Source organism: Topomyia yanbarensis, chromosome 3, assembly GCF_030247195.1.
Source record: "Topomyia yanbarensis strain Yona2022 chromosome 3, ASM3024719v1, whole genome shotgun sequence".
Classification (NCBI taxonomy): domain Eukaryota; kingdom Metazoa; phylum Arthropoda; class Insecta; order Diptera; family Culicidae; genus Topomyia; species Topomyia yanbarensis.
This window is the reverse complement of record NC_080672.1, coordinates 322,385,524-322,529,702: the sequence shown is the minus strand read 5'-3', so window position 1 is coordinate 322,529,702 and position 144,179 is coordinate 322,385,524. Positions and strand designations below refer to the sequence as shown.

Genomic DNA, 144,179 nt, shown 5'->3' with positions numbered 1-144,179 from the left:
GGATCTATTTTCTGCTGAATGACAAGATTGTGTAATCTTCACTGTTCTATTCTAACATAGGTGAACACTAGATCGGAAATTATGTTGGTACGTTTCTCAAAGATTTATTTGAGTTCTTCAAAATATCAATCAGTAGGTATATTTTGTCATTCGATTCTGAACGAACTTTTAGAGTCGGTTCTTGCATCATAAAGTACGATCATTTAGAAAAGATGACTTGCTACATTTATTTTGAGACACCGCAATGGTAGCAGCTGCTAATCAAAAAAAAAAATTTTGTTCTGCGCCGTTTATCAGTTCCGTACCCATGCAAAAGAAACATAATATTTATATGAAATGATGTACCCATACAAGTATGTATGATATAGTCTGAGTAGTGCACATTGACTTAGTACACTTATCAGGTGTATACCTTTCGATTCTTCTCAGTGACGATATGTTCTCGATACTGTAGATTTTTATCTCGAGCTCGAGCTACTATACAAAGCACCAAAAGCTTGTGATTATTGTAAGATTTATTCAGCAATAATTTAGGATTTTTTTATGACAACATGTAAAAATTTTATGCTCGACAATAGAGAAAACTTCAGACAGTATAATAGAGCATTGTCTATTATACTGTCTGAAGTTTTCTCTATTGTCGAGCCTTAATGATAATGATGATGGATTTCGCGTGTCTGCTTTACTTCGGTATTTTGCTGTGTCAAAAAATTATGACCTTGAACGATGCTATTAGTATGTGTTCTGCTTTACGTAATCGTGTCGGCTTTAGAACAGTCGAAGCAGTTTAAGCACGGGTGACAACTGGGTATAGCAGTACACACAAAACATTAGTTCAACTGTTTTGTCACATCGACCTTGTTGTCCGTCATGTTAATTAATTTGGCAATATATACACAGGTAATTAAATTTCTTTTCAGCATTAATATTGAAATGACGTGTTCTATTTGTTACATTTAAATTGCTACAACTAAAATCGAAATATTAGTGCATACGATACAAATGTGCATACGTGCATATTTCAGCATACCGGCACCCGGTACCTCAATTATGGATGCTGTTACCGCTCTCTCAGTCTACAAACAAGCCGACCGGTGATCCACTTATCAATTCTCTCTGTTTCTCTTTTTCTTGTCCTTCGATCAACACCACTGAATGGCTGCTATGCTTTCGCACGTAGATCAACTGCCGATCATAACGATGAGTTTCATCAGCGCATGGGGTTTGGCACGTATCGCTACAAACGGCACCCGCCAACTGCGATCGCTCAACGGGCTGGCTGCACGTAGCCAACAGACAGCATTGTACTCGACAGGCGCAATGGAGCCTAAGGAATCGCAAAAGGGTAGTCCAGCATCCAGTGCGTCGCAATCAGACAGTGCTACGACTAACCTTGGTTCCCGCACGCACTCCCCCAACCAACTCGAGAAAAGGATGCTTGTATTTACAAAAAAATACAAGTCGATCGACGAAATCCCGGCTCTTATTAAGTACATCACGATTGCATGACAGTTATTGATTGACCATCTAACACAATCTTCATTTTCAGTCAAGATGTCATGGAACGGTGTCGTAATCAAGTTCGTATCAAAGTCGCCAACTACATGATGATTGGAACGGTGATCGGCTGCATCTTGATGATCATCACTGGCAAAAAAGCACAGGAGCGTGGCGATACGATACAGAAAATGAATCTCGACTGGCACAAGGAGTACAATGAAAAGCCTCGCCAGGAGACTGTTCAGTCGAAGAACTAATCGATAGTTTTTACCTAAAGTTTCGAACGATCACTGTGTTTTAAGTAAAAGTGATTGGGAAATGTATCGCATAACCGGCTGGAAGCGTATTTTCGCCATATAGAAGCAGCCTCAGCTATGGGTAGTCACACCAACTATGAACAGTTGGCTTCACTCAGAAAGTTTATTTACCGCAGTTATATGTGAATGATATTGGTTGAATACACGCAAATATATTATTTAAACTTTAATTGTTCGCCCTTTTTTACAGCCATAATAAAGGCTTGACAATTAAGTTTACTGTAGGTACTTCATGCTGTTTCTGCCGCGGGAGCTCTTATCAATTCTATTAGCACCAGTTATCTTATCATTTAAAATCAATTAATCATGACATCATGAACATTTACCAACATAAGGGATTTCAATTTTTTTCTGTGATAAAAGGAAATTGCACCATTTTGATGAATCCCATTATTGTTGTCTTTATTCTTTCGCAAGGATGTCCATATTTTGAATAGTGACGTACGGTATTGATTGAATACGAAAACGAAGTAAACAGAGTAATGTAATTACAATAATTTCAGTTATCAATATCCGCGTGGCTTCATTCCTTACATAGTTAGGAAGACGCGGTTTCTCAGTGGTAGATTAGTGGGTACAAGCAGAGTCGTAGTGTGGTCTTCTAGCGCTCTTGGTGGTTTATTAGTTTGATCGAAGAGGAGCTGTACATAATGTAGCCATAGGGTTTCCAGGTCAATCATGATAACGAGTCGTATGTCTGTCGCTAGAGGTTTTAAGCAGTCGGAGCGGTGCTGGAACCACATTCCATTCTCCTGGGACTACGCTTCAAACAAAGTGCTGCTGATCCGTGGTTCTACACGAAGTTCATCGGTGGAAACCGTGTCTATTTGCTTGTGTATGTGGATAACATTCTAGTAGGCATCGCGCGCGAATCTGAAATAGAAATAGACTATGATTCGCTATGGCAACAATTTGAGATGACAGCTCTTAGCGATCTGAGTTTCTTCTTAGGACTGGAAGTTATCAGAACGGATGGAAACTATAGTATATCTCTCTCTCGAAGGATACATCGAACACGCGGCTAAGCGTTTTTAGGTTAAGTGATGCTAAACTCGCCAAAAGCCCAATGGAGGAAGAGTTCATGAAGGTCGATTGTAAAAGTCCACTTCTGAAACATGCAACCGAATACAAGAGTCTAGTGTAAGCATTATCTGTCACAGCTCGATTTCTTTTCACTGAATCGTTCGCCGCCTTGAAATCCACAAACAAACGGTGAGTCCGCAATTTATTTTCAATTAATTTTTTGCAGATTAAACATATAATCCGTCGTTGACAGTCCTTCCTCTAACCTACATCGACGGGCGCTTTCTACTTAGTAGAATACAAGTATCACGACGAGGAGAGAAAAGGATGGTTCGCTTGATTTTCTTACCAGTTGAATTAGCCACTTTTCCTACTGTTGTTTCTTCCTGTTTTTGACTTTAAGGAATTTTCTCTTATTGATGAGGATTCACTGTTTTAAACTTTGGAACTTAATTTATTCAGAAAATATTTACAAAAGTTATCTTAAAGCTACACGTTGCCCGCGCGATTCATATATCGCTACGGGAAAATTTGTCCCTTTTAGTCCTTAAGTTTTTCCCTATTCTCCTGAGATACGGTGTAGATTTCCTATGGCCTTAGAAGGGCGCAATTCCTATTTGTTTACTTATATATTTGGCCCTGCCTCTTCAAGACTGACGTATTTAACCACAATACTGATTCCTGCTATTCAATCCTAGTCCAGTCCTGCAAGGGCTCACAAAATATGCGGTTACATTTGTACCGCTTTCTAAGATTTTATTACTATCCGAACCGCAGAGTAAGTGAGAAGGAAAAACCCAAAGCTAGCTAATCGGACTGCGTATGACACGCTTATGTATATTAGGCGCGGGAGGTTGGTAAATAGACAGTGATCCCTTTTTCTGTGTTCTTTTCATTTCATTTTCGGGATTTTAAGATCAACATCAACGTTCCCTACGCGTAGCAGTGATGCATTTCTTATGCACTGCTGACATTGTATAATTAACTCATTTGCGCGGCAACAACAAGAGTCCCTTAGGGTGCTTACAGAGTGGCCGCGAGAAACTGAGCAGGCGCTTGTACTGACAGTATGATGCGAGAAACCTGCTCGCAGCATATCAAATGGAGCCTGTCAGAGTAAAAGCAGGTAGTCGGCGCCGATCCGCTCCGCTTTCACTCTAACATCCTTCCTTTGGTTTGCAGTAAGCAGGTTTCTCGCACTCTAATGTCAGTTCCAGCCCCAGCTCAGCTTCTCGCCGCCACTCTGTAAGCACCCTTATATTGTTTGTGGCACTAAAAACTGGATTCTAACCGCACTGCGCACTTACCACTCTTTCATTAAATTCTTCTCATAGACTGGTTAGTTCGACTGGTCTGTCTATGAAAGTACCATCTCTATCACTGGAAATACATGTGTTTTGACAGCTCGCAGTTTTCAGATCACTCGCACTTTGAAAGTGCGGAGTCCAGGTTTGTGGGAAGTGCGCAATACATATATGCGACATCAGATGCGAACATAATTACATTTCTGAACGCACCTTTTGCATGAATGCGATTAAGAGAAAAAAAAGATTATATGCGTGCGCTAGAGCACTGCAAAAGAGCACTCATTTTTGAAATCTCAAAGCCCCCCCCCCCCCCTCTTCATATTGTGACAAATGTCAAAGTAAACACAGATGCCAAATTTCACATTATTTGGACAATTTCAGACCCCCGCCCGCTTCGCTTGAAGTTTTTGATATTGGCGCTATGGAAAAATGTGAGGAAAAAAAATTAAATGCTATAGCTTTTGAAGTAGCACTCAGAAATGTACGATTTATACCTTTTTTAAAGAAATTTTTTTAGCATTGTAATGAAAGTACCGACGTTTCACAAAAAATAGAAGAAGCTGGAACTTTGGAGCATTTTGTCCAAAAATACCTTATTCTTAATAACCATTCTGCTCTATGCTGCCAATCATACATTTTTGCAGTTTTTCTAACGTGAAAAAATCGAGAAGTTGCGGGGTTCTAGAGCATGTTGTCAATCATATCAAATTTAATCATTTTCTCGCGATTGGTGGCGGTGAGAAGGCCGTTGGTGGAGGTGAGAAGACCAAAAAGCCAAAGGCTAGGAAACGCAGTCACTGAAAAGGCGATAGTAACTTCCACTAAAATTGCCAACAAAATATCGAAGGCTGCAAAGCGTACTCATTCGGTGTGAGCTGCGAAAGGGGAAAGATGTATGTACGCAGTAAAAACAATCGTCGGCAAGGTTTGAATTGTTTCAAAAGATTCTCGTCTTGTATCAACATAGGTAGTTATCTACAAACCGTCCTTATTAGGACGAATGCAAAATGCAAAAAGAATTTAATTAGAAAGTTTCTTTTATTAACTAGTATTATTTAAGTTTGCGCTTGTTAATTCTGTACTTTTACCAGGGAATCATAATAAAATGTTTTTTCTAATCTACAAACTCGAAGGTTTTTGCAAATCCTTCCAAGAAAATCAGTGAATGTCGCAACTCTGCCACTAAGCGAAAGCTACACCAAAACGAATGATGAAAGGATGGGTTGGTAATGTATATGACATAACAGGGATGTCGTGACCACACTTTGAAGTTATTTCAAATCTTGCAAAGCATAATTGACATAATTTCAATGATTGTTCCTTTATGAATAAAATGACAAATTTTCAGGTCAACGCGGCAATAACTTTGCAATTTATAGAACAATTTTATATTTTTAGTTATCATATATTAACTGTCATCTCTTCCAAACAACTTAACCCTCTGCTGCCAACCCCGTGGTTTTGAAGGGTTAAGGAGAATCATTGTAAAATGTCCAATACATGATTTTATGTTGTTACCTCCACTAAAACCACTTCAGAACACTCCCACCTGTCATACATGTACATTGTCTGCTTGTTGAAATCATTATATGAAATTATTGATCTGTATTCAACTCGGAGAACTCGGTAATAAAATTGTTTTGCTGAATATACTAACGAACGGGATCCCCAGGAAAATTTCGATGAGCCCGGTGAATCGAACTTAATGCGTAATTTAGCCATTTGAAAGAGATACAAGCAGAATTTTAAGAATATGATCATCGCGGTTATGTCCCGGACATTACTCGCCCCTAGTTTTTCGCTAAGCGCGTTCATTTCTGTACGAAAAAGATTCCGATGGTTATTTCGAGAGATTTTAACATTGATATTTCAAAGCAAGAAAATTGTTCATTTCATGAATGAATGCCTCAACGAGCTTAGAATCCAGCGCATCCCCTATCAACGCAGACACCAACAACAAAGGTTCTTTTCAGAACCACCATAATTATTATAAAGAATAACTTGAAACATTCCCACATATTTCATTGAGTATCATTCGATTTGAATTACAAGTCAAACGAGTAGTCACGACACTCCGGTTATGTCCTAGACATTACCCACCCATCTTTTTTTTAATTAAAAGTACCTTGTTAAATGTGGAAAATTCTAAGAAACAAAATGGAAACAGATACGTTGCCGGTAAAATTCGTAAACAGAAGACTTTGGGCCAAATATCCCAACTTCACGTATTTTTCCTGAAACGAAGCATTTACCATGAGATTCCTGAACATTTTCACACTGAAAATAGTAAATTAAACTGTAATTTAATGCTAAATGGAGCTGTACTGTGCTTTAATGATTAAATATGGAATCGAGACTAAATGTCAAAAAATCTAATGTATCTGATTTTTACCGATGGTAAGTCTTCTATTTTGTTCTTTAGAATTTTTTCGCGTTTATCAAGTTACTTTAAAGAAAATTTGAACCTTAGAGGTATATGGACGAGAAAATGATTAAATTTAATATGAGTGTGAAATGCTCTAGAACCCCAACTTCTCGTATTTTGACAAAGGTCGCCAAAGTTCCGTTCGATTTCTGAGACTTTTTACATTTGAAAAAAAGGGTAAAATATGTATGATTTGCAGCATAGAGTAGAATGGTTAATAAAAATGAAAATTTTTTTGGACAGAATGCTCCAAAATTCCAGCTTTCTCTATTTTTTTTTGAGCGTGCGCCTGGTCATCTGTGTTGTGCTGTTTGCAATGCATGATTAGGTCAATATGGCGTTCCTCAAGTGAAGATTGATTTTTTTTAATGTGAACAGGGTGGTGTGAATCCGGTAATATCGCCGCAGTAACTCCGGAAAATAATACTTTATCAAATCGGCTGTGAAACATAAATCGAATATCATGATAGTAGTCCTTCGATAAACGATATATTTATTAACTTTTAAAATATAATATAGGTATAGGCTATTTTCATACACTCTTAAACGGTTTTTTTTTTTGCAAACGGCACTGGATGTCGAGCGAATTCAACAATCCTTCCAATCATCCACTCGGTTTCATGGCAGATCAAATAATCACCAAAAAAAACAATTCCTCCGCGGCCTAGGTCGAATGCAGCAGGTTATTGAATGCCGAGTACGACGCTTCCAGATCGAACAGCAACTGGCGCACCTGCGTTTCGGACAATTCATCCGAGGCCTGCATAGAATTCAGTGTCGCTAGCCAGGTGGAGACTTTCTCCTTGCCTTCAAAATTGTCCGGAATCAGTGACAGCCGGTTCATCGTGTCCAGCAAGTCTCGTAACTCTGGTTGAAGATCGTCCATTGCCCGGATCTCGAGCCTTAGTTTATCCATCAGCGTTATAAACATGGATACAATGTCGGCAATGCATTTGCTGGTATTTCCCTTATCGTCACGAATGGTAATCGGTCGATCCTCGCGGATTCGCTCCAGTGCGGCCGGGCAGTCTAAGCGAAACTTTTTCACGAACGCCTCGATACTGGGAAACTCATCACCCTGTACCAGTTTGAAAGCTACCTTGTACTGCACCAGCAGTTTCGAACAGGCGGCAGTGTATTCCTGCGGTGTAACACAATCCCGGATGTATGCCTTTTCCAGGTTCTGTAGGGTCGATACCAGCGCAAACAGATCTGCCATGTTATCGTACTTTTCGCGTTCTCTAGCATGACGGTAAAGTTTGACCTCTTCGTACAACTCGGGGCGATTTTCCTGCATTCTCTAAACTGCTATCAAGTTTTATTCCTATAGGTTTGTAACATTTAAAAAGACTTGTTGCTATTTTATTCCAATGTAGCTACCTTAAAATTTGGTAAATGACACACTAACATGAGTTTTCAACTTGTTAAAATTTAATTTATACTAGAATTAAATAGAAAAAAACCTTTTGTTTATTACACGAAGCAAATGATTCATCAACAAGGCAGGCACTGTCAAAATGCTATAAAAACAAAAGAAGACCAAAGCATAAAAACGATAAAAACATAAGTGCGAGCAGGGCGAGCAGTCATTCGATTCATTCTTCGCATTTCGAATCATGAATCTCATGAACTTATTCAAATAATTCCCGGGAGTGTCACCCCTTCACCAACACTGTTCTATCCATTTGACATGTTTATATAGCGGCGCGTGTTTTCAAAATATATGATAGTGTTTCACCACGTTTTTGCCATTTCACAGATTAAAAGTAACTATTTTGCTTATTTTGTAACAATTTTGGTGACAAAACACAAAACAGGAAACGATGGCCAAGTTGCTGGCTTACTACAGTTTGTGTCCGATCAACGATATTCGTGAGTTTCTTGGCCTTTCGTGCGATGTTGGTTCTGGCTGCATAATCAACACACTCGGACGGAACATCATTCAGGTCGTGAAGGTATTACATTACGCTTAATGATGCTGAGCGTTCAACAACTCTTTTATGTTATCAAAAATAATGGTTTCAGCTTAGCAACCAGAAACTGCAACACAGCTGGACGTCGTTGGAGCGACTTACCAGCAAGGTGGTTTATGATTTTCGCTCGGAAAGGTATGTTGGTGTTTTCGGAAGCCGATACATTCGCTGCTGGACCGCGGACCAAATCGATATCAATAAAGCGAAAAGGGTGAAATTTTTCCGGAATATATTGGAGCTGCTTACGTTGGACAACGGGCAGGTGTTGGTTGTATACGATGACGGTACATGTGAATCGCTGGAAAGTGCGGTTGTTACGAGAAATGAAGACCGAAAACATCCGGACTCTATCCCCTGCAAGCCAAACGTTGACCCAACTCGAGCGTCTATTCAGCAAGTGTGCACGGCTGTTACCACCAACGGAGATAGATTGCTGACATATTTTGTGAAAGATTTGGAATGTAGTATGATGGAACTGAATTTTGTGCCTCTGAACAAGGAAAACCTTAAACCAGTCGGAGAGTTTCGAAAGATCAAGTTAGAACGGAGGGAGCGAAACGTGCAACTGGTTGGACAGTGTATTGTTGATGGAAGTGGAGGTCCTTCGCTGATAACGATCTGTAATTATCCATAGCTAATCATTTATTTCGTGAATGATTTTGTTCTAACTTTTCTCTTTTTAGGGTCAGATAAACGTATATTTGCTCAGTTCCTAAACTTGGAGGAGGATTATACAGCCGAACCTCAGTCGAAATCGATTGGGAATTTCATTTCTATTCTGAACATGATCAACACCGGCCAGCCACTATCGATGATTGGCATTAGCAAAGATTACATCGCTGTTTACGCTAGCAACCTGAATCAGGAGGGCGCAACCCTGCTGCTGTATAATGTGCAGTTCAAGGCGGTACAAGCGAAGCAGTTTTTTAAGGTGTATTTCAGCAACTCACGCTTCTGGGTGTGCGAAAATCACATTCTGCTGGCCTTTGGGCAGACATTGGCTGTGGTTCCATTTAAAATCAGCAAGGAGCAGCTCTCCGACATGGTCGGTACACAGAAAAGTCTCGATCTGCCTAACTATGTAGACAACGAAAGTATCAATGAGGATTGTGACTACAACGAAGGCTACTCTTTTATGGGTCATTTGGTTAATACCGTGGACAGAATAGAAAGCACAGATGAAGAACAGAAAACAGAAAAGTTCAAGGTTTTCGAAAGTTTGGAAACATTTGAAGAGTCGTTAAGAATTGTTTACAGAAGCAACATACAGGTAGATATTGTTAGGGATGAAACGCTTCCCGAGGATGTCGTTCAAATGCGCATGATGAGTAACGTAGACAGATCGATTGGGCCATTGATATTTTCCGAAAACTTTGAAACTTTCGTCAACGAGTTAGAAGAGCGCGGATTTTGTGAGATGGAAATATCGGACAAAATTATTCCTATTATGTTAGAAGCTAATGCAACACTGGATATTGCCAAGTGTCTGAAGAGATACAGTACAATTTCTGAACGGGCGCTGGTAGCGACTCTAAAATATGCTCTCGCTTGCAAAGAGCCTCAGCCAAGTAAAGTTGAAATTCCGGATATACAATCTTTGCTTTTGAAATGCTCTGATGTCAAACTTCCAGATTCCAAGCAGAAAGAGGAATTTTCTAACCAATACATCCTCGATTGTCATGACATTTCGGATCAAGCTCGTAATGATCTACTGAACATCGTCTTATCTTGCAGTTTGAATCGATCTGTCATGTTGCCACTTCTTCGCAGCGAAATCGAACTCAATACCGTGTTGGATCTCCTGGATCATCTTCTGTTTTTGCTCATCGATCCGGTTGCTCAACTAATGGAATCCCCCACCAACAGTGACAGTTTCGATAGTGACGAAAAGGTCATTGAATGGATCACTCTGTTAATTGATTCGTACTACCAGCAAATTGTTCTTTCGAGGGATAACATCGTCAAAGAGAAGATTGTCACGCTGAAGAATACTGTGGAACGGCATATCGACAGTTTGAGAGAGCTTAAATCTCTTGCTCCAAAGATTCAGCGGCTGGCCGAAGGTAAAGGTAGAGATAACGAAAGACAATCAAATCAGTGGTATAGCGTGGAAACGATTCAGTTGTACTGATATAATTGATTCCTGCAATATATGTACATTACACAACGCATCAGAACATTTTATTTGACATTCCGAAATTTGATGTGAAACCAAAATATCCGAGTTAATCAATAATCGTTTACTTTTATGGATTTCTTCAAATTCGACACTTTAGTAAGTGGAACGCGTGGAGCGGACACCTTGTACCAAGCTAGTCGAAGGGCTTTTCGATGGTGAGTCAAAGAATGTTTGAAGCGTAACCGCCCACAATGGGTTTGGGTTCAATCCCAGCCGCGAACGTTTAGATTTTGAGTTGAAGTCTTTGGTCAAGTCTTCCTTCGGAAGGGAAGTAACGCTGTTACGGTCCATGTGTGTCAGATGGTGGAGTCACGTCTCTGGCGTCGGTGACTGGCACACAGTGCGGACTCCCAAGTACATTGAGAGTTACTGGCAAATTGAAGGGCAATTAGCGCATCCGAGTTGGCAAATAGCCCCCTGTTAGCTAGCAACCTGCCCTTTTTGACTGTGGTACGACACAATGAGGTAAATATAGGAGTGGCAGAACACACGGTTTGCTAGCTTGGAAACCAAAAATATGTAAACAATCCAGAAGCACAACGGGACGAAGTCATAGCGTTCACACGATTCAATGAGAGCGGAACGAACAGTATGATGAAAGCAAGTCGATTTATTCTGTGATCACTCACACGCACACCACTCATGTAAGATTCATTTTACGAATACCAAAGTGCCATCTTGTGTTAGTGCGAGATTGAGGTTAAATCGGGTAGATTTTTTGCCAAATGAGGTTAAATCAGATGGCGAATTGAAAACATCGCGTTATATGTATGTTGTCTAACGTGTTGGTGTCCTAGACGTCAAATAAGTCAATACCTGTATATAATACATTGGGTACGACAGGGTCCCTGTCAAAAAAATGCGGACGAACATGGTCAGGCGATTTAAAAAGTTTGACGTTTGACTCAACTAGCCTGTGCTAATTGCCCCTAGGAACTAATGCAATTGGCGAATGCGATTTAAAGGCAATTTCAATACTTAGACAAATTTTCTGGCGGCTGAAATGGACTTGGTTGTTTTTTGCGTTTTTCAAACATGGCGGTTCATGTTTGGCTTAAGCTTAAAATTGTTTTTTGAACAATTGGTGTGTTCTCATTTGTATTTTGTTTGTCTAGTGCACTTCATTTAACCAACGAATGTAGAAAATTGTGGAATCGTGTGTAAGTATAGTAAAACAAGATCTCTGACCTAAAGTCTTAATGAACGTCAGATTGTGATAAGTTTTGGTGTGCAATACCAATTTCACCTTTGATTCTTCCTATAAGTTGGTGGTGATTACCTAGTATACTGGTAAGTATATGTGAGTAGATAATGAATCCGAAAATAAGTATTATTTTTAATTTTCATATTAGGCAATTAAGGGCGATTAAATGGCGCGTTCCGTGAGCGATTTGGGGGCGATTTAAGGGCGGGTTGGGCGACAAAAAAATGACGGCGGCAAATCGCCCAAATGTTGCATTTGAAATAGCCCCCCAATTGCCAGCAATTTGCTGGCAAATTGAAGGACAATTAGCACATCCGAGTTGGCAAATAGACCCCCCCCCCCTCCCCCTTAGGCGGCAACTTGCCCTTTTTGACTGGGGAACGGCAGTCAATAAAGGACTGTGATAAACAGTCCATGACAAATTAATCGATATCAAGCTATGTTAGCATTATATAACTTGATGAACAAGAACCAAATAAAGCTATCTTGCGGTATAATCAACAGATTATGGACCCAGGAGTTACTCGATCGAAGGTTATTCGGAACCCATATTTCATGGACTAAGTAGATAATAAGAACTCTCCACCTGGACTATTGCAGTTTGATTTTGGAGGATAAACGTGTCAGGTAAAACGGCTGGCGAGAACTATCGCTCCAGACCTGCGTTTCGGGCAGAAACGACTTCCTGCGAAAACCAGCGTTTCAGGTAGAAACGGCCAGCGAGCACCATCGTTTCGGACAGAAGCGACAGATTGGCGTTTTGGGAAGAAACGGCACCTAGCGAGCTCCAGCGTTTCGGAAACAAGTTGACGATGACAACCCAGCAGCAAGATGGAGGATCTGCCGAGAGGGTTACTCTCGAGGAAAGAAGAGATGGTAGCTACGAGAGGGAAATTCTCGAAGACATACTTCGATAGCGTCAACCGCGAATGGATATTTGACGCTTCGGAGTTGCGGTTTCCAGCCTGGAAATGGCAAATGGAATATCATCTCATAAAGATAAAACTCCAGCACACGTTCCTATGAACGCCCGAAGAAGAATTCTACGAACCTGTAGTAGATGCCTCGGAAGAGCTAGAAACAGCTAGGAGGGCTAAGCTCAGAAAACGGCTTGATGGCGACGTCGAAGCATTCGACGAGATCGTTATGATGATCAACAATGATGTTTTGAATAAACTCATTGGACTCGACTATGCGAAAGATGCTATCGAGGATGCTATGGTCAATATACGGGACCAGTTGTATACCATCAAGTAAAGACATCACGACAAATTGTCCATGATTTTTGATGAGCACGATCTGATTATTCGCGGGCTAGATCGCATGGGCTCAAAAATTACTGCATCGGAAAAAGTTCATGTTCTACTGATTTCCACATCAAAGGCGTACTGACGAATGAAGAACTGTATGCTAAGCCGATCATGGAGATCAAACGGATGTCTATCAATGCTGAAGCCGGAGAAGAGAAGCAGGCAGATAGGAAAACCATTGCGCTATCTTCAAAGTTCAAGCCAAGATGCTTCGATTGCAACGAAACTGGGCATTTTAGTTACAAATGCCCGCTAATGAAAAAGTTTAACGCGGAGAAGAAAGAGAAGTTTAAAAAGAAGCAAAAAATGGAAGCAAAAAAGAGTTTAGCGATGATTATCAAAGCGGATCGCGACAAGACAGTCAGATTCGTGATTGACTCGGGAGCAAGCGACCACATGGTTAACGATGAGAAGCTGCTAGAAGACGTCCTAGAATAGGAGAAGCCAATCGCCATTTCGAAAATTTATAAAATGCGATTAAAAAGTATTGTGGGTAACAATACGATAAAATAATTGAAATTGTACAACGTTCTGCATTTACGGGTCTTGAAGAGAATCTTACTTCGGTTAAAAGGGTTAGCAAAAATGGTAAAAGGGTTACCACAGATAACAGACGTTTAGGCTAGAACAAAATTGTTTCAAAAACCTGTGTAAACTTTCGAAATGATAATTGTTGGAGATCCGTGTTTCACTATTGCCATCTGCGCAACTGTTTGCTACACGTGTTTGACAGCTGCACTCTAACTGCATTGTATCGATCACTGCGCCATCTACAAACGTTTGCCAAACGTGTTTCAGACGTCTGATTTATTCGGAATTTCAATAGCGGGTATTTACACACGATTCAAATCGAGCCTAAACTTCAGTTATCTGTGGGGTTACTTTAACAGATGAAGAGGTTATCTTTGAAGATGAAGTAATTGCTTCAGAAATCTTTGTTGATGGCTTATTCCACCTTGATCTATTTCGGGAAGAAAAGTCGGCGGAAGACGGAACAAACTTGGAATTGTTTGGAAAGAAGGTGTGCTTGGAGACATGGCAGGGCCGGATCCAGAGAAAAATTTCGGAAGGGGTTCGGACCCCTTCCGAAATTTTTCTCTGGATCCGCCCTTTTCGATTTTGAAATGTTCATTATATAATACGTAATATGTAATGTCCTCATTAAATTAAATTTAGTTTTGGTGGTCAAATTTCGTTTGGAATGATTTGGCGTTCAGAACGAATTCAATTAAAAAACTATTTTAAAATTCCTCAACAAGTTAAAAAAATTCAGGGTGGGTCCGGACCAGGGCAGGAAAATTTCGAAAAATGAATTGATTGCTGTTCGAAGCTTCACGAAGCACCTTCTCAAGCATACCACATGCAATCGATGAATTTGACACAATCGCTGCGAACATTTAGGGGTAAAACTTATCTCTGCTCGGACGAAGCGAGCTTCGCATCTAGTTCGCTCTTTACAATGTTCGAAAAAGTTCACATTAACCTTAGAAGCACACATCGTCGAACACGAGGTAAGCTCTTGGCTCGTGGTTTTTGCGTTTTTGGAACATTTCCACAGAGTTTCGAAGCGATATTCGGTGAACACATATAAAGCGAATGCCTCGTTTATTTGAGAATCGCGAACATCGAAGTTTTATATCGCTTCAAGCATCAGCATCATGAGGCCACCGCGAACATGTTCGCTACGTGACTATCTGTCTTAAAATCATAAACTGTAAATCTTATTTTGAGTATAAATAAAATGGATTATTTTAAGATTATAATTTAGGATTTAGGGATTAGGTGCGTCGCATACCTTACCAATTTATGAGCCACGAGATTGAATGAGCGTAGTGGTAGTGAAATTCAAATTCTTTTTTTCGGAATACAATTATGTTTACTAGCTACTTTGATTGCAAACTCGTCTTTTCTTCTTCAATCGGAGTATATTTTCCCTGCCAAGGAGTTTAGGTGAAGATGTATAAAGTATGTTTAAGGGGGTAAGGGTTTCAGCGTGAAAAAATGTTTTTTGGTGAAATGACTCTTTTGGATGAAATGATACATTATAATGTACAAAAGTTTTGATCAATTCGCTTCGCCCAAATTTCTAAAAAAATCGCAAATAGTGTTTTTTAACGCTAAAACCATTACCCCTCTCTTAATAATCTCCCTATCTAAAACAACTTCTTCCTAAAAAGAACAATTTTCGGATGGAATCTCACTGCTGACGTCCGAGTTCAGTTAGACGGCGAACTTCAGTTATTTGCATCCACTGAGGGGTAGTTAGGCGTAGTCCGTTGGCCTTTGTTTTCAACTTGTTGCGGTTTCTAACGTTCTACCTACATACATGAATCCATTATTATTGTCATTAATTGAATTATAATTTCTTGGCATCTATACCAAACCAAGAGGAAAGCTTCCAAATGATTTTTATAATATTGTTTTATAAGTTTATTGGTTGATTACCTAATCACGAGAGACAAAATATTTATTTTCAAACATTTTCGACAGAATCTGTTCTCTTAATTAATGAAGTGTCAAACTTATTACATGTTCCACTTTTATGAAATTTATTTCCTGACTCCTGTACATGTGTTTTGTGATAAATAATGAGAAGGATATTCCAACTTGTTTGTATTGTATTTGTTAACTAATTACTGATGGAGAAACGCAAAGAACTTACAAACAATGTTTTAGTGATTTTTTTGTTGGAAATCCAAAAACAATTCTGAAAAGGACAAAATTTGGTTTATCTTCTCCATGATGTAATCTTCCCTTATTTGACTTTTACTAATAAAAAATAAAAGAAAGAAATCTTTAGGGCCCCCTGTATTTTTTTTTGAATCAGTTATAGCCGAAATGCTTTATGTAAGGGAAATCTCGGAAAATGAGAAGCGAAATAAATAACTCCAAGTAGAATGAAACTCGTTCTAAACTCGAACTTTTTCGAATACTGTCTTTCCATTATTATTCGCTTTTTGTCGCATTCCATATTTTGATATATTATTTTGAAGACCCATATTTAAGATCAATACAATAGTAATTCTTCAAAAGGGCTAATGAGACTTTTGTAAACAAACTTATTTCGCTCATTTTTCCGCGACAGAGTTGAATTTTATGAAAAACACACATGAATCAACATCTTTGCCCTTGGTAGAATCGATTTCAAATGTTTTCTATGTTGAAATGATAACAAATTAAGAGAAATCAGCAAAACAAAAGTTTGTTCACAAATCTTATTAGCCCTATTCAAATGTTGATATGGAATAATAAAATCAATCAAGATCAATTTCGATTTTTTTTTAATTTTGCGGTGGTGTAATCCCTTAAGTGGTTGATTTAACGGCTTCTTTCAAAATTTATCGAACCTACTCCCATTCGTTCATTCGTTAGAGTAGTTTATGTTAAAGAGAGTGTACTAAATTAATAGGAACACTTAAATTTAGGAAGTTATGACCCTCGCTCCACAATGCAGTTTGCGACAGAATTGCTCAACTGAAAATTATTAAATGAAATGAATGAAAACAAACATTAGACTATAGCATTTTGTACGCATGCACTTCATAGGTCCAAGGGTTACAATTTCTGTTCTAGTTCTCGGATCGCCAACACATTTTTTTCGATTTTTTGGCCCAGTTCTCAAGGGAAATCCAGTTTTTAACTTTTTGCATACATATTGCATTGAATGAAGAACTTAGATAATGTATTCAGAAAGTATTAGTAATAATTCGATTGTCCGTTCATTTTAAAAGGCTATTTTCTATAACTTTACAACTGATTTAATTTCACTTTCAAAATTTCTCGAAATATCATGTTCTAAAAGTTCTCAACCGATATAATATTCGAAAACAGTTATAAAAATGTCTCATCACACTGGTAGATGGATTCAAAGCGTTTTTTTAAAGAGGTGCACGAAAAAACATGCGCCCTTCTAAAACATACTTCTGAATCAAAATGGTTTTACTGTTAGTCGAAAACAAGATTTACAAAACGACCAGAACTGCCAAATATGAATCGGGAATGGTCGAGTTTATTGACATTCCCTATTTATTTCTAGGATTCATCATACACATCATGACGTTATTTATTTAACTGATAATCGATTTTTTCCTTTGAATGGATATCGATATCTTTATCCTCAAGAAACTGACATAACTGGATCCTCAAGAAACTGGCATAGGAACATGACTAAGATAAGCGAGCCACTCAATACGTAGTGTACATTGTGTTTAACTTCATTTTCTAGCCCTAATTTATTTCATTTGAAAATTTATCCCCGCCCTGTCACGAAATCTTGATTTTATCCCTGCTGGTAATATATCAGTAGGGTATCTTAAATAAACTTGTTACGTCACTTTTCAGTTAACCCCAGCATCCATAAGCTACACATTGTCACAATTATTTTTCACCTATTCCACCCTTAATACAAGGCCTCTGTCTAGAATATACTTTTTTTTGCATAACTAGTAGGTAGGTATTTGAATAAAGAAAACTAATATCGTCCGGCGAACATGTTAGCGATGGCCTTCGCGATGCTAAATTGATATAATCCTTCGGTGTTCGCGATTCTGAAATACTTCGAGGTAATCTTTTTTCTGTGTTCGCGAACATCGCTTCGAAGCTCCGTGTAACTGTTTCAAAAATATCGATCACACGAACCAAGAGCTTAGCTCGTGTTCGTCGAAAACTACGCAAAAGCTTTTACATATCTTTCCGAACATCAATGAAATGAACAAGAAGCTTCATTTGTCCTCGCCGAAGAGCATGCAAAAGTATCGCCCAAATGTCCGCAATTACGATGGTAAGCGATTGTGATGCGAAGCTTGTGAATACGAACCAGTAACGCAAAGCTTCGCGCTTTGAAAGTATTCGAAAATAGGTTCGGTTCGAATATTTCCTGCCCTGGTCCGGACCCTCAGGACCCTCCCCCTGGATCCGCCACTGAAACATGGTATAGAGGACTTGACCATATCAGTGATACTAGTTTAGAGAAACTAATTAAGACGGGAATGGTTGAGGGTATCAATCTAACTTTTGGAAATATTAGAGGAACAAATGTGTGTAGTGGTTGTTTGGCAGAGAAACAGGCCGCACCCAAATTTAAGCAATTGAATCTGCCAGGATCAAACGACCACTGGAACTCATAAAATTCGGAAGTTTGTGGAAGCATGGAGCAGAAAACCTGTTATGGGTATCGTCATTTTGTAATCTTTATATACACATTCTTGTGTAACAAGTTACTTTACGCTTGTTCGGACATGCCGTAGACTCAGGTGATTCGCATTTCTAATGCCAAAAGACCCTGACTCCTACGGTAGCAGACAAAATGTTAAGTCGCCGGTGAGCTCTAAGCTTGCATATATGATCCTTCCACGCTTTTCTAAACTTTCTCCCTTCAACACCTTGCTCTCCTTTGAGTACTATGGCTCTAAATATTGAAAAATATACTTCACCTTCCAGTCCCTTGCTAATTAAATGCCGAAAAAAAACTGTTGACAAATTGACTCAATAGGTCGTTAACAAAAATGGTTAACAAAAAAATGGTAAAAATAGAAATTTGCTGACAGCTCAGAAAAAATTTCACTTTACTGTGCCATTCGTCAAAAGAAATTACTGAACAACTTTTGGCTGGCTTAGTGTGTATGGCTACAGCATATTCGACAGACGTATTTCAATGCTAAGGTTTGATAATGGAGAGGAATATACAAGTAACGAATTTCAAGCTCATTGCAGGAGAAATGGTATTACAATGACCTTCACTGTTTCATACACACCGCAGCAAAATGGTGTTTTAAGTAAACGTATGAACAGATCTTTGATAGAAAAGTTTAGGGCTTTGCTTTACGAAAGTTGATTACGGAGACATGTGAGGAGAAGCATTATATGCAACATATCTAATCAATAGATCTCCAACAAGTGGTAGGACAAAACTTCGTATAAAAATGGTTCATCAAGCGACCAAACTTTAATCATTTAAGAGTTTTTGAATGTAAAGCATTTAAACAAATACCTAAAGAGAGGCGTCTGAAATTAGATTTCAATACGAAACCTTTGATATTTGTGGGATACGCAAATAATGGATTTCGATTACGGAGCAAGAATGCGCACTCAATAGAAATCGGCAGAAATGTCCTATTCAATGAATGTACTAGAGCCAATCCAGATTTTGGCCACACAAACTTGGATTTCGTAGAATCATCTGGTCAAGATTTAATCCTATGTACACGCTTAAACCAAGGAGATTATCGTTTAGGCTAGAACAAAATTTTTTCGAAAACCTGTGTAAATTTTCAAATTTATAAACGTTGGAAATCCGTGTTTCACTATTGCCATCTGCGCAACTGTTGTCTACACCTGTTTGACAGCTGCATTCTAACTGCATTGTATCGATCACTGCGTCATCTACAAACGTTTGCCAAACGTTTATCAATTTGAAAGTTTACACAGGTTTTTGAAAGATTTTTGTTCTAGCCTAAACGTCTGTTATCTGTGTGGAAACCAAGTCATTATAAACTCGTACATAAGAAAATTCTTGAAATACTGTCTACTTGAGGATTATTTTTGCAGATATATTTTTTCAATTGCATCAAATTACACAAAATTTTTGGTAGTTTGTTAATAGATTAATTTAACGGTTAGAGGTTAAGCAGAGCACTTCCTGGGAATGGAGATAAATTGTGATTTGAAAAACCAGATTATTGAAATTTCTCAAACTATATATTCTTAGGAGATTTGGGATGACCGATGTAAACCAGTGGTTACACTATTGGATGTCAACACGAAATGGTCAAAATTTGATGAAAAAATCACTGAAGAACCACACAGAGAACTGCCCGAGCAAATTCTCATGGGCTCAAACACCACAAAGTCCTTTAAAAAAACCTTAAACAAATTCCATGACAAAATTCACCACCATCAAGACACCATAAAATTGTCTTAATAACCCATAAATACACTAACATATGGTATTTTATATGGGCTCTACCAAAAGAGATTACAACTACTAGAGGTCGCATGTCGCTTCTAACACTGAAAATTTATCATCTCGCTCTCACATACGCTAGGCCTATTAGTTTGACACCTATTGCTCCGGGTACACACATGTCAAAGTAATGGGATACAACATGCTAGAGCGAGACCCCATGTTTCAGTCCGTGAATACATGGAGACAGTAGCGCTTTGCTCTCTCTAGTAGTTATAATCTCTTTTGCTCTACCGGACCATTATGATGGTGTTTTCGTGGTTTGAATCCATTTCAAACACCCATGTCAAACCCCATGACCATAGGGTTATTATAGGCTTATCGTTTGCTCGGGTGCTGGGATGCCTACAATATCTTTCACTAACAAAAACTAAAACATCTTAAGCAAATAGACTAACTGCGCCATCGATTGGCACTGGGCAGGATTAAAACGAATATTTGAGTGGAACGAGCAACCCAAAAGTATTTATCAAATAGCGAACATCCTGCTTTAGTAGGATTTGCCGATGCAGATTTTACAAATGATGGTGATGATAGGATATCAGTTTCAGGATATGCATTTCTACCGTACGGTAATCTTATTTCGTGCTCAACGAAACGGCAACCGACGGTAAGTTTGTCAACAAGTGAAGCAGAACTGATAGCATTTTGCGCTGCTACGAATGAATGAGTGTGGTTAACACCAAAGGCTTTAGTAGAAAGGTACGCAAAGAGCATGCAGAGAGTGAAGCCAAAAAAAGTCTACCTATCGAGCAGAATTAGAATCCAGCTTTGCTTCAGAGATATCAGAGATGGATTCCAATTGTGCTCGATAGCTAGACTTTTTTGACTTCACTCTTTGCGCAACTGTTCTTTATAAACTGTGGTTAACACAACTTCTCAATGAATTGGATGTAAACATAACAACATTCATCTTAATGGAAGACAGTATTCCATGTATCAATATTGCACAGGAGTCAACGGATGAAATAGTTAGATATCAAATGCCTTTTCATCCGGGATCACATCAAAGATGGTAGAGTTAAACTGTAGTTCATCCCGAGCGTCGATCAACCCGCAGATGCCTTCACTAAAGGGGTTACCTAAAAATACCCTATCATCCACTATGGAGAAATACAGATTTGAACAGTAGCCAACATGGCCTAGCCGCCTCTAGGCCCATGCCGCCCATGCTATTGCACTGGGTTGTTTTGATTTTAACAAAGGCAGATGTTGGCTAGGCAAAAATACAGTCGCGTAGCAGGAGCTTGGAAAATACACACGGAAAGTTGTTCAGTGTATTGAATGTGCAAATTGCGCAGAAGTGTTGCAAAAAAAATTTTCGCTGTGATATACGAACGAAATATTCTTTGCATATAAACGATTTGCTATTCACAGAACGGCACTTGATCGTTAGACTTAGAACTATCATACGGAAGGTGCTATGAAAAGCTCTGAGACGTCATCTGACAGAACGTCATGTGATAAAAGCTTCGAGTGGGTAACCCAGTTAAACTATTTCCGGAACCGGTTCGGATTTCTGAATGGAGTCAGTAAGGATTCCAAATCAAATGCAACAACCAATTCCGACTCAGAATCGGTTGTTGTATTTGATTTGGAATCCATACTGACTCCATTCAGGATTCCGAATCAAATTCCGAATGGTTTGACCGGGAACTTGAGCTTTTGCATATCGACGCTGCGCATAGATGTGTTGTTTATTATAGGCAGAGAGTATGACAGGGTACGGCAGCTAATAAGGGACTGTGATAACCCACACTACTTTCAAAGTAAACGACAATTTACGTTGGGTAGCCTAGAACAAAGTTTGATTAGCCTGCCGATCGGCAGCATCTAGTTTAACCCGCCTAGCCGACACTGTGTAGCCGTTCACTGGGAAACAGTACATTAAATATCAATCGAAACCGAATTATGTTAGCATTATATAACTTGACGAACAAGAACCAAATAAAGTTATCTCATCACTACCTATAGAATTACTTCGTGTTTTCTTACGGTATTATCAACAGGTAATGGGCCCAGGGGTTACCTGATCGAAATTATTTGGAACCCTTACTTCAACATAAAGCAAAATCGTCAATACCGTGTATTGACAAAAGTCTTGAGCGTGTAGTATGTACAATACTTTTATCAATACACTGTATTGACGATACTGCTCCTACAGTAATACTGATGACGACATGGACGTGAACGACTACGCGAGAGAAGCCAGACGAACTGACCCCCAAGTTGCAGTGGATTATGCAGTTAATGCATCACCGCCAACAAAAAGTATCTCAACACGCTGTAGCAAACTGCGTCGACATGACCCGACGGACAGGCAGTAACTTTCATATCCACGGCTCAATAGTGCTAACGCATTAAGCCGTGTCAAATAAATTAGATCAAACTATTTTTTTGAACTTGATATTAAACCCGCAAGTAATGTGGTTCATACATTTGATAGAACAGCTTGATCAGGTGGCGGCATGGCAATCGCTGTGTAAAACTTTCTATTTCACTTCTTTTGACACATAGTTTAATACTGATCTTGGTATCATCTTCATCGCTGCTGCATATTTGCCTTTTCAATGTACTAGCGAACAAATAATTGGATTTATAAAAGCAGCGATCGAGAAATATTTCTCGAAGTAATCCCAGTGGTGAAGCACTGTTTGATTATACCGATTTATTTTCAAATGAACCTACGCGCTGATTTGATTGATTACACATATCGACGTTGATTTTGATCATCATTTAGTAATTTCCTTACTTTCTCAAGAAACTGTTTCCAATCGCATTCGCTCAGTAATTAATTGTCACAAAGCACATTTGGAAAGGTGAGGGGCGGATCCAGAAGGAAAAAAAATTCAAGAGGGGTCTGAAATTTCGGTTTTATAATGAGCAAAGTACAATTCTTAATAATAATAATAAAACCTTATTTAATGAACATCAGATTTATTGGACAAATTTGGTTTGGAATGATTTTGAGTTTGAAATTAATATAAAGTTGAAACCAATTTGAAATTTCTTAACAAAGACAAATATATTTCGAAAGGGGTCCGGAGACCCAGGACCCTCCCCCTGGATCCGCCACTGGGAAAGGTTACCGAGAATAGTTTTAATAGCGATCAGGATTCGGTACTTAAAGCTGATATTGTTACAGCAATACAAAATTTGTATAAGTTTATAGTTGATTTTAGGAATCTATCAGTTCTAACAACACATACATTCTTCTATTGTTGATGCCTATACTTTCAACTGCTGATTCGCTCGAAGAATGTTCGAAGACGTTAACATTAACGTTCTCGTGATCCAGTTATGAAGTTAATCTATCAGGATCTGCAAAGTAATTAAAAATAGATTCACACTTTTCAGAAACGAAAATCTTCCGAGAAGCGTTGAACAAATTAAGCCTATACAAAATGTTCTACAACCGGCTAACATTCACAAACATAGACAGGCTATGTCGGATGATGTCAACTTCTGAAAAATACGTAACAAAACTTCCATCGACTACTAAAGCCGGCCTCAATCAAATAGGCGTGCAGTCGTACCTAACATGTTTTTTCTTCGATCGACTTCGACAGATTGCAACGGAAGGCCAAAACTGTATCTGATACATGCAACGCAGCTTCCAATTCACTCGACTTCTAATGATGTCATATAGGTCAACAGCCCTGTCTGTGCCACAGCAGTGTCGATGGGGGAGCAAATTCTCAGGTAATCGCAACTAAGTTTGAAATACACTTTGACTTCAATGTAGGTATGCACGTTTGGAAGTGAAAGTCACTCACAGCAGCATTAGGCTAAGTGAGGCTTTGATAACTCAGATAGATTGAACCTTAGATTCTATGAGGGATTCCGTGAGAAAGCATCAGAGTATACAAATCGACCGTTTCCGATTCGAACGAACCTTTGGGTGAACCTATGCGTTTTTACATCCACCGTAGTATCGTTTCTAAACCATATTTTGTACAGCAAAACTACCGGAAAATTATGTGCAGGAGTTTAATCACGCTTAGCGCAAAAATATACACTAATAAAAAGCTGTGACATTTTTCAAAAACTCCAGATATATAAGTTGGAAACATTGAATGTTTCGTGTTCCACTTATCAGTAACTGACACCAACTAGCTATCAGTTAGATGATATATCTAAACTTTCACCAAATTGGGGTCAGTGAGACATTAGATGCAAACAGTTCACACAACATGTGTGAAAGCCTAAAGCAACTGGCTGGTACCGAGTGATGTCTCGGTAAGCCAAACACAGAAGCTCTGGGTCGCTGACGAACTCTTGTCTGCAACCTTTATTATTCCAAAGGATATCTCGTCTAACTGACAGCAAGTTTGTGTCAGTTACTGACGAGCGGAACACGAAGCAGTTATAAACTAAACACTAAGGACGAATCTATTCATACTTATGTTTTTATTCGAAAAATCTAGATACACCCTTTAACGCCTGTATAAAAATGATCATTTCAGTTAAAATTACTTCAAAGTGTAATGAATATATTGTCAGAGATTCATCAATATCCAGATGTTTCATACCGAAAACGTGGTCATTACGTTGAAAGAGCATCTGATATCATCTAAACGAAACAATGGTAGCGGCAGGAAACCCAGCACAACAAAGTCAGGATAGCACTGAGCCAATTCATCTGGTGATTCTACATTTCGATTCAAGTTTCCATTTACTTTGAGCAAAACCAATGAAACCATTTGGACTACTCGTATACAAGATTCGAAAGGCAACGAAAACATAGCGACCGAAACTGGTGACCAAATCTCACGCAAGGAATTTATGCATGAAGTAGAAGAAAAGCTTTCAAGACTGGCCAAAACATTTTTGTCTGGCAAGCGCTATGCGGATGTGGCAAAATGATTGAGCTATTCCTCTAATCGGGGACTTTCAACGGACAAATCAACAAGGATAAATTCCTCCAAAAGCAACTTCAGTTTTATTAGATTTGATGAACGTTTTGCATTATTATGGCCGGTGTATCACCTTCCACTAGGCCCGGACCGTTTTAGACTGGTATAGAATCAATAACGTAGTTTTTATATTAAAAGATGTTAAATTAAAAATTTCAACTCACGGCAAAACGCAAAGCTAAATAACGACGACGTTCAATCAATGTATCATCTATTCTGCCTATCTAACATGACTGGCAATGAAATGAATGGTACTGCTAATATTAATAGAATCGAGTAATTTTGTTATTTCGTTTTGAAAGCAATTCGAAACAATCTTGTCGGTTGGGGCCTAGTGAAAGACGTTAAACTGGTCATAATAGTGTTAAACCTTCATTTGAATAAAAAAAACAGAGGTTGGTTGCTTTCTTTTGATTCATGAAAATGTTCATTTTTAACCCTCTAGTTCCCAACACCGCCTGTAGGCGGTCTCGATAAAAATCTAAATAAAACTACTAAAACATGATTGTATGTTGTCATCCACACTAATATTTCTTCCCAACGCTCACACATTTCATACACACACATTAATGTTAGCTTTCTATCAAAGGCAATTGAAGCTCAAAGTTGTAAATTCGAGGAAAACGTGAAAAAAACTATTTTGTGTTTAGTGGAAATCTTCATTAAACAAATTTTAACTATTTTTGGAAATTTTAATAACATAAAAAAATATTTTTGAGTAGCCTGTTACTAGCATTTCACTGTAGATGTGAATTGGTTTAGTGGAATGATTCGGAAGTTTAGCTTTTTTGGTAAAACACTTTGCCCGCCTAAAGGCGGTGTTGGGCATCTGGGTGAAAAAAAATTTCAATCTTTAGTGATTACTTATCGTACGGAAACTAGGTTTATGTGCAATTTTAACTGACAAGAAGTATGATTTAAAAACTTTGGGTGAATGCTGCTGTTAGAATATGGATGTCCTCCTTTAATTAGATTAAGGGGAGTCTGGGGCTAGTTGGCGGAATCTTTTCTTCTTCTTTTGAATCAGACATATAACGCTGTTTATAGTTCTGCACTTCAAGTACTGTGTAATACATTCTCCAATGTGTTTATGTTGCATTACATTCTGTTTTGTACACGTTAAGCGTTGAGTTTTCGAGCGTATTAGAGTGAAGAGCCCATTTTAGTCGTACTAGGAAGGGTGCCTCACCATTTCATTAATTACTCGGAATACAATTGATGCAATGCGTATGAATTGGCACCACTATCTTTGCTTTCCAATGCGTTGAACAAATATGACTAACGCCGCTCTAACCACCGGCTTCACATGGTTAGGGAGAAAATAGACTCCTTACCATAGGCGAAGTTTTTAAATTTCAGCATTTTTGTTATTTAGGGCTAGTTCAAAGCTATTCCACGAATGACTAGATTTTTCGATAGCGCGCGAAAAGAACTTTCCGTGCCTATATATGAAATATACGTAACCACAAACAAAATTTGTTTTTGGTACTTTACATCGGAATTTCACCTACAGAATTTTGAAAATTCGCTTTTGTATGCGAAGTGCGCGCTGAATTTAAAATGCCAGAACATTCAGGCAGAAAAATAATAACAAGTATCGACAGATTTACAGTTTTATTGAAAAGACATCTCACGCGATCCATACTTTAACATCAAAAGTGATCAGGTGGTATCATTGTGCGTATAGTCGTAAATTGGCGAGATTTTAGCGTCACATATTTAAAATTCTGTGATGCAGCCAACAGTCTGCTCTTTTATGAAACGCATTCTCCTCTACACGATTAAAAAGATAGGTAATTGTCTAGTTTAGAGACTTTAGTGATTTTTGGGAAATGGTGTATTTCAAACCTAAACCGAATCCGAGAGCGGAAATGTAAAATTATTAACCAAAGTTTGGTAAACTGAAAAAATAAGTTGTGCTTAATAATACTCATAACAGTGACAGTGCTTTAACCAATGAGCTGATACTGAGAGCTAGTGTGATGCGGCTTGGCCGCATATTCGAGGCCAAGGATCTGAAGCGTAGCCACATTAGTAAGTGTTCAATTGACTAGCCATATCGCTTTTTGGTGCACTGTCCGACTTCGCTACCACTCAGTCGGCTTTTAACTAGCTGTAGCCCCTATGTTTGAGTAAACCGGGTAAACGAGAGGATCACAGGTTCGCTTGCAATTCCAACTACGAGTTAATCAATGACTCGTCCAACGGATCCTCGACGGCTTTGCGCCGCTTCGGATCCTTAACCTCGGATATGCGGCCAAGCCGCATCACACTAGCTCCCAGTATAAGCTCACTTGTTAAAGCACTGTCACTCTTATGAGTATTATTAAGCACAACTTATTTTTTCACTATGCTATATTTCACTCTAAGGAGGAAAATTGGGTAAACATAAAAATTTCTCACCAGGGCGAAATTTTTTTTTGGTAAAACCTGTCTTTGCACTTGAAGGGCACAAATCCTTACTTGTTACATGGGTGCGTTTCGGCTTCGCCTCATCAGAAACCGACACTAACTTTTTGTCGGAATAGATTAGCGCCGGCTTGACGCAAATCCCCAAAAACTAAAACACACTGTGTTTCAATCGAACGATTGATCAAACGTGCTATCCCGTCCGGGCAGAAGTTCTGTTTATGCCAATGAGACACAGTGAAGCCGAATCTTGTCTTGGCTTAGCAGGCCTATGCGAAAGCACTATGCTATATTTCACCCTAAGAAGGAAAATTGGGTAAACACCAAAATTTGAGGCGAAGCCGAAACGCACCCATGTAACAAGTAAGGATTTGTGCCCTTCAAGTGCAAAGACTGGTTTTCCAAAAAACAAAATTCGCCCTAGTGAGAAATTTCGGAGTTTACCAAATTTTCCTCCTGTGTTTTAGTTTTTAAGGATTTGCGTCAAGCCGGCTCTAATCTATTCCAACAAAAAGATAGTGTCGGTTTCTGATTATTTTTTCAGTTTACCAAATTTTGGTTAATATTTTTACATTTCCACTCTCGGATTCGGTTTATTTAGGTTAAAATACACCGTTTTGCCAAAAATCCGCATTAAAATTGGACCTCTATCACTAAAGTCTCTAAACTAGACAATTACCAAAAGATTAAACATAATAAGTGAAAGCATCACCAGCGGACCCTGGACTATAAATTAGAAGTCAAGAATTAAACAACCAAAGCACTAGAGAAATACTCCTTACTGTTTAGGAAATTTGCGTTCTGATAGAGTCCAAAATATAAGCAACCATCTGTATTGGCCTAATGTTGAAGTAACTAGAAGAAAAAAATTGTTTGTATTTTATTCGCTCAGGTGCCCAAGACTGCCTCTAGGCGGCCTACTTATTTTAAGGTTTTAATGAAAAATCTATTACATGAATTATCAACATTATTTCGTTTTACTCATCACGAAACCCACCTACAAAAGTTTTTTCAAGCAAAAAAAATTGGGCGCTAGAGGGTTAATAGTTGTATTTAATTTACGTCTAACTCTGTCCACACTAGGTACGTAACACTAATGCACCGTAGACTAGAAGCTAGTGAACTATATTTGACGTTGAATTTTAGTGACTTAAAGGATGATTTAGGCGATACATCAGCTTCCGTCAACGTCAACGGAACGTCACAGTTCCGTCAGGAAAAGTTTAATACTTTTCTCTTGTGTCCGTTCACATGTGCCGTACGTCAAAACGTTCCGTGCCGTTGATTTTGTGTGTGAATGCTTCCATTTAACTGCATGTAAATTATCCTGACGGAACGGTGACGTTCGGTTGACGTTGACGGAAGCTGATGTACCGTCTAAATCGTCGTTAATGCGCGGTTAAATGGTGTCTTCAATCGAATGCTCGGCACATACACGTCCGATTTCAGTTAACTAAGTCTGAATACATAATTTGTAGTAGGTAGAACATTCTTAGCTTTAGAGCTATGTATGAGAAGAATACTTCAAAAAACCTAATATTAACAACGAACAACGGTCAAAATCAACTACAAATAATTCGCTCTAGTTTTGTTTATATTGTAAACATTAAAAATGTGTGATACTGTAGTGATATTCTCTGAAAATAGCAATGTTTGTCCCCCCCAAACCAGAATTAATTGGATTGAAAAAAAATTGATGCTGACTATTTTAATTAAATATTGCACAAAATGTTTTTGGACTACATTGAGAACCTATTGTTTTATGCATCATGAAAACTTTTAAAAATTGTGGGAAGGGGATCTTATAACTTATCTCTTAGCCGAGATCCCGTAGTTGTCAAATTACGCCAGTACAAAACAAAATAATTGCCTGAATTATTATGAGTTCTTTTTTGAAAAGATGTTCCAAAATATGGATTAGAGACAATTTTTCGAATGGGAAGCTAAATTTGAATAGGTTGGTTGTCTATAAAACATAAACTTGCTCAACGAAAACTTGCATACATTTTAACATTTGCTGAAAATGTATTTTTTGAGATTTCATAGAGTTGAAACTCAATACGATTAATAACAAGAATATCATTTCGGAAAGTACATACAAAATGTTGAAAAATGACGTTTACAGTTTGTCTCTAGCAGGTCAGGTTTTTATTAGCATTTAATTTTTGTTGTAGCATCAATTTTATGAATAACCTCTGAGCAGGATAGGAATTAATAAAACTTATTGCGGCAGGATTGTAATTAATTATTAATTTATTTCAAGTATTTTACAACGTAAAACAGCACACCTTCTGCTAAATTAATTTTGGCGGTTAATTCTCCTAGAAGTAATATAGAAAATTTACTCTTCAAGAAAATTTATCTCGAGACTTAATGTCTTCAGTAAAGTTTTCGAAAATGCTATTTCAAACAACTTTGTTGAAGACATGATGACTGCATATATTCAGAGTGTGTAAGAAAAAAAACTGAAATACCACCAGCAAGTAGCAATTTTGTCTCAAGCATTTAATAAAATTATATCCACTGGAGTTTATCCTGATTGTTTAAAAATAGCCAGGGTAGTGCCTATATTTAAGTCTGGCATTGCTTATGACCCTTGTAGTTACCGTTCAATTTCCACTCTATCGGTACTTAATAAAGTGTTGGAAAAACTTATGGTCCAAAGGGTGACTTTTTTAACTCTAATAATACACTATATAACTTTCAGTATGGTTTCAGGTCAGGATGTAGCACTGCAACAGCTGTGCCTAGACTCTTTGCCGACGATACTGCGCTTTTCTATCCATGTAAAGATGTTCAGGCGTTAGTTGCTTATGTTAATCATGATCTAAGTGTCCTGTTGAATTATTTTAATGTTAATTTGTTGTCTTTGAATTTGTCAAAAATAAAGTATATGGTGTTCTATTCGCCGAGGAAAAAACCACCAAGTCACAACAATCCTTGTCTTGTTCAAGTAAACATAGAGAAAGTGAAAAGTTTCAAGTACTTAGGTATCCATCTAGATTCGACGTTTTCGTGGGACCACCATATAAAGAGTATTGAAAACAAACTATCGTCATTATCCGGTGCACTTAGGAAGGTCAGGTATTTTGTTACAAAAAAAGCCTTAATGAGCTTTTATTTCACCTATGTTCATTTTCATATTCAATACCTTATGCATCCAAATCCAGGTTAAAACGAATTCAAACATTGCTAAATAGATGTTTAAAAACCATATTCATGTTACCACACTTATATCCAACAATTCAAAACAATTTAATTATTTTAGTCTGTGAAATAGTTAAATTTTTTTCTATCATATTATTAGTGCTAGTTAGAGCCCCTTAAACGGAATTATTAATTCCACTGGGCGTTCTTTAATAATAAGTTATCTGTTTCATTTCATTGTACCATGTAATTTCCATTAGTAGTATCCCTCAGCTTGGTAAATTTGTTTTTAGTTGCTTAATATTTTTGTGCTCCGGCTTTCCAGTATTCAAGCTGAGGTCTGTATGTAACCGTGACCAGGTGGCTCCAAACAAGAGCTATTTGGTACGGGGGTGTGTGGTGGGCCATACAAAAAAAAACAAAAAAACTGATTCGCTCTAGAAGACCTTTCAATTTCATTGCTTTCGTGTCTCTCAGTCTTAAATTTGCCAAAAACAACCAACAAAATCGGTACAGTAGCACCTTGCGCCAATTAAAACATAGTAACAATCGTATTTGATGGCTTGGTTCAACTCCCAAAATGCAGAATTTGTTCGGAAGGAGGTTAATCCACCCTAATGTACCAAAAACTCGACCAATCGAAGCATTTTAGTTAATTATGCTTTAATTTGTGTATGAATCGTCAGTCCAGACTAAGTCGCAAAACATCGAAAAATTAGATAATGATAGCACTGGTTAAAGAATATCGTCAGCTACATTCGACTTTTGCCAGATTTGAAATATGTAACAATGAACAAGAATTATGGCAAAAATTAATTTCCAATCATAATGTAAAGGATGCTGTGATTAAACTCGTATTTCTCTAAATCAATATTTTGTCACTTAGTCCGGTCTGACTGAACACCGACCAATTAAAATCGAGGATCTAGTATGTGCAGAAAAGGTTGATATCGATGTCGTCCAGAACATATTGGGAGCAGTGAAACGAGTTTTGTGACATTTGAAGAAGATGGACCACTAGCTGTTATTTAGGAGTTTTGTGTTTCGAATTCATCTTGTCAGTAACTAGCGCAAACTGGGTGTCTAGTTAGACGATGTTTCCAAACTAGTACCCAAATTAGCACTAGTTAGACACAAAAAATCAAAATGGTTAACACGTTCTATGTGAACGCCTAAAGAAACTTGCTTGTCCCGGGAAGTAAACCAGAAGCTCCGGTTTGGTGACGAGAAAGCGAAAACTCTTGTTTTTTTTTTTGGCTAGAGAACCAATTGGATTTTTGTGTCCAATTAGTGCTAATTTGAGTACTAGTTTAGATACATCGTCTAACTAGACACCCAGTTTGTGCTAGTTAATGACGAGATGAACTCGAAACACAAAAATCAAACTAAATTTATGTTAGGTCTTGTGTCCTTAATGCGCAAATTGGTATAATCCAATTTTTCCTTTTGGGAATTTAATATTGTCTAAACTAATTTTTACATAATTACTAAATGTAGAACTTCTTTAACATTAAAGAAAAGTTTACTTTGGCATCCCTCTTGACAATGTGTTTTACATTAGTTCCGATACTTTTGACTCATCCGTTAGTGGGTATTAAACAACAAGTATTGAAACAAATGTGTAAATTCTTCGACTCTTCTAATCCGACCAGAATATCACAACAGAAAACAAATTGCTGTCTGTTTTAATTTTGTTACTTGATTCTGATTCTGATAGATTCCACTTTTCAAGTTCAAGTCAGAATGCAAACTAATGAGGAAAAAATCGTCATACAGAAAAGTTGTTTCAAGATGACTTTGAACACATCGGATGAAATTGGAATGCGACAAGGTTTGCCCTGAGAAATTCCTCGATTTCCAATCAGCGCAGCTGTACGTAGCACTGCGTTGGTATGTTGCGTTTTTTTCAGCTGCATAGTTTTTCTGCTATAATGTAGTATACTACATATATTATTCTTGCGACTGTTGAGGGTATTGGACACTATTTTGGACAACTGAAGAATTGGAAAAGCATTTTTTTCTCTTTCTTACTATGAGTTCCTTTTGCCTCAAAATAAAACCTATCAAATGATATAATTTTGGTTCACCTCTTTCTAGTTTATTTTGTAATTTCACATGGTTAATCGAGATTTTGTTAACAATAATCAATTACATTAGATTTGATTTATGTTGTATTTAAATTATAAACATTGAAGCTTATTCTACATCAAATAATGTGAAATACACAAAATCAAGTAATAGTACAAATAAAACGTACTCAGCATAAAAAATAAGTGTCACCACTCTACTATGTTTGCAAAGTTTCTTCAAGTAAGCATGAGTGCGAGAGGATTTTGTGCGTGTCTCAGAACGTGTTTCAGATCCGGTTATTGACATTTTTTGCACAGCATGGCTGGATTTGGTTGAAATCGAAAGTGTGTGCAATTGCGGCTTCGGGCACTCGGATATACGAACCTAAGTTGGACTAGTTTTATCCCAAAGTTGTTGGAAACGTATGAGCCCAAGCAGGAAAAAGTTCTGATAATTTTCAGTCGAATTCAGGATTGGTTTTGCAACAGCAACCACGTCACTCCATCGCATCATATTATTGTTTAATTTACAATTACAATTCAACAATTTACCAGAGCTAAATATGATCTATTTTTTTATAAGTAATCGTCAAAGCAATCTGTGCTGTCGGAATTGATTTGTTGAGGAATATCGTTGTGACAAACCAGCATTTTACCTTCGATCCGGAACTTATATTTCCGTAATTATTGAATTACGGAAGAACCTTAGAAATTTCATACTAACGTTGTTGTCCTGTACCGCGTCCGTCCGTACAAACAAGAAGCACACTCCTCTCTGTACGAACAATCTAAGTCTACAAATCTCATATCCGCTCGAATGACGCGAATAACAGCGCGCCAAAAAAACTATAAAAGCAATCTGTCGCGTTGTTTCCTATATAGGTCAAGGTCGAGAACGTGGAAATCACAGAATCACACAGCACTTCACTTTGTTCGCAGCGTGTTCGTACGTAAGATCAAGTGAGTAATTCGCAACGGAAGTGAAAGAGCCGGAGCAAAAGGGCGAGTTGCTGATATTTACACTTGACGCTATTAAGTGGCAGCGGTGGGATGCACCAAGATGCAATATCTATCATCACTGTTGATAGTTTTTGCGTACGGATGCTTTGTGTATAGGACTGAATAATTATTTTTATAATTTTTTTGCAACTTTACTAAAAGTGACAAATCCGTTAAAGTGGGTTAAGATAATTTAATCAAATTCTCTACGTTGGAACATCCAGAATAAAACCCGTTATTGTTGTTGATTGCGGGTTTCTTACAATATTATCTTTATTGTGTCTATCGCCAACGTTTTGAAGGTCTATGCCATAATATTCAAGGCACAAACCATTTTCTTTTTTGCGGCTTCTACCCTGAAGATGACGGCACAGATCTTCGAAACGGTTGTGATAGACACAATAATGATATTATTATAAGTTACCCGTGACCAAAAACCATCTCTCATTACTGAAAACAAAGTGATTGTTCATTTATCTAGCGACCTGCTTATATGGGAACTCACTGTGTGACTGCACTCTCCAACCCGTAACTCCGGAACCAGCCCTGTCAAAAAAAATGCGGACGAACATGGTCAGGCGATTTATAAGGTTTGACGTTTGACTCAACTCGCCAGTGCTAATTGCCCCTCGGAACAAATGCAATTTGCGAATGCGATTTTAAGGCAATTTCAATACTTAGACAAATTTTCTGGCGGCTGAAATGGACTTGGTTGTTTTTCGCGTTTTTCAAACATGGCGGTTCATGTTTGGTTTAAGCTTAAAATTGTTTTTTGAACAATTGGTGTGTTTTCACTTGTAGTTTGTTTGTCTAGTGCACTTCATTTAGCCAACGAATGTGGGAAATTGTGGAATCGTGTGTATGTATAGTAGAACAAGATCTCTGACCTAAAGTCTTAATGAACGTCAGATTGTGATAAGTTTTGAAGTGCAATACCAATTTCACCATTGATTCTTCCTATAATTTGGTGGTGATTACCTAGTATACTGGTAAGTATATGTGAGTAGATAATGAATCCGAAAATAAGCATTATTTTTAATTTTCATACTAGGCAATTAAAGGCGATTAAATGGCGCGTTGCGTGGGCGATTTGGGGGCGATTCAAGGGCGGGTTGGGCGGCAAAAAAATGACGGCGGCAAATCGCCCAAATGTTGCATTTGAAATAGCCCCATAATTGCCAGCAATTTGCTGGCAAATTGAAGAGCAATTAGCCCATCCGAGTTGGCAAATAGCCCCCCGTTAGCCAGCAACATGCCTGTTTTGACTGGGAGAGCTCTGACCCAAATAAAATTCAATAGCAGCTATGGTGCTTACCTTTCATTTGAATATAGTATTGTTGAAATCGGTCTAGCCATCACTGAGAAAAATGAGTGAGATGATTTGACACATACACACATACAGTCAATATTCGATTTCGACGAACTAAGTCGAATGGTATTAGAGACTCGGCCCTCCGGGTTCTATGAGTTCAATACCTAAACTTATTTGTTTATTTGTTTAATACATCAACAGGCATATCGAAGCCCCAATGATGTTGGCCTGAATACTAATCTTATTTCTAATATTCAAGTCGTACATAAAAACAATAATCATGCAATACTTATAAACAAAGAATAAAAAGGTCAAGTGTTGTTAACGAATTGATTAAAAGGTCTGGAAAAACGTATACGCAGAAACGTTGAAATCGAATGCTGAAGCTACCTGGTTAAAAATTCGTTGCAGAATGGTAATCGGAACAAAATGTTGTTGCGTAGTGCTCGAGGTGCGACGTTTATGTTTCGTTCCAAAATAGCTGGGGCATCTATACGGCCTTGCAGAGTGTCGACGACGAACAAAGCTCTTACGCTATTCCTTCGAACATGTAAGGGCTCTAGTTGAATCAGCTGACATCGGTTTTCATAGCTAGGTATTCGGACAGGATCTCTCCACGGTAATCTACGACGCGCGAAACGTAAAAAGCGACGCTGCACACTTTCAATTCTCTTAACGCCATTATAGTTTGGGCTCCACACTTCAGGGTAATATTCTGGAATTGATCGGGATAAAGAGCAGTACAGCAATTTGAGACAATAAACATCCGTAAAGTTTTTGGCTATTTTGAAGATGCATCCCAGTGCTGGAGACGCTTTACCAACTGCATAGGAGACGTGTTGTTTAAACGTAAGTTGAGAATCCAGAATCACTCCCAGATCCTTCACGTGATTGACACGTTCGATTTCTGTTTCTAGTAGACGGTAGTTAAAATAAATCTAACCTTTTTTCCGTGAATAAGATATTACCGAGCACTTCTTCGGGTTTACATACATGCGGTTCGTATTACACCAATCAGCAAAGACTTGAAGCTGCTGTTGGAGAACTCTGCAATCTTCAACTGAACAAATTAGGTGAAAAATCTTGAGGTCATATGCGATTATTCAATCGTGGAGTCTTCATAATTAGATGTACATCATTGAAGTATACCAGAAACATCAACGGTCCCAAGTGGCTTCCTTGAGGGATTCCAGACGTAGAAGTGAATATAGGGGCCTGGCATTCTCCTATGATAACCGCTTTCTCTCGGTCAGTGAGGTAGGATCGAATCCACTGCAAAACACTACCATTTATTCCAAATGTCTCCATTTTTGCTAGTGCGATATCGTGGTTTGTCTTGTCAAATGCGGCAGATAAGTCGGTGTAAACAACGTCGGTTTGAGCGCGATGTTCCATACTCTCTGTTATGTAGGATGTTAAACATAAGAGGTTAGACGCAGTTGACCGTCCCGACGTGAAGCCGTGTTGATCGTCACTTAGGTACTGCTTACAGTGAGCCTGAAGAGGTTCCATAATCACAAGTTCGAACAACTTCGAGACAGTACTCAATGAAGTAATTCCGCGGTAGTTATGGACGTCTCGCTTATTGCCCTTTTTATGGACTGGGAACATGTTCGCTGATTTCCAGCAAGATCGAAAAATACCTCTATCAATAGATGTTCGAAAGATGTGAAGAAGCGGAATAATCAAAATTTCGATGTGCCTTTTCAGAAAAGCGGAGGGGAACCCGTCAGGTCCCGGATTGAAAGATGACTTAAGTCGAGAGGAAGCTCTGGTAATCATCGTTGCATTGACATCGATACCACCCAGAGTTTGACCCCCAAGTCAAGCTCTGCTAGAAGCGAGTTTGATTTGCTTAATAGTTAATGCCCCGTCTGTGAACACATTCGCGAATTTTTCTGCAAAAAAGCACATATGTTTCGTGATGTGGAAGCTGTGTTCCCATTGAAAGTCATAGACGACGGCAGTCCAGATTCCTTGCGCTGCTCGTTCACATATTTCCAGAAACGTTTAGGGTGCGACTTGAGATTACGCTGAATATTTTGCTGATATCGATAGAAACAGTGTTGACTGGCTCGTTTATACACACCAAAAAAATCTCAATTTTATCGTTGACGTAATTGCAAACATGACACAATTCAACAAACCGTAATTTACGAAATGACGGAACATTACCGTGTTCCGTTTAATTTTACATGAAACATATACTTTACATGCGCAATAACATAAAATTACACTTCCTATCATTCAGAACAAACGCTGTATGTGGAGTAAAATTACAAGGTTTACGAAATTAAACGTCATGTAAAATTAAAATCAAACGTAAAACTAAGTCATTTTTGATGCTCGTATATGTCAGGGTCAGGAGACGTAAATTTACACTGTTTTTTCTAGGTGTGTACGCATGGTTGAGACTGACGTAATAGTGTCTGAGTGATGTTGTACGATACTCGGTAAACCTCCGCAGGGTAGCTCTCTTGATAGACTTCAACCGTCGCAATGTACTCGTTTGCCATGGAGGACCACCGGTTTGTCGATGGTGAACTTTCTTCGGAACGTGACTGTTAATAACGTACACCGTAGAAATATTCTCCACAATTTTTGCCTTCAAACTGGTATTAACTGCTACTAATACGCCGCCTCCGGTGGATTTTCGGCTATTGCTAGGGCTCCGGTCGTAACGAAACACCTTGTATCCAGTACCGAACACCTGACTGGAAAGCGTGTCATCGTTCAACCACGTTTTGACTAAAACAATGATGTCAAAATTCTTATCGGATATTGCAACTTCGCTCGACGATTGAATTGATACCACCAACATTTTGGTAGTTTAATAGCAGCTTATCCCGTCGTTGACCAAGGCTGGAAATCGAAGAAGTTTAAGGCAAGGAAAAGAGCTCACAGATGCATTGTACTTGCCTGAGGTAGGTTTGCGGAAGACTCATCGTCCCAACTCCACCACAGGACCGTGACTGCTGCTGGTCACTGGCAGGAATGGCTCGATTGTGATGGGGGGACTAAGGGCTTCCTAACGACTGGCGGCAAGTGTGCGGCCCGGTGAACGAAGAGATGAGATTACGCGGGATGTATGCAATACAGCTGGACTAGGTACCTCACGTAAACAGCTGCTGTTCGCTGGCAGACTGGTACTGATAGGACGCAATGAACGGATAACGGGGAACATTTCATCGCTTGAATTATTCTGAATGGATGGGTACTTGCCCCAGTAGGAAGTTTGGAAGACCCTTTCTCTACTCCCGCACACAGGACCGCGACGATTGGTGAACGTTGGCTGCAGTAGCTGGACTTTGGCGGGGGGGGGGGGGGTGGTTTCCGATCGAGGGCTTCCATAATACAAGCTGCGGTGCATCCCGGTATCTTATTAACAAAATCTATCCTGCTTTGGCTGGTCGAAATTGAATTCACGAACGAGTACTCCAGTGGGCCAAGTAGACGCTTTGAGTGCAATATCCTTTAGCTCGCACGGAAGCTCAACTCGGAACGAGACGAAGTTGAGTTTCGTGAGATCGGTATCTTTTTTTACCAACAAAATTGCTTTGGGTGTGTGGCTTATACCTAGGCATTATTGGATCATAGCAACAATCTCTTCCACTGTATGGCTCGAAAAAGAAAGACCCAGAGCTGATCTCGTTCATCAGCAACTGTTCTGATTTCTCGCTGAATGGCTCTAGTACTACAGACAGCGGCTGCAGTGGCGCGAATTTTTGCATTATTGGGACATGAACACCAACAATAACCAGCGGTTTCTGAAAAAGACGAACATACAATAGCGACCAGTAAGACACAAACTAGAACATCCGACCGCGAACAGCAGGAAAGTAGGACAGATGAGGACATGAACGTGAACGACTACACGAAAAAAGACAAACCAATCAAACCTCAATAGGGATCTTTAATTTGGAAAAATTGTGCCAGTTTTTCGTAGTTACTGATAGCAAGTGTCCTTACGAGTGCACTCATATCATTCTTAAATCGTAATTATTCTTTTCTGATTTTTTAATTTACAAAAACCAAATTCAATTCAACCAACAAACTGACAGTTGACCGACTAAATGACGTATCTGCAAATATCTCGTTCGCCTCATTGTTAACCGGGACAGCACCCCACACAGCATGATCTGGTACTTTGTCAATCCGCTAACAGCCTGCCATCCCAAGTTTCATCTGCAAACCATGGTAGATCTGATAAGGCAACCTATAGAGTTGTGCAAGTCGCACGGGTTTGGATGTGTTATTGTCCTAAAAGGAAACAAACCAAAAAATGTTTTTTTTTAAATAGTTTCTGGCCTAAAAATTGGAAAAGGACTGAGATATTAACTCAAGGTACTAATCTGCATCATAATATGCCTTAACCCGCACACCCCTAAAGATCCCTATTTGCTGTGGACGACACTAAAAATATTTCGCCGCCTAGAAAAAGCATATCAACACGCAGCAGCAAACTGTACTTGAAAGTCAGTCAAATAATAAAATTTAGTTGTCTTTTTTAAATTTATTGTAGGATCAATCGGGCTCGTCGGCCTACTGCATTTAGGTCTAGATGATATTATTAATGAAAAAAGTTTAACAATAATTAATGAAGAAATGATACCATTCTTTCCAAACTAAGTTTGTGAAAATCGAGTATGGAGGGTTGCAACTAATCGCATTTCCTTGACTGATGTGAAAATCGGTTTTGTCATCACCGAGTAACCGACGTGACCTTAATTCTGGAATATGCCCGAAACCCGTGGCTTCCGGAATTGTCGATAGTGGACAATAAATTCAACAAATCTTTGATTGGCCGTCGGTGACCTAGATCTGCAAATCCAAGTATGTAATTTGAAGTCTATTTCAATAGATTATCAATTTTGAGGTACTACGATTGTTACGGTTTGTATGGGAAATTTCTGTGTTTACTTATCAAGCCGGATGCTCTCCTAATAAAAAAATCAACAGCAGTCGATTGGAAGGTTGTACTTTTCATTAAAAAAAAGTTTGTGTAAATCGGTTTTATCATCATAGAAATAGAGGTGACATTTTATGCCACATACACACATACATACACACAAACATTTTAAGATCTCTTCTAACTGGGTCGAATTTTGTCCCTCTGGGCGTCGGTTGAACAATCGATGTTTGGGCGATTGCAAAACCTTTCTATATGATAAAGACAAAATTATTACATACTAAAGCTCCAAACGGCTCAGAATAATTTCACAAATAAATGTTTTCAAAGTTAATAAACTTTATTAAAACAAGTAATACATCAATGTTTATACAACAATAAAAATTCATTTAATTTTTTGACTTCTATTGAAATCCAAGATTTTCGTCTATTATAGAATAAACAGACACTTTCAAAAAATAGGAAAAAGCCGTATTTCGGTATGCAGGCACTATGCAGGCTAAGTAAGCGATCAACAAGAAAAGGTTCGAGTGATCAAAGTAATCCCAGGCGGTTTACGATATTCATACCAATTTGAAAAATGGTCTTAATAGTAATATTGTTATACTAATTCTAATATTTTGAGAGGTACTTGAAAATGGTTCAATTTATCAAACTTAACCTATACAGAAATTTTAGTCAAATCACCTTAGAGCGGTCGCCCAAAGCCTATCTGCATTGATATTTTTCCATCAAAACCATATTCCTTAAAAAAGTTGCGCATGATATATAAAAACCAATTGTGTATTGCAGGAAGTAGACATATATCGGCGAAAAAAGATCGTTGTTTAGTGCGAACAGTGCATTATTACCTTATCGTAATGCAATGAGGGTTTCTTACTGGGAAGTTTATCCTTGTAATCCCTAGGCTTAGTTGAGAATATTTTAAACCTCCTCAATTGTTCTACCACAGCATGGGTCGCCTGACACAATGGAATTTGGATTTCCTATTTGGTGCGTTTTACTAGCGGAACAGGAACTGGTACAGTGTAATTCTTAGTCGGTTGAAACAACCTTATCCGACCATGTACGGTTTCTCCAAGCTACTTGGAGAACGAAGCTGACAGTGAAGATACCCTTCCATAAATGGCCGATGGTCTTATTTTATTGCTAAATGCAACCTACAAATTGATAAAGGGTAAATCAGACAAATTTGGATTCTAATACTTACAATCTTTTTTACCGCCAGATCGAGACCAAAAATACAAACAAGAAGCTTTTACGAATCTTGCTATACGTACCTCGCTTCATAATCTATCTAACTATATGCATTCCAATTCGTGTACATAAATGCAATTATATTTAAAATCGTCATTAAACATCCCATTCGTCTGCAACTAAATGTGCTCTTATACTTCCAAGCAAATCACATTGCGGATCACTTTTTTCTACGATCAGCAAAATCCGCATCTAATGCGGTGACCTAGCCTAAATGCGAATCTCGACTCCTAGACGCGTCCAGTTCACCCCGATCGCAAAACTGGCCAAACTGGACAACCAGTCAATGGCAGTATCAATACTGTTTGTAAGTAGGTATGTATTAAAAAGAGATTGAATTCGCCAAATGCCACATACAAAAAAAAATCAACACACGCGAACCTCAGTGGCTGTGTTCATGGCCACAAGGGAATGAATAATGGCAAAATATCGCGAAGCGAATATCAAATAAAGCTGAACGAACAATAAAATTGGATTTACCGGCACCCAGCCCATCGGTATAGGTGATTAATATCATTTTAATATTTCATTGAAGCTTTACCCAGGCCAAGTACGCATTCACGTGTAGTATCTACACCGTTTTCAGTGCACGATGATCCATAAGTTTTGGAGTGTTGCAGTGCTTAGTATCCTTCCAACACCGTTCTGTGGCGAACAATCGACTTCAGTGTTTAGGGATGATCATGCCTCAGGTCGCTATATCATTTCATCGCCATCCTACGGTCATCTTCTCAGTTTCGCCTCAGGCTGCATCGCGACCGGTCTCGGCACCAAGCTTTGTATTGCTTCCTTTTGTGGAGATGTCCGATTGTTGATATGTTCTACTAATGCGGTATCCTATCACTTATGTATTGGTACACGGAGACGAAGGAAGCATGTCTAAAAACGGAATTAAACTCCACTGGCCTCTAAACGCGGTTATAGCCCTTCCGGAGGAGTCGCTCGATAGTGTGGAGAGGGAATAAGTGCGAAACGGAGACAGTGAGAAGGTCAAGCTGCCGTCAGGTTCCTTTTCGTGCGTAGTATGGAGGGACTGAAGAGCTAGGGCGAATATAATGTGGGCAGTACGACCGGTCGATTAAACTAGAGCCAACAGTTGCGTGGTACTAACTATCAATGCGTTAAACAAGATACAAATAAAAAAAAATTGCGTGGATGGAAATTTCTCTAATTGTTTGAAGATATATAAAATTAGCGTAACATACATGTATTTTTTGCATATACAAAATTAGCTACGTAATCAATTATTTGTTTCCGACTTAATTCGGAAATTGACCGGATATATTATATTGATTAAAAATGACATCTTTACTCTAATCAAACTTTTTATTGAATATCTGACACCTATATCTCAAAACCTTTTAGTGCATTTTGCCACTGACTCACGCCGAATGACAGGCAAGATTCAAGAGCAGTAGATTTGAATATAAAAATTGAACAGTTCGATGGCACAGTGGGAAAAAGGTTGCTAATAATTATTGACAAGAATTTATAGTTCAGAAGATTCGGATTTGAAAAAGAACGGATGCGAAAAAAAGTTTGTTTTATTTTTGATGATAGTTTAAGATTGTCGAAAATTTTCGCTATGAGAAATGTGAAGATTAGTCAGATGACGGACATTTACGATTAGAAATCCAACGTGGCAGCTTCCGTTTACCACAAAACACTTCAAAACGCATCATATCATTAGAAAGTTGAAATATTTTGAAATCGAAGATAGAATTATAAAACAGGGAGATACCACCAAAACGACAAATAAGGTATTGGCACATACGTCACAAACCAATAAATGAATTATTTGGCGGGTTTGCTCCCGTCATACTTCTGGGCAAGGAAGCAGAAATCAACAGTCTTTATTAGCTCTTTCACCCTCCGAAGAACGATGGGTAATGAACCAAAAAATTAAACACCAGACGATAATAAAATCCAAAATTTGGTATCTAGCGGGGAAATTAAATGGATCAAATGTATTGGGTGCAGCTAATGCCATAATCATGTGTTATTTCTGGGACGTCGTAGGATCCCAGAGGGATAGCATTAGAGTTTGTGCATTGGGTCGGAGTCCCAAGGGATGCAAGTTCGAATCTTGCCCCTAGGGGGATTTTTAACATAATTGCTTTTGTTTACCACATCATTTTGGTTTATTTTCCCTGTTGGATACTATCAAAAAGCGTTAAAATATGTGTCAATTGCAAAGGAAAGGCAAATTGATGATTCAAATCGATGGTTTAATTTTGAAATTCAGGATGGCAGCTTCCAGTAACCACGAAACATTCTAATCCATATAATAATGGGTCACATTTGACAGAGCATGTCAAGTAGAAGGAGGAAATCAAAGTTCGACCCCGTTTTGGAACTCATTTTGTCGACTTCGGTTTCAACAAAACGATGGATTCTATCGGGGTGTCATTTGGAAGGCAATGTGTTGTAGATGACAATTTCAAATTCTAAGATGGCTTCCGGCAACTACAAAACACTTCGAAGCTCCATCAATATAGATGTCATTTAACCCTTTCACGCCCAATTTTTTTTCTAGCGCATATAGGGTTCCAAAACTATTTATCTTTGTGATCAAAAAACCCGAAAAACCTTTTTGCCTTTCTCATATAGAAAGGTTATGCAATCACTCTGAAAAACGTCAACCTAATCCCGGCCCGGAGGGCCGAGTGTCATATCCCATTCGACTCAGTTCGTCGAGATCGGAAAAAGTCTGTATGTGTGTGTGTATGTGTGTATGTATGTGTGTGTATGTGTGTGTATGTGTGTGTATGTGTGTGTGTGTATGTATGTGCGTATGTGTCAAATAATGTCACTCATTTTTCTCAGAGATGGCTGGACCGATTTGCCCAAACTTAGTCTCAAATGAAAGGTGCAACCTTCCCATCGGCTGCTATTGAATTTTGGATCGATCGGAATTCTGGTTCCGGAATTACGGGTTTCAGAGTGCGGCCACACAGAAATTTCTCATAAAAACTATAGGAAAAATTAAAAATAGAATTTTTATTTTTGATGCTAAATGTATTCAAGGTGCATAAAACGTCGAGATTTGATGCAAACACGAAAAAAATTTGACGAAGTTTCACTTTTTTGGATTTTGCACATTTTTGCCTTTCTCATATAGAAAGGTTATGCAATCACTCTGAAAAACGTCAACCTAATCCCGGCCAAATTTTTTTTCGACTCGCATAAGGTTTCTGGATTTTAACAGGGGCGTAGTTGATGGTTTACGGAGAGGGGTTACACCCCCCCCCCCCTCTACTGTTCACTCCCCTCCTTTAAAAATCTCCTTAAATCACCCCTCAGACCACCACCTCATACCCCTCCCTTTCAACCCCATCATCTTTAAACCACCACTATGTTACAAAGCATACCAATTTAAGCTGGGGAGTCGTTCGTTCATGGGACTTTCGCCCTCCTCACATACCGATCCCCGCATGACAAAATGAGTTAGCAAGCAGATAACATTGATCTAATGCTGATTAGGCTAATGGAGTATGATATTTTTTTGTTTCAAGTGTTTCACCGTCGACACGTAGCTCATCAAGTTCGTGGCTGGCATGCCATTGTGTATAAGTGCAAAGTGTACTAAGAATGTAATGGACATTTCCACAATTATGTTGAACATAAAAAGCCTCCGTGCCATAGTTTAGAAAAATGAGAAAGGCACAATTGCACCGCTAGGTGGATTAAAACAGGTTTTTCATAAAGAACTTGAACTAATACTTGTAACTGTTAGTGCTTTAAAGAAAGGTAATAATCACATTTATTAGCCTTCCCTGTTTTTGTGAGCCAAGCTTGCCTAAACCAAAAGTTAAAGCTGTTTGAAAACGTTGTTGTTTATGGACAACATGGGTATGAAGGGACTAAAAGCGGTTAGTCAGTAGATGACGCAACTTGATGATTGAAACCTTTTCGAAATCCAAGAAGGCGGTTTCCAGTTACCATAAAACTTTAGAAACTTAAATGAAAATGCGTGTCATTTAAAGTTAGAACCTTAGCGCAAATGTGGCATAACTTTAGACTGTTTAATTCAAATGCCCGAATAAACAATCACTTTAAACATTTTTTGTATCTTTACTTTTGATGGATATATTATATTTGATCCATATATTAATAAAAATAATTTGCTCAGGTATCTTATGAAACCTAATCACGTCAAATTTTTTTAACCCTCCGACAGTCGTGCCATTGTCTACATTTAGGCGACCCTTTGCAGTGCTAAAACGATTTCGCCTGAATTTCACAAAGTTGTATTAGATAGTCACAGCCGTAGCGTATGCTTCTGACACCCTTGACGGAGTCTTAGTTCTGCGCCCCTTTCGTGTTTATTTTGGCTTTTTAGTTCGACTATCGGACAACACTTTAGTGTTTACATGGAAAGGATACACTTTTCCTGACTTATTTCGTGACCTATCCTCACTAGATTTCAGCACTCTTTTGAGGTGACCAAGTGGCTGCGAGAAGCTGAGCTGGAGTTGGTACTTACATTAGAATGCGGAATGTGAGTAAAAGCAGGCAATCGGCGCATATCCACTCTGCTTCACTCTGACATCTTTCTTTTGGTTTGTTGGGAGCAGGTTTCTCGCATCTCGAATCCTAATGTCTGTCCCAGCTCCTCGCCGCCATTCTGTTGGCATCCTTAGGCTGGCGGAGACAACTCGGTCATCAGCAGGCTACGGTTCTGCGCAGATGAACTGAGTTTATTGAAAGTTGCGTCATGTATAACATAATTGGTTGAGCAAATGTTGCAAAAGCGACCCCGAAACCCGAAATATTCCAGTCTATTCCTCCTCTATCATGCAAAATATCGAAAAATTTATTTCTATATTTGTTCTTTCATTAACCATTATTTCCAAATGTTGGAAATCGTAAAAAATACCAAGAACTCAAAATTCTTAATGATTTGACCAAAGCTCGTTCGTGTTTGATTGTCGCTCATATTATGTATGCCGCAAATCATGAAATCAATTTATGCTAGGTGTTTAAAGGTAGCGAACCGTGTGTCTTTTCCGGAGACTATATATCAGGACTAGTATATTTTTGAACAAGCTTGTGAACTAAAAATGCTTTAATGATCTGCTACTATTAATGATTTTTCAACATACTTTGTGTCATTTGTCAAGAATATCGGTAGCATCTTGCAATACTTCGAGTAAAGATAGATGACGACATTTGCGCTATCCCCTGGCTCGTCTTTCAATTTATTATATCTCCCGTAATGTGTGTCTTTTCTTTAGTGGTCTGAAAGTTTTCACTTTGCATCCAACTGATGAGAGAATTGATGTCGAACAAGATTTAAAATTTAAAATCAAGCACATTGATCTCAGTCGGACTATATTTGATCTTCTGGCGCATCACAGATAATCCATATTCTAAAGATTTTCAAAGAACTGAAGCAGAAATATACAACAGTGCTTTCATATCAATTTTTTGCCCAGATAAGCTCTAAATTGTGATATCGCGCCTAAAGCAAGCGCATGACATTACTGGTGAGAAGTATTCGATGAAAGACTACCGCGACAACATTCCTGCCCACAAAGTTGAGATCGATGGTGTGTTCGCCGATTCGAGGTTATTATAATGGCGGGTAAGCGAATTTTTTGAACAACAATTGCACACGTCACGGCAAAATTGTATGCCCCTTCAAACTCGTATCGGATATTTGTACCGCGCGCGATGCATTGTACTAAATATAGGCAAATTGACCATTGTAGGAATAAGACCCGGTGTGGCAAGTGCGCAGAGATTTATTATTATAACACTCTTGCTCCGCGAACAAACAGCGCCTGGTGAATCTGAAGCGTTTCTTTAAAAAAGCGCTCTAAGAACTCTTTTGCAGGAATACTTAAGAGCAAGCAACGTCATTGGTTATTACAAATCATTATGCTCTCTTGGCTCAGGAAGAGTGCGACTCTGACGATTCTCTTGTGGGACATCTGTTACTGCTCCTAAAAGGTCTATAATAGAGTCTGTATACAATATAGCGTCCCGTACAGAGGAATGCGCAACACTGCGTAGAATACAGACTATTTATTTTTTTCTGGCAACCGGAATAGTTGCTGTAACTTTCAGTGAGTTTGATCAAATTGCAAAATAAATTTATACTGAATGAAAAATTAAGCAACTTTATCGTGGCAAACGAAATATCCCAGAGAAAACCATTTCAAACATTATTTCATCTGATTTATTGAATGCTAATTAATCAATGAATAAAGTGTTTAAATTTTTCTCCGACGAACTTGACACTCGAATAGAACAGTAACAAAACCATGTCACTGTGACAGAACAATAAGAACCATTTGCAGTGAAATCCAATGGTATACTACAATACCAAAACAAGACTTGTACAGTCACCAAGGGGGTTGGCTATGCATTGATTTTTATTTTCTTTTATGTTATTTAACAAATCATTTTGTTCCAAGCATTTTTTGCAGAAACAGTATCATTTAGTGCTAATTTACTGTATTATTGTTTGTTGAAAAATGAAATCAATTGTTACTTGAAATTTTAGTGTAAATTTATTGCAACCACGTTCAACCGCTCTTAAATTTAGAGATAATTTGGAGTTGCTTTCTGTATCACAGTTAATGTCTGAAATTGTTTCATGATCTTATAAGTCGGACGATAGAAAATTGTTGATGAACATAACCAAAGACATCCGTAAATTGAATTCAACATCAACAGATCAAAAAGTGTATAATGAACCGATGGAAGAAAATAAACCAGGTGGGTAATACCAAATGTAAATTAAAGATTTTAGTAGGGAAGCACTATTGTATGTAACAGAAGTTGTTTGTTTTTCATCGTGCTGGAGGGAATATTTCTAGACGTCACCAGTATCGTAACTTGTAATGAAAACGTTTCATCAAAGCTGGCAACACTCATGAAATCACATACTATAAATCTCGCTTACTTTTTGAAATGGACCTATGTGCAAAAGAGAGCCTCTCTTTGTTCACTTTCTCTTTCGATTATCACGGATTTACCATTAATCTTTCCAATGATGTTCCAGTACATATTGGAAGAGAATAATTTCCACTAGCATATTATGCAAAGAGTTAAGCAGCAAACGCAAATGCGACCGTGATATTAGCGCAAGCGTAAACAATGAGAGGCTCTCATTTACACATAGGACCTTTTCAATAAGTTTGCTTGAAATATCTGTGAAGAAGAATGTCATAATATTCACAATAAGATGATCGAGCGTTTTGTTATGTTCCGTTTGCGAATTTATCAATTATACAAAAAAGGAAATAATCATAATAGTCATTCAATGGCACTGTAGAGGCTCGGCGAATCAATTAAAATATGCATTCATTGCGTTCTTGTTAACTTGTTGATTTTTGTAAGCAATAAATGAAATAAGAAAAGGTAAATATATAAACAAATAGTTTTTCACTCCAGTTATTGTAATATTTTTCCTGCCAATAACAATACTCCCCTTGTGGGCATGCATAGGGGCATACACTGAGAAAAAACCTGTAGTATCTGTGACCAGACTTTCGTGGTTGTTTTAACTATTCCCCGAAATGGCAGTAAAGACCATGAGATCAGTAATACTAAACATCTGTATCCCAAAAAATACTACAAAAATCGATTACCGCTTAACTATGCTGTTTTTTTTCATAAAACGTTTATTTGACACGGCATTTGCAAAAGCTTTTTTACGCCGGGGTTTTTTTTTACATAACATGTTACAAAGGTTCTTAAGACTATCACGTTATAAAAAAAATCACTTTCTAATGCTAACACTGTAACTTTTCTGTAATCTTTGTTTTTTTTTCTTTATTTATATCGTTTTATCTAACTTAACTAACTGCGAAGAAATCTAAATTGTTTGTGGGTAGCAAGGGAAAAAAACTAGAAACATTGTGGGGATAATTATATTTGAATATTTATTGTTTTCAGGAAATGATAAATATGGCTCATGTATGTAAGATCTCGTAAAGCGAGGATATCACGAACAGGTACATAGGGTGGTTTTCTTCTGGCTCGTAAGGAGTCTATTAATTGGGATCTGGCTTCACGATATTCAATGCAAGACCAAACAACATGTTCAATGTCTTCGTAACCCTCTCCGCAAGCACATTGATTATCTTCTGCGATCCCAATACGGCGGAGATGCGCATTCAACGTATAATGGTTGGACATGAGTCTAGACATCACACGAATGAAGTTTCGACTTACATCCAACCCTTTGAACCATGCCTTCGTTGATACTTTAGGGATAATTGAGTGCAACCACCGTCCCAGATCTCCATTGTCCCATGATGTTTGCCAACTAGTAAGCGTCCTCTGACGAGAAGCGCTATAAAATTCATTGAAGGCAATAGGTCTTTCATAGATGTCACCGTCCAGCGCTCCTATTTTGGCTAAATTATCCACTCTCTCATTACCCGGTATGGAGCAATGAGCGGGAATCCACACTAAGGTTATTTGATAAGATTTATTTGTTAATTTGGTTAAGTGTTCTCGTATCATCTTCAAAAAGAACGGAGCGTTATTATCAAGCTTTAATGAGTGTGGTGGCTTAATTGCGCTGAGGCTATCTGTGAGGATGAAATAATGGCTCGGAAGTAAAGTATCAATGATTTCCAGACTATGGTGAACTGCTGCTAGTTCGGCTGTGTAAACAGAGGCAGGTTCTGCAAGCTTGAAAGAGATCGCGGTGTTATGGTTGAAAATACCGAAGCCAGTGCCCTCATTGATTCGTGACCCATCAGTGTAGAACATTTTATGGCGGTCAATGTGTTGGTATTTACTTATGAATATTTTAGGGATCTCCAGAGAGCGCAGGTGATCCGTGATTCCACGAATTTCCTCTTGCATGGACGTGTCGAAAAATAAAGTGGAATCAGGAGTATCTAGTATATTAACACATATCATAACATAACTAGAAGGCGTTATTTCTTGTGACATGTGATTGAAGTACACTGTCATGAATCTGGTTTGGGATTGAAGCTCGACAAGTCTTTCGAAATTTTCAATTACAAGTGGATTCATAACCTCACATCGTATAAGTAAACGAGAGGAGAGATCCCAGAATCGATCTTTTAAGGGAAGAACTCCCGCTAGAACTTCAAGACTCATCGTATGTGTCGATTGCATGGAACCTAAGGCGATTCGTAAACAACGATACTGTATTCGTTCCAATTTAATAATGTGAGTGTTTGCAGCTGAACGGAAACAGAAGCACCCATATTCCATTACTGAAAGTATCGTTGTTTGATACAATCTTATCACGTCACTTGGATGAGCACCCCACCAAGATCCGGTTATTGTTCGGAGAAAATTTATCCTTTGTTGGCACTTCTTTATCAGGTACCTAATGTGGCCTCCCCATGTACCTTTAGAATCGAACCAAATTCCGAGATATTTAAAGGTCGTGACTTGGGCTATCATTTTACCAACCAACTGAAGCTGAAGCTGAGCTGGATCACGCTTCCTTGAAAAAACAACCAACTCTGTTTTCTCCGTAGAGAAATCGATGCCTAACTTCAAAGCCCAACTTGATAAATTATCCAAACTATCTTGCAGTGGTTGTTGTAAATTTATGGCTTTTGGTCCTGTGACAGAAACCACGCCATCATCTGCAAGTTGCCTTAGAGTGCATGGGCTGACAATACAATTATCAATGTCATTCACGTAAAAATTGTAGAGAAGGGGGCTTAAACAAGAACCTTGTGGGAGACCCATGTAACTTATTCTGAATGTTGCCAAATCGCCATATGAAAAATGCATGTGCTTTTCTGACAATAAGTTGTATAAATAATTATTTAATATTGGTGAAAGACCACATTGATGTAGTTTCTCTGAGAGAACATCAATGGAAACAGAGTCGAATGCTCCTTTTATGTCTAAGAACACAGACGCCATTTGTTCTTTTTTTGCGTAAGCTAGTTGGATTTCTGACGAAAGTAGCGCCAGACAATCATTCGTTCCCTTTCCCCTCCGAAAACCAAACTGGGTATCTGATAGCAAGCCGTTCGCCTCAACCCAATTGTCGAGACGTCGTAGGATAATTTTTTCCAACAATTTCCTGATGCAGGATAGCATTGCAATCGGTCGATACGAGTTATGGTCGGAGGCTGGTTTTCCCGGTTTTGGAATGGCGATAACTCTCACTTGTCTCCAGTCGTGCGGGACTATGTTCTGCTCAAGAAGCTTATTGAATAAATTCAACAAGCGTCTTTTTGCTAGGTCAGGCAGATTTTTCACCAAGTTGAATTTAATTCTGTCTGGACCCGGAGCATTATTGTTGCATGAGAGGAGTGCAATTGAAAATTCCATCATTGTCAAAGGCGAATCTATGGAATCGTTACTTGTGGGAGCATCGCGAATGATTTTCTGCGCAGGAGCAGAATCTGGACAAACTTTCTTGGCAAAATTAAATATCCAGCGATTCGAAAAATCTTCGCTTTCATTAGTTACGTTTCGATTCCTCATTCTTCTGGCTGTGTTCCAAAGAGTACTCATTGATGTTTCTCTTGACAAGCCATCAACGAAACGTCTCCAATAACTAGACTTTTTGGCACGACGGAGACTGTCAAATTTGTTTTGTAAAATCGAATAATTTTCAAAGTTTGCACGTGTACACCCTTTCCGTTCCATAATTTCTTTGTAAGCAACTTGTTTAGCTTCATATGCATCCGAGCACTCTTTGTCCCACCAGGGATTAGGAGGCCGGCTGTTCATTATCATGCCAGGATTGCATTTCGTTTGGGTTTGTTCTGCTGCTTCAATAATCAAACCCGCTAGAAATTCATATTCTTCGGTAGGTGGTAACTCTTCCGTCGAAACAAGAGAAGTGGAAATTAAAGATTGGTATTTTTTCCAATCAATATTTCGTGTCAAGTCATAAGGTACATTGATTGAATTCGTGAGGCCTAATTCACTGTTAATTGAAATAACGACTGGCAAATGATCGCTACCGTGAGGATCAGGTACAACCTTCCACGTGCAATCTAACCGAAGTGATGTCGAGCATAGAGATAGATCTAATGCACTTGGTCGTGCGGGTGGTCTGGGAATGCGTGTTGCTTCGCCTGTATTTAAAACTGTCATATTGAGCTCGTCACAAACATTGTATATCAAAGAAACTATGCTGTTGTTATTTACGACAATTTGAACATGCTCACTCCAACAATATTTATCATCTATAAAGTGACAAATGAATAGTGTGAATCACTATTAAAATTCAAGTAAAAATAAAAATATGAACATGGTAAACATCTTGAATGTAACCAGTGCCATTGTTATAACTACTTTTCGTTTGATTGTCCTCTGCACAATATATTAATAAGTCGTGAACACTAAGTGTATAGTTGTTATAGGAATGTAAAGGTTAAAATAACTATATACACCGTTTATGTGGACTTTACCCTTGTCGAAAGCAGCTTTTACGTATAGTGATTTTCAGCTGACAATGCTTTGTATTACTAACAACCATAAAACTTGTCAATGTTTGCGATTCCATTAAGTCTTTCTGCAGGATGCGGCCATTACAGTGAAAAATGTATAAATAACATACGTGCGTGTTTTTTGGCGTACTCTGTAATTTTAATTTTTTAACTATCGCAATAATATTATCTCTGTAATATTACGGTAAGGTGATAGCATCATTAGCCGTTGTATGATAGAGTCTCAGTCAGGGAAGGTATTTAGTAGCCAAATATGAGCCTCACAAATGGTCTGTACACTAAGAATCGGTTTCAAGTCCTACGAAACAGAAGGTCATGTTTCGCAACGGACTGTATTACTAAGTATTTGCTTTGCTTTATTGCACTATGTGAGTACATACTTCAATTTAATTCAAAAACGATGTTTTAAAATCATAAATATTTTTCGATTTTTTTCAGTTAAGCGTAAGAGCAGAAAAAAGGAGGCTGGGATATGGTTACTGAGCCGATTAATATTTTTATAAAAAATGTGTAGCATCAATAAACTAAGGGATACTTTCCAAAAGCTAGATTGGCTCAAACTTTCTTTTGTCCACCCTCACCATCCATGTAATTATATTGACCCGCGTCATTTCCAAAACAATGATATCCCTTTTTAAAATAACTAGGGGAAAAATGTCAAAACCCCAAGGTTATTGAAAGCAGGCCCTGCTCAGGATGACTATGCTTATTGTTATACCAAGCATCCCGCTTTTAATGGTCATTCATACAACAGAGTGTTGAATTTGACTATTATGCATAAAGCATGGTAAAACTGGTAAATCATTCCATTCTACTGGTTTAGTTATAACAAACACTTCCAGGTTAAGATAACTATGAACATTGTTACGGTGAGCATCCCACTTATAATGGTCATGGTTATAATACAATGTTCAATAGTACTATTGTGGTCAAGAGCCCTTGTATAGTAAACTTGAACATGGTTATAGTTAATGTGACCTGATGCTATAGTCGGTTAAAAACCACTACACTCGAAAAGTCGAATTTACCTCCTCATATGGTAAATGTTACCATATAATTTTTCTTAGTGTAGATAAAGAAGTATATTTGTTTACTTTGCACGATAGGTAGCCGGCAGAGATGCCAGATTTGAAGATTTATCTTCATTTTGAAGACATTTGAAATGTTGTGAAGACGTGTTTTTCATTTTGAAGACAAATTTAGTCAGATGTCTGAATGATTTCTGTTAGAATTCTGGCTCAAAATCAATAACCGATTCAAAATTCTGTCCGTTGAAGACAAATGAAGCAGGTAACTGACATCCCTATCTTTACATACAGAGTTTGACAATAGGCAACAACAACGTCAAAGTGGCTTAAAATGTCATCAACAATCAATAGTAAACAGTAACAGTAAGCAGTAAACAAAAGAAAACAATGAACACTTTAACTGATTTGATGTAAACTAATGTGCTCCTCGTTCGAATTTAGAATTAATTTCGTTCATTTTGTTACAAGCAAATTTCTTATGTTGGCTACGAAAGTATGACGTCACGTCATCCTCTTGAAATGGAGACATTTTTTATAAAATGTGAAGACATTTGAAAAAGATACCTGGTATCCCTGGCAGCCGGTGACATGTTCGATAGGTAGATTTGGCTTCATTCTGTGCGAGCCTTTACATAAGTAAACAACGCCTTTAGTCTATAAAAGCTAAGCATTTTTCCTTGAGAGAACGCCAAATATAACAGCTAGAGGAAGCACTGACACAAAGCCGAAGCAAACCAGAAACTAGAGATCAAACGATGAGTTTGCAGCACTTCCAGGAACACCATCTCAATTGGATCAACATTTCAATAAGAGATTCATCTAGACTGATTGGGCTTAAGTTGAGCAACGGTAACCTTGTGGTTTTGCGGAACTCCTGGCACTAAGAAGACTTCATTTCTCTTGTCTTCTCAGTGATAATCGGTCTAGCGTACTCCACAATCTTTGCTATAGCTTAAGGTTCAAGTTACCTTTTTTAAGCATGTGTTAGAATTGAACGCTTGGTAGTGTGCGTAGGAAAATTTGTGTTCAGCTTTGCCACCGGATTATCCATATAAACCTTTTTAAAACTCTAAAAGAAGAATATCAGTCGATTTATTAGATCATCACGATTCAATTCATGCAAAATACCTGCTGGAAAAACCATTGGCTTAGCTGGATGGTGCTTTTGAAAAAGTGGCTGTGGTTTTTTCATTGCGCAGTTGTGTTGCGTACCCCCGCTCGGTGTGGTAGTGTGACAAAAAATCACAGCCACTTTTTCAAAAGCACCATCCAGCTAAACCGATGGTTTTTCCAGCAGGTATTTTGCATGAATTGAATCCTGATGATCTAATAAATCGACTGATACTCTTCTTTTAGAGTTTTGAAAAGGTTTAAATAGATAATCTGGTGGCAAAGCTGAACACAATTTTTCTTACGCATACTACCAAGCCTTGAGGTAACTTGAGCCTTAAGGTTCAAGTTACCTTTTTTAAGCATGTGTTAGAATTGAACGCTTGGTAGTGTGCGTAGGAAAATTTGTGTTCAGCTTTGCCACCGGATTATCCATTTAAACCTTTTTAAAACTCTAAAAGAAGAATATCAGTCGATTTATTAGATCATCACGATTCAATTCATGCAAAATACCTGCTGGAAAAACCATCGGCTTAGCTAAATGGTGCTTTTGAAAAAGTGGCTATGGTTTTTTCATTGCGCAGTTGTGTTGCGTACCCCAGCTCGGTGTGGTAGTGTGATAAAAAATCACAGCCACTTTTTGAAAAGCACCATCCAGCTAAGCCGATGGTTTTTCCAGCAGGTATTTTGCATAAATTGAATCGTGATGATCTAATAAATCGACTGATATTCTTCTTTTAGAGTTTTGAAAAGGTTTAAATGGATAATCTGGTGGCAAAGCTGAACACAATTTTTCTTACGCATACTACCAAGCCTTGAGGTAACTTGAGCCTTAAAGGAGAGGTTGTCTGCTATACCGTCTTTGAATGTTGTACGTCTCATTTATGCTTCCATAAACTCTAGAGAGCGAGCGATAGTTCGCAATAATTTTCGCATTTTTTTAAGTCTTAAGTCTACATAACGTTCGTTTTTTATTCTTTTATCATTTGTTTATTGGAGAATATACCAGTTATTGTAAACAAATCTGAATGGCACTGATAGAGCCGTGACGTAGTCTTCTGGCGCTGAAGTCGCAGTTTGGCGACCCTTTGTTGTTTACATTTTTTTTCCTTTTGCCGTTCGACTTTCGAACAATCATTTAGTGTGTACCTAGAAACGACACAACTGAGACTTACCCGGCCATCTGCACGCTACGACACTGGTGAAGCTTTCCGGACCGTTAGATTGTCCGGTTTTTTTTAAAACACTTAATTCTCGCAAACTTAGTTACTGTTTTGCGCAAAGCTTTATTAAATCTCCTATAAACTTTACACACTCTTTTTTCTGCATATTCACAGCTTTTTGCATCTTTTGCCGAAGTCTTAACAGCAGAGTAAACACACATCCCTTGTTCGCGAAAACTCGGTGAATATTTCGTTTCTTGACTGGAAATGCGAAAATTGCCGAGCTGAACTGAGTGTGTATATTTAAAATACAATTTCATCAATAATAGTTTACTATTTACATATTTGCTACAGATTCACCCACTGTCAAATGAATTAGCGTGGGTATCCACCGGATTACCCACCACCTTGTCATCATTATAAATGAATACGTTAAACTATTTACAAAGAAGGCACCGCTGTGTGTACCAACTACGCATACGGCAAATTCGTTCGTGAGGGCAGCCGCATAAAGATAAGCTACACGTAGGTACCTTTAGTGATGCGGCGTGGGATGCTACAATACGTACGTACACTCGTTTGTTATCCTTGGCGATAGACCAAAAATTTCCGTTCTTACGGAATTGCGCGCATTGGTTGGCAGGCTGGCGGTTGGTGGCAAGCTACTTAAGTATCTTGTTTGCAGTGGGTAAAAGTTTACTTTGATACACGTTTTCACTCAAGCGGTCGTGCTTAAGTAGCTTGCACCTCTAGAGCGTTTACGCGGGGGTGATTTTAAGGTCACGTTCGAGACAGTGAGCGGATGTTTGTCTGCGCATTGCGGAAGCTGAATGCGAACGTGATCCTTGAAAACGAAAACTGATTCCAGAGCGTTGTAAGTTTCCTTGGAAGTCCAGGGAAAATGTTTTACAAGGGAATTGAGTGGGAAGGTTTATAGTCGTACTTGAAATGCAGAATGTTGGAATGGCAAATGCATGTCTGCCTAAATGTTTGGATGAATAGGTTTTTAGAGTTACGCTTATTTCACAGCATTTTTTCGAGTGCAAGCAGTTTTACTAAAACTGATTTTTTATGTTTTGAAATCGCCAGTTTATTAAAACCTTTTACCAAATCTTTTAATGCTGACCACTTTTCTATTATAAAGAGTAAACCTTTTAGCCACCAAAAGTGGAAGGTGATGCTAGTGACGATATGAGATTTTTTCTTTGTTTGGGCGTTTATTCGTTAAACAAGTGCGTTGAAATGCAACAAATGCCGAAAATTTTTGGAGTAGCAACACTCCTGAACCGAAGATTTATGTTCAATGTATTAGCACGTGTTTTTTTAAGTAGGACACATCAAACCTTTTAAACTTCAATAACTTCCAGTGCTGATCGTTCCGTTTGCCTTCTTCTTCGCTTGTGTTTGTGTCCATGTAGTAATCTCTAGAGTAGCTTTAATTTACGCTGTTAAATGTTTGGTGCTTTTTGTGTTTTAAGTGACTCTGGAATAGCCGTCTTCTTTTTGGTTTATTACTGTCCTAGGTATGTTAGTTATTGGTTTGGGGATACCGTGGGATATTGTTTGTCCGGCATTTGTTTTTTAGCACGTCGGAGTCTGCCCAGAATATGTGCATAGCGTTCTTTGAATGTAGTTAACACCTTGGGATGACCTGCCCGTGATAGTCAAGAAATAAGGTATAGGTTAGTTCAGTCGCATTCGCATTACCCGAACACCATTGAGCATGCCAAGGAAAAAGTTTCTCTAGGTGTCATTTGTGACGAATTCCACTTCTCCATACTTCGACAGGAAGTTTTTTAATATAATCCGTACTAGTGCGCGGTGCTAAATCGTCGAGGCGAATTTCCGTAAGATTATTGTCCATATACAAAGGGATCTTAGTTTCGTTTCATATTCGACGTCGTGTTGAAGCTTCCTGTTCCGTCTACTCTGCGCATGGCAAAAGAAACTGTTTTAAACTCTAAGGTTTTACGTCATATTTCTACTATTGTCACACCCCAAAAGCCCTCATCAAAATTCACAATGGTACACAAATTGATAATCAGTGACGCAGTAAGAAAGATTTTCTAGAGAGAGGGATGTATAAATATTATGTGTATGTGTGTATGTATGTATGTTTTGACATTGAAAATGTCTTACTGCGTCTATCTGGGGCTGCAGGTTATTCTAAAATCCTAAATCTATCGATGTAACGTTTTTGAAAAAATGAAATGATCTCGGAAAACGTGTCAACTCCTATACATGAATCAGTCTATTCCGGGCAGAGACATCACTATGGTGCACGTAAGTGATTCAATCAAATACGGTGAGGGGGCGGGCATAGCGTAGTTGGTAAATCGATTGCCTTATACGCAGCTCACCTGGGTTCCATTTTCCAAAAGAGATTTCTCTAATCTGAAAAGAGGCGAATGACCTTAAGGTTAAAACCTCTAAAACAAACGGTAAAATACAGTGAGGTTTTAAATAGAGGTACTGCATGTTCGTTTCAATCATTAGTTGCTTGCATGCTAAACGAGCTACACCATGACTATAACGTCCGGACGGTTTAATAAGCAGTAGACGCTATGGATTTTCGGCAATGTCAGTGGTGGCATTAACCCACACACAGCCGTGTACGAAAATTTCAGGTGTCAGTACCACTTGCACCCGTCTCCCCACAGTGTCCGAACTCCGTCGTGCACTCTTCACCACACTGTTAGCATACAGGAATGAGTATAGCAATGTGACAGGTTCGAGTCGCGTACACACGATCTGCAATGTGGATTGGTTCGGATTGAGTTCAACACTGCAGGGTGTAATGTTTGTGCGCTGTTTGTGACTCTGCGTCGGGTTATTTTTATGCTTGTGTATGAGTTGGGTTGGAATTTTCATGACAACATGTTATCGGCGATTTGTGGGTACGTAGGGTAATGAGCTTCTTAGCGCACACGTTTCATATTTCGGATATACGTGATGCGTCTTTAACACTGATGTATCTGACAACATGCTTCTGTAGGTATTTCTAAAGCACAGGCGGACTGAGCTGGATTTGCGTATACTGATAGGTAGGTGTTAGTTGGAGATTTCGGTTAAAGACGCTGAATCCCTTTCATACAAAGACTCACAATCTCTATCGTTTCTTTACCATCTATCTGCCAGTGTTATTCCTATCAAGTATTAGTATTTATATCAATTAAATTCCTTAGGGAATATTCAGCTGCGTAGGATTTCATATGAGTTTCAAAGTGGAACCAGAACGGCATTTATTATCTCAGACAGTTATGTTTCCAACATGTCCAAAAGTGTCAAGTTAGTTTTTTCTTACGTAAAAATACTGAACACGGTGGTGGTGTTCGTATTTTTTGATATTTTTGTTTAAGGGGGTACAATTATATAATTGTGCAAAAAGTACCTAATGTTTGATAATTTTTTTGAAGAAGTAAAATGACTTAGACATGTGCGCTATTCTACAAAATGTTTATTAAGGTTTCATCTATCAAATAAAAATTGTCGAGCGCAAGGTGTCAAAAATGGCGGCTTCTGCAAAAAATGTTTTGAAAACCGACCTCATCTGCGGGCCCGATACGGGTCGTAATTCGTCGTCTACAAGCAGCAAACCAGAACGATCTTAAAGATTACATTCATTAGAGGTTCCCCAACCTAAAAACATGAAAAAATTTGATATAGAAACAAAATGGCGGCCACTTGAAAATAAAATATCTTTTTTCGTATGATTTTTCCACTTTGGCCGGCTGTAAAAAATCGTTATCAAAATATTGCGTTTTTGTAGGTTACGGCGCCCGAGAATACTGTCTTCTTTTAGGCGGGAAAAATCCGAAGTTGATAGGTTGAGTGGTTCAAAAACGAGAATGCCCGTAGATACGAAAAATTTTGTTTTGAGAAAGCCGCCATTTTGGACGCCATTTTCGACACCTTACACTCGAAAAATTTTATATTATAGATGAAACCTTAATAAACATTTTGCAGAATAGCGCACATGTCTAAGTCATTTTACTGCTTCAAAAAAATTATCAAACATTAGGTACTTTTTGCCACAATTATATATAAGGGGATGCCATAGCGTTGTCAGATGTATAACCTTTCCAACGAGTGCTTGCTTGCCAAAATCAGTGCAAAAATTCCATCTCACTCTACTCTACATTGTTGAAAATTTAATTGGACAATAAATTTCACATTTCGTGGAAGGACTTAATTTTTTCTCTGGCGAACTGGCTTCCTTATCACATTCCTCAATATGGAGTATATATTTTATTATTTTCACATAGTTGCTTATAGTAATCGATTAATGCCAAGAAATAATTAATTAATTGAAATAATCGATTAGTTTAAAAGTATAGCAGAGAGTATGGTATTGTATTTGGGTTTAGAATTTTGTTTCAGTAAAAAGACCATCAATAAATTATGTTTTAAGAGGGTCTGGGTCAATTGGCATATAATAATTTGGCATAAAGTCATTTAGTATAAAAGACATTTGGCATAACGGATATTTGGCATAATTTTGAGAATTGATTACACTTAAGATCATTTGGCATAACGGTCATTTGGCATAACAGACATTTGGCATAATTCTGAGAATTGATTACACTTTAGATCATTTGGCTTAATGGTCATTTGGTATAACAGACATTTGGCATAATTTTGAGAATTGATCACACTGAAGGTCATTTGGCATAACGGGCATTTGGCATAACGGTGATTTGGCATAACGGACATTTGGCTTAATTTTGAGAATTGATTACGCTTAAGATCATTTGGCATAACGGACATTTGGCATAACGGTCATTTGACATAACAGACATTTGGCATAATTTTGAGAATTGATCACACTGAAGGTCATTTGGCATAACGGTCATTTGACATAACAGACATTTGGCATAATTTTGAGAATTGATCGCACTGAAGGTCATTTGGCATAACGGACATTTGGCATAACGGACAATTGGCATAACGGTCATTTGGCATAATGGACATTTGTCATTTCCGACATTTGGCATAATTTTGAGAAGTGATCAATCTGGAAGTCATTTGTGATTTTTTTCAGCTACAGGGAAACACAAAATTTAAGACTGTGCGAGAAGTCAGGTAATTCGGCATAATTTTGAGCAGTGATACTGCTGAAGATTTTACCGCATAAATATTTTTATGTTAAGGTAAAGAGTAATTTAGCATAACGGTCGTTTGGCATAGGTATATGTAGCGATAACGTTATTGATCACCAGGATGTTTTTGAGTATATCCTTTCTTGTATGTAATATGTATTTTGATTGCATGATGACAATAACGTTCATCGTTCGAGGGAAGTTTACTAACATTGAACTTGAACCAAAATTAATTAGATTATTTTTCTTTATCAATTAATAAAAAAATTTACGATTAATGTGGCTACGCCACATCGCTTCAGGTTGCGTGCTGTCCGACATCGCTGTCGCTCCGTCGGACTTAAACTAATTTATAGCCCCTATGTTAAAGTAATCCGGGCAAACGAGTGGATCACAGGTTTGCTTGCGAGAGGCCGCCGCTTCCGACCGTTATGCCAAATGGCCGTTATGCCAAATGACGTTCAGTGTCATCAATTCTCAAAATTATGCCAAGTGACCATTATGTCAAATGACAGTTATGTCAAATGTCCGTTATGCTAAATGACCTTCAGTGTGATCAATTCTCCAAATTATGCCAAATGACCGTTATGCCAAATGTCCATTATACCAGTATACCAAATGACTTTATGCCAAATGGCCCGCTCCCGTTTTAAGAGGCAGGGTGTATAGCAAATTGTAACATTGGGAGCAGAAGAGTAAACTGAAATGTGACGTACCAGGTTTTTACTGAATACTACATAATCTCTAATCCTGAGTAAAGTCGATAGTTTTGGTCGATTAAAAATTGAGCGGTTCGCCTTGGAGAGTGTTGACCGCAAGCCATTTAATTATTGCTCATTTTGCCACGTATGGAGAAATTTCCTGAAAAGTGATTTATTGTATAGTATGGGAGCTCGGGGCTAGTTGGCGGTGTTTTCAATTTAAGTTTTCAACCTTTTTGATTAAGGTACATCGTGCATAATAGGACGCGTTGGGTTAAAGGACAGGCTGTTAGCTACATCTCAGCATTTTATGAAAGTGTTTGATGAATTCTCTTTATTTTTAAACATTTGTGATGTTGAAATCCCATTTACCACGACTGCATTGGAAAATCGGATGTATTAGGTGTGAGTTTATTAGAGATCTTTATTAATAAAATGTGACAAATTTGTTTCATCATAAGTTTTATTAAAGTTCTATAATAGAGTCCCATCTAACATATTCGATCTTCTATTTATTTAATTTGAATCAGTAATGTAAGAATGCGTATTATAAAGGACATAAATGCGAAATAGTTTTTTTTATAATTATATTACTAAATTCAAGCTAAGGCATTGTTATCCTTTTTCAAGTTAGAAAATAAGTCTGTTTCAAAGGTAAAATGGTATTTTTTCCAAAGATTTAACTTCTGAGTTGCACATTTCGTACTTAATAAATTTCATTGCTGGCTTCAGGCGTGCAGTAAAAGTTCAAGGAGAATTACATTGATTTTGTCCCGATACTCGCTAATGATGTTGACGTTTTTATACTTTACGAATTCGGAAGTTACCCATTTTTTTGCTACCACTGATGACACTAGACCAAAGACTAACTACTAACTATTAATAGCCACTCAAACATGAACGTATTCCGTACAGGCATTTGGAACGAAATCATACCTTCGTGTGGTTAGATAATCGTATGCTCGTTTTTCTGTCGCCCGCAATTGAATCAGCAAAATTCGTTTCACCCTATTCGTTGCGGAGAATGCGGTTGAGGGGCGGCGGGGTTAGGATGTGATGACCGCGACGACCGTTAAATAGCGTATAAATCTCGCACACTGCGCCCTTGAATCAATCATCACACTACTGGCACAGACTACCGAGTGCGCGGAGGGAATTAGCATGTGAACTAGGAAGTGCTGTTCGTAGCTCGATCCGCTAGCAAGATGTGGCAATCGGTAGCGAGCTCGACTAACGGTATGCAATGCACTAGGTTGCATGACAGTTACTTCAGAACAATGCAGTGTTGGTTGACATTTGCGATTAGTAATTTTGTTTTAAATATTAAATCGTTGTGTTATTGTTGTTTATCTTCACTTAATTGTGTTGTTGTTGTTTATCTCAAAATTAATAACTGTGTCAAAGTGCAGCCAACGTACGGTAATTTCAGTGTAGTATTGTGTCCTTTGAAATCACATGCAGTACGTTAACCCCGACTAGCGTCTAGATCACAATCAACAATTGGCGATCAGTCGGGTAAATGGGGTTGTTTTGATAGAACTTAGAACTGTTGTATTTATATTGTATGTATTATTATTCACTTCATTTACTTAGTGATTGATACAATGGAGGAGACAAACTATTAGATAGGAAGTGTTGTTATGTGTAGCCAGTATGTAGAATCGTGTTGCTGCTAACATTATATGATTAGAAAAAGGGTAGTGGATCATATGCGTTAGGGGGAAGGCAGAACCGAACACAGTGGGACGAGTGACCCTGGATTTTTTCTCGGTTATTGGCATATGTTCATAACTTGAATTAGTCATAGCATTTATAGAAATGAACCCTTAAAATTGGTAATTATAGAACTAGAATGCAAAAATCTGCTGACGAGGGTCCATTTTACAAACGCTGGCAATGAGTGTCTTATTGATACACTTTAAACGGAACTGAAATTCAAAGGAATTTCGAAGCATTGATTGAAACGGCTCCACTAACGCCTGAGGAAGATATCTACAAAAGACTCCTGTAACCAGGAACATGATACAACGCGACGAGTGTGACGAGGACACTTCTCCTAGACGTCCTACTAAATTTATTTGCAGTGCCGGAGTTTACAACTTAGAAGACTGCATCTTCGTCGCAGTGCGATAAATCGTTTTGGCTTTACCTTTCTGGGATTCACACCCAAATACCTGACGAAGCGGTTACTGAAAATAAAAAAAAATCGAAACTGGAAACGGATTATCGGAAAATAGTTGAGGTGTCGTTTTGAAGCCTAAAGTGCCGAATTTAAGTCTTGGGTTGTAGTCTGAAGCAACGCACGGAGACACTTGGCCTGAGGGTATCAGATTTCGGGGATTCGAGAATTATGGAAATTACAAACCATATCCACAACTCGTCCAACAACGACAATGGACATGCAGCCAAGTAAGTTTACACACTACTCCGTTGGGTGTTGTTAGTCTGCTTTTGCCTTACCGTTCGAAATCAATGACTATCTATTATCAAAACGTTCGCGGACCGAGGATTAGGACAAAAGACTTATTGCTTGCTTTTAACTCGTGTGATTAGTATGTAATTGCGTTGACCGAAACCTGGTTTTGAAGTGACATTTCTAATATTGAATTATCCTCAAACTATACCATTTATAGATGCGATCGGAACCCATTGACTAGCTGTTTACGACGTGGGGAAGGAGTGTTGATTGGCGTGTGATAAGGAATTCAATGTAAATCTGTCTCAGTTTTGGGGGATGAACGTCCGGAACAAGTCGTGATGCGTATTGAACTGCAGGAACAATCATTTTTTATTTGCTGTGTGTATATCAGATCCTCATCTGATTTCACTGTTTATGCAGAGCATGCCACTCGTATTCAACAGTTATGTGATTTAGCTGAAGGTGCTAATAACATAATCGTACTGGAAGAATAACAAATTACCAAATCTCTCTTGGTGTTATGACCCCGATGTCGTCGGTTATCTACCTATCAACGCTGCATCTGAGCAAAAACTGGCAACGTAAACGATTCTTCAAATGCAGGTCGGCAGAAAACTCACAATCGCTGCGAAGTCTCGAGCAACTTTACGTGCCGAAACAGCAACTTGTTTTTCGTGAGCGCATATTAAGCGGATTGAGACTAATGCTAAACAGGATCCTACGTCTTTTGGTCCTACGTCAAAAAATACAAATACTATAATCGTATTCCAAAGGTTACATATCACAATGTTGACGCATCTACAGTTGAACAAACCGCTGAGCTCTTCGCAGATTTTTTCAAGAGCGTATCCCAACAAACATTTCGTGGTTTTTTAAACGTTTTAACAGTTGCTTTATTCAGCTCTAGCTGAACATTGTAGGTATACGTGTAAACATATATCGTTTATTCCACCCTTAAACATTCGGGATTTGGAGAATTTATTCAGCTTGTCTGATTAAGACACATTAAAGAACAATTCTTCAGCATGTATACAGCCTGAAGAAAACCACAGTTCAGCTTCATCAATAAACCTTTTCGTTACCGCTATTCAGCTGAGAAAATTATCATATAAAAATTATTAAAAGGACATTTATTTCAAGTTACACACGCTATCAATCTCTTTGGAAGCCATATACTTTTATTAGTGTTACGTTACAACTAGAGAAAAATTGTATTACCTTGTTGGAAGTCATATTACGTACCTGGATCCGAACCAGCAACCTGTTGAATACTGAATACTGTCTGCACCAATCTTGCATACATCGAATGCTTAAGATTTCACCGATGTACCGAAATGTCTAGGCTGCTGAATAGAGTTTGAACAAAGACTACATTAGCCTTTTATAGATTTGAGTGAATCTGGTTGGCTTGGGTTCAAATCCCAACCTACGATAATTTTTTTATGCGATAATTTTAAGAACATTCGGAAATTTTAAATTGGACAATTTACTAATTTCAAAAACTAATGATTGTAGACGTTTTTGTATCCAAGATGAGGACTTACGGATGTCACAAAACTTTTAGACAAGTAAAAATGAGTGTCATATGAAAGTGGTGGTAACTGAATGATAGATTGCAGCCATTTATAATTCTAAGGTGGCAATCTCCTTCATTTATTTGCCATACCATTTGGAAAATGGTACATGGAAACAATTCTGATGTCAAAAATTTACAGCATAGCTCGAACAAAAATTTTCTCTTATGTTCAATAAGTAAATAGACCATTTTGAATTAAAAGGTAAATTTACGTAAACAAAAGCGCGTATGATTTGGCAAGCTTTTACATTGAAAAACTGTAAATCGTTGTTTTCACATGCTGAAAACTCAGTAGATATAAAACAGCAAAATAAATTTGCTATTGTTATTGTTTCTAAACCATAATATATGAAAACATCTCGATTGGAATATACCGAAACACTTATAAAATATACTGTTTTCTCGCTTGAAAGAGTTACGAGAACAGTTGTCGCCAATGTAATAATCATATGTTATTCCAGGGACTTTATAGTCCACAGATAGGCACTTACTTCGAAATAGGAATGGGCGATGTAGAAACGAATTTTTCAAAATCGATGTTGTTAACTTAAAAAAATTGATCTGGTAAAATCGATTTTTGTTTCAAAATTGTCATTGAATCGAGATTTTTTTGATTTTTTTGTTTCTTACAATCGATCCTTTTGTCTCGAAAAATCGAGAATTTTCCGAGATATCAGTAAAAACATTACTTATTACTCGACTGTGCGGGGATTTGGCTGGGTTCAACTAAGTGTGTATGTATATGCAAGTCCTTGGCATGAATTATTTTTTAGGTTTACTAATGCATCGAACCAACTTGTTAGCTTCTTTTTGTTAGCAGACATTTTTTCAGGCCGAAATTGAAATTGCAAATTAACTGCATGAAATTGTAAAAAAAACACTGTATAAATGTTACTAGAGCAAACCGTTGAAGCAACAAATAGAATAAGAAAAGGGTTCTAAGTGAGAAGTATTTCACTTGAAAAAATAAAAAAAAAATAATGCTCGTGTATTGGGATTCGAACCCAGGTCGGTTACCATTCGTCATGGTTCGCTAATTGTGTCAATTTTTGGAGTAGGTACAATTACCTTTGTTAAACACATAATTCAGCTAAAAGTCAAAGGTGGTATAAGAGAAAATGTATAGGTAGAATCAACCTTTTGAAGACATGTAGTTCAGCTTAATGATTAAAGATAATAGTATTGGTAACAGCATCATTTATTCAACTCGTAATTCAGTCTAATTAAGATGGTTGAATATAAGCATTAATGCTGTCGCTGCAACATTTGTTAGTAGAATAGTTCAGCCTAGTTTGAAGTGGCGAATACTGGAGATTCAATAGGCTGAATAAACTGTTAAAGTTTAAATAGTTCAGCAAATAGCCTTTAATCTGCTTTTAATCAGCAAGTATTCTTATAGTTCAGCTCCTAATGTTTGTTGGGTATGCTCCGGTATCTTCCCGCCGTCATTGCAAAGCGCTCTTAATAGAATAGCCGCTCATAATGTTCACCTGTCACCGTTGAACTTCACTCACGAGACCATCCAGAAAGTACTTTTGTCAATTGATTTGGATCTTGACGGACGGTTTACCTCTGTCGTTTGTTAGGAAGTGTGCAGTAGCACTTGTAAAAGTTAATGACTTTGACCCCAGCCTGTTCGAGATTTCATATGTTGTTCCACAAGGAAGCCATCCCTTGATATTTATATTATTCGTTAATGATGTTTGTAACACTATTGGCTCTATCAATTTACTATTTAGTTTTTGAAAAGACAGTTAGAAATTCAAGACATTTTTTTAAATTATATATGTGTGACAATTGTTGAAGAGGAAATTAAGTAAATAAATAAATAACATGTTCGCTTTATTTTTTTAATTTCTTTAAACGCGCAAATCAAATTCTTTTTCAAATTTTCTGAAAATTGTTTCACAGCTGTAATACGTTATTACGATACTTCTATATGATTTTTGAAAAGTGGGTTTAAAACAACATTGCGCCTTTAAGGATTACATTAATGTGGTCATTTCATTAGTTTATTTATTTCGAAAGTTGTTGTCAACGTTTCAAACGAGCCTATTCACTTTGATTCCTGATTCTTGCATTATAATCTAGCCTTCTTGAATATCAACATATGTATTCAAAATAATACAATAAAGGGCTGTATGCAGTACAGGGATACCAGGTATAATTTTCAAATGTCTTCACATTTCATAGAAACGGCCAGGATTTTGAATGGGTTATTGATTTCAAGCCAGAATTCGGCCAGAAATCAGTCAGACATCCAAAAAAGTTTATCTTCAAAATGAAAAACCGTCTTCACAACATATCAAATGTCTTCAAAATGAAGACAAACCTTCTAATCTGGCAACTCTGGTGCAGGATACGATCACGGTAACATAAAAATGAAGCTTTTTCCAATAGGGTGCAATACAATTCGCGAATGTCTTTTAATATATCGTAACCATTAAAACATAATTTATTGAAGGTAATTTAACAGTGACAAATTTCTAAAACCAAGTACATAATTTTCTCTACTATACTTTTAAATTAATCTATTATTGAAATTAATCAATTATCTCACAAGCTGATTGGCTTTATTTAGTTGATCCATCTAGCTATAAAAAGCTGGTCTGTTCCGGAAATGTATTCAAAACTCCATATTGAGAGTCCACACTCGCAAAAGGAAATATTAAGTTGTTCCACGAAATATGAAATTTCATTTTCCAATTAAATTTTTAATAATGTACTAATTAACTACAACAATCTTCAGGTTAAGTATTTCTTAATCGATTAATGGCAAAACAAATAAAGCTAGAAACTAAAACAACGATCTTAGTGCATGGTCTGCAACGTTTTATTTTATATAGGTCTTCCAATGTGGAAATAGAACTGAAACAAATATCTCCAGTATAGCGTTTGTTTTATGATTTCAAATAGTTTTATTTTGAAATTTAAATTGGTATACACCACCGTTCTATGTGTTTGTTAGTTGAAAACGCGGATAAAACTTTCTTTAAAATATATAGAGCAGGGCAGATACTCAGACTGGATAAACTGGAGAAATATAATTTTAAGTTCAGTAACGCTTAAGACATGCTATGAATTTTAAACTAGAAAGAACACCTACTCAAACTGCAGCTGGCAGAAGTGGTTCTAAATCTCATCATCCCAGTCGTTTGAACATAACCTCAGTTAAGTTTTAGATTATAGAACTGCCAAAATTTCGAACCACTGCCGAACGTGTCCTTTGGTCGTTACATGACTCAAAATTATTTTCCCTAATCTATCGAACCTGAGTTTATGTGCTGAATACTCTTTATGTATTCAAAACAGTTCCAAATGTATTTCAAATTAAGCAACAAAGTAAACGGCAGCGTGTACCAGTTATACAGTTTGAAACAAAACTGTTCGAAATAACAAATCAAAAAGCTCTACTGGGAATGTAATAGTTTCTGTTCCAATTCCACTTTGAAACTCCCATATAAAATACTACGCTGCTGAACATGCCCTAAGAAATTCGATCGATAAAAAATAATAATGTAAACCTGTGATATAAACCAGATTGGCCAGATTGATTTGACTACCAAAAATCGCTATAGATTATTTCACAACTTTTTGAAAACAATTAAAACTACTCTAACATAACTCAGTCTCCTCGCCCAGCAAAATCTCCAACTAGCCCACACCTTAGTGATAAATGTATCACATATATCCGAAATATGAAACATGTGTGCCAATAGGCTCACTACCCAATATATCCACAAAGCGCCAAAAACGTGAGTTGACGCACACATATGCATAAAAATAAATTATTTTTTCCAAACGCAAACTCTCAAGCATCACACACACGTCGCACACTGCAGTATTGAACTCAATCCAAAACCACCTCAACCGCCCACTTTACAAATCATTCTGTGACGCCGTCCTGGTACCCGAAAAATTGGTACATGGTTTAAGTGTGTACGATGCCACTGATGTCGAAAATCCATAGCGTCTACCGCTTATTGTAGCGTCTAGCTATGATGTTGCTCGTTTGGAATACGAGCAACACTTAATTCAAACAGGCAGGTTTTTCTAATCCGAAAAAAGGGGCGTTTGAGCCTAAGGTTAAAACTTCTATAATCAAAATATAAAAAAATCAATACAATACAATAGGTATAGAGCATTATCTTTGCTATGTTATTGCAGAGGTCGCCCGTGTAGCGTGAATTAGATGCACGGTAGCGAACTTCGTTGACGACTGTCATTTAGGCTGTTACCGTGGGTCACCTGTAAAAAATGTCAAGTGAGTTTTTTCTTATGTAAAAATTATTGCTGAATACGAGTTTTGTGTTGGTTTTTCGACATTTTTATTTTTAAAAAGATACGGACATGAAACATACTCTTGCCTATAATCGCACTCCCATGTAGATCGGGATTCCCATATAACATGAGGCAGTCAAGCGATTATGGGCAGTATAGGTCATTACTATAGTGTAAATTTGAATTATTTGGCAGTAATAGTGTGCGAAAAACGTCAAAACGATGTGAAGAGGACATAATGAACGCAGTTGCATCTGTTCAAGATAGCGCCAATGTTGAAAGAAAAGTGCTCGTCATCAATGAAAACGCATCGGATATTTCGCGTGAGTCAATTATATAATAATTTAAGGTGTTGTTGAAGTACTTTCAACTCAACCACGAATCCAAACAGCAAAGCAGCCGTGCCATCTTTAGACACCGGCGAAACGTCAAGCGTCAACTGAAATCTAAGCCCAAGTCGGTTTGGAAATTTGTGAATGAGCAGCGAAAAGAATCCGGCTTATCTTGTATGTCATTAAATGGAGTTTTAGGCACCGACACTAAGGAAATTTGCCAACTGTTCTCCGACAAATTTTCAATCGTTATTTCCGACGAGAGCCTTCCACAACATCAAGACACTGTCGCCGCCAATCTAACTCCTCTAAGGCGAACCATCAACCGAATTTGTGTCGATAATGCTGCTATTCTTGCAGCAAATTCCAAGCTGAAAGCATCTAGTTCCCCGGGCCCAGATGGCATCCTCTCGATTTTTGCCAAAAGCACATCAGCGGGCTTTTTGAACCACTCTGGCGAGTCTTCGTGCTATCACTCACTACTGGAATATTCCCTTCCTGCTGGAAAGCAGCGCACATGTTTCCAGTTCATAAAAAGGAAACAAATCGAACATTGACAATTATCGGGGAATCTCGTGTTTAAGTTCCGTATCAAAACTATTCGAGCTGGTCGTTTTAGATCCTCTTTCATTTCACTGTAAACACTACATTGCAGACGACCAATACGGTTTTATGCCTAAACGATCGACAACGACCAAACTGCTCTTGTTCACCACATATGTACTCGATTGATCCGCTGACGGATTGCATACCGATGCTATTTTCATGGATCTATCTGCGGCCTTCGACAAAATCAATCATGATATCGCAATAGCGAAGCTGGACAAACTCGGTATTCACGGACAACTCCTGCGCTGGTTTCGTTCCTACCTCGATGGAAGGCAAATCAGCATTAAGGACTGCCTATCTGCACCACTCTTCGCTACATCCGGCATCCCACAAGGAAGCCATCTCGGTCCAGTGATATTCCTCCTCTATTTTAATCACGTCAACATCAAACTACAAGGACCCCGCCTTTCTTTCGCCGACGACATGCAATTTTATCGACAAATACGGGATAAAACCGATGCCGAGTTCCTTCAGAGTGAACTGAAGAGCTTCAGTACGTGATGTAGTCTAAACAGAATGGTTTTAAACCCAGGTAAATGCTCGATCGGAAACGCCATCCGATTCAGTTCAACTACCATTTCTTCGACTCGAGTATTCCAAAACACTCTCACGTCGTGAATGTCGGAGTTATCATGAATTCGGCACTAACGTTCAAACCACATACATCATCCATTGTGGAAAACGCATCAAGACAGCTTGGGTTCATCTTCTAAAAAGCGAAAAATTTTAGGGACGTATACTGTTTAAAATCACTCTATTGCGCGCTGGTTCGCTCAACACTAGAATATTCTTCTGCTTTTTGGAACTCCTACTACCAGAATGGCGTTGACAGAATCGAGGCCGTCCAACGCCGTTTCATACGCTTTGCACTACCACATTTTCCTTGGCAAAACAAATTTCAGCTGACGAGCTACGAAACCCATTGTCAGTTAATACAGGGACTGCTCCCGAGCCCTGTTCGTCTCGGACTTAGTATCTGCCAGGGTGGATTGCCCTACAATCCTCGTACGCCTGGATCTTCAAGCTCGCGTTTGAGCTCTACGCAATAACTCACTTTTACGAGTCACGTTCAGGAGAACCAACTAGGGGCGCCAGAGCGCAGTTACCAGACTTCAACGTGTTTTTAATAGTGTGGCAACGGATTTTTACTTCAACCTGACGAGGAATTCGATAACAGCCAAAATAATGTCTATTCTAAAATGTAATTAGTTTAAGCAACCACCGTTGGGGCCAACAAGTCTGTTGGTGACGAAACAACAAATAAACAAATAAGTAGATAATCTAAAAAGACTAAGAAAAGGAATAAAGAAATGCTTCGAAGCGCAAACGTGATCTTCGCACAGCTAAGCACCCACGAGAGCCGGAATACACAACTATAATTCCACACTCTGGCAACGATTAGGATACCGAAGAAGTCATTCGCAAGTACAAAGCCAGACGCAGCTGCAGAAAAAAACATATTTTTAACATTTCCTTCCGCGGTTCCATGATTTTTCACATCGTTTGCCACTTCCTCATTTTCTTACCTGAATGACGTCAATGGATTGCATTTATTATTTGTGTTATTATTTTTTAAATAATTTTCAGTATTCATAGTCTTCAAATAAAAGCTGATTTTCGAGGCGTGTACATTGTTTTGTTTAACTTTTGTTTGTTTTGTTTACTGACTGACTCCAAATTTCAAGTGTATATTATATTTTAACATTATAGCTAAACGATCTACTTTTGTTTGACGACAATTATTTTCAGCAATTGTGAAAGACATGCAAAAGGGATCTGGCAGCGATGGTCGCTTGTTGTCTTTAAATTTTCGACAGGATCTAGTGGAGAAAATTAAGCAAGAGCAAGAAGCCTGTGCTCGTCTCTTCTCAAGCTTCATCCACAAGACTAACAAAGTACGCACAAATTGTTTCTAAATGAAATATAGGAACAACAGCTGATTGTCTTGTTATTGCCTGTTTTGCTATTTCGCCAAATTCATCATCGAGGATCCTACCCGAATCGATGCTTTGGGAAAGGAGAAACCAAGGGTGAACCGTTAATTAAAATTGCGTCGAGTATTACTGATTAGTGGAAAAATTGAAATATAAACATTATTTGATAAATACTTGTTATTGGTACGTATTGTAACAATAAATTAACAATTTGGATACTAATTGTTATCCTGAGCTTGATAGGTGGAACGTACAATAGACACCTCAAATCAACACTTCAGTGCGGAAATTAACTTAAAAATGTCGTTATTCATTTTGTTTTTGTTGTAGTACAATGAAGTACTCTGGCACTATCAGATACGGTCACATCATTCCTATAACCGACCTTGAACCATTCCACTAACTAACGGAACCTCTCCAATAAAACACCGGTGCATTGCGATTCATGTTATATATTTAGCCGTAGAGATATTGTATATAGCGTTCCATGCATAGGCACTATTTCAGTTCCACCTAATCGGAGCGACCGTATCATGGGGTGTCTCCGATATATTAGTTTGAGATGGATATGAACGTGTAAAAATTTGTCTGATAATGCTTATTTGAACTTCTAATATCTCAGTTCTGATTTAATCGATATTGACTATTTTTTACCACCAGAAAGGAAAACGCCACTATTTTTTTTTAAATGCAGACTTGAATCCAAAGATATCTTGACAAAGTTAAACTAAAAATGAAATTGAAACAATCACTTATGTATTACATTCGAGAATGTCTGAAGTTCTGTAAACTTTGCTTAATATTATTTAGTGATCAGTCCATTCAGGCTGAGCCGATTCCGTAAGATTAACACTGATATCCCTCGCAAAACAAAGAGATGAGACTACCTCAACGAAGTGAATAGTCACGCTACCGTCCGATTACTTGTCATGACGAATCCAACATCTCATTCAAATTGATACCGGCGAGAGTGAACCGCGGATAAAACATCCAGAAGCGTTGAGAAATGCATAAAAACAAAATGATATTCACTTACTTCCTGATCGTTAGCCTGCTAAAGTGGTAGTATATATATGTATAGTAATGCACCTATGTCGAAGTAAATCGCCTTTGACTGCAAGCGAACAGGAAAAAAAACACATCACGAAGTTAATTGATATTCGCATGCAACCACCCTCCGACAGTTTCGTTGTCGTCGACACCACACCGGCCGCCCCGATTTGTATGGCACACTTCAGCGGTACCAGGTAATGAACCCGTTTGTAGAGGCACGTGATTTCAACTCAACCGTCGCCGGCGCGGTGCTTTAATCAAGTGAGCATTGTGCGCCACTTGTTGAACGCATCATCGCATTGCAGCTGAGAGTCTGCTGCTGTACATAGATATGTTCTCTCTATGCTATACCCAGACTTTGTGTTTGTTTGTTCCTCACATGTCGTGGCATATTAGTGCCCCAACCACCCCTATACTGCCTATCGATATGAGAGTTCATGGCTGTTCCAGTTGATCGTTCGTTTCCTAATCATAGGAATAGGTGCTTAATTGTTCTTCGCAAACGTTGATTCTAAGTGTTGTTAGTTTGTTCCCCACGTGACTGATGTAAAATGCCATTCAACACATGATAGTCCCATATTCTAAGGGATAGTTTAACTACATGAGACAATTATATGTGGAATAGCAGATAAACAGGAATTTCGAAATGCATGGACCATAGTCAGAAATCCTGGAGTTTTAGAAACTCTAAACTTCATAGTAAAGCGGCCTTCGGATTTTTAATGTCACAGTTTCCGCACGAATTGTCATGAACCTATTCTGCTATTATAAGCATATTTGTCCCATGTTCTAAGGGGTTTCCCTATATACGTGGGACAATTATGCGTAGAACGGCAGTATTTTTCTAACATATATTTTATTTGTTAACAACTAAAACATGTTGCTCCTAGACTTGAAGATTCCGACCAGTGGGAACCGATTTTGAAGAATACCGAACACGTGCAGAATCCACCAGGCGTTGGAAAAATATTAGGGCCGTTATAAAAACCTGTTCAATCTGACTGTTGAACAACTAGGAACTCCAAGGAACTCTTCCAAAAAAAATTTTTTCTTTCTATGAATATTCAAAAAATATTATTCAGCATGAATATTTTCAATACGAGGAAAATGCATTTTAGAAATTTTACAAACTAGAAAATGTTGGACAATTGTTAGACGAATTGCAGACAGTTACATGTACCATATTCGGAGGAATGGTTGTTATTAAAATACAGCTGCGCTCTCTAGCTTCAACAATATTAACCCTCTGTATCGATTTTGTTGGCTATTTTCGGCAAATTTGAGACTAAGAGAAACGAAAGCAATGAAATTGAAAGACGGATAGGTATTCTAGAGCGAATCAGTTATAAACTTAGAACGGAAAACTAGAACTAGGCAGGCTCATATGGGCATGATCGAAAGGAAATGTGAAGAATTCTTTGCCTTATGCAGAGTAGGAGTTGGGCGTTGCACCCAAGTCTACCGCATGGTCTATGGTAGAACATAACTCATCATCATGTTTTACCGCCGACGCCGGCGGCCCATAGTGTGCGTGATATAATTCACAGAACAAGATATCGCGAATCAGTCACATTTTAATGATCCAGTTCATATTGTCACTATACTTCGAATAAAAAAACCGATAATAACCAAAAAGTAATAGATCACAATCAGGCAAAGAGAATTTACGAATATCATGATAAAACTGCTGATATCACGAACATTAGTCATACTACTCTTCTTGATTACCGGTTTATAGGGAAATTTCGCACGTGGCCGCATGCTTCAACCCGTAACACAGGAACCAGAACTCCGATTGAAAGGAAATTTAATAGCATTCAATGGGAATGTTCTAGCTTTCATTTGAGACTGATTTTGTGAAAATCGAGTCAATCATTTCTGAGAAGCAAATGTGAATTCAACTCAGGAGCATAACCACTTTCCCGAACCTTCCGGTTCCGCCAAAGTTGTCCAATGTGGTCAACATGGATTTGATTGGGCATCAGTGAGCTAAAACTATAAATCCAAACGTTTTCGAGCACATTTTATAAAGTTGTGTATCTTTTACTGATTCCGATTTATATGGGAACTTTATGCGTGATCCCAATCTTCATCCTGTAACTCCGGAATCGGAAATCGGAATTAAATGAAATTCAATGGCAGCCTATGGGAACGTTATACCTTTCATTAGAGACTAAGTTTGAAAAAATCGGGGCTGCCATCTCTGAGTAACCGATGTGCTTATTTTTGGCCACATACATACATACACACGCACACACACATACGCACATACAGACATTTGCAAAACTATACGAACTGAGTCGAATAGTATAAGAGACTCAGCCCTCCGGCCTTCGGTTAAAAAGCTGGTTTTCAGAGTGATTGCAAAACCTTTCTATAGGAGAAATGCAAAACAACTATTTTGCGTGTGGTAGTACAATTTAATTGGAAAATTACCCCAATTTTTGAAGTTTTCAAAAGAATAACAATTATTGCTATCCCGCCTAAATCTGTACCATATGCCAACCATTGTATCAAACGTCGAAAAACCATTTTCAATATGGTTCGTTCAGCAATAGATTAACAATTGCCTGGTATAATATCGAACATAACCAGTGTCGTTTTTTCATGCTCGACCATACAAACAACAGGTCGTTAAGAACAGTCACCATACCAAAATATGCTATTTTCCATATACATTTTGACAACATACCATTCAAGAACTATACAGGTTATGGTGGCATGCATATTTTAGATCTAGCGATGTATAAAATATTGGCGCAGAAAAAAATATCTTCCCTTTCACATTTCAATTCTATCGATTGATGAAATTTCATTTTGTTACACGCAATCTTCTGATGAGAGAGCTTGGTTGAGACTAACCGGACTATCGCTTTATCCAACTGAGCTAACGCCGTAATATTGTAAGACGTGGATTTTTCATCAGGTTTTTTGAGCAGCGTGAACAGATATGTGAATAACAAAGACCACCAGAGCAATATTATACTATGTTCACACTACAGAGTTATAACACGTTATAATAATTAGCAACAAGAAATATGTCATCAAGATAGCATTAAAACACGTTTTAACTCGTAGTGTGAACGTAGTATTAACCTCTAGCGCAAAAGTACAACGTAGTATACAAATCTCCAATATAGGATACACGGAAGGTATTGGAAATGGTAACTAAAATGAGTATGGTAGTATAATAGTTGAATTATAATGGTGGAATGTATCAGTAGTATTCCAATATGGTGAGTATTATATGAATAGTTAGGAAATGGTTCCGAAGATTTCTGGAATGGTATTTATTTATACGGGATGTTACTTTACAGTCGTACTTTATCGTAGAATTGATATATATTATAACTGTTTGAATGGAATATAGGGAGAATATTCTTATGTTTTAATTAGATATGGCAGGTTCCAGATGGGGTTTCGCTAGAATGATTTCGCCCGTTTGGTCGGCTTTATGTTGACTACCCCAATAAGATTATTGGATCCGGAGTTTTAGGTTGGTGGCTGCGGTATATTCTCAGTTTTGTAAGTCGGTAGAACTCTGTAAATATTGCGCTTCCGTTTTTTAAGGCTTATTTATGCTTGAAATGAGTAACATATCTCAAAATTTCTAGACTCGTGGAATTCTGAAGTTCTTTGCTAAAATCCCAAATAGGGAATGACTAGATATCTGCTTAAACCCACGGATGTCAAATTTTGTCTAGGCCTGATTTCTCTAAAATATACAAATTAGCTAAATCCTGAATCATGGGATGCTTAAATTTCTAATATGTTAAGCCATAATTTTGGCTTTTGGAAAGATTGAAGTTAGGAGTTTCTATTCATCTGATTCGTTGGCTCGACATTTCACTGTAATCTCTTCATCAACTAATTTATTGTTGTATTAGTTGGTAATTGGTTCCAGCATTATAATACTTGATTCTTAAAAGATTTTGTAATACAAGTATCATAACGAATTTTTCCCTAATGTTACTGGTTATGGTTTCTTATCTTTCGTGTTTGTATGTTTGTTTGAGGAATCACTATGGTTGTTTTGAACCAAATAGAAATAGCAATGACTTCTCAGTCGATTTTTAGTATCGGTTTGGCCTATTGTGAAATATACATTACAGTTATTTGTGTTTTCCTGTGTCAACGCTCAACGAACGCGGAAGGTTTCTGTTTTCATGATCCTGTACTGCCTATTAGGATATAGAAGTCCTGTATGGATTTTTGTCGAAGGTGAGTTGTCTGTTGGTTTGTATTTTTATGCGTTTTTTGTTTATATTACTACTAATTAACCGATTTCACCAATTTTCTCTATTGTTTCAGAGAGCGGGTAAGGGCGCTATAACCCTGGTTCATTAGCCAGGACAGGATTAAATACTTCTGTCCCATCCCAGGAACCTAGGACGAAAGGAGTGACATTTACCCCTTTTAACAAAGTCACTCCCAACGATTTATCAAATCCCCATCAAAATGAAACGGTTGTGTACGGTTGTCCACGTTTCTTCCTTATTCAAGGCTCAAAATATTCCATTGATTAAATTATTCATTGAATGAATAATTTCATTGCCGTATAATTTTGAATCATCTTTATTTTGTACGCTGCACAGTTGGCCTGGCCGCTTTAATGCTTGTGTCATATTCAATATGTGCCACAAACATTAATAATGACAAGAAAAATTGTGGACGAGCGTCTGCAATTTTCCAGGATCCCTACATGTATTGGCTGTGTATGTGTAGACTAGACTAGACTAGTACTTTATCGTAGAATTGATATTTTGATGTGTACTAAGTTGAAATTATTTACACATGAGCTAAAGAGTTCATCCCGTCAAAAGGCGGTGTCGGGCAGCGAAACAAAAGTTTTTCGGTTTTCGCTGGTACTTATCACTTTGAAATGTAAAAAAAAACCTGCAAATGATCGAGAAATAATTCAAGATGTATGAGCTATACACGTTGGCTTGGTCTTCTGACTTATTTTCTAACAGGCTCTGGATTTACAAAGAAATCCCGTGGGCTCTGTCAGTACGCTTCACTTATTCAATACTCATAGAACTTCTAGTTCGAAGTATGCATTAGCGAAACCTGAGCATGAAAACCGACTCAATCCACCTATCAGTGAAATGAGACATTTCTGACACATATCACTGTTGGATCATTCATTACTTTGCAGAGCATATGCGAAGTAGGCACCCAACTAGAGACGGTATAAACACAGTGTCAAGTCTTGATGAATAAAACCTCGAATAAACTGAATTAATTACAGAAAATCAATAACACAAATTTTTTTTTTAAATAAAGAAAAAATAAAAAACTTGTTTTAATCTACCTAGTGGTGGAATTGTTCCTTTTTCATTTGTCCAAACTACAATTCCAAGGCTAGTTATGTTCAATATAATGGTGGAAATGTCTATTACATATTCAGTACGATTTGCACATACATACATACATTGGATCGACAGCCACAAACTTGAAATGCTATGTATCGACGCCGAAACAATTGAAACCAACCAAAAATTTTCAATTTGTTAAGAAATTTTTAATTAGTTTCAATTTTAAAGTAGTTTCAAACTCAAAATCATTTCAAACCAAATTTTTACTGGTTTTCATTGAATGCGGTTATTGCGTATTACGTAATGTGTTCATTTCGAAATCGAAAGTTCAGACCCACTAGGAAATTTTATTCTGGATCTTCTCCTGCTTGAAGCAAAAATATATAATGGGCAAAAAATCGACTTCTTTTTTATCCGCTTAATTTTTAGTATTGAACCTCTAGAATAATCTCCTGCAAACTCTGTGCCCAGGCTGAACTTCTTTTATTTTAAACAGCCATGCATTCCTCGTGAATATTTGCTTTAGTACGAGCAGATTTCAATCTATCAGCAACAATTTTCCAAAAAATAACAGCTATAAAGCACATTGTAAACAATACACTCCAAATTACTTCTACCCAAATTTTCAAGAGAAAAATAAATGTGTCATTTTCTGCAGCGTTTTTTTCCGTGGTGCAATTTGATGTGGGATACCTTTCAATAGCGTTTTTCTCGTAATCGCGTTTTTCAAATTGGCGAATACGATAATTTAAAAACTAATCAATGAATTCACTTGAATTTTTTATGACAATGCACAATAGGTGTAGCCTGTCGATGAATCAAAGAGAATTGAATAAATAAATTCTCCCTGTTATTTTGAAAAGAGTGAACGAATTTTATAGTAAAATATGAGATTTTTCGGCTTACAAGAAGCCATTTTTCGAAACTCGATCTTTTTTCTATTTTTTGTGGTTCATCGACTAACCACAAATTTAAGCTTTACAAAACTTATTCAATTTCCCGTATCAGACAATTTTATCGAGATTTACCGTGTTCGGCGCGGCGCTTCTCGACGTGGAAATGGTTGGACGTCTACTCTTGGGACGCTCGTATGTGCGGTTCTGTGCGACTGAATTTTTTTTTTCGTGCACAATGAATGTATAAATCAATCTTAACATTATATAAATGATCCATTGTTACCTTGCGTTCAAAATCGTAAACCAAAATAACCTTCGGTTTGAGCATTTTACGCCAGATGCTCCCCTTAAGCTGGAAAGTGATTCGTTCGTGGGTTTTTCACTCTCTTCATTCACCCACCCCTGCATGTCAAAATTGGTTATTTTTTGTTTCAAGGGTGTCATCGTCGACACGTAGCTCATCAGGTTCGTGGCTGGCGAGCCATTGTGTGTAGGTGCAAAGTGTACTAAGAATATAATCGACATATCCACAATTATATTGATTATTAGTCATTGTTTGGAGCAATGAGAAAGACACAATTGTACCACTAGGTGGATTGAAACGGGTGTACCTCATTAGGCATAAATACGTTAGGAATACGGACGTTTGGCATACGTACGCTAGGCATAATGGACTTTAGGCATAAAGACGTTTGGCATAATGGACGTTAGACATAATATACGTTAGGCATAATGGACGTTAGGCATAAAGATGTTTGGCATAATGGGCGTTAGGCATAAATTATCATATTGAAGTAGGAATTCTTTAAGAAAATAACTTTTTGGTGGTGACAGCCTCGGGTGGTAAGAGCGCAAATGTTTGAAATATTTGGAATTACTATGGAAGCTGATAAAACTCGATCATCGTTTGATTCTATTGTATATACCTCAAGAAATCTTCACTCAAATAAAAGATGCAGAACGAATGAACATCTGATAAAAGAATGAACAAATTGCACATCTCTAAAATAGGCTAAATACTCTTGTTTAAAAGAAGTCTATTTTATAGTAAGGTATGAATAATGCACATCAACCCCTTCATGTCCATGTTGTTTGGAAACAACAACGTTTTTAAACTGCTAAAACTTTTGATTTAGGCAGAATTTACTCACAAAAACAAGGAAGACCAGTAAATGGGACTATTAGAGCTAAGAAATGAAGTTATTGCTATTAGTCTGATATAACTCTACTGTAGCAGTACCATTAGAGATATTTATAGTTGTCGTTGATACATGAAATTTGATATATCTTCATTATTTTCCATTATTATTGAAAACTGCTAAAGCGTATCAATTTGGACCGTCTTCGACTATCTTTTCCTAGCATATAAAACATTGAAAATTTTCTAGGAGAATTGTGTTGAGCACCGGAAGGTAAATATTGAGCAGCTTCCAGCACTGCGAAAGAAGCATCTTTCAAAGCGAGTTTTTCGTGTTTCTTGAACTCTATGAACGCTAGAAAAAAGTTGGACATGTAAGGATTAACTTAGATTAGTTCTTCATGCATGCATGCAATGTGTAATTGTCCAAGAAGAAAATATATAACCTAGAAGAACAGCTCATGAAAGAAAGAATGATGCATTTTATTATTCATTCAACGACTATACGAATATTGCTGGTTCTATATTGATTATCTCCCATATTGTTAAGCTCAATGGCATCGAGAGCCATCACAAATAGAACTACGGAAACTCTTTGAGGTGAGAGAGAAAGTTTATTCCTGTAGTGTGATGAGTTACCGAAACGAAAATGGTAACGTCACAAACGTAGAACCCGTAGCCTAATGTTGATCCTGTTTATGTACAATGTTACATATGTCACTGCCAGTTTCCATTGGATCCAAAAATTAATGTTTGTTCATTATTTTTTCTCATTTTTTTTTTGTAAACAACCAATTGAGTCATTTTGTTAAATGTTGTAACGGCATTTAATTAGCAAGGGACTGGAAGGTGAAGCATATTTTTCAATATTAAGAGCCATAGTACTCAAGGGAGAGCAAGGAGTTGAAGGAAGAAAGTTTAGAAAAGCGTGGAAAGGGTCATATGAGCAAACTTAGAGTTTCCCGGCGACTTCATCCTTTGTCTGCTACCGCAGGAGTCAGGATCTTTTGGTATTAGAAATGCGAATCACATGTTCCACATGATCTGCCGTTCATATCTTATCTGTCCCATGTTCAAAATCATCCAATTGAGAAAAATGTGATACAAGTTTAAAACTTATTCTACTGTTTAAGACAAAACTATACTACCAGCTTTACGTTTTTCATTTTATTTCAATAATTATGATCTATTTCTGATGACTCATCGTGAAATTCACTTATTTTCATCGTGAAATTCTTTTTTTAACGTTATTGAATAATAGTGGGACAATTATGCTTGGAAAATTGATCTAAAACTAGTAAATCAAGGCATGCTTGTCCCAGTGCGATGCGCGTATCATAAAACTTGTCATTGTGTTTTCGCGAAAAGTTTGTCTTCCCTTGTTTTACGGTATCGGTATAATCTCGAAAATGAATGCTTTAGAGCTACTTAAAGCATATACAAGTGAAAGTGAGGATGAAGTACTCTGATTCGACGTGGACTCTAACTCGGAATAAATCATTCTTGATACATGCGTGATTTACGAAGAGCTTGTCACAGCGGAAGGATCTGCACACGCATCTGATGATTCCAACGGAAGCGTTTTAGGACTGGGCAAACTAACATGTAAAAAAACTTAAAAGGAAATTAAGAGAGAGGATTCAGCTAAAAAGCGTCGTTTGGCTCACGAAGTCATTTTGGAAAAATGCAACTGTCGAAAAGATTGTACTCAACATTGGAAAGGAATTTTTTTCTAAATAATATAGGATATTCCGAAGATTGTGAGTAAATGTAAACAATATTTATTTTACAAGCTATCTTCATTTGTATATTGTGTTGAATAGCAATATGATTTATCGATATGTGAAAGAAGACGAAGACAGACGAGGAAAATATAGGAGGAAAGCCGATACGCGTGAAGCTATTAACACTCACATCCTGACGTATAAGCCGTCAATCTCTCACTACCGTCGGGAACATGCGCCAAATCGCAGGAATTTACCTTCCGATTTAACTCAAATGGCCATGTACAGGCATTTTATGGAATATACCGCCAAAGCGCCAGTTACCAGATTTACTCGCGAACTCTCAAGGTAATGAACATTTTTTTCATTAAACTTGGCCATGAAGAATTGTAAGCGTGTGTTCCCAGTCCAAAAGGGCAAGTTGCTGGCTAACGGGGGGCTATTTGCCAACTCGGATGCGCAAATTGCCCTCCAATTTGCCAGCAAATTGCTGGCAATAAGGGGGCCATTTCAAATGCAACATTTGGGCGATTTGCCGCCGTCATTTTTAGCCGCTCTATCCGCCCTTAAATCGCCCAGGGAACGCGCCATTTAATCGCCCTTAATTGCCTAATATGAAAATTACAAATATTACTTATTTTCAGGATTCATTATCTACTCACATAAACTTATCGCTACACTAGGTAATCACCACCAAATTATACGAAGAATCAATGGTTAAATTGGCATTGCACACCAAAACTTACCACAATCTGACTTTTATTAAGAGTTTAGGTCAGATATCTAATTCCGCTATATTTACACATGACAAACAAAATACAAGCGAGAACACACCAATCGTTTAAATAAACTATTTTAAGCTTAAGCCAAACATGAACCGCCATGTTTGAAAAACGCAAATACAACCAAGTCCTTTTCAGCCGCCAGAAAATTTGTCTAAGTGTTGAAATTGCCTTTAAATCGCATTCGCAAATTGGATTTGTTCCTAGGGACAATTAGCACAGGCGAGTTGAGTTAAACGTCAAACTGTTTAAATCGCCTGACCGTGTTCGTCCGCATCTTTTTTGACAGGGTTTCCACAATAGAACACCGAAAAATTTCTGGACACGGAGAAGAACACAACTGTCTTCAATGCTCTGATCATGCTGGACACATAAAAAATGCAGAAATCACTCGAGCAGAATCTTGGGCAGATGGTGATTCAGTCCTACCGGATCAGTTGGTTTTGTCAGTTGATTTGCAGAAGGTAAAAATTGATACTAATTACAGATATACTAGAAAAGGTGGAATTAAAATATTTTGAATCTGGCTATACATTCATGTCGGCAGACAGCTTTCACGCCGCCGTTGAAGCTGCTATGTGAAAGCGAAGAGTGGTATTGTTTGATGATTTTAAGGAAGCTGTAGAAGAATCCAAGAAAAACGTGGAAGTCATTGAAATGCAGCCAGTGTTTCGTTAAGATCTAACTGAGTGTAACCCAGTGCACATTGAACAAAATCCATCCACGACCATACATTGGCCAAATACGAAAGATCGAAATTCAAAAGGGAAGATATGACATCGGCTACACAAACATGGTCACAAACACACAGTTGACATACTGCACGCTATTCTCGAAAAAGCAGCTAAAACTGATCGCCGGAGAGGATTTTTCTACGGAGAAGTATCTTCACCGACTAAAACATCCGAGAGGAATCGATGAAGATCGTAAAACTGCTTTGCTATTTGTTGTCCTGCCCGTCATTCCGACAGAAAAGAAAGCATTCTATCAGAACTTACCTACGAAGAAACCTGACGTAGCATAAATAAATAATAAATTGATTTTGAAAACATTAGAAATACATTTGTTAAAAAATACACCATCCATTTTATTTAAAACGATTTATCCTTTTTATTTAAGTTTCATTGAATAATATTTATTTTTGATCAAGCTTTAGTTGTTTTATTGTCGGCCTCGATTGGCAATAGACTGAAGCGCCCCTGGTACTAGAAAGCAGTGGTTAAATATTCGGGCTGGGGCTGGGAAGGATTATGATGACGTTTCTGCATGGCAACTCAAAACCAAAATCAAAGATCTGCAATTCAATGCAGTACCATGGTTTTACTACGCTTTAAAACTATATTTGTAGGGAGAATAATAAATATACGTTCATCTTATATATGTGTCGTAAATTTTATTTCACTGGGACAGATATGCGTGGAACTTTCACGATGGGACAAACTGACGTGATATATTTTTTTAAATTTTCAAAGCAAACCCCACAATTTGAAATGTTCACATGAAAATATACTTGATTTTATAACGTTCGGCGATGAAAAGTCAAATTTGATAAAAAGTGACATGAGACAGATATGTTTAGAACGGCAGTGATATTCCCAGAAGCTTTTGTTCCTTTAGACGATGTTGATTGATATGAGGGAACTTCTTTTCAGTCAAAGCCTTCAAGTATATGTGTTTTTGAAACTAAGGTTACTGGGTTTTCGACGCGAAGAAATATATTCCGTCTAAATAAATTAATAAAATCAACCTGGATTTTTTATATTTGAATTTTTTTGCATTGCTTGATAGTAAATATTATAACGCATACACTAGTTCAGTTTTTTACATGGGAATGAAATGTTATTTCAGACCTTTATCTTCTAGCTTTTCACTTCTCACTTTCGGTTGCTTCTAACTTGTTTTATGTATTATTAGTCAGCGTAATTACATTTTGAACCTATCAAGCCCTATAGTTTATGAATTATATTAATCTTTTCTTATCTCATATCCCCAATTTCCAGTGAATTCCCCGCGAGCTGTTGCATCGTCATGGATTCCAAGAAATGCACTCTTTTCGATAAGATAAGGATACCTACTGAACATTATTCCACAGTCACAATCGTCCCGTCTTTCAAGCGGGTACAGCCAAGTTTCACTCTCCGATGGAGGCCAACTTTCAATCTTTTTCGCGCATTAAAGCTTTGGGTAAATAAACAACCAGAATCATTACTATGTGGATACTTTGTTCACTCCTAAACATATGCTACTACAGATGAATCTCTTCAAAATGCCATTAAACTGGATTGTTTGGAACTGGTACAACGCGCAATCGACCGGGGAGCTAACATTGACTGCCAATATCCGGACGATTGGAACAGCCCGCTACATTTGGCTGTGCTGAGTGAATGCCACGACTCGCTGATCCTACTGCTGATGAATCACCGACCAACGTGCGGACTGGTGAATGGGGAAAATCTAACAGCGGCAGAGCTGGCCTTTCGCAATGGACAGCGCTGTCTTGGACGAAAATTGATTGAAGTGGAGTTTGGGAAGGTCGCTCCGGAAGATGCATTCTACCAGTTGCTTCGGAGAAGTTCCGTGGAAGCTTTGGAGGTGCTGATTGAGGTATTGGGTTTACCTCGCCGACAAATGGTGGAGTGTTTGGCTAAGGCGTGGGGTAAGCTGGAAGTGATGAATGTGAAACTTTTGCCTGAGCTGGAGCTGTTTGCTCAACTGTTAATTATTCGCTTCGATTACGAGGAATCACTTAACGCGGGGGGAGCGGCTGGGTCTTCGAAGATAAGCCAACAAGAGGTAGCCGAGCGGATGGGCCTGGTAGTGGAAGGGATTGATTGTTTGGAGCAGAAGTATGACACCGGACTGTGTGATGACGTGAACGACGAGTTTTTGGAAAATTTGAGGGGTATTTTGAAGCACTTGTTTTTTGTAAAAAATCGAGTGGAGAATTTTCCGGTGCTGCAGTTGGAGTTTTGTGTAGCTATCTATTTGGCGATTTTTGATCGTCGACCGGAGTTGGATTTGTTCCAGCTAGTGATATACAAGTGTTTAGTAGTGAAGTTTCTAAAGCAATTCAAAAAAGCGTTCCTTGATCCGAAGAAGAACGATGGAAGAATGTCAAGTGAATTGTTGTATGATTTAATGAAATTAGTAGCAACTAACAGAAACAAGAAATGTAAGGAAATTCTAGCCACTTGGATATCAGAAGATGGAGTTACATATAGTTCTAAGGAAAAAGTAATGATCAGGAATAAAATTTTGGCGTGCTCATTAATCAATAATATTCTGTCAGTGCAGTACAGTGAACTTACCAAAGAAGAGCATAACATACTGAAGACGGAATGCGCTGCAATTAATAGGTTATTTGAAACCAGAAAAGTACGATTTCGGTTCAAGGATCTGTTTAGGATATATTTTAAACTTAAACAAATGTACTCTCTGCAGAAAGCAATTGCATGTTTGGCAGTTATAGAAAAGATTGAATTGGACCCTTATAAGAACTGTTACGTTTCAATGTTAGCAATTCAACGTGCATTGCAGGTATTAGGAGAAACTCTAAAATCAACAAAATTGTCACCAAATATTTCCACTAATTTACGATCCGCAATAGAGTTTTTAGCGCCAGGTGACATTCTGAACCGCATCACCAAGTTACGCCACTTCTTTTCCCACGAGTATTCGAGTTCGAAGCACTCCCTGTACAATCGGTTGAGAGTTTATGATGAAGAGCTGATTGAGCTGTATAAACGAATTAGGGCAGATCTCATGAAAGTAACCCCATTGCTGACCAACATTTATGTGGGACAGATTGAGAAGAGCTTCAACAGTTTTATAGGATCGATCCTGCAGCTTGGAACTGTCCGGGAAGTGCAGTCACTAGCCAAGGCCTGTCGGGTTCAGTATGGGTTTAAAATTGATTTTGACCTTCAAACTACCGATGTGTCCGGTATTGACGAGCTTTTGCGACAGCTAGAAGGTACCTATAATAATTTTGAACACGAGGAGAATCTGGCAATTGTTGCCAAGGTCAGAGAAATGTTGGGGAATTATACTAGTTTTGTTAACCGCACTACGATTGATTTCATGACAGCACTGGTAATATCGAGCATTGGGATTTTGCTGTTAAACGAAACGTTGGAGTATCAGAGAAACTTTGTTCGATACTTGTTGAAAAATAGTCATGACCCCAGAAATTATCAGTACGGTGTAAAGTCGTTAATTATGCATAGTTTCAATAAGGAGATACAACGTTTGATGACGCTCGAAGCAAGCTCGGTCAGCGTTGATTCCATGAGTAGGGTAAACATCATTCAGAACTTGTTGAAATTGGCATCTTCGGCTGAAATCGACTCAATGCATGAACTTGTCTATGGCAAGAGTTCTTGCAACAATTTCAAAACAACGCAAAAAACTGTCACTTCGCTACAGCTGACATTAGCGTCCGAGGATCTTTTGTTCGAGTTGGATAGATGTTTGGGAAAATACTACGCAAATTTGTTCGCCCTAGATGAAAAGTACCGCACTGTGAAGGCATTTTGCAAACGTCACATGTTGAAGTACAGTAATGAGAAAGCTATCCAGTGTCGAAGGGAAGATATGATCTACTACAGAAAAGTGTTTGATGACTTAATTGGTGATTTGGCCGGAATAATCGCCCTACCAGCTGACGCGAAAACGACAGAGATTGTTTCTCTACTGGCGTCCGTTGAAAGCTACCAGATGGACAGTCCAGACGTATTGGCTGTTGAAATAATTCTTCTAGAGATTTTGGAAGTCCTTTCCACTCTGGGTGTAATTTCGGATAATCGAGCGTCAATGTCTTGCTATCGTCCCGTCCTTACCGGGCGTAATCTTCGGAACTATCTTGCCCACGATGCACTTGTGTACGAGACATTTTGCCGCAACAAACTTCCCTATAGAACAGTGGTATTGAATGCAATTTGTTTTTGTCGCTATTTAAGTGTTGACGTTTACCGTCAAAGTTCAAGGGGGTGTATCATAGAAAGCTGTATACCAGTTTCTTCTATAGAGCAGTGGATGAACCAAATTCTTCGTGAAAAAATTCTCCTATTTCAGTTAATTTCTAAGGGAGAATTCAACGAAGTATCGGAAATGTGTGAGATCAAAGCGCGAACCTTCAGCAGACGTAGTGTTTTAGAGTCGATGTTTGACGAACACTCGGAAGAATTCGTTCGGTTTTTGCTCGAAAGACCGACGCGAATGAAGCCTCTGTTCGAAATGCTGTTGCGTGCTGCCCCAAATCAGGTACATAATTTCTACGACGAGGACGAGTTCACCATTCGTCAGTTAACCAACGGACAAAGTTTACGACAAAATGTAAACTTTTACCTTGCTCGAAAACATCATCATTTCGAATTAGAACAAGAGTTGGATTCTTTGTATGGCGGTGCCTATACCGAGGATAGTCTTCATCTAGCAATACTGTTTCGAAATGAGCGATCTGCACTAGCTATAACGGACTGTCCCCGGCTCTACGCATTTTGTAAGGCAGATGCTCATAGGTTCAGCCATACGATTCTTGCGCAAGCCGTACTGTGGAACCTACCGGCGGTGGTTCGACGCATCTGTGAACTGAGTCCTGAGATCATAGAGCAACCAAACAATGCCAACGAAACGGCACTTTTTCTCGCGGTCTCAGTCGGACATAGAGAATCGGTTGAAATTTTGATGGAGTTTGGAGCCAAGGTTCATACTCCTAATGCTATCCTCAAATCGCCGGTAGTCTATGCTGCTAAAATGAGGAAAGATGATCTGTTGCAACTACTGCTACCGTCAGATGATGACTTGTCGAAGGATCAAGACCTGCTTGGAGAGATAATTAACAACGCTGGCTATGCTAACCATCACCAACTTCTTCGAAGACTGATCCCTTTGGCAAGTTCTTCTCGTCCGCTTATAAATTCTCTAAATTCTGCCTCTACGAAGAACCATCTAGAATCGATCAAAGTTATTCTCGACTTCCAGCCCAGCTTGGTTAATACTGTATTCGAAAACGAACAAACTGCACTGTTCAACGCTTGCTACGTTGGTTCTAGGCGAACTGCTACTTGGCTGCTGCGACACGGAGCAGATTGCAATATTCCCGACGACAACAGTGCTTTATTCTGTGCAGTTAATCGAAACCAACGAGCAGTGTTTAAATTATGCATAACAGAAAATTGGATCAGTGCCAAGCATCGGGGATCACTGATTGAATATTTGATCCAGAAATCGAAGTTCAAATTGGCATGGATGGTGTTTGAAGCGGGATATCCCTGCTCTGTTTCGAGTTTGAGGAAAGTCTACAATGATCGTATGCTGGATTTTCTGCTCAATATGAGTTATGTAAAACCGGAAATAGCTCTACAGTTCGATGGGTTTATCACTACCAACGCCATATTGCTTAAAAAAGAAAAATTGTATAGCAAAATTATTGACGCAAACTATCTGTGCATGTCGGATATAGATCGAGCAAATCTTCTGAATAGTGCTATCAAAGCTAACGATAAGAAGCTGTTAAGTTCGCTGATAGCTCGTGGCTGCGACGCGAATCAGATGGATGAGAAAGGAATCACGCCACTGGGTTTTGCAGTTTCCCTTGGCAAACCAGAACTGGTAAAGTTGCTGTTGAAGGCGGGAGCCGATCCTAATCGTGAATCTTCTGGAAATTGTGATATAGCCTTCACAGCTTGGTCACTCATAGACGTCGACTCGATTGTCCACGTTGTAAGTTATCCGATCATTTTGGCTATTTTCCACGATCACCTGAAAATAGTGGAGTTCCTGCTACAGAAAGGCACTTCAGCTGATGTTCGTGATCGGCGTGGTCTTACTGCGTTGATTATGGCCATTTCTAAGGGATACGCGCAACTTGTGCAAAGTCTTATCGCTCGAGGGGCCAGTGTTGAGTATGCCTTTAATTTCAGACATTCAATATTTGAGACAGGAACTGCTGTTCATGCTGCCGCCTACTGTGGTCATGTAGAAGTTATTAGTTTGTTGATCGAACAGTATGGTTTTGATCCAGCTACGGAAGATGATCATGGAAACACTATTCTACATTGCGCGATCGTGGGGAAGCAAGCTGAAGTGGCGGACTACTTGGTGTCTGAGGAGCTTTGGACCACCGCAAATCGGCGTGGGATTACGCCGGTACATTTGGTGTTGAGAGAGCTGGATCAAGAAATATTTCAACATGTTCAAAATCGACCGCCGATAATCGAATCTATTCTCTCATTTCGTGACGGACAAGGACGATCAGTTTTACATCTTGCCGCATCTCGCGGGAGCGTTTCAGGCTTACGCAAGCTACTAAACGACTTCAGTTTCGATGTCAACCATCTCGACCAGCAAGGCAATACTCCTATTTACTATGCGGTTCAATGTCGGGATTACCAGAAGATCAAGTTACTTATTGAAAATGGAGCTTCCTTATTCCATCGTAACGGAGAAGCTCTAATACTAGCAGTTAACACGCATCAAATTGACGTCATCCAATTGTGTATTGAACAGAACGCGAATAATGTGGAAAAACTCAAAGCATACCGTTTACAAGATGACACCCTAATTCATATTTGCGCAAGAAAGGGGAATATTAAGTTGTGTGAACTGTTACTGAACTCTGTAGAATTCGACGTAAATGCAATTAATGACAGTGGAAACACAGCACTGCATCTAGCTACCACTAGTGGTACAGTGCGAATGACGGACTTACTTTTACGTTACGGAGCCCAGCTAGACATAATCAATAAGGACGGCAAAACATCCTTTATCGTAGCAATAGAGCTAGGTAATGTAAAACTAGCACAATACCTGCTTGCAAAAGGTGCCTCCAAACAACTTGCCATTCAATTCCGATATCCAGCTAATCAAGGGATGTGTCTCCTACACCACGTTGCAAAAGAAGGTAAAGTAGACTCAGTAAGATTCCTTATTGAAAGTAGCTTCTTCGAACGAGCCATACCTGATAGTACGGGGAAAACTATCGGGCATTACGCAGCTACCAACAATCGAGGGCACGTCATTGAATTTCTAATCGCAACGGGTTTCCCTATTGATCTGCTGGACAACGAAGGTAGATCTTCTATGGTTTGCTCCATAGAAATGGGTCACCTTAAAATAGCTAGGCGGATGAAGACGATAGGATGTTCAATTAAAATAGTTCAACACTATAACGAAAAGCATTCTCTTTTGGATCGCGCGATTTCAGAGAAAAAGGCAGCTTTAGTCGAGTTCCTTCAGAAAGAGTGCTACCTCACCCCGGACCACAGTATCCTAGAACAGTTACGGGATGGAATATCCGCAATTTCAACAACAGTAAACAAACTATTACCAATAAAATCACCCCTTCATTTAGCAATAGAAAACAACAAAATGTTGGACATTGAACGAATCATCACCAAATACAATCTGTCGCCGGATGTTCAAGACTCCGAAGGACAATCTCCCCTACACTACAGCTGTAAATCGAACAATTCAGAGGCTGCCAAAAAATTGCTAGCATTAGGTGCTACGATCGATTTGCAAGATAACAACAAAGCGACACCCTTGGTATGTTGTCTACTCAACGGAAACAGTAAACTTGCTGAGATTCTGATCCAAGCTGGAGCTTCCATGGCGTTAGTATCTTCCTATCGTGTGCCATCAAAGGACGAGGAAACGGTGCTTCATGTAGCTGCGAGAAAGGGTTTCCCGGATGTCGTTAGATTGCTTTTAAAAATCAATACCCTTCCCGTCGATGTGGGTGACAAGGATCTAACTACAGCTCTTCAGGAAGCTGCAATGTACGGTCAGATGGAATGCGTGAATCTGCTACTGGAAAACGGAGCAGATCCCAATTTCGAAGACCTTCAGGGGACGACTAGTTTAACTCGGGCAATCTCCGGTTTCCATAGGGTAATAGCCGAGCTACTGCTTGATCGAGGTGTGGATTTGGAAAATTCCCGCGCATATCGATGGTTGGCTTACAATGAGTCCCTGTTGCATGCAGCGATTCTTCATAAAAGGGTTGATTTTATTGATATATTGATTAAAAGGGTCGAAATCGATGTTAACATAACAGACAAACGTATTCGAACTCCGTTGCATTATGCCGCAGAGTTGGGATTGAACAAAGCGACTGAAATTTTGCTTGAGAATAATGCTCGGTGGGATCTGCTTGACGACCTACAGGCAACTCCACTGATATTAGCAACGCTACATGGACATTGTGAAACAGCTGAGTTATTACTCCGTGGAATGGAGAATCCCGTGAATATCGACACTTATCGTACGACAGATTCCCAGAAACCATTACTGCATGTTGCATTTGATAACGGATTTTATAAACTACTCGTACAAATGTTGACCAAATTTGATCTAGATTTCTCCGTCGTTGATACAGAAGGCAAAACGGTACTCCACTACGCTGTTCGAGATGGTATCACACAAGTAATCGAACAGTTCTTTTCCTGTTCTCAGTTATTTTTTACCGCTGATAAGACAGGCAGCACCCCGTTAGGTGTTTGTATCGAAAGATCTAATACGGAAGTGTTGGAAACAATTCTTAATGGAGTGAAATATAGTTTGAATAAAACTCATTTAATGAAAATTCTAGAATACATCGTACAATTCCAAACAACCAAATCACTGAAATCATACAGCAAGTGGTTACTCAACAATCAGCAAGAGTTTATAAGGAACAATCAAAAAATATTTGATCTATTGGAAGAACTTCACCACAAAACATCAATCCTAATAGCATTAATGGACAACGACATCGATCTGTTGCAACTGCTTCTAACATGTGCAGTCGATAAGTCATTGTTTAGGCAAAATGAGTTCCCCATGAGTTATTTACATGTGGCAGCTTCGCAAAACTTTCAACGTATTGCTGAAATGCTAATAACACAAGCCAATTTACCGGTGGATATTTTCACTGAAACACAAATCACTCCTCTCATTGTGGCTGCCTTGATGAAGCATATGGACATGGTTAAAGTATTACTTAAATACGGAGCAAACGTTAATCACGCGGATCTAAGTCAAAGAACACCCCTCCTGGCAGCCCTGGAAAATGACTGTAAGGATATGGTACAACTTTTCCTCGACCATGGTGCGGATGTTGATTTGGTTCGAACTTTCCGCTATGACAATGACAAACATTGCACTGTACTGCATTTTCTTGCGGTGAAGGGATTCATAACTGCACTACCGTTAGTGTTAGGTTCTCTGGATGTGAACTGCATAGATTCGCATGGCATGACTCCACTGCATTATGCCGCCAGTAGCAATCAGTTGGAGATGATCGAGTTTCTTGCCGATTCCGGAGCCACAATTGACTGCACGGATAAGGATGGTACGACTCCTTTGATGAGGGCCGCTTCTAAGGGTAACGTTGAGGTCTTTCGTAAACTAGTTGAGCTTGGAGCTAGTATTAACCTGCTGAAGCAATTCAAAAATAGCAATTACGAAAACGAAACAGTGCTACACTTGACAGCAGAAAAGGGGCTTATCACGATGACGAAATTATTGATAGAAGAACTTCAATGTGACGTAGATTGCATTGATAAGGATGGGAACACCCCTTTGCATTATGCTCTGAAGAAAGGTCACTTCGAAGTGGTGAAATATTTTCTTGCAATAAATACAAACATGCATTTAGTTAATAATGCTGGTGAAACGGTTTTACAACTGTTAGAGCAAAGCAATAACGCAGTAAGACCAAATGAGGCGAGTTCTGAAACGTAAAATAGTTACAGTTCAATTCGTTTGCTGGTCTACGACGAAGTTGTAGGTCAGCTACTTATTAATATATCTTCTGAAGAGACGAACTTTGTTGGGCCTGCGAATTTTAAAATATGACGACTTTATTTAAAGTAAGTTAAATTTTTACCCAAAACATGCTCATTTTTAATCTAATCCTGTTTAAATATTTAGCGCATTTTCGTCACTATGTAATGTTTATCTACTGTGCGGAGAAAACCACAATAAGTACACAATCATCGTCAAAAATATAGTTTGGCCTCTAATAAATAGATAGCATTAACACGCTTCGAATTTGAATAAAATAGTTTCTGCAACCAAATTTGTATTCGTTTCCTTATTCAGCAGTATGATAGAGAAATCAAATTCAAGCAACTATATCGAATATGCAGTCATTATAGGTCATAGAGTTTCCAAAACTATAATTAAAGTTGTCGCGGAGCACACTGACCGGAGGCCGGACAAAACCTATATGTCGAATATTGATATTTTTCTTTTTTCTAAGTTTTTACATTTCTTACAAAAGAAATGTACAGAATTCGCTCTAACTTTGAAAACTTTTTCCGAGACCCAGGGGGCTGAGTCTCATACACCAATCGACTCAGCTCGACAAATTGAGACAATGTATGTATGTGTATGTGTTGGTATGTATGTATGTGCAGTGCACTAATGTCATGCAATTATCTCAGCAACCGCTGAACCGATCTTAACGAAATTAGCTTCAAATGAAAGGCCTAACGTTGCCATTTGACACTATAGTGACACTATTGTTTTTCGTTATGTTGTTTACTTTCTGAGATACGGATGATTTTGTAAAGACACTAATGGTTTAATGCATATGACTTTCATAGAAAGCTATACCGTCGTGTGCACATAATTAGAAAGCTTGTAAAAATACCTTTCGAACAAGCTATATATTGTCAAAATCCGTTCACGAACGGCGGAGATATTAAACATTTTGTGTTTTTATTCCTCTTCTCTTTCACTAACTAAAAATGAGATCGTTACGTACAGAGTATTGTTTTACGGGTGTTTTAGGGGCAAATCTAAACCGATTTCGAATATCGGGCTATGGAAACACATCTACGTGATTTAAAGAATTCGATTCCGAAAACATTTGCGAATTTACTTAATAATTAATTAACTATTTTTCAAAAATTTATACGCAAGTTTACTTCAATGACAAAACAATGTGTAAATTCACTTCAAAGTGAAAATTTGTCCAGATTTGATGTATTAACCCAATTCATGCCCATGTTGTTTGTGGGCAACAACGTTTTTAAACAGCTATAACTTTTGATTGAGGCAAGATTTGCTCACCAAAACAAGTAAGGCTAATAAATGTGACTATTACCTTTAATTTGAGTACTAACAGCTACAAGGATCAGCTCTAAAATTGAAGTTATTGCAGTTAGTCTGATGTGATTTCAATGGAGCAGTGCTGCCAGGGACAGTTTAAGTTAACGACGAAAAATGAATTTTATATATATCTTCGCCATGTTTTTTTGTATTTCGTTTATTTGACACGGCTCATTGTGGTAACTTAACGGAGCCGTGGGTCTATTAAATTATTACAACATGTAAAAATAAAAATGAATAAAAATCAATATTATGAAGTATCCTTCGGGTCTCGTCCACGCACTTTCTATTGCGCGGAGCTTTCGTACCATTTGTCTGCTCGCCTAGTGCATCTTGTAGGTCGATTAATTTTCTTTTGTTTCCGTCGATGTCATCATCGTCTTTGGTGTCTACATGTTCACGATCAGATGTTCCTCCTTTCTTAGTGCCCTTACGGGTTACGAGAGTAAAGCCGTTGTCATTTGTATTGGCTTCCTCGCCGATGGTGTTAACAGTTGATTCTGAAGCATTAGATTCTGTTTTTATAGTTGTTATTATGGCCTGAACAGCTGCCACAAAATTGGTAACCGTTTGTGGTTCTGGTGATGGTGTTGAAGTCTGTGTTTCGGATTGGTTTTCCGAAGATGTGTGGAGAATTGGCTGTGATGCATTCTCCTCAGTATCTTCCGCACAAGGTGTTCCATGATGTGCAGTCTGGTTACAGTATTTGCACGTAGGTGTCTGCCCTTCGTGGGTGCATAGCGTGGTCTGTTTAATGTTAGTCCGTTACATTTAAATTGTATAGTCAAGTGGAAGGGGATAGGTCTTTCCACTCGCATCTTCACCACAAAAACACCGTTAGGAGTACCCGGGAAGAATTTTCTCCAAGTATCAGGTTAACGGATTCCACTTCTCCGAATTGCGACATCTATTTTGTAATTGATTCACGGGTACGCAATGATAAATCATGTAGCCTCACATCTATAAAATCATTTTCTATGTAAACTGGGATCTTCATTTCAACTTTTAATAACGTGTTTCAGGTTGTTCTGTAAAGCGAATTTCTTTGCTTGGTCTAATGTGATGAATGATATCAATACTGCGCAGCGCAAATGATGATATTGAAGATAGGTGACGTCCTTAAGCCTAAGCTTCATGTTCACCTTCAGAAAATGTTCCAGCTCACGGAGACTCGGTCGTGTAGAACAAAATCTCAAGTCAACAACCGCTGTGTTGGCTCGAAGCAGCGCTTTTCCATCAAATTCACTCATGATGGCAGGAGTACATACAATGGTTCGTTTGTTCTAGACGCACTAACTGTCGTTCACTTTGCTCGTTTGTTACTCTGACTTGGTATATGTAAAAATAGATTGAACGGTTTCCTTTGTTTTTAAGCCAATGAACATAAGATAAAAGTACTGTGTTGTGGTTCTTTTGCGCTGGGTCAGACAGCGGCAGAATTTCGTGACCGGTGTCTTTGGTGGTTGTAAATCGACTGATCTTCGCTATGTTGCAATATTATTGAAAACTGATAAAACTTATCAATTTAGAGTGCCTTTGGTTATGTTTTCCACACAATTGGACTATTGTAAATGTTCTATGAGAATTGTATTGAATATTGGAAGGTAAAAATTGAGCAGCTTTTAGCACTGCAAGAGAAGCACCTATCTTTATGCAAAATGGCTTTTCGTGTTTCTTGACCCCACCGTTTTCAAGGAAAAATAGATTTGAAATCCTACATGCACTATAAAAAAGTTGGGCATGAAAGGGTTAATCCGTTGGGTTAAGCATTGCGTTCAGTCGTGAGATAGACGTTGGATGGTATATGAATGCACAGATCACCAAGTAATCCACCTAGTAGTAAGAAAAAAGATTTATAACATAATTCATATTCATATTATACTCGTAGCATCACCGAGAGCAACTGTAGTTTTGAAAAACAGAATTCTAGTACAAGTTTATCTTCTTTTGCAAAATTTATGTTATACTAATTATACCGTAAAAATTATCCGTTGAATTATGTATAATAAAGATGTATGGAATCAAAATTTCGCCCTATGTACAAAAATAATGTCACAGCACTAACCATCATTTACGATTCCTCATTTGTCGCCCCTCTTCACCTCCGATCTCTCCCCAATCCTATTCCTGACAACTGTCACGACTCATATCTATCCTGATATTTCCAAATCCTTTTCTAAGATGTGTCATAAGATCTTCAACTAATCTGAAATATTTGTTTGTATCCAAGCTAATTTGGTCGGTGTTAAGTCAGACCGGACTAAGTCGCAAAACATCAAAAAATGAGATAATAATAGCACTGGATAAAGAATATCGTCAGCTACATTCAACTTTTGCCAGATTTTAAATATGTAACAATAAACAAGAATTATGGCAAAAAATAATTTCCAATCATAATGTAAAGGATGCTGCGAGTCAGACTTTAAACTCGTTTTTCTCGAAATCAATAGATTGTCACTTAGTCCGGTCTGACTTAACAGCGACCATTTAATCTTGCGATGTATTTGTTCAGGTTAAAGAAAACAAACGTAATTTTGTCTTCTGTTTCCCTATAAATAGTTTTCCCTGCTTTCCTCTGAAGATAAAGAGTTATTCCTTCGAAACGTTGCACTAAGGAGAGTCATATGACCAAAAACTGAAAACTACATCAACTCCAATTTAATTCAATGCTATACTGAGCGTTTGTATTTCAAATTGGGTAATATAGTTGTTTGAAGACAACAATGTTGAAAAGTCAGTCCGGTTTCTCCTCTTGCTCAGATCAGAAGCTAGAAACCGCTCCGCTTCTATAGCAGGGCAAGTAATCAAATTTACCCGCGCCTTGTTTGGTCTATTTGCTAAAGCAAAAATTGATACCTACCTAGTGTGTGAAATGTGAACAAACAATGAGTGACAATACAAAGCAAGAGTATGTCCCGTTGCGGGCAAACTGTTGCTGTTGACTTCTCGAAATGTCCGTCAATCAAAGACCATCAATTCGTGAAGTGGAGCAAATGTTTACAGTGAACATGAAGCTCAATATAGCAGAATTTAATGCGGTGCAATTCCATCATTTACGTCATGCGGTACTGATTATGTTTAAAAACATTAGTCAAACAGAATCATTCGCTGCCCAGAGCAACATGAAACACGTCGTCGAATGTAATGACATTTTATGCAGTATCGCTACGTATATAGATGTTGACAATATTGAAATAAAGATACATGACCTGTCACCACGTACTAGTTCCTCCGTTATCAAAAAAAATCATGTCAAAATACGGAGAGGTGAATAGTGGTACGGAAGATACTTGGAGGAACTTCTTCCCAGGACTCCGCAATGGCGTTCCTGTTTTGGGTTGACATTATTGAAAATGCAGATTCATTGTATTGGAATGCACTTTTATGAAAAATAACATATAATTATGCTATATTTCACCCTAAGGAGGAAAATTTGGTAAAAACCAAAATTTCTGATAAGGCGAAGCCGAAACGCAACAGAGTATGAACATATAATTCTAAAAATATCCACAAAGTAGATCCAAAAAGGGGGTAGGCGTAGCGTAGTTGGTAAATCGATTGCCTTGTACGCAGCGCACCTGGGTTCGAGCCCCGATCCCGCACATAGGGTTAGAAATTTTCATAAGAGATTTTTCTAACCCGAAGAGGCGAATGACCTTAAGGTTAAAACCTCTATAATCGAAATAAAAAAAAATTGATCCAAAAAAATGACGCCCAAACATCCCCTGACCTATGGGGATGCAAGTATAATGATTCTTTTAACCTACAGCGATGCGATGCCCAAATTTGCCTTATGCTAAGAACGCTTGAATTGATGTTTCAATGCCAGAATTAGTAGAAATAAATTGGATAATTCAATACACGTTTCGTTGGAATGCTCCGTATTCTACACGTAAATTAGCGAGGATTACAATCAGAGTTTATGCATTGCACAGATCTCACTGAATTTGTGTTACACATTACTGTGTAACTACAACTGACACTGAGTTGTACTGAAAACCCCAAAGATATTGCAATTGCTCTGATTGGATTCCACTGGAGCAGTGCTGCCGGAGACATTTTCAGTTATCAGTGATAAAATATATTTTGATATTTTTTAGACTGCTTTCTGCCCACATATTCTGCCCAACTAAACTATTGAAAACTTTGCAGGAGATGTGTATTAGTGGTCAAAATGTAAAAAATGAACAGCTTCTAACACTGCCAGAGAAGCACCTATCTTGATGGAAACAGATTTTGCATGTTTCTTTACTCTAACATTTTTAAGAAAAACGATTTTGGAACCCTATATGTGCCAGAAAAATATTAGGTGAAACGAGGACAACCGTACCGACCGTTTCAGTGTAAAGGGGATATGATAAATCGTTGGGAGTGACTAGGATAAGAAGGTAAATGTCACTCCTTTGGTCCTTTGGGATGCGACAGAGGTATTTACACCTTGCCCTGGCTAATGAGCCTAGGTTATAGCGCCTTTACTCGCTCTTATGGACGACTGCACCCAGTAAGGCAATAAGCTTCATACGTTCTATAATACTTTACTGGGACCGCGCCTATAGTCAGAAATTGGGAATCACTCAGATCAATAGTGATACAACACCCTGATTTGGCATACAATAAAAAAGGGTCTGCCACAGTAGATCAAAGCATTGAGATATGTACCCAACAAGACAAAACAACAATATATATGGACTAATATCAGTTAGGGTTAAAGGGACTTGGTGTTGGGTAGAAAAACAGCATCAGAGTACTAGATGCAAGATATAAAATGCAAACAGAAAAATACTCCTTTATCAAACAGACGTCTTAGGCTTGTTCAAGATGACTATCTGCTATTCTTGGTATCCTTCCAGATGACAATGGCCATATTTAAATTTCAAAAGAAACAGCCTCTTCTGGTGTAACCCTTGTTGAGCAACTTTCACAATTCTTCCGAATGATCACAAAACTTTAAGTACTGAGATACCCTCTTGAACGGTCCGAACAAAATTGCCGCGAATAGATATGAAATAAAGTTAGCCTCACAATTCACTTGGTGCATTACGTTTTTCGAAAAAAATATCGATACATCTCAAAAAAATTTAAGCATATAGTATAAATAGTGTCACTGCTGAATCAAATCACCTCTTCGTTATCCTACAATAAAATGATCCATGCGGGAAATGTTTGATATTATATGATTAGCATGTATATTTCTAGGAGAACAGTATAATCCAACAAAATGCAACCACACTATATCTGACATACAGAAAAATTTCAATTTCACAAGTAACTTTTAACACCGTTGAGATACAAGGTAAAATATATTGTAATTCGTACATAAAAGTGCAATTATTAGAATGAAAATCACTGTATCGACTTTGTTGGCTATCACAGCTCAGTTCTTGTGAACAAAAAAACCCAATTGATCCTCCAGACAACATTGTAATATTGTTTAAGCTATACGAAGTATTGAGTATTCAGGAAAAATAGAGTAAAATAAAAAGAATAGATATCACCGGAGTTATTCTGCATCCTGTTTTCCTTCAGAGTCGTCTCGAGAAGTGATAGTGGGCGAGTTAAGGCTGGGCCTCTTCTCAGCTAAATTGTATTGCCTTATTCAGCTCCTTTTGGGCTAATAAATTCCGTAATTAGAGCACAATTTTTGGTCCGACTGATCGGTTGTTGACACTTTCACGAAAATTACAATAATCATTCACAAATTAAGTACACACATATTAAGTACACATTCGCTGCGAAAAACTTTTTTGTTTTAAATTGACAAGTGCGAAAAAATCGTTAGCATCCGACGCGTATGGCTAGTACGATCCATCGTATCTAACTTTATTGCCTTGAAATTAATTAATTTACTCTCTTAATTTCATAACTTTTTTTAATATTGTCTAATTTTCATTTGAGCTTATTTGATTTATTTATTTTATTATTTTGATTTATATTAATCATTCTACCGATTTTATGAATAACTTTTTTCATTTTTTTCCTACATGATTATTTTAAATTTAATTATTTTTTCCCGGAATTTGTTACGTAATAAGGGAGGGGTGTATAGAGAAATTTGTGATATTTTGTTACATGGGGGGGGGGGAGGGGGGAATCAATTTTGGGCAATTTTTGCGCTACGTAATTTATGAATGGTCCCTAAAATATGTACACGTTTCCCGGTTGTCAACGACTACTCGACAAAATGAATATATCCGACCATATCCGTGAAGAGAGAGTAAACGTGCGATATTTCAATTATTGTATCGATTTGTCGGCTGTTTTCGGCAAATTTAAGACTAAGAGAAACGAAAGCAACGAAATTGAAAGATAGGTATTCTAGAGCGAATCAGTTATAAACATAACACGGAAAACTAGAACTAGGAAGGCTCATATGACCATGATCGAAAGGAAATGTGATGAATCCATTGCCTTCTGCTGGTAGGAGTTGGGCTTTCCACCCAAGTTTACCGCATGGTCGTTGATTGAACATAACTCATCATGTTTTACCGCCGACGCCGCGAATTATATTGCATACTACATTTTCAATGTCACCGTGGTCGTGTCCTGCACACAACCCTTTAATTTTTGAGATCCAACTTTGTATATAACCCTTTAAGCAAAATGCAAGATGCAAAAAAACACACGGACAAAGTCCAAAGGGCACAGAATCGCGATGAACGGCAGAATATAGTAGGGTATTCATGTGCCAGGATTCTTAATAGATTAGTATTGACGAAATCAGGTTTTCTGGACTCCTTTTTTCTATGCTCGTCATAATTTTGAATGGTTAATGGGGAGGTAAAAGAATGTCTCCAAAGACCTTTACTTACATTTCTGAGGTCTCACGATAGCCCTAAGCTTTACTGGTCGGATTATCCCTCGTACCGTACGCACCAGAATTGCGGCCAATTAAAAAATACTGGGCCATCATGAAACAGGCATTACGGAAGCATCTTCAGGGAATAAATTCGAAAGCACGAAAGAGAAAAAAAGTAATTCCACGCAATAACACGTTATCTCAACGTTGCACAGGCACGTAGCCAGAGGGGGGGCTAGGGGGCTAAAGCCCCCCCCGAAATTTTTCAAAAATGAATTTAAGAAGCAACATGTTTTTCGGTAACTCGTAAAAAAATTGTGTCTTGTTTGGTTTCAACAAATTAATGGGAGAATGGTGAGGAAGATTGCTATTTCGAACCACCGAAGACATCGATATCTACTCAGTATGCCGAGTCTGATAACACACTTCCTGTCATATTGTGTGACTCGTCGGAAAAACAAAAGAAACTGTTACTTTAATTCTTGCTGGGGTGATCCGTCGGATGATTGAATCGCAGAAGCAAGAAGTGGTGCTCCAGCCAAACGTGGAGGCTATTGACTTCCGGAATTTTAGCATAACCGAATTTCATGATGGGAAATATTTGCTGAAGGTGAAAATAGAGGTTATGCTTACGAACTTCGCCTTTAACGAGTTCTACCTTGTCAGGCATTCAGTACTTATGTTATTCAACAAATTATCCCAGGAGAAACCAGTCATTTTGGAACTTGTAACACGTGGTTGATTCTCATATATATGGATGATGAGAAAATCAATGTTCGGCTACAAGTTCTGATACCACTTACTTGAACCGCGGGCGAACGACCAGGAGGTTAAAGCCCCAATAAACAAACTTAACTTATTTGAACCGTGGCCATTAAAAGATTCCTGTCACATTTGGGAAAAGTGGAATTTATTATAAAGGACACATCTAGATACTAGACGGCAGGGTCAGCTAGGATTTCGTCCTAGCTGACCCTGCACGTACAAAACGCAATGCGATAGTATCATTATACACGTTACATCTTTGCACATCCATAGTCTCCAATACGATTACCTGAAAAACAAACAATTTGTGGCTGCTGTTCATATAATATTGACGGCAAAAACTGCGTCTAGTATCTCAAAATTAACAGTCAGCATCATCATTGAGGAAGTCGACACTGGTGGCCCGTAAGGGGACAAAACAAAAATGAAATCAGATATTCGCAAACATGGACATGGCAGTTACCACGATAATAATACGGAAGTGTACAAGATAGATATGAACGACCACCAAGACGCGGTTGGTTATGAAAAATATTTCTCAGTCAGTAAACAGGTCAATCGCACGAGATCTGTTGGACAACCATTAGCGTTTTATCATTTTCATTATTTACATCGTGGAAATATATTAAAGGCTCGAGGCTTCATTTAGCTAATGCATTGAACCGACTCAAATAAACGAATTATATAATAAAATGTTAGAAGTTTCATAGAAAACTGAGTACCAAAACTGTCCCAAAATTAACATTTATCGCTAGTGATGTCATCTAACAAAACTCATTTTGTGCTAGATATTGGCCTTAATCAAGAAAGTTAGTTAAATCATACGCAAATTGTATTTCTGTAATAGATTAGAGTACTGTACGCTTAATATAAACGTCAGGCCTCTCACTCAAGCGTGCTAAACAAAAACATTTCAATTAGCTGATGACATAGTTGTAGCCGAGACGACAGTTTTTTTTTTTTATTTTCGCATCATTTTAATGCAATAGTATTTCTATTGACACTCAATTTCATTTTATGTTGGGAATGCGGGCCGTATTGAAACACTGTTAGTCTGGAAAATCGAACAATAAGCAAGAAAAACGTGAAAAAGTAAACAAGCCAAAAAGTGGTAAACCAGCGTTTTTCCTGAGGTATTCTTCAACCCACGAAATCGTATATTACTAATTTTTTTGATATACAGAAACGTACACAGTAGCGGTAGGACTAACTGACGTGATTTTACACTTACTTTCCTTCGGATGTCAATTGATCGATTGATTCTAAACCACATATTAGTCAATCAACCATAATAAACTAAATGTTGCAACCACCAGCAGCATTTTAGTCGCTTTCGATGGTTTCTAATTAATGCTTATGTAAGTTTGAAAACGACGTGTGGATAGATTGATCAGACATCAGTAGGTTATCACGGAGAGCGACTAAAATGTTGTAACTAGTTGAGTCTATAAGTCAATATGTTGGAATTATTGTTTCGATTACATGTTTTCATTATATTACAGTCTAAAAAAAAAATTATTGAGCTTGTTCACATTTATAGTTTCTAGTTATGTTGTCAGCAATGATGCATTTAGTAAAATTTTACGTAAATTAGATGATAGTAGTAACAGTGTTAAGTGATTTTCATTCGATTTGTGGACAATTTTCTTGAATAGATTAAATTCCGGGCAGTTACCTTTAGTTGATTAAATCATTGAAATACATAAGTCATTCCACGTCAGTTTTACAACCAAAATTTCAATTCCTTCCAAAATGTTTTCTTACATTCTTTAGCTAAAAATAATTGACACGTATTTTTTGGTTTGGCTAAATATTATATTTTTTTTCAAGTTATTAGCTTTTGAACTTTTGAAGTCTATAAAATTGAACATTTTTCAATCACTGATAACTCGGAAACGACTCGATATATGAAAAAAAATTAAATAAAAAGTTGCGTTTTCAAATAAGCTTACCAAAAAAAATCACAATTTTTTTTTTGTTATATAGCTTATGAAATTTGCAATTACTTGAAACAAATTGATTTTTTTTAAGGTTGGACCAAATTTTTTATTTATTATTTTCCTTAAGTATTAAAAATTATGTTAAAAAGATTGTGTAAAAATTTGACAGTGGAATTCTTTGCGAGATATTACAATTATAAACATAAAACAAGGCAATTTTACACTAAACGCCCAGTGAAAGGCCTGTTATAACTAAAATATCTCGTAAAACACTTCGAGTTCCATTCTGAAATTTTCACATAATCTTCTTAATATAATTATGTAATCAAAATAAATTTGATTTCGGGGGACTTTAAAAAAATATTTGCTTTTAACATTAGAATACCCCCAAAAAAATCTTAAATTTGCAGAATGCGAGTCATTCCACGATTTACAACTATAATTTTAGTTCCCTCCATTTTTTTTGCATTCTTTAGCTGAAAATTATAGACACGATTTTTTTAGTTTGGCTGAATTTGATATTTTTTTTCAAGTTATGAGTTTTTGAACTTTATAAAATACTAGCTAATACCCATCGCGCGTTGATGCGACTTTCAACGAAATAGGAGGAAAACACAATTTGTTCCGAAGCGCCATCTTGTAGGCAAATAATCCCCACCAATACCTCCATAAAAAATTCCTACAATGCATAAATTTTTACGGCAATTGCTTAAGCCGTTTCGGAGTCCATAAATCATATACATACAAATATCGACTTTTAATAATATAGTGATTTTTTAAAGTTTTATAAATTTAATAGAATTGAACATTTTTCATTCCCTGATAACTGAGAAACTATTTCTGGAAAAAAGCATTAAATAATAAAAGCTGCGTTTTTGGATGATCTCGGCGGATTTTTTTTGTAATATTTGTTTTTGTTAAATAATGTATGCATTATGCAAATATTAGTAACAAACAATTTTTTTTCAGGGTAGAGCCAAAAAATCTTTTTAGCTTTTTCAAATAATTTATAATAAAATAAATAATAATTTATATTATACAAATTTCAGAAAGAAATTCGAAGTATTTTACGAGATATTTCAATTACAATAGGCCTATCACTAGGCGTTTGGTGTAAAATTGCCTTGTTTTAAGTTTATAATTATAATATCTCGCAAAGTATTTTGATATCCACTCCCAAATTTTTGCACAATAATTTTAACATGATTCTTAATATTTAAAGAAAATAATAAGTAAAAAAATTGGTTCAACTTAAAAAAATTCAATTTGTTTCAAACAATTGCAAATTTCATAAGTTATATAACAAAAAGAAATTGAACTTTTTTTCAGTAAGCTCATTGAGTACACAACTTTTTTATTTAATATTTTTTTCCATATATCGAATCGTTTCCGAGTTATAAGTGATTGAAAAATGATCAATGTTATAAACTTCAAAAGTTCAAAAACTAATAATTTGAAAAAAAAATCATATTCAGCTAAAATAAAAAATACGAGTCAATTATTTTTAGCTAATGAATGCAAGAAACAAAATTGGAAGGAATTCAAATTTTGGTTGTAAATCAGACGTGGAATGACCCATATATTTTGATCCTATTGATCACCAAAGATCCTCCTTCCTAACTGGGGTATGCCAAAAAATTATGTTAGCATGATGCATTAGAACTGGTAATAGTTACAGAACGCCAGATCAAGAAAATAGAAGTTGAACCATCTACAATTCGTTCGCTAAATCAGAAGATTTTGTGCAAATTTCGACATTCTCTTCGATCGAACATTTTATGGATATTTTTCTACTCATTTCGATTTAGCGTCTTCTACACCTTTTAAACGTGTAGCTTAGAACACCTTGCGTTTACCAGCACCGTCAAGGATTGTCATATTCGGTTAGCGCATAAATACTGAGAACTCTAGAATATCCATTGTTGCAATGAGAGTAAATTGTAACTTGTAAATAAAAATAAATAATAAAAATCAAATTAAACATCAATAATTCGTTGATGTACTATAGCCTTTTTTGTGACAAAGAACATGGAATGTCTTAGATTTGGCTTTGTTTTCATCAAGAACTTTTCAAAATTTCGTTTAGTTTCTAGTGACAATATGAAGTAATTAGAACTAAAAGCTTTATACAGGGGCGGGTAAAGCGTAGTTGGTAAATCGATTGCCTTGTACGCAGCTCATCATGGTTCGTTCATCAAACCCGCACATATAGGGTTAGAAATTTTTCTAAAGAAATTTTCTAACCCAAAAAGAGGCCATAACCATAAGGTTAAAACCTCTATAATCGAAATAAAAAAAAGCTTTATGCAATAATTTTTAAGCCCCTCCCGAAATAAACTCCTGGCTACGGGCCTGACGTTGCACAAAATCTTATGAGCAGTGTTAAGAGGAAGGTACATGCATTTGAATATGGTTATGAAATTGAATAAAATAAACATGGAAAAAGTTTAATGTTTTATTCTATTTACTGAATGTTTGAAAACGACAATTTGAATGAGTAAATTTTGAAAAACTTTTTCGTGTGATGCAATTTGATTCCGTACACCCTTTACTATCGATTACCGTTCAACATGGTTCCGATGCAGCTTGATATAAAATTAGTGTTAATAGTTTAATGCTGATGGTGTAGGATTCAAGATGGTTTCGGCTTGTGTTCGCTTCAGGCCATCGATGGCGCCTGTTGCCACAGGGCTGAATGACCAATTCAACTTCTCGGATGATCAATCTGCAGTTCAGATATTAAACCTTTATACCTTTCCGCCTGTCTGTACTCATGGACTGTTCTGCGTATCGATCTGACCCTGACACTGACATTTATTGGAATAGTCAAATGATTGAATAAATATTGATTATCATTGACTACTAATCCAAGTACGTAACCATTCCAACCGTGTTTGGATGCGTGTGAATACTGTGGCGGTACTTTCCCGAATTTGTTTGTATGACATTTATGGGATTTCTTAATTCTTAATTTCTGCTACCAACACATCACGTGCCATTCTAGCACTCTAATTTAATATAAAATAAAATTATTTAAACCATAATACTCGTTGCTGAATATTTTTTAAGTTCAGATTCGATATTCTAGCAAAGGGACTGCTTCACTTGACATATGGGTTACAATAACAGCCAATATAGAGCAACATTTTAATTACTCACACATTCACATATTAATGCACCACTTTGATAGGATCGATGATTTCTAATACTATTCGTAGCAAATGGAATGATTAGAATATTTAATCTGTACACACATTTATATACAAGTGCTTAGGATATTTAAAATTTTTATTTTTTACAATTCATTCATGATTTTTGTCAATAAATTTATTGTGCAATTGAAAATTTGATATCGATTCCATCAAAAAAATAAATTGGCATATTCAGGGAACCAGGAAGAAATAGTAATTCCCATTTTCAACCACCCTAGCGGACCTGTATGTTATTATGCACTAACTTCTCGAGCTGATGGGGTCAAATGGTAAGTGCGGGAAGTGGACCTCAATGAACGCTCAGGGCCAGCACGTGAGAGACAAGGTGTGCGTATTATGAATTTTAATAAACCCGTCGCGGGTGAATGTACAATCACCTCGACATTCAAATTGAACGTGATTGTTGACGATTAGCGCGGTGCGTTCCGTAGTCACCGCAGAACGGAAGATTCGACTCAGCAGACTGTGACCGACAAAGGACTTGTTTCATGTCGAGCTTCTGCATCGGATATAATAAATATGGACTGTGGGAATTTCGGATGGGCACTTGGTAGTATAATTTGCTAGCTTTAAATGCCCAAGTAACAATTTATGTTTCGACGATGGTTTCTTGCATTTTATAAATTTTATTAATTTCATTTATTTTTATTTGTTTAATATATTTATTTTATACATATTACTAATTTTATTTTTTGTTTGTATTTTTTTTTCATTTGTTTTGTGTGTACGTATGGAATCAAATTGTATCACTAGAATTCGTCGAAATACATCTATTCAACCGATCTTTTTCAAACTTTCAGGGAATAAAATAAAACATATTTTACATGGGGGTTTTATTCAATTCTATAGCCATATCCAAATACACATACCTTCCACTTAACACTACTTATAGGGAGGGGATAGGAAAAGCGTAGTTGGTAAATCGATTGTATTGTACGCAGCTCATCTGAGTTCGATTCCCAGCCCCGCACATAGGGTGAGATTTTTCCAAAAAAGAACCTAAGGTTCAATCCTCAATAATCAATAATAAAAAAAAAATAAAGGGTTGTGTGCAGGACACGACCTCGGCGACATTGAAAATATAGTGTGCAATACAATTCGCGGCGTCGGCGGTAAACCATCATGATGAGTTATGTTCTATCAACGACCATGCGGTAAACATTGGTGTAAAGCCCAACTCCTACCAGCAGAAGGATTCTTCACATTTCCTTTCGATCATGACCATTTGAGCCTGCTTAGTCCTTGTTTTCCGTGTTATGTTTATAACTGATTCGCTCTAGAATGCCTATCTTTCAATTTCATTGCTTTCGTTTCTGCCTTAAATTTGCCGAAAACAGCACACTAAATCGATACAATAATCGAAATATCGCACGTTTACTCTCTTCACGGATATGGTCGGACAAAGTATTCATTTTGTCGAGTAGTCGTCGACAACCGGGTTGTCAAACATCAATTGAGTTATGTGTGTTATATTTTACGAATACTTCAAACATTTTACATCATTTGGCATCATATTAAAAGTATGTACAGTTTTTTCGCACATATCTAGCCAAACATGTCAAATGGTCCTAAGTGAAAATGACAGTTTCTCTTTGTTTACTCTCTCTCTCTCTCTCTCTCTCTCTCTCTCTCTCTCTCTCTTTCGCTAATAACTCGTCCGTTTATACGTTTGTTAATTAACTCTTAGCATAATATGCTAGACGAAATCAGCGTTTTTCGATATATCTCGAAACAATATTAAAAAGTTTTATGCTGACGCCGTAATAATCGAAAGAGAAAGTAAACAAGGAGAGGCTCTCATTTGCACTTAGGACCATTTGCGAAACCATGCATATGATATGCATTTATTTAAAAACCTACTTTTGTTGAGTCGATAAGGTTCAACTTCGAGTTAAATTACAATATATTTCTTTCTTTTTGTTTAAATGACCTAAAATTAGCGAATATTTTAGTCACGCTTTACTATTTCGATCAATGCATACCGTTTTAAACAACATCCAGTACGGTGCCAGGGGCCATGTATAAATGACGTAGCACTTTAGAGAGTAGAGGGGTGTAGCAAATTTGTGTCGATGTGTGACGAGAGGGAATATTGTGACAAAATGCTACGAGGGGGAGCGAGGGATCGGAATTCGCCGAAAAAAGCTAATCTTTTAATCTTTTATGCGGAACGACTATCTAAATTAATCGAAATGAGCAAAATAATGTGCCGGTGTAAATACATTAAATATATTTGTCGGCTACTGCTATCGTCTCCGCTCCGACGTTCGACCAGAGAATGAGCTCGCTCGGGCAATGCTAAAAGTTATATATCCGAGGATGGCGTTATCGGGAAAATCAATAAAGCCAATCCGAGCAATGGAAAGGACATATCACTTACCACATTCACAGATTTTTCTGTAATATCACAGATTTTTTCACAATTTTCGACACAGATTCTTTTTCACAGATGACAGATTTTTGTCATTTTGATGAAAATTTCACAGATTTTTGGAAATATTGTGATTTTTCACAGATTTTATGGAAATCTATCACAGATTTTTACAGGTTTTTTCCTGTTCTAGTCATCTCAGATGGTAAATAGATTTGATCGAAACACAGATTTCAATGTTGCATCCCTGATCACGAGCTGGATGCCCAGACCTGTCGTCGTCCCCACCCCCAGCGGTAGCAGTGATCAAATGCAGCACTCATCTCAGCGCATTGTCAACATACCTGATTGCTACTGCTGTTCTTTACAGCCCGACGTTCGACGGGAGAATGAACTCGCTCGAGGAATGATATTCTTTAAATAGTCGAGGATGACGTCATTCATAGAAGCGTAGTGTGCTGGGTGCTCAAATCTTCCGTACGACACGCTATAGGCACGATGTTACTTGTCTGGCAAAAGAGCAACAACTGATTCAAACAGGCACGCGGCACATTTATTTATAACTTTTCGTGTCCGTTTGAGTCACTATGGTACTCCCTATTGACGGCTCTGCCGGGGATAGGTTGACTGATGTATGGAAGTTTTCACGTTTTCCGAGATCTATTCATTTGTGCTTGTTTTTCAATTGTGTGCTGTTGAAATACAAAAACACTATAGCAATAACGCATGATTTTATTAAATTCCGAATTGTTTGGTGATAACCAGATGGAAATCCGTTCATAAATAACAAAGTTATTAGCGTTCAAAATAGTAACGCAAAAACGTGATATCGTTCGATATTAGATTTTAGAATGACACCCTGCCCCAGATAGTGCGGTAAGACATTTTCAATGTTAAAAATACTTATATGGACTTGTACAACATTTGGGCCGACTTTTTCATATATGAAAATACATTTTTCCATATTTTGCTTCCGATTTCACTTCCTTAACATGCTTCCAGTAGTTCTAAATGCCGCAATTCCGATGGTTTCTGGGGACTAAGAAATTGATCTCCTTGATCTTGTACACTCCAGAACATATTTCAAGTAATGGTACGAGGCTAAATCCAGATAGAAAAGCGTAAAGCCATCGTGAGGCCTCAGAAGCGGAAGGCATTCATTCTGGTACACCTGCTCATTTACCGTTCCAGTTATGACGAACGGGGTGCATCACTTCCACATGAACAAGTTACCTACCAAATCATATACTTTTTGGCAGATATAGGCATTTTCTGCTTTCTGACGGCCTCACGGACGCCGAACTTATGACCAACAGTAAAGAAAAAGTCCAGAAAGCTGCTGATTTTTTTTTCACTTAAGCTTCATTATCCATGACGAGACAATACCATTTCGTCAAGTGCTGAGTGTACAACTTGCACGTGCTTGATTTTCCACTGTATTTGGGGATTCATTCATTAGTTTGCAGAACTCATGCGAAGTAGATACCCAACTGGTGGTAGGATGAACACAGTTTCGAATTCAGCACGAATAATACCTCGTATAAAATGATTAAATTAGAGAAACTCAAAAAAACATGTAAAAAAATAAACTATCAAACTCATCAAATGAGAATGATTAATATAAATCAAATTAATGGAAGAAAAAAAGCAAATTGGTTCAGCTCATTGAGTGAAATCGATCAAATAAGTATGATTAATAAGATAAATCAAATAATTAAACTAAATAAATAAATAAGATGGATCAAATAAATAAAATAAATAAAACAAATAAAATAATTGAAATAAATAAAATAAATAAAATAAATAGAATAAATAAGATAAATAATTGTACTTTCATCCCCTATGGAGAGTGCAGGAAATCTTTGGGAGACTTCTTTCCCGGATCTACTTCGTAAGTATTTTCTAACTTTAAGCCGGTATTTTCAATACAAATTCATTTCAATACAATGAATATATACAGGTCGGACTCGATTATCCGGGGATTTGAAAAAAATCTCACCCCGGATAATCGAATCACCCGGATAATCGAATCAATTTTTTTTTGCGTTTTTTCATGAATTTAAGCTTCATTCGTGGAGAAATTGGAAATAAAATGACCAGGACAAATTTTCCTATTATGGTAAATATAAATGTACCTATTTTGGCCCTAGTCGATTTTTCAGACTTTCAGGGTGTGATTTGTATTTTCAGTTGGTTTTCATTTATTATTCATATTGGTAACGAGTTCACGATATGTATCAGTTGCTTATAGCTATTTGTACAAGAATTCGAAGATAAACTTTTTAATAAGGTGTGTCTTTTGCAATACAAGTCAAACTCGATTACCCTGGGCTTAGATTTTCCGAGGTAACTGATTCGATTACTCGAATACCAGAAAAAAATTTAATAAGTAAACTGGGGGTCGTCTGTTTCTTGGCTCCAGTTTAATTTACGTGGAGTGTCACATATCACAGCTAACATGTCTAGTCATTCTAATTAGAAGAGTGCGTGTTGCGCACCCACAAAGAGATCCTTGTCCTTGTAGCATCATTTAGTTGACATATGCTGGATTGTCAGGTAATAACTACGCGTGTAGTCTTCGCAAACTGTCCCACTCATACTTGTCACTAGCGAAGGACTACCAGGTTCCCGGGCGCCTCAGCGAGAAGTACTGCTGGCGCCCTCTTTACATAGCCTATCATCCATCTTTGCTTGAGCTACCCAAGAATTGAAATCACCTCCAGTGACGGCCGGGTCTCTTTTCAGAATCTCGTTAACCATTTCTTGACCAACTTTTTTCTACCACGTATAGGGTCCCAAAACTATTTTTCCTTAAAACTATTGGCGTCAAGAAACACGAAAAACCTGGTTTAAGAAAGATAGGTGCTTCTTTTGCTGCTGCTCAATATTTACCTTCCGATCTAGTCCAATTGCATGAAAAAGGTAATTGAGGGCAATCTAAATTAGAAAGTTTTAGCAGTTTTCAATAATATTCCCAGGCTAAGAAAATATTCCAAAATTTCATTTTCGCCGTTAACAGAAACTATCCCTGGCAGCACTGCTTCAGCGGAACCCAACCAGATTAATTGTAATAACTTCTGTTCTAATGCTAATAGTTATAACTTTTAGTGCTCAAATGAAAGATCTTAGTCGCAGTTATTAGCCTTACTTGACGTTGTGTAAACCAAACGTTATAGTCATATAGAAACATGGTTGTTCATCAACCAGAAGGGCACGAACGGGTTAAAGATGCTATTGGAATTCTGAGCAGGAATCACTTGTTGAAGGGGATAATGGGAGAAGAGTAATATTGTTTGTGTCAAAGTCCACTGGAACTCAAAGCAGGATATTCATCAGAATATTACACCGGATTCCAATGATAATAGGACCATGATTCTGTCAGTATCTGAAATAAAGCATAATCTTCAGCAGAATTCTATCTTGAGAAATATTCCACTAGACATTTAAGAAGCTTTTCTCTAGAATCCTACATCAAAATTCAGATAAAAAGCCGTAGAAATACGGATAAATATTGAATCGAAGTTCTGAAATAGATTCCATTGGGATGCTAAGAAAACTTCGATCAGAATCTTGAAAAGTATCCAAACAGAATCCTGAGAAGCATGTCATCATTATCCCAAGAGATAGCCAGAAACCGACAGAGCAATGTAGGTATAATGACGTTTTATGTGGCCTACAGTAACCGATGTATTACGAGGAAAATGTACTTTTAGTGTAAAATTAAAAAGTTGCATATTTGGCAATATTGGCATTAAACACTTTTCATTTTTTTGGAATCCCTAAACAAATCTTTAAAAAAAATATCTCGCTGATTGATTCTAGTGCAAACAGTACCAGAGATATAATCCGAAGAAAACAATTTGTTAAAATTAACCGTTATGTGTCCAACAAAAAACACCTATAACAGGCCAACGAGGGTACCCGGGTACCCACAAATTAAAATGCTCATAACTATGGCTTCCTTTAACCGATTTTGACACTTTTAGATGTTATAGATTCAGGAACTCGTCCACTTTTGGATTCTGTAACATTGAATGAATCTAGTTCTTGGTGATCCGGATTTTCCTGAGTAATGTTCCAGTACTAGGGTATGATTTGTAAATTTAAATAATGCCCTAGCAAAATGAGTATCAAAACACTTCAAATTGTCTCGGAAGTCTATTATTTATTGTTACGGGACCCTATGGTAGTTTGAAAAATGGAATTGGAATGGAATGGCCATTCACGGCCCTACGGGAACCTGCTCCAGAATGTCCGTTCCGTGGTGAAATCACCAAATGGTTCCAATACCATGAGATACAGTCTATTGATGCTATGCCAAGAATTTTGATACCCATATTGCTAGTATTCCATTGATATTCACAAATAGTATCCAAGCACTGGAACATGCTTCCGGAAATCCGGATTCCCGAGAACCGGTTGAAATAACCCGATTCATTTTTACCAAGTCTAAAAGTGGATGAGTTCTTGAATCCAAAACACCCAAAAGCATCAAAATCGGTTGGAAATTACCTTAGTTATTGGCATTTCAGTTTTGGGGATACCCGGGTATCCACGTCGGCCTGTGACGTAGTAAAAAATTCAGGAGCCCCTCCTCACTGCCTTCTTACTACATCAAAAACATTATTACCCCAAAAACTTGACTTAGTGAAGTTCCAAGATGTCACAAAGTTTCAATTTCCAGCTACGGATAAAACATCGGAATCTCATTATTTTTCAACCTAAAAAGGTATTCGGGTACCGCGTCGGACACATAACGGTTAAGAGTGTTCCCATGGACTGAGGGGCTGTTTAAACGACACAACAATTTAGGTTATTATATATTGGCTCTAAATGAACAATTTCTTCAAAACTGGTTCCAATCCATGAAGGTCGGTTCCAAGTTTAGTTTTTTAGGTCACTTTGCGCGGAATAACCCATATATAAGCTATTTTTGAGGTAGGTTAAAATTTGAGAGGACGTTAACCCTAGACCTCCAAATTGCCCGAAAAAATGTTCTATTGACTGCAATGATCGAATTAGCACTATAATAAGACATTATAGTTAAAATTTGATTTTTTTTCAAAACACCCGGATAATCGAATCACGGATAATCGAATCCCCGGATAATTGAGTTCGACCTGTATTTTCAATAATATCATCACCATAAAAGGTGTTCTTAATTTTCATATGACAAATTTGAGCATATCCTTGTTTCTTTTAGGGTGACTCTTAAAAATTCAGTTTTTTTAAATATAACATCTTTGAAGTTGATTTATCTTCAATGTCGATTTCGGAAAGAAGCTAGCTCTTACAACTCATTAACCTTTATATAAACAGAGTTATTGATGATTTTATGCTCAAAATCCTACATTTTCTAAGGTAAATAACTCCGAAGGTGGCAAAAATTGGCAATCAATGTTATAACCAACTGATAGTACTTCAAAAACACTACGAAATAAGAAGAACACGGTACATACCATTGTATTCACTCGCCTTTTTAAATTATTTTATGACGAAAGCTAACTTTATTTAAAAATTCTTGTAAATTATTTTAGTTTAATAACTTGAAAATTAGAATTAATATTGTGGATACAATATCTTAATCTGGATAGATTTCGTTTGTTAAAATAAAAGTTTTAATCGAGTGACTACATGGTCGTAAAAAATCGACTTTTCATAGCTCGAATCGTCAGATAGACTTTCTAAAAATACACTACAAAAAATTCCAAAGCCATTTCAAAATATATTAGAAGATACAGAGCCAAAGGCAATGGAGCGCCATTCAGGTATGAGAGTGCACAGACGAACGGTGGGATGGGCAATGCCTCAACAAATCTTTATCTTTTCTCGACTGTTCACTTTTGAGATTGTTTTGAAACCTGGAAATGATAGCCAAAACGGTTATCGACCGATTGAATCAAACGCATCAACGCTTCGCATCTGAATATGATTATTTAGAAGATGTATTAATATACTGCCCATAAAAGCATGAGAACCCCATATGGGTTTTTGTTGAAACTGAGTTTTCTGTTGGATTGTAATCTGCATCACCACTGAACCACAATGCACAAATAAGATTAACAGGTTAGTTTTGAAAATATCGAAAAAATACAAAACCACGGTTGTCCCATACATTAGGCTCAATGAAAATGTAAATCTTGAACAGCGTTTTTCTCGTCTGCTGTTTTTCAATATGGGACTCTTATGCTTTTATGGGCAGTATAGCACGTTAAAATACTTTTTCTCCAAAATACACTGTGCTGTTCATTTTGAGCCTCGCCAAAGATACTAACTATAAGAACTTAATTTTTTTAATTTTATATGAAATTATAAAAAACAAGTCAGTTCAATTCAGTTTCACTGTACCCTCTGTACTAGTAGTTGCATCCGATTCCTTATTGCTATGTTTTATTTCTTTATTATTGTCGCTGTGCCACGCTGGAATTGCTAGTAAACAACGTCTGGTCGAGTTACACAATAAAGCGGTCAGGTGTTTTCTGAACTCACCGATCAAGCGCATACTTTGTTGACCACAGAGGCGTGAAAAACTCGTATGTTGGGGGAAGCTTTTCTGTTTTCTGAAAAAGTTTTTACTTATGTTTCTCACCACCATTTTTCCAAATTGACAGTAACATGCGCCAGCCGCATCTTATGTGACAATCTATTCAGCCCGACGAGTTGATATCATTTGTTGGCGTAGGATAAGAACAGTTCAATAACTCTCAAGAAATACCCGGCGGAAAGCATATTGTTTCTCTATATTAAAATCAATGTTAGCTTGTTCAAGCAATAACCCCTCTTTAGAAACCCTATATACGGGCCTGGTAAGGAATCTTTGTCATAACAAAGGCTTTTGCTTTGCAGACGACTAATAGGATTAGAATGTTGTAATGTGTGAAATATGCTTATGTAAAAGATACACTACTTGGCCTGTTTTGTAGCAAAATATCAATATCAATAAGTACTCAGCAAGAATTATCCAAATTTCTCACGACCAATGGAAAATTTCCACCCGGTAGTCGAACGATTTAAAAAACAAACATCGACAGCATGCGGCCGTTGTTTTTGGTACACACGATTGGATGGGATTAGCATAACACATACAACATTATGTATACCGAATGATTCGGACTAGATTTCGACAATCCCAAATTTTAGGTTCACACCCTGTAGATGTTTATGTACTTTACTCATCCCACTATACGGTAGGAAATTTCCAGTCCAAAAATACCACCAAAACATTGCCACCTTCTCATCTATCAGTTGTTAATGAATGGATAGCGTACGCTATATACCAACGAATAGACAGTAAACAACAGCAAACAAAAATAAAACCGACACCATGAGTGGCAGATAGCGCCCTAGCGGTATAACGGCATTCAAAACCTTCATATTATCGCTTTTTTTTTGCTCGCCGACGCTGCCTGTTCTTGTGATTACGTTATTGACCTTGCCGATCGGGCCGCCGTACAGTGAGCATCTTAGAAAAAAGATGGCCAAATATGTTTTCAACGCCAGGAACTAACTTCACAATAGTTTTAGAAATTATATTGAAATATTTTTTGTAATGAAATTTGCGTGTAACACATTCCGCGAGCTTGTGCACCCAGATTATTTTTTTCGATTTGAATTTAGTTTTGTGTTCCATGTTTCAGAAGCATTTGATTCCTTGGACAATTCAATATTAATTCTTGAAATGAGGTCATCAGCGTTCTAAACATACTAGTGTTGTGCTTATTCATCTTATTCCGCCATAACCTCATCGTAAATTTTTTTATATGAATGGTGGTTAAGATTGGAATTCCACTTTGTAGTAGAATAAATGGTGAAATAAATTTGTTAAAAAAACCTTTTCAATCCTTTTTAAGAATTTATATATAATTGTATGATCAAACATATTGCAACGCATAGAAATAACTAGAATACTGTAAAGTTGGCAGTCTCTTTTCTGGTAGGGTAGCAAAAATTTCGTCAAAGGAAGCGATGTCATGCGACGAAAAGTCAAAATTGTTTAAAAATATACAAAAACGAAAAAAAAAATTATTTCTTGTCACTCAGTTATTTTATTTTTAATTATGGTTAAATCATGGAATATTGATTTGTGATAAAACATTGTACAGAGCAGATCTTTGAAATTTAAAGAAAAGAACTGAATGCGCAAATGTCACGCATTACAGCATCATGTAGTAAGTATGATCTATCAGTAATATATAATTGTATTGAATTAGTATTGGAAAATTCGCATTCTGATTATGCAACGATAATTACTGTTTAAAGAACTTTCTAGAAAAGCTTCCATAAAACAGATGAAGAGTTCAATAATGTTCAAATGACCTAATTTTCATTTTTAAGGACACATTGGTATCTTTATAATTGAGACAAATTGTAGACAAAAATATAGCCAATTATTTTGGTCCCCTTTTTCTAAATCCGTCCCACTATGCCGCGTAGCTTCGCACTTGAAGTTGTTTTTCGCGGCTGAGGATAGCAAAAAAAAATGTACTTCCGCTTCGATCAGATCTCAAAAAATAACAGTCGAAACTCTTTTTTTCCCTCAGCTGCCCTTCAGCTGAGAGCTGGTTGAGTTCATCGACATGACGTGTCGTTGTCGAACACTTGCGTGGGATCCTGTTTGTTGTTGTGCGATAGTTGGGCTAAGGAACGATTTTTTGCTTGGCCGAAATCAGCTGCCCATGAAAACATGCGTGAATCTTGTTTGTCAACAACTAGCACAACGAAGCAAACCTTTCTGTTGTTTACGTGAACTATTTTTCCGAGAACTGTTCAACCTGGTGACTAATTTGAAAGGCACACTTATTTTTCTGTGGTTTTGAACCGGATTCAACTGGAGAGTAGAATAGATTACTACAATCAAACTGGGTTGATTTATACAGTGGTCGCGCGGTATATTTTATTTTTGAATATTTGCAATTTTTTTGTTTTTGGGAGTGGCCCCTTAGCTCCGAACCAACCTAATTTGTACTAGCACACATAACTGACACATTCGGTAGGTAATTAATTTAGCTATAGGCTTACAGCGCCCATGATCGCTCACAGTCTCGCATTCCGTGACTACAGCAGGAGACGATAGTGCCCAACCGAGGCTTGGCTACGGATTACATATCGTGAATAAACGCACGGAGAAGCATGAGAACTTTTGAGCGTTATTCCACAATTTGACGAACAGCCTTCAACCGTTGTCTCAATACTTTGTGTTCTGTGTTTCATTCGGCACGGGTAATGATTGAAAGCGAACTGATATATTGTTTTAATCCGACAAAGTGTGACATACGGTAAAGAGCTTATTTTCATCCTATTAGGAAGATGACCGCACTATTTTTTTTTAATAATGGAGCTATATTACCTATAACCTTTCTTAGAATAAAATATCACTGTATTATTTCAATGATCAACTATACTTATTTAACAGAAAAGTTTCAATTTTCTGCATTAAGGGGGGTAAAGGTTTCAGCGTGAAAAAAACACTTTTTTACGAACTTTGTTAGAACTTTGCATGAAGCAAATTTATCAAAACTTTTGTACAATATAGTGTATCATTTCAATAACGTGCGGTAATTTTTCTAAGCAAAAATATCTACGAACGACTCGGTGACGAAACTTTTTGTAGAACGTCTCTGGAAAAACATGATTTGCGGTGTTAGCTGCCATTCAAAAACAACTTAAACGATTTCTTTCAAGCTTTGCATACACATTCTATGTTAAAAATATCTAACCCCTACGTCGAGTTTTTGAGATATTTTTTTCATTTAAGGGGGTGTTTACTCATAAAAAGGCGGACTTTTTCGTGAAAAATAATAATTTTTAATTAAAATGACTAAAAAACCCCCTTGATTGAAAATTTATCTCAAAAACTCAACGTAGGGGTTAGGTATTTTTATATAGAACTAGTATGCAAAGTTTGAAAGAAATCAGTTAAGTGGTTTTGGAATGGTAGGTAACACCGCAAATCATGTTTTTTCCAGAGACGTTCTACAAAAAGTTTCGGCGCCGAGTCGTTTGTCGATATTTTTGCATAGAAAAATTACCGCATGTTATTGAAATGATACACTCCAATGTACAAAAGTTTTGATAAATTTGCTTCACGCAAAATTCTAAAAAAAAATCGCAAAAAATTTTTTTTTCACGCTGAAACCTTTACCCCCCCCCCCCTCCTTTAACGAAAATAAATGTTATATTCTGTGCACCTATTCTCCTTGCAAAAATCCAATTATCACCTTCTTGGCATGTCAAATTTCACGCAATAGGTTGAAATGCAATGCCTTATATTCCAATGCGCCGGAAAATATCTAACTAGGTAGATCATGGACGCCATTGCATGATTTGTAAACGTAAATTTTTAATCCGATCAAAACAAACATAAAAAGGACACACATGAAAGAATCTTATAATCTGTTTGAAGAAAAGCTCCCAGAAATGCTAGAAATAACCATGCGAAGGGAAACAACTGATAATAGTTATAAATTGCATTACAATATATTTTCAAGTTTATGTTTTAGTATGGCTACACTACTGATTCTTTCCTGTGTGCTGGGTGCAGAAAAATTGGTTTGATTGTGGTAGTGTATCTGTAAAAATAAGGCGTTAATGTGTACCACCGTATTTCAGAATCAGTAGCTGTTCGGACAGCAGGCGAAAACAAGATTTTTGAAAATCCGCCTTTTTTTTACTGTGCAGATCAAACTAAATAACTTTATTTTAATTTACCGTAAATAATCGATTATTTGTCTTACTCACAATTGTTTGTTCTCCTTACTTTACAGCTTCCTCTTTTCCTTCTTCTATCGCTGTCTATCGCAATTTATCTACAATTTAATATTCACATTTTTCATTTTATCGGTTTTAGTTATTAATTTGTACGTTCACTTACTTCGTTTTATCTCGGAATTGATAATCTCAACTGTACCGTTCGTATTTGTCCAGTGTTTGCCTCCGCGTATCTAGTCATAAATTTGTTGCTTTAATTCTCTGCTTTATATTGTTTCACAAACTTACGTATTCTGGATCTTAGTACAGGTTAATCTTTAATCTATCCACTATCCGAATAATTTCCTTGCTCACAACTTCTAATTTCTTATTCCAACGTATTTTACTATTCTACTACTATCACTTTCAAAATGGTGTTTTTCTATCCTACTTTCCTTCTTATGTTGTTTGTTTACTTATGTTGTCTGACAGTTCCCTCGCACTACATTCGTGATGCACTTCGTCTTCTGTCAGCATGACAACAAATTTGTTGCATCTGTCAATTCGACACGGGTGCAATGGTGCAACTGCCAGTGATGCCAGAACATTCCCCGGCCCGTAACCCTGTACCGGAGCTCGCATCCGGTTCAGAGTTACCAAACTCCATCACGGCTAGTTTTGCTGTTGCTTGCCTATATCGTCCACTGTTGGTGCGTACCCAGGCCTGTCGAATTCGTCCATCACCGGACACGATGACCTCCTCTATCACCCCGCGGATCCAGCACTTCCGGTTGCTACCTTCTACCACATAAACTAAGTCTCCTATTCTTAATGGTCTCGACTCACCAAACCACTTTGTCCTCTGGTTCAGCGAAGGAATGTACTCCTTGACCCAACGTTCCCACAAAATGCTGGCCAACTGCTGCGATCGTTGGAACGCGTCTCGAAGTGCTGCTGCTGGATGAGGTGGGGGAAGATTCACGCTAGGCTGATTTGGGGAGAGTCCCCGCAAAAAGTGGTTTGGAGTGAGTGCCTCCGCTTCGTCACACTCTTGAGACACGTACGTTAGCGGGCGAGAATTGATCATGTCTTCCGCTTCCACCACTACCGTCTGCAAAATTTCGTCCGTCAACCGTCTCCCATCATCAAGCGCCACGAATGCCTCCTTAACCGACCGAACGAGACGCTCCCATACTCCTCCCATGTGAGGAGCCAAAGGGGGGTTGAACGTCCACTTCGTTCTCGCGCTAGTCAGCTGATCCGCACAATCTTCTCCTATTTCTCGAACAACTCCTTCCAGTTCCTTACTGGCTCCTAGGAAGTTCGTCCCATTGTCGGACAGAAACTCCATCGGCCAACCTCGCCGACCAATGAACCGGTGAATCGCCATCAAGCACGACTGCGTAGTCAGTCCGTGAGCCACCTCCAGGTGCACCGCGCGGGTTGCCAAGCAGGTGAACAATGCGACCCATCTCTTCTCCGTTCGGCGTCCTACAGTAACAGCAAATGGGCCCAAATAATCCACACCTGTGTAACTAAAGGGACGAAGATTCGGTGTTAACCGCTGCACTGGTAGCGGAGCCATTCGTGGAACTCGAGGCCGACTTCGATGGACCTTACACCATACGCAAGACGACGACACCTTCCGGACTACTGCGTCAAGCTGCGGAATGTAGAACAACTGCTTCAGCTCGTTCTTCACCGCCTGTCGATATCCGTGACCGCTCTTCTCGTGGTAATGCTGAACAATCAGCTGCGTGATTTTATGCTGATGTGGCAGGATCGTTGGAAAACGTAGATCGAATGACAGCAACTCTGCTTTCTCTGCTCTCCCCTCCATTCGAATCAGCCCGTTTTCGTCAATCAGCGGAGTAAGTTTGTAGAGTGCACTGGACTTCTCGATCGACAGCCATTGGCTCACCGGCCGATCCTTATTCCTGACCAGTACCTTCAACTCATCGATGAAACACTCCGCCTGTGCCATCTTCATCAGCCATAGTTCCGCCTTCTCGTACTCACTTTGCTGTAGCGCCACACGTACTGACGCAGCTGCCGTCGGTTGTAGTACTCTGCTCTGTCTGCTCGTTGCTTTTAGCGTCTCAATCGGCAGTTTTTTGCTCTTTCGTCTACAGTTCGACACGAACCGGATTACGCACGCCATCGTCCTCACCAGCACTGTCCACTTAGAAAAGCGATTGGCGTCCACGATAGCCTGTGCAACTTGCACGTCGTGCAGCATCAAGTGAACCCGAAGCTCCTCCGTAGTGTTAGCTGGAGGTAATTCTCTCTTCGGCCACTTTTCCACACTGTCGTACAAAAATTGTTGCCCACGTACCCACGGGCTGTTGGGGTGTATCTCCAGACCTTTACCCCATTTGGTTACCAGATCCGCCACGTTCAATCTCGTCGGAACCCATCGCCAATCTGTCAGTTTAGTCAAACTAAGAATTTCGCCAATGCGAAAACCAACAAATTGCTTGTAGCGCCGCTGATCCGACCGAATCCAGGACAGCACCACTTCTGCGTCAATCCAGAACACCACTCTACTGATCGTGAAGTTGTGATTCTGCTCGATCGTTCGTGCCAGCCTTGCCGCAAGAACCGCTGCCAGGAGTTCTAGCCGCGGAATCGACAGCTGCTTCAACGGTGCTACCTTCGCTCGACTCATCACTAGCGAACATACCACCTTACTCCGTACGATTGCACGGAAGTATGCCACACATCCGTACGCCGTCTCGCTGGCATCAGCAAAGATGTGAAGCTGGACTTCTTCGACCTCATCTGATCTCGCAGTTCCGAAATAGCTTCGAGGTAGCTTAAACACTGGCACGTCTGCGAGAATGTTGGTCCACCGCAACCACTTCCTGAACGACAGCTCATCGATTGCGTCATCCCAGTCGCAGCCTGTCCGCCACAGATCCTGAACCAGCATTTTCCCGAGAATTGTAACTGGAGCAAGAAATCCTGCTGGATCGAATTGCGCCATCACAATGCTCAGAACAATTCTTTTCGTCGGGCGTTTTTCCTCTAGGAAAACCTTGTTGTACTCTGCTTTCCATTCGGTCGCAAAACGGAACTCGCCTCCAACCGGGTCCCAAACGACGCCTAGCACACGCTCGTATTCGGTGTTCATGTCCCAGTTGAAATGCACTGCGGAATCGACACTCCTTTCTCCTATTTGTTCGAGAAATCTAGCAGAGTTCGACACCCAGTTTCTGATCCGAAATCCTCCACACGAATGGATGTATCTCACCTCGCTGGCTCGCTGGATCGCTTCTTCGATAGTATCCACGCTGTCGTAGTAGTCATCTACGTAGTGACGCTTCACGATGGCTTCTACTGCTTCAGGGTACTTCTCCGAGAAATCTGCTGCATTCAAGTTCTTCACAAATTGAGCTGAGCAGGGCGAACACGTGGAACCAAAGGTGGCAACGTCCATAACGTACACCTGCGGAGCTTCCTCACTGTTCGCTCGGAACAAAAACCGTTGCGCTTGCCTATCCTCAGGTCTGATCCGGATCTGATGGTACATTTCTTGAATGTCACCACCGAATGCTACTGGCCGTTCCCGAAAATTGCAGATTACTCTGGGAAGCGGAACTAGCATATCCGGACCTTTGAGTAACTCTGAGTTAAGAGAGACTCCGTTCACTGATGCTGCAGCATCCCAAACCAAGCGCACCTTACTCGGCTTCTTCGGATTCACTACGACGTTCAGCGGTAGATACCACACAGCGGTTTGTGGCGTACCCTTCAGTTCGGCTTCACTCGCCTTGTGCGCGTAGTGTTTGACTTGATAGTCCTCGATCTGCTGGCACACGTTTTTCTTCAAGTCTGAATTCCTGTTCAGCTTACGGTCCAGAGCCTTCATCCGGCGTACAGCCATCGGATAGCTGTCAGGGAATCGTCGTGCGTCCTCACGCCACAGCAACCCCGTTTCGAAGCGATCACCCACTCGCTTCGTCGTTGTCTCAAGCATCTCTCGAGCTCTTTTCTCCTCCACGGGCTCCGGTACAGCGAACGTCGCAATCGCTGTCTCATCTAGCATGTATTGCTCTCGCATCATGTCATGGAGACCTTGATTGCTTGCTGGAACGATCGAGTGCAGATTCAGGTAGGTGTACGCACTCGGTCTTCGGTTCTCCGAACCATACACTGTCCAGCCAATCTTCGACCGCACGGCAATCGGTTCGTTTGGCTTACCGACCCGCGACTCCAACGGCGCAAATAAGTGGACGTTGTCTAGCCCGAGTAGGATTCTCGGCTTTCCCGATGGGTAATCTCTCACCGGAACGCCTGCAAGATGGGAATATTTTTTTACCACATCTGCGAATCGCACGTTCTGCTTCGGCAGCACCAACTCTGATACCGTTCGAGTGTTGAACAGCGGAAACTTCTCCTTCGAACCCTTCGCCGACATCATCAGTTCGACCTTCCTCGAATCGTTCTCAAAGCGGTTGATATTGCCCGTCCACGTCACTATCAACGGCTCTAGAGTACCTTCTGCTTTCAGCCGCCTGGCCACCAGATCATCTACCAACGTAGCCGACGACCCTTCGTCGAAGAATGCAGTAGTATCGAACTGTCGTTTGCCCACGTAAAGCGTCACCGGCATCATACGGAAAATAACCGCACTATCTGCCTTTTCGGTAGCATTGCATTCTACCTTCTGCAGCCGCACCGATTCCTCCACTCGATGCAAAAGTGGATGATGGCCTCCACGACAATTTTGCATGAAGCATCGAATCTTCGAGGTGCATCTGCTGTTTCCGTGCTTGTTCAAACAAAGACCACACAGGTTTTGTCGCTCAACCTCTCTCAACCTGGCGGCAATGTTCATCCGCTTAAACTCCTCACAGCACCTGATGAGATGATCCGTTCGTTTACAGATCCAGCACGGCTTAGTTACTGTCTCTCTTTGAATTTCCTCAGAAACCTGGTCCGCGTCATGGAGATGTACAAACTCCTTCTTTCGGGAATTTCCTTTCCCCATTCGCGAAGGCTCGCGCTCGCTTAGCGACAATGTCGAGAACTCCGTCACCTCCGACACATCCGAAACGATGTCATTTGTGAAGTTCGTGAACATTCGCAACGGACTGTCCACCTTCCCTCGCTTATACCGGACCCAATCCAGTTTGTAGCTCGGTGGCAACTTGTCAACTAACTCCTGCACCAGCATCGGATTGTTTAGGTGGTCGCAAAGTCCTGACGCTTCAAGGTGGTCGCATAACTGCTTCACCGTTATCCCGAAGCTGATGAACGTCTCCAATCGATCAGCTCTCGGTGACGGCGCGTTCCTCACCTTCGACAGCAACGTTCTGAGCAGCTTCTCCGGTTTTACGAACAGATTTCGAAGATCCCTGATCACATCCGGAACAGAGTCCGGTAGCACTAGCCGACTCCTGACCGCCTCAAGTGCGTCACCCTGTAGACAGTCCTGCAAACGCTTCAAATTCTCGAGGTTTGAGAATCCGCAAGCTGCAGTCGTGTACTCGAAACTGCTGATAAACAACGGCCAAACTTCTGCTTCCCCTTCAAATTTGGGAAGGTTCTGAGAGACCGCTTTGCGAGCAGCTAGCTGATCTCTTGTAATACGACTCACGATACACCCCGACCCGTTTCCATCTCCGCACCTTTGAAAGCTGCTTCGACTGCATCTACTCGGCGGGACCTCCGAAACTTCACCGTCACTCACATCTTCGTTACTTCGCTCGAATTGGCCGGCTTCGATGGTGAACGACTTATCTAACGGCACCTTCTTCGGACACGCGAGTTTATCTTCCGTCTGCAGATATCCTGGCTTTGGATATGCTCCGCGATAATCCAGCATCCAGTCATCCACCTTCTGTTCCGGTTTGGAGGCAGAAGCACCGCTGACAGCTCCATATTGGCCCTTCAATGCGTTGACCTTATTAATGCTGTCGTCGAACTGTTTCCGAATAGCATCCCGCTTCTTCGAGAATTCACGTTCTGCGGCCAATTGGCATTTTCTGCTCATGCTCTAGCTGCCGCTGCTCCATTTCACGCTGCGCTCGTAGCTCCTGCTCGCGCATCTCCCACTCTAGCTTCATCCGCCTCTCGTTCCAAGCCTGCTGCTTAGCAAGACGCTGTTTCCGCAACTCGATCTGCTTTGCAAAGGCCATCTCCATTGCTAGCTGTTCCTCTTCCAACTGCTGCTCAGTCAGGTCTAAGACGGAACCAGCTCCACGATCGGACCCTGCATCGCTATTCGGGGCGGACTTCTTCCCGTGATTCTTAGCCGTAGTCTCTGGAACTTTAAGACGCCGGGCGCTTTGCGGAGAGCATCGCGGACAACGCCAACTAACGTTCGCCACTTCTTGGTTAACACCTGCGCACGAGAAATGAGCCCAATACTGACATTCTTCGCATTGAACCCAATCGATGTCATCGGATTCCGCTAGTTTGCAGTACAGACACTTTTCTTGCTTCGAAGGAGAAGAAGCCATCCTGCACACTATCCGAGAAACAATTTTTGATTTTGTTCGGACGGCAGGCGAAAACAAGATTTTTGAAAATCCGCCTTTTTTTTACTGTGCAGATCAAACTAAATAACTTTATTTTAATTTACCGTAAATAATCGATTATTTGTCTTACTCACAATTGTTTGTTCTCCTTACTTTACAGCTTCCTCTTTTCCTTCTTCTATCGCTGTCTATCGCAATTTATCTACAATTTAATATTCACATTTTTCATTTTATCGGTTTTAGTTATTAATTTGTACGTTCACTTACTTCGTTTTATCTCGGAATTGATAATCTCAACTGTACCGTTCGTATTTGTCCAGTGTTTGCCTCCGCGTATCTAGTCATAAATTTGTTGCTTTAATTCTCTGCTTTATATTGTTTCACAAACTTACGTATTCTGGATCTTAGTACAGCTTAATCTTTAATCTATCCACTATCCGAATAATTTCCTTGCTCACAACTTCTAATTTCTTATTCCAACGTATTTTACTATTCTACTACTATCACTTTCAAAATGGTGTTTTTCTATCCTACTTTCCTTCTTATGTTGTTTGTTTACTTATGTTGTCTGACAGTTCCCTCGCACTACATTCGTGATGCACTTCGTCGTCTGTCAGCATGACAACAAATTTGTTGCATCTGTCAATTCGACACGGGTGCAATGGTGCAACTGCCAGTGATGCCAGAACAGTAGCCTTTCTCAGTGTTTAACGAGTGGTTTTATAGTGAATTAATCATAAATAGATTCTACAGGTAAAAACGCTTTTAATCCACCTAACAGTGTGATGATACATTTCTTACAACTCTTGTCGTTTTTCGGGTATTATATCGATTGAGAACATTTAGAACTTGATGCTTCGCGATGTTTTTGATAAGTGGCTAATGCTCCGTTAATACCATATATTGGGTAGGAAAAACTGAATTTTCCTAAAGGGGTTATGTATGTTGTGCTGAGTCAAAAAATTCGACAAACAAATTTTCGAATGGATTTGTAGTTCATACTCAATAGCGTTTACTCAAATTCCCAACGCGGCTGAGAACTAAGCACTGAAATTTCAGCTCTTGATATCTCGCTACCTCTGAAGTGCATGCGTGCATAGCTCAAGCTTTATACTTCGATATCGACTTTTTCTAAAAATGACTTCCCAATAATATCTTTGATCTGAATTATTATCCCTAATCCTAATGCCAAAGAACAAATAAAAACTCTCAAAACCCGTTAGGTAAAATCATCATAATAACTGGAATTTTCTTTTTCACTAAACTTTTCGATAACCTTCCGTCACTTCTGTTAAAAAATTACAAATGCTTTATAATTTACATAATCTTATTAGGAACAGTTGTTTAAGAAACTTTTGTATTATTGTGTAGGAAACATTTAAATCCTTAAGTATACCAATTAATTTAGGATACCCTTTTATTACACGAATCGGAATAGGTTCGCCGAATTTTGGAAGAAGTCGATAAAGTAACCCCTTGAAAACTACCTAAAAATTGGTATAGTTCAAGACCCGTTTTTATCATTTCCATGGTGTATTTTCGTCTGACAAAATGGGGACATTGACTAAATCGCGAGATTTTTTTTCTTCATAATAAACTGAAGCTCTTGGAATATTCTTCCCTTCCCTTGATGTAGTCTAATAACTATTTCTGCTTATTTAATAGTTTTCTAGAGCAAAAATTTAAAAAAAATAATTTTTTTTTGCATATTTGCATCTTTAAGATAAGGAAAACATGGTTTCGGTGAATTCGGTTTGGTGGGGATTTGGTGAAAATCTAACTTACTGTCCAAATGGAATAATTATGAAACCGCCATCTTTGAAGTTTAAAAATTATGGAGAATCAGTTTTTCAAAAAATTGTAACAGAGTTTCTGTCTTTAGCGAATTTGTTGAGGTTTTCATTTAAAATAACTTTATTGTAGGCATGAAGGTATTTGGAGTATACCGAGTTATAAAATGATATATACGAAGTGATCCTTAATATTGTTTTTTCTAAAAGAACTTTCTATTGTGAGCTTCACAAACTCAAGCTTTGGATAAAATGTAAATTTTATCGTTTATAAACAATAGAAGAGATTTATCATAAACAGTAAAATCATAATAATTTAATTTAAAATTAAATAGAAATAGCCTAAAATATGTTAATACCTTGAACACATGGAGTTTTCATGTCTTCAACAAAGTGGAAAATCCCATTAAGAAAACGTTAAGTCTGGAAATAAATTTGTTTGAAGAGTAAATTCGCCATAAATACTTCTTGGAGGATATAACGTCAAAATTATTTTATCAAATGATGTGCTGTTTAACGTTTGTAAAATTCATCGAAGATATTAAATCTGTAAAATTGGCGGAACTCCATTTTTCCCCTACTTTTGAAAAGTGAGTTTCTCGATATTAGGGGAACGCGGGCCAAGTCCGGCACCTTTTCTAAAATTCCACAAAGCTCCTAAAATTGTATATTCTGTGCATAATCCTTGTTTAGGTGGTTCTTAACAAAATATAATTTTTTCAGCCTTTCAAAAAATTGAATTCATTAAAAATGATTGGTTGCCGAAAAATGGAAAAAATTGACATTTTTAAAACGCTGCGGGTAAGACCGACACCCCAAAGGGGCAAGAGCGACCCCCTTTTGAACTTTCTTTTTGTCCATTTCTTCAATTAAAAATTTATTGTGAATGTGTGATAAAGTACAATTATGTGTATATGAGTATGTGTGATGCAAACGCATGCTTTCTGTAGTTTCATCGCGTAGCAAGAGGAAGAGCATTCTAATGCGTGGTGTTATGAATAAATAATGTTTAACGCATGGTTTATATTATGGTATGGGTTTTCTCAAGTAATTCTTACGAGCTTTATTGCCACTTGTATAGCCATTCTAACGAGGAAGAGCTGTTCTGCAAGCAGATTAGGGACCATTCATAAATTACGTAACGCAAAAATTGCCCAAAATTGACTCCCCCCTCCCCCCATGTAACAAACTGTCACAAATTTCTTAATCCCCTCCTCCCCTGTTACGTAACAAATTCCTAGAAAAAAAATTTTTCTTCGGTGAAAACATGTTACGTAACAATCTAGCTAACTCCCCCTCCCCCTATGTCACAACATGTCACAACTTGTTGTACCCCCCCCCCCCCCTAAAAGCGTTACGTAATTTATGAATGGTCCCTTATATACGCTGTTACTAGAACTCATTCTCTTAGAAGTGACGCACGCTTCGTAGTAAGCTATCCGGTTGTGATTTTTCGGAACACTGTTGATCAACAATCCGACGGTCAATGAAAATTGTTCATCAATGTCATTTCAAAATCTCATATTAGATTATACTTTTCGTTTCTTTTTGTAATATTATTATGAATCACGTTCAATTTAATTTTTAATTTTTTTTTTGGTCAGCTTGAGACAATACTGATAAATAAATGCAAAAAACATAGTTTCCGTGTATTTCAATTATTAACATGACGTAGGGTGATGAGCCTATTTGCGCCATGTTTCTATTATCACCCTACCCATTTGAAGCCGTTGGTTAGAGCAGTGTCTGCCATCTTTGTTCAACGCATTGAGTCAAATGGTAGCGCAACAATAGGGGCACTCGATTCGAGTTTTCATTGTGCTCAAACACGAGAATTTTACTGTTTTCAACGCATTTGTGTTATTATATTGGTTCTTAACAACGAAGCAAAGCGGTTCATGTCAATTTTTACGCATTCTATTGATTGTAAGGCAAGAAATTATCGAATTAGTGAGGCACCTTGCTTAGTATGGTGAAAATAGGCTCATCACCCTAATTATAGTATAATCAAACACAACAAATATACCGAGTCATTTGTATCGAATCAAAAACGAACCCAATCATCCAAACACCGTGTCGGTCTTACCCCACCCAAATACTGTCGGTCTCACCCCAACAGCGCACATTTTTGTTAAATGCTCAATTAACAGTATTGAAATACTCAAACTTATCTTCAATACACACAAATAACGATATGGAGAGTAGAATAGAATGTGTGACAAAAAAACTGGTCATTTTCAAAGCTTTTGTGTTATTAATACCTTAAAATGTATCAACTAAAAATAACATCCAAAAGCGCATCAACTTTGCTTTCGCTTGTTTTGTTTATTTTGTTGACGTTTAATGAACCCATATGGCATCGATATGTATCGAAATGCCTAAAATAGTCGTACTAATAATATCCTGTCATTATTGTATCATTTAAAATTTGATATCTGGAAAAAGCCGTGTGGTGTCAGGCTTACCCAGGGTGTCGGGCTTCCCCCCAGTTCCCCTAAATCTATAACGTTTTCGTCTCAACTCGACGCATTCCCAAAATAAAAACATTTTCAGCAAATGTTGGAAGTTATCCAATTTTTCGGTGTGCAGTTCTAAGTTTCATAGACATTAAAGCAATTCCAGTTTTGCCTCCTATTAAAAAGACCATAATCCATATTACAGTACACCCCTTCAAAACTGAACATTGTATGATAGGAAATTATGATTATGATTATGATTGATTTCAGAACTCTGGAATGAGTTTCTATTGGAATGTTTTAGGCAAGTATTTGATATTGATGTTATTAGACAACTGTGTGATCAAGACCAATAGATCAGTTACAGATCAGGACCGCATTCCAGGTTCGCAGGTTTGTCAGTGTACTGATCAGATAATTATCATTGTAATATTGAATTAAATCAGTCTGCGTAAATAAATTTTTAACTTCAATCCAAATATTTTTTTTGGGTGAGGGGGTTGTGGTTAAACCCCAAAGCATCCTCTTGGTTACACCACTGCTTGGAGTTATTCATTACAGATTTTTGACGATAGCGTGTTCGATAACTCAGAACGTAATCTAGTGTACCATATCGCAGGGTACATTCTTAAGAGTGTCCGAATAACTATACTGTTTGTGAGGCATGCTTTACACCACGTATTAGTACGACCTTATTTTAAAAACAATTTACAAAGTATACAATACTTAAAGATTTTAGTGGGGAAGCACTATTGTATGTAACAGATGTTGTTTATTTCTTTTTTATAATAAATATCTTTGAAGAAGAATGTTATAATATTCGCAATAAGATAATCGAGCGTTTTGTAACGTTCCGTTTGTGAATTTATCAACCATACCAAAAAAGGGAAAATAAGCCTGACAGTCGTTCAATGGCACTGTAGAGGTTCGGCGAATCAGTTAAAATATGCATTCATCACGTTCTTGTTAACTTGCTGATTTTTGTAAGCAATATAAGAAATGAGAAAATGTAAATATATAAACATATAGGTTTTCACTCCTTTTATTGTAATATTTTTCCAGGCCAATAACAATACTCCCCTTGCGAGCACGCACGACAGGCACGTAGCCAGAGGGGGGGCTAGGGGGCTAAAGCCCCCCCCGAAATTTTTCAAAAATGAATTTAAGAAGCAACATGTTTTTCGGTAACTCGTAAAAAAATTGTGTCTTGTTTGGTTTCAACAAATTAATGGGAGAATGGTGAGGAAGATTGCTATTTCGAACCACCGAAGACATCGATATCTACTCAGTATGCCGAGTCTGATAACACACTTCCTGTCATATTGTGTGACTCGTCGGAAAAACAAAAGAAACTGTTACTTTAATTCTTGCTGGGGTGATCCGTCGGATGATTGAATCGCAGAAGCAAGAAGTGGTGCTCCAGCCAAACGTGGAGGCTATTGACTTCCGGAATTTTAGCATAACCGAATTTCATGATGGGAAATATTTGCTGAAGGTGAAAATAGAGGTTATGCTTACGAACTTCGCCTTTAACGAGTTCTACCTTGTCAGGCATTCAGTACTTATGTTATTCAACAAATTATCCCAGGAGAAACCAGTCATTTTGCAACTTGTAACACGTGGTTGATTCTCATATATATGGATGATGAGAAAATCAATGTTCGGCTACAAGATCTGATACCACTTACTTGAACCGCGGGCGAACGACCAGGAGGTTAAAGCCCCAATAAACAAACTTAACTTATTTGAACCGTGGCCATTAAAAGATTCCTGTCACATTTGGGAAAAGTGGAATTTATTATAAAGGACACATCTAGATACTAGACGGCAGGGTCAGCTAGGATTTCGTCCTAGCTGACCCTGCACGTACAAAACGCAATGCGATAGTATCATTATACACGTTACATCTTTGCACATCCATAGTCTCCAATACGATTACCTGAAAAACAAACAATTTGTGGCTGCTGTTCATATAATATTGACGGCAAAAACTGCGTCTAGTATCTCAAAATTAACAGTCAGCATCATCATTGAGGAAGTCGACACTGGTGGCCCGTAAGGGGACAAAACAAAAATGAAATCAGATATTCGCAAACATGGACATGGCAGTTACCACGATAATAATACGGAAGTGTACAAGATAGATATGAACGACCACCAAGACGCGGTTGGTTATGAAAAATATTTCTCAGTCAGTAAACAGGTCAATCGCACGAGATCTGTTGGACAACCATTAGCGTTTTATCATTTTCATTATTTACATCGTGGAAATATATTAAAGGCTCGAGGCTTCATTTAGCTAATGCATTGAACCGACTCAAATAAACGAATTATATAATAAAATGTTAGAAGTTTCATAGAAAACTGAGTACCAAAACTGTCCCAAAATTAACATTTATCGCTAGTGATGTCATCTAACAAAACTCATTTTGTGCTAGATATTGGCCTTAATCAAGAAAGTTAGTTAAATCATACGCAAATTGTATTTCTGCAATAGATTAGAGTACTGTACGCTTAATATAAACGTCAGGCCTCTCACTCAAGCGTGCTAAACAAAAACATTTCAATTAGCTGATGACATAGTTGTAGCCGAGACGACAGTTTTTTTTTTTTATTTTCGCATCATTTTAATGCAATAGTATTTCTATTGACACTCAATTTCATTTTATGTTGGGAATGCGGGCCGTATTGAAACACTGTTAGTCTGGAAAATCGAACAATAAGCAAGAAAAACGTGAAAAAGTAAACAAGCCAAAAAGTGGTAAACCAGCGTTTTTCCTGAGGTATTCTTCAACCCACGAAATCGTATATTACTAATTTTTTTGATATACAGAAACGTACACAGTAGCGGTAGGACTAACTGACGTGATTTTACACTTACTTTCCTTCGGATGTCAATTGATCGATTGATTCTAAACCACATATTAGTCAATCAACCATAATAAACTAAATGTTGCAACCACCAGCAGCATTTTAGTCGCTTTCGATGGTTTCTAATTAATGCTTATGTAAGTTTGAAAACGACGTGTGGATAGATTGATCAGACATCAGTAGGTTATCACGGAGAGCGACTAAAATGTTGTAACTAGTTGAGTCTATAAGTCAATATGTTGGAATTATTGTTTCGATTACATGTTTTCATTATATTACAGTCTAAAAAAAAAATTATTGAGCTTGTTCACATTTATAGTTTCTAGTTATGTTGTCAGCAATGATGCATTTAGTAAAATTTTACGTAAATTAGATGATAGTAGTAACAGTGTTAAGTGATTTTCATTCGATTTGTGGACAATTTTCTTGAATAGATTAAATTCCGGGCAGTTACCTTTAGTTGATTAAATCATTGAAATACATAAGTCATTCCACGTCAGTTTTACAACCAAAATTTCAATTCCTTCCAAAATGTTTTCTTACATTCTTTAGCTAAAAATAATTGACACGTATTTTTTGGTTTGGCTAAATATTATATTTTTTTTCAAGTTATTAGCTTTTGAACTTTTGAAGTCTATAAAATTGAACATTTTTCAATCACTGATAACTCGGAAACGACTCGATATATGAAAAAAAATTAAATAAAAAGTTGCGTTTTCAAATAAGCTTACCAAAAAAAATCACAATTTTTTTTTTGTTATATAGCTTATGAAATTTGCAATTACTTGAAACAAATTGATTTTTTTTAAGGTTGGACCAAATTTTTTATTTATTATTTTCCTTAAGTATTAAAAATTATGTTAAAAAGATTGTGTAAAAATTTGACAGTGGAATTCTTTGCGAGATATTACAATTATAAACATAAAACAAGGCAATTTTACACTAAACGCCCAGTGAAAGGCCTGTTATAACTAAAATATCTCGTAAAACACTTCGAGTTCCATTCTGAAATTTTCACATAATCTTCTTAATATAATTATGTAATCAAAATAAATTTGATTTCGGGGGACTTTAAAAAAATATTTGCTTTTAACATTAGAATACCCCCAAAAAAATCTTAAATTTGCAGAATGCGAGTCATTCCACGATTTACAATTATAATTTTAGTTCCCTCCATTTTTTTTGCATTCTTTAGCTGAAAATTATAGACACGATTTTTTTAGTTTGGCTGAATTTGATATTTTTTTTTCAAGTTATGAGTTTTTGAACTTTATAAAATACTAGCTAATACCCATCGCGCGTTGATGCGACTTTCAACGAAATAGGAGGAAAACACAATTTGTTCCGAAGCGCCATCTTGTAGGCAAATAATCCCCACCAATACCTCCATAAAAAATTCCTACAATGCATAAATTTTTACGGCAATTGCTTAAGCCGTTTCGGAGTCCATAAATCATATACATACAAATATCGACTTTTAATAATATAGTGATTTTTTAAAGTTTTATAAATTTAATAGAATTGAACATTTTTCATTCCCTGATAACTGAGAAACTATTTCTGGAAAAAAGCATTAAATAATAAAAGCTGCGTTTTTGGATGATCTCGGCGGATTTTTTTTGTAATATTTGTTTTTGTTAAATAATGTATGCATTATGCAAATATTAGTAACAAACAATTTTTTTTCAGGGTAGAGCCAAAAAATCTTTTTAGCTTTTTCAAATAATTTATAATAAAATAAATAATAATTTATATTATACAAATTTCAGAAAGAAATTCGAAGTATTTTACGAGATATTTCAATTACAATAGGCCTATCACTAGGCGTTTGGTGTAAAATTGCCTTGTTTTAAGTTTATAATTATAATATCTCGCAAAGTATTTTGATATCCACTCCCAAATTTTTGCACAATAATTTTAACATGATTCTTAATATTTAAAGAAAATAATAAGTAAAAAAATTGGTTCAACTTAAAAAAATTCAATTTGTTTCAAACAATTGCAAATTTCATAAGTTATATAACAAAAAGAAATTGAACTTTTTTTCAGTAAGCTCATTGAGTACACAACTTTTTTATTTAATATTTTTTTCCATATATCGAATCGTTTCCGAGTTATAAGTGATTGAAAAATGATCAATGTTATAAACTTCAAAAGTTCAAAAACTAATAATTTGAAAAAAAAATCATATTCAGCTAAAATAAAAAATACGAGTCAATTATTTTTAGCTAATGAATGCAAGAAACAAAATTGGAAGGAATTCAAATTTTGGTTGTAAATCAGACGTGGAATGACCCATATATTTTGATCCTATTGATCACCAAAGATCCTCCTTCCTAACTGGGGTATGCCAAAAAATTATGTTAGCATGATGCATTAGAACTGGTAATAGTTACAGAACGCCAGATCAAGAAAATAGAAGTTGAACCATCTACAATTCGTTCGCTAAATCAGAAGATTTTGTGCAAATTTCGACATTCTCTTCGATCGAACATTTTATGGATATTTTTCTACTCATTTCGATTTAGCGTCTTCTACACCTTTTAAACGTGTAGCTTAGAACACCTTGCGTTTACCAGCACCGTCAAGGATTGTCATATTCGGTTAGCGCATAAATACTGAGAACTCTAGAATATCCATTGTTGCAATGAGAGTAAATTGTAACTTGTAAATAAAAATAAATAATAAAAATCAAATTAAACATCAATAATTCGTTGATGTACTATAGCCTTTTTTGTGACAAAGAACATGGAATGTCTTAGATTTGGCTTTGTTTTCATCAAGAACTTTTCAAAATTTCGTTTAGTTTCTAGTGACAATATGAAGTAATTAGAACTAAAAGCTTTATACAGGGGCGGGTAAAGCGTAGTTGGTAAATCGATTGCCTTGTACGCAGCTCATCATGGTTCGTTCATCAAACCCGCACATATAGGGTTAGAAATTTTTCTAAAGAAATTTTCTAACCCAAAAAGAGGCCATAACCATAAGGTTAAAACCTCTATAATCGAAATAAAAAAAAGCTTTATGCAATAATTTTTAAGCCCCTCCCGAAATAAACTCCTGGCTACGGGCCTGACGCACGAGGGCGTAGCTAAAGAAGTATTTTGTTTATTGTGCCTTGCAGGATAATCGCTCGATATGCGATTATATGAAAGTTCAATTCAGATAGGCGCGTGACAGCCGCCTATACAAATTCATAGGAAGTTTTTTCCTTGGAACTTTCGAAAAGCACACAGGAGGCAGAAAAATAAACAAACAAAGCAAGAGAATACCCTCTACATTTATTTGCAATAGACAGCTTATCACTCCATAGTTTGCTTATGTTCGACTGTCTCATTAGTTAGTGACTCCACTGAAATCGGCTTGCGGAGCAACTGCGGCTATATTTGATGCGCCTTTCGGACGCGTGCAATGTGAGATTTTATTATAAACGCGACAATACTTTGCACGATAGGTAGCCGGTGACATGTTCGATTGGTAGATTTGGCTTCATTCTGTGCGAGCCTTTACATAAGCAAATAAAGCCTTTGGTGAGAACTATGTTATCTCACCGTTTGACGACCTGTGCTAAGGCCGCATATTGTTATGCGGAAAGTAGAAGGAAAATTATGAAAAAGGCGTTTGTCTCTATTACATCAGAATCTGTTCTATGAGCGTTTGAAGAACGTTTTTAGTATCAATCAGATATCCCAAATGAACATCGCACACAATGTTCGCTCCGGTTCTGTGCTCATATTAAACCCACACTTCGTGTATGAACTCGAACACGCTATTTCGTACCAGAACACGTGCACATGTTTGCCTGCACAACCGAACCCCATGTACGTACACGGTGTGCGGTACCAGTTTTCTCTTTCTCACTCTCATCATCACTACGGTTGACTCATTTTGCCCTGTGCAAATCGTTCTCGTGGACGCACCGGGTGTACGTACACCAATGTTTGAACTAGCGTTTGTACATCGTTCGCTTGGGTTCGATGTTCGAGGCGAACCTGCACATCGAGACGAAGCATGTTTGAGGTTGAACGCGTGCACGAAATTATACACATAGGTACAAACTTGTCGATGTTCATGGGAAGTCTGGTATCAATTATAAAACTCCTTCCAGTGCAGCTGAATCTCATGAAAAATACAAAATAAGTCATGTAAGTACGTATATACAATTCGAGTACTGAATTAATCATCTTCAGATGAATGTTTTTATCACTGATTAATCTTCCTGGAAGTAATTATGGAGGAATTACTTAAAAAAATAGAGACTTATTGGTTCTACATGTTCAGTATATCGAGATGAGTAATGTTTTTATTTTGCGAAAATAAATCAGATAAAACAAGTCGTTCTAATATCACTGTTTATAATAACTTGTTTAACATTCTGCGAAGTTGTTGAGAACAATAAAAATAAGTATTAAGTTGAAAGGCAAAACAACATAGCAGTTGAAACAATGCTATGTTGTTTTGCTTTTAACGAAATTACCTACTATCCGAAAACCAAACCTCACTAAAAGTTGTTCCAGTTGTTTCAGATCTGGAAATTTCCGTGCCCCTACAATGAACGAACGCGGCGCGGCGGTGAGCTGCGGCAAGTGAAATTAATTGGCTTTTTCTCCGAATCCGATAGCGTGAAATGTATTTATAATATAGTAAATAACCACCACCGCACGAAGAACCTGACACTAATAGCGGTAAGCTTGAAGCTAGTTGGTACCGCCGCACGGTACTATCTTTGATTTTAGGCCTCAGTTTAGTCCGGTCTAAGACGTTAGTACCTGTCATCGCAGAAATGGCTGCATCCTGAAGCCAAATGAAAACAGTGTAAAGGGGCGCCATATTCCTCTTGCATACATCTCAATAATTTGAATCAACTTTTCGACTTTTATGTGCAATATTATGGCCCATGTTGTACACAAACCATGTGAGGGCAAGTAAGCAAGTTTTATCCCGTACGAAAAACAGGTATAATCGAGTTTTAAATGTCATTTTTTGATATTCCTTATCGTCCTATCCATAAGGTGCTGCACGCTCATTTGAAAATGCCATGTCGAAGAGTTATATTGCAAGTTAGCAGAAGTCGAATAATTTTGAAACAAACCGTAGAACGAAAATTTAAAATTGGATGCAAAGCTGCATTAAAAAAATTTGTTTTCGTTTGTTAGTTTACTTATGGCTATCGAAATGAGTGAAGCTGTTTAATATACCCACAATTTTTTAATTAGTTTAACTAGAGGAAAAGAAAAGAATATATAATCACACTGTGTACTCTTTTCTAATTATATCTTCTCACAAAGAACACAATAAGCAAGTGGAAGTTTTCTTATAATTTACTGCTGTCGAAAGAATCCAAACTAAGATTAAATAAAAGATTGTAAATAAAGCCATGCCATACAACCTAAGTAACAAACAATATGCTACAAATATTCTCATTTTGATCGTTATAATATAAATAATATCGAAGATTGCTTATATTGTTTCACTATTTATAATTTTCCATCAGATCTTGGACGATTAGCATTTCCACTGTAGACCAATGATGTGAAGAATAAAAACTGTGCAAAATTCAGTACGATTGGTCCAGGAAATATTGAGTTACGGTTAACATGCATTTTGTCGAGGTGCCTCCTGAAGATTCACTGTCTGCATCAAGTGTCAGGTTCAATTTGTTAAGTTATATCTGTCAATTGATTATCAGACAGATTGCACACTACAGGAAGTAATTAATTGTAATTTATTATTTTGTAACCGGGACTTGAAGCTTTCTCAATTTTTGCACGACGTCGCAAAATTTCGTTGAACTGATCGTTTTAGCAATACAAGATGTTGAAAGCTCAGCAATTTGGATTTAACCCATTTGACAGATTTACGTCGTTGAAAATCAGCTTTTGAGGTTGTCAAATTCTCAGCTCAATTACTGAACTTTTGGTATTTCAGGATTGATTAGGTAATCGTGCTAATAATTTGAATTACTTCATTTTCAGCAAAGTAGGTCTGCCAAATTCTATATGCATGGTTAGTGGAGTAGTTGGGTAGGATGGTATAATAAGCACCACCAGGCTAAAATGTCAGATTTCTTTTCCAATGACCACATAATTATCTGAAGCAAATAAATAATTGATTTGAAATAGTCAGATTTTGCTGAACTGTCTGACTACTAAATATAATGTTAGAGAAGCTTTTTCAATACTTGGAGTGGCTAGAGACATACAATACAATTCTATAACGTTCACGATAGTATGCACCATTATTAGCAAAATAGCGAAATAACGTTGTATACCATGTTCACACTACAGAGTTAAAACATGTTTTAATAATTAGCAACAAGAAAAATGTCATCGAGATAGCGTTAAAACACGTTTTTACTTGTTGTGTGAACGTAGTATTAGCCACTTGAATCTTAAATAATTCTAATGTTATTTTGTTTAAGCTAAATCGAGGATTCCAAAATTATTTTAAAAATATAAATACATCAGACTATTAAATAGCATAAACAGTGAATTTTCTATTAACCTCATCGTACGGTTTTTAACATTGCCGTGTATTGCCGACCAGAACGCAGTAATGCAAATGGCAGCATCATGTTACCGGAAAAAGACAAAAATATGACATGCTCCTCTTGCGCATACTTCGTTATTTTCAATCCTCTCTTCGGCTTTCTTCTGGATCAATATGGCTCTCTTTGCTCGCAATAAAGCCAGTTTTAACAGGTAGAAAAGACAAGCACCGTCGAACTATATTTACCTAGAGCACTCTAGTTAGAGTGTGGCCAAGAGGCCATAACGTATCCAAACGAACATGAAATTTGACGTATTCACAATAGAAGTACGTCAGATTTCTGCTCGTTTGGATACATCAAACGCGTCTTGGGCGCACTCTAACTAGAGTGCTCTATATTTACCTGTATTTTTGATTTTTCTGTTCTTTCCTTCTCTCTACACGCTTGATTCCAATTGCTCATCGAAGAGTTACAGGAGAGCATTTGGATAAATCGAATCGATTATCGCATATTCAGATCAAAGTTGTTTTTTGCGAATTAGAATCAAAACTGCAATAAGAATTGTTTTGATTATTTTCTTTTACATATAGCTGTGAGAATAAGTGGGATCATTTTATTCCGTAATATAAATCAATAACATGTTATCACGAATTATTGCCCATATATCTGTCGTTCACACATCAAAGAAAGTGAATAACGAAAAAAAATAGTTTTTCTTTATTGGATAGATCCAAATAAATGACAATAAAATGTAGATCGTAAAATGCACTATTTTATAAATTTTCTTATTTTCACTACCAGTTCTCAAATTGAATCAGAATGTCAACTACTTACAAAGTAACTCCATTAATACCCTAAGCAAAGATTAAATAAAAGATTTTAAATATACGCATTTTTCCTACATGAATAAACTCACATAAAACATCCAAATAAAAATATTTTAAAATTGATTACGAACGCAAAGGCGATCAATATATTTGTTCGTAAAAATATATTTCTAGGATGCTCAAAACATTCATTATTGTTTATTTATAAAATCGTAGAAATTTTGTTAGCAAATAAAATCGTTCCAATCTGCATTGGTGCATTACAGAAATAGGCAATCAACAATATGAAATATAACACTTGTGAATTTAAAATGATCATTCTGTCAATTTTTTGTTTGGCCTTTGTTTACTTTTTATTTAAGCTTCGCTGAAAAAAACGTGTGCAATTTTAATTCGCAGAGTGTGATCTAACCTTTATTAATAATTGATATTTATTCCAAACTTGTGAAAATTAGCTTGAAATGAATATAAATATTCTACCCCCCCCCCCCCCCCGTGTCGACAGGAATCGTGTTCAATTAGAATTATATTCACAGTTCATTTTGAATTCAAATTGAAATATTTCAACCAATTTTTTAATCAAAGTTTAAAATAACTATCATGGCACGATGGTTCAACCACTTCAAACTTATTTTCTTTTGTGCATTAAATATTATGTCACTACAAAATGCTGTACATCATCGGCCAACTATAAACTATCCACCAAGTTAAAGCTCTATGGTCAGAAACACATCAGTTACATGTTGACCAAATTGTTCTCACACGCTATGGAACGAGACATACTGCTATTTTACTGCAAGAAAATATCGGCATGAAAAACAATTCTCCGTGTTGTCTAATTTACTCATTTTTTTAACATGAATTTGTTGTTTTTTAACATTGTCGTGTATCGCCGATCAGAACGCAGCCATATAAATGACAGCATCGTTGGGTTAAAGCTTACCAAATAGTTTAGGCCGGTTTAAAAGTTAGTCCGGTTTAAAAATAGTTAGTACGCGTTTGAGCTTACGGCTATAAGAGGGTTACACTGTGTGTATGATGGAGATATTCGATTTCGATCCGTTTAACTAAAGGAAACAAAAATGGGCAACCGCGATAGGTAGGTATGGGCAGAAACTGTATGAAGACGTGCACCATGTGCCATTGACCTTGTAACGAAACAGCTGATCACTCCATTTCGGATTCAGGGGATTCACAGCGAGGCAACTGATTATCGTGGCCGCTGCTGCTTGGTGCAAAACCAATCGGAGCCGGTGAAATGATCGGTCGGCATTTTACATAACTTTCCTTTTGCGGTGTACAGGCGGCGGATATGTCACGTAATAACCGTAATAACAATAATACTATAAGAATATCTAAAGGGTGTTTTTCATCATTGTTTTTCGATCGCGAATATTTCGTTGACTGAGTTGATATATCAACTTAATTTTTCTTTTAATTTGTTCAGTTTCCTGTATAATGTTATTATTTCAGAAATATTCGCTTGAACTACGTCTTCAAATTTTGGAATACTCAATCAGAAATGACCTTTCGGTCAAAAAAACTTTTCGCAATTAGCTGCCAAACATTCATCTTGTTAGATGAGGCTTAT

The 144,179-nt window shown here is 37.8% G+C and overlaps 5 protein-coding genes across 8 annotated transcripts in view; 3 read left to right on the top strand and 2 right to left on the bottom strand.

Moving 5' to 3' along the window:
- LOC131692193 (UPF0389 protein CG9231) overlaps positions 1 to 1,987 on the top strand; it is a 2,250-nt gene extending 263 nt beyond the window's left edge. Inside the window, exons 1-3 of one of the 3 annotated variants that reach the window (XM_058979100.1) lie at positions 391 to 508; positions 1,181 to 1,490; positions 1,550 to 1,987. In XM_058979100.1, coding sequence (XP_058835083.1) covers positions 1,201 to 1,490; positions 1,550 to 1,757 — 498 coding nt within the window. In that variant the 5' untranslated portion in view covers positions 391 to 508; positions 1,181 to 1,200 and the 3' untranslated portion in view covers positions 1,758 to 1,987. Of the gene's footprint in view, positions 1 to 390; positions 509 to 766; positions 901 to 1,180; positions 1,491 to 1,549 lie in introns of those variants that run through there. The other 2 variants (XM_058979101.1, XM_058979099.1) reach the window with 2 other exon arrangements.
- Positions 1,988 to 7,050: 5,063 nt separating this feature from the next.
- Positions 7,051 to 8,105, bottom strand: LOC131693326 (vacuolar protein sorting-associated protein 28 homolog). Its single transcript, XM_058981050.1, has 2 exons — positions 7,953 to 8,105; positions 7,051 to 7,896 (listed from the first exon to the last, which is right to left on the bottom strand). Exon 2 carries the CDS (start codon positions 7,867 to 7,869, stop codon positions 7,237 to 7,239), a length of 633 nt encoding a protein of 210 aa, XP_058837033.1. The 5' UTR covers positions 7,870 to 7,896; positions 7,953 to 8,105; the 3' UTR covers positions 7,051 to 7,236.
- A 155-nt stretch (positions 8,106 to 8,260) lies between these two features.
- LOC131693325 (nucleolar protein 11-like) lies at positions 8,261 to 10,710 on the top strand. The gene is made up of 3 exons (XM_058981049.1): positions 8,261 to 8,527; positions 8,598 to 9,165; positions 9,229 to 10,710. The coding sequence occupies exons 1-3, from the start codon at positions 8,396 to 8,398 to the stop codon at positions 10,674 to 10,676; spliced, it is 2,148 nt and encodes a 715-aa protein (XP_058837032.1). The 5' UTR covers positions 8,261 to 8,395; the 3' UTR covers positions 10,677 to 10,710.
- Positions 10,711 to 23,583: 12,873 nt separating this feature from the next.
- Positions 23,584 to 98,009, top strand: LOC131693323 (uncharacterized). 2 transcript variants are annotated; one of them, XM_058981048.1, is made up of 5 exons: positions 23,584 to 23,901; positions 56,113 to 56,231; positions 56,293 to 56,463; positions 85,801 to 85,984; positions 86,052 to 98,009. In XM_058981048.1, the coding sequence occupies exons 4-5, from the start codon at positions 85,942 to 85,944 to the stop codon at positions 94,523 to 94,525; spliced, it is 8,517 nt and encodes a 2,838-aa protein (XP_058837031.1). In that variant the 5' UTR covers positions 23,584 to 23,901; positions 56,113 to 56,231; positions 56,293 to 56,463; positions 85,801 to 85,941; the 3' UTR covers positions 94,526 to 98,009. The 2 variants fall into 2 exon arrangements, with proteins under 2 accessions (XP_058837031.1, XP_058837030.1); XM_058981047.1 differs by lacking the exons at positions 56,113 to 56,231; positions 56,293 to 56,463.
- A 24,219-nt stretch (positions 98,010 to 122,228) lies between these two features.
- LOC131688087 (uncharacterized) lies at positions 122,229 to 128,136 on the bottom strand. The gene is made up of 2 exons (XM_058972239.1): positions 127,637 to 128,136; positions 122,229 to 127,587 (listed from the first exon to the last, which is right to left on the bottom strand). The coding sequence occupies exons 1-2, from the start codon at positions 128,134 to 128,136 to the stop codon at positions 122,229 to 122,231; spliced, it is 5,859 nt and encodes a 1,952-aa protein (XP_058828222.1).
- Positions 128,137 to 144,179: the final 16,043 nt, after the last annotated feature.

Excerpts from the sequence above, each read along its gene's own strand:
- LOC131693326 (XM_058981050.1), bottom strand. The coding sequence starts at position 7,869 with ATGCAGGAAAATCGCCCCGAGTTGTACGAAGAGGTCAAACTTTACCGT.
- LOC131693325 (XM_058981049.1), top strand. The coding sequence starts at position 8,396 with ATGGCCAAGTTGCTGGCTTACTACAGTTTGTGTCCGATCAACGATATT. Across the intron at positions 8,528-8,597 it reads ACATCATTCAGGTCGTGAAG|CTTAGCAACCAGAAACTGCA; the intron begins GTATTACATTAC and ends TAATGGTTTCAG. Across the intron at positions 9,166-9,228 it reads TCCTTCGCTGATAACGATCT|GGTCAGATAAACGTATATTT; the intron begins GTAATTATCCAT and ends TTCTCTTTTTAG.
- LOC131693323 (XM_058981047.1), top strand. The coding sequence starts at position 85,942 with ATGGAGGCCAACTTTCAATCTTTTTCGCGCATTAAAGCTTTGG. Across the intron at positions 85,985-86,051 it reads TTCGCGCATTAAAGCTTTGG|ATGAATCTCTTCAAAATGCC; the intron begins GTAAATAAACAA and ends ATGCTACTACAG.
- LOC131688087 (XM_058972239.1), bottom strand. The coding sequence starts at position 128,136 with ATGGCTTCTTCTCCTTCGAAGCAAGAAAAGTGTCTGTACTGCAAACTA. Across the intron at positions 127,588-127,636 it reads ATGCCAATTGGCCGCAGAAC|CATTAATAAGGTCAACGCAT; the intron begins GTGAATTCTCGA and ends GTTCGACGACAG.